Source organism: Oncorhynchus nerka, linkage group LG27 (genome assembly GCF_034236695.1).
Source record: "Oncorhynchus nerka isolate Pitt River linkage group LG27, Oner_Uvic_2.0, whole genome shotgun sequence".
Classification (NCBI taxonomy): domain Eukaryota; kingdom Metazoa; phylum Chordata; class Actinopteri; order Salmoniformes; family Salmonidae; genus Oncorhynchus; species Oncorhynchus nerka.
The window spans coordinates 21,331,865-21,476,043 of record NC_088422.1 but is presented as its reverse complement, the minus strand read 5'-3'; the positions used below and the strand labels follow the sequence as shown (position 1 = coordinate 21,476,043).

General features: G+C 42.6%; 5 protein-coding genes across 9 annotated transcripts; 3 read left to right on the top strand and 2 right to left on the bottom strand.

The window, feature by feature from the left end:
* Positions 1-13,132: 13,132 nt before the first annotated feature.
* rmi1 (RMI1, RecQ mediated genome instability 1, homolog (S. cerevisiae)) lies at positions 13,133-16,220 on the bottom strand. 2 transcript variants are annotated; one of them, XM_029637297.2, is made up of 3 exons: positions 15,654-16,220; positions 15,187-15,457; positions 13,133-15,101 (listed from the first exon to the last, which is right to left on the bottom strand). In XM_029637297.2, the coding sequence occupies exons 2-3, from the start codon at positions 15,334-15,336 to the stop codon at positions 13,404-13,406; spliced, it is 1,848 nt and encodes a 615-aa protein (XP_029493157.1). In that variant the 5' UTR covers positions 15,337-15,457; positions 15,654-16,220; the 3' UTR covers positions 13,133-13,403. The 2 variants fall into 2 exon arrangements, with proteins under 2 accessions (XP_029493157.1, XP_029493158.1); XM_029637298.2 differs by having other exon boundaries at positions 15,187-15,400.
* A 203-nt stretch (positions 16,221-16,423) lies between these two features.
* On the top strand, positions 16,424-25,826 carry LOC115111348 (heterogeneous nuclear ribonucleoprotein K). Of its 3 annotated transcripts, none has more exons than XM_065011443.1 (17): positions 16,424-16,518; positions 17,671-17,738; positions 17,850-18,003; positions 18,377-18,474; positions 18,732-18,788; positions 19,758-19,801; positions 21,096-21,168; positions 21,345-21,458; positions 21,674-21,802; positions 21,930-22,267; positions 22,452-22,505; positions 22,896-22,941; positions 23,596-23,611; positions 23,823-23,855; positions 23,993-24,060; positions 24,442-24,611; positions 25,388-25,826. In XM_065011443.1, the coding sequence occupies exons 3-17, from the start codon at positions 17,943-17,945 to the stop codon at positions 25,416-25,418; spliced, it is 1,332 nt and encodes a 443-aa protein (XP_064867515.1). In that variant the 5' UTR covers positions 16,424-16,518; positions 17,671-17,738; positions 17,850-17,942; the 3' UTR covers positions 25,419-25,826. The 3 variants fall into 3 exon arrangements, with proteins under 3 accessions (XP_064867515.1, XP_029493160.1, XP_029493161.1); XM_029637300.2 differs by having other exon boundaries at positions 16,425-16,518; positions 25,212-25,826; XM_029637301.2 differs by having other exon boundaries at positions 16,432-16,518; positions 17,657-17,738; positions 25,212-25,826.
* A 4,778-nt stretch (positions 25,827-30,604) lies between these two features.
* On the top strand, positions 30,605-40,048 carry qng1 (Q-nucleotide N-glycosylase 1). The gene is made up of 5 exons (XM_029637296.2): positions 30,605-30,685; positions 32,069-32,410; positions 33,076-33,332; positions 39,409-39,604; positions 39,677-40,048. The coding sequence occupies exons 2-5, from the start codon at positions 32,074-32,076 to the stop codon at positions 39,904-39,906; spliced, it is 1,020 nt and encodes a 339-aa protein (XP_029493156.1). The 5' UTR covers positions 30,605-30,685; positions 32,069-32,073; the 3' UTR covers positions 39,907-40,048.
* A 258-nt stretch (positions 40,049-40,306) lies between these two features.
* Positions 40,307-58,921, top strand: LOC115111344 (kinesin-like protein KIF27). 2 transcript variants are annotated; one of them, XM_029637295.2, is made up of 15 exons: positions 40,307-40,528; positions 40,807-41,118; positions 41,390-41,599; positions 41,749-42,677; positions 42,789-42,932; positions 43,072-43,242; positions 43,335-43,504; positions 45,466-45,596; positions 45,682-45,803; positions 52,174-52,233; positions 52,456-52,629; positions 52,783-52,998; positions 53,080-53,289; positions 57,416-57,614; positions 57,713-58,921. In XM_029637295.2, exons 2-15 carry the CDS (start codon positions 40,821-40,823, stop codon positions 58,018-58,020), a joined length of 3,342 nt encoding a protein of 1,113 aa, XP_029493155.2. In that variant the 5' UTR covers positions 40,307-40,528; positions 40,807-40,820; the 3' UTR covers positions 58,021-58,921. The 2 variants fall into 2 exon arrangements, with proteins under 2 accessions (XP_029493155.2, XP_029493153.2); XM_029637293.2 differs by lacking the exon at positions 40,307-40,528 and having other exon boundaries at positions 40,539-41,118.
* A 1,813-nt stretch (positions 58,922-60,734) lies between these two features.
* LOC115111343 (small G protein signaling modulator 1-like) lies at positions 60,735-142,932 on the bottom strand. Its single transcript, XM_029637287.2, has 26 exons — positions 142,827-142,932; positions 142,660-142,700; positions 121,635-121,710; positions 116,380-116,542; positions 115,953-116,105; positions 115,785-115,852; positions 115,472-115,617; positions 114,516-114,647; positions 90,848-90,972; positions 90,192-90,259; positions 89,821-89,984; positions 89,316-89,445; positions 89,042-89,206; positions 84,952-85,078; positions 84,300-84,364; positions 83,950-84,086; positions 80,682-80,810; positions 80,407-80,598; positions 79,894-79,965; positions 77,747-79,348; positions 77,510-77,634; positions 77,259-77,341; positions 65,946-66,055; positions 65,618-65,714; positions 64,565-64,732; positions 60,735-63,734 (listed from the first exon to the last, which is right to left on the bottom strand). Exons 1-26 carry the CDS (start codon positions 142,831-142,833, stop codon positions 63,646-63,648), a joined length of 4,434 nt encoding a protein of 1,477 aa, XP_029493147.1. The 5' UTR covers positions 142,834-142,932; the 3' UTR covers positions 60,735-63,645.
* Positions 142,933-144,179: the final 1,247 nt, after the last annotated feature.

Below are 144,179 nucleotides of genomic sequence, written 5' to 3'. Positions count from 1 at the left end.
GATTGTGGAATGTTGTCTCACTCCTCCTAAATGGCAGTGTGAAGTTGCTGGATATCAAATCTAATAAAATGTATTTATATAACCATTCGTACATCAGCTGATATCTCTAAGTGCTATACAGAAACCCAGCCTAAAACCCCAAACAGCAAGCAATGCAGGTGTTGAAGCACAGTGGCTACGAAAAACTCCCTAGAAAGGCCAAAACCTAGGAAGAAACCTAGAGAGGAACCAGGCTATGAGGGGTGGCCAGTCCTCTTCTGGCTGTGCCGGGTGGAGATTATAACAGAACATGGCCAAGATGTTCAAATGTTCATAAATTACCAGCATGGTCAAATAATAGGTCTGGGACAGGTAGCACGTCCGGTGAACAGGTCAGGATTCCATAGCCGCAGGCAGAACAGTTGAAACTGTAGCAGCAGCACGGCCAGGTGGACTGGGGACAGCAAGGAGTCATCATGCCAGGTAGTCCTGAGGCATGGTCCTAGAGCTCAGGTCCTCCGAGAGAGAGAAAGAAAGAGAGAATTAGAGAGAGCATACTTAAATTCACACAGGACACCGGATAAGACAGGAGAAGTACTCCAGATATAACAAACTGACCCTAGCCCCCGACACATAAACTACTGCAGCATAAATACTGGAGGCTGAGACAGGAGGGGTCAGGAGACACTGTGGCCCCATCCGATGATACCCCCTTTGCCAAAGCACAGCCCCCACACCACTAGAGGGATATCTTCAACCACCTGAGACAAGGCCGTCCTGAGACAAGGCCGAGTATAGCCCACAAAGATCTCCGCCACGGCACAACCCAAGGGGGGGCGCCAACCCAGACAGGAAGATCACATCAGTGACTCAACCCAGCATCAGTAAGCCAACTCAGCCCCTGTAATAGGGTTAGAGGCAGAGAATCCCAGTGGAAAGAGGAGAACCGGCCAGGCAGTTCGTTGCTCCAGAGCCTTTCTGTTCACCTTCACACTCCTGGGCCAGACTACACTCAATCATATGACCCACTGAAGAGATGAGTCTTCATTAAAGACTTAAAGGTTGAGACCGAGTTTGCGTCTCTCACATGGGTAGGCAGACCATTCCGTATAAATGGAGCTCTATAGGAGAAAGCCCTGCCTCCAGCTGTTTGCTTAGAAATTCTAGGGACAATTAGGAGGCCTGCGTCTTTTGACCGTAGCGTACGTGTAGGTATGTACGGCAGGACCAAATCAGAGAGATGGGTAGGAGCAAGCCCATGTAATGCTTTGTAGGTTAGCAGTAAAACCTTGAAATCATCCCTTGCCTTGACAGGAAGCCAGTGTAGGGAGGCTAGCACTGGAGTAATATGATCAAATTTGTTGGTTCTAGTCAGGATTCTAGCAGCCGTATTTAGCACTAACTGAAGTTCATTTAGTGATTTATCCGGGTAGCCGGAAAGTAGAGCATTGCAGTAATCTAACCTAGAAGTAACAAAAGCATGGATTAATTTTTCCGCGTCATTTTTTGACAGAAGGTTTCTGATTTCTGCAATGTTACGTAGATGGAAAAAAACTGTCCTTGAAACAGTCTTGATATGTTCATCAAAAGAGAGATCAGGGTCCAGAGTAATGCCGAGGTCCTTCACAGTTTTTTTTGAGACGACTGTACAACCATTAAGATTAATTGTCAGATTTAACAGAATATCTCTTTGTTTCTTGGGACCTAGAACAAGCATCTCTGTTTTGTCCGAGTTTAAAAGTAGAAAGTTTGCAGCCATTCACTTCCTTATGTCTGAAACACAGGCTTCTAGCGAGGGCAATTTTGGGGATTCACCATGTTTCATTGAAATGTACAGCTGTGTGTTATCCGCATGACATCCCGAGAGGTAAAATATATAGTGAAAACAATAGTGGTCCAAAAACGGAACCTTGAGGAAATACCGAAATTTACAGTTGATTTGTCAGAGGACAAACCATTCACAGAGACAAACTGATATCTTTCCGACAGATAAGATCTAAACCAGGCCAGAAGTTGTCCGTGTAGACCAATTTGGCGGGAACTGAAACACGGTGTCGTACACGTCGATCCAAAGCATCTTAAACATGCTCAATGGGTGACACGTCTGGTGAGTATGCAGGCCATGGAAGAAATGGGACATTTTCAGCTTCAAGGAATTGTGTACATACCCTTGCGACATGGGGCTGTGCATTATGCTGAAACATGAGATGGCGGTGGATGAATGGCACGACAATGGGCATCTGGATCTTGTCACGGCATCTCTGTGCATTCAAATTGCCATCGATAAAATGCAATTGTGTTCATGGTCTGTAGTTTATGCCTGCCCATACCATAACCCCACCATGGGGCACTCTGTTCACATCAGCTAACTGCTCGCCCACACAACGCCATACAAAATGTCTGCCATCTGTGTCTTCACTATTATTCTACAATGTAGAAAATAGTACAAAAAAATTTAAACCCTTGAATGAGTAGGTGTGTCCAAACTGTTGACTGGTACAGTATATATATATATATATATACACACACACACACACACACACACACACACACACACACACACACACACACACACACACACACACACACACACACACACGTAGGACAAAGACAGGTTGAGATGGTACACACATACATGGTATAGGAAGAACAATAAAGTTGTATGATCTTAAATTTGATCACCCTGTTACATGAGAACTCTCCTGCATTGCAGGAATGTAACTTCTAGTGTATTGCAGGTTTACCGATGCTTCTGATGTTTTAATTTCAGACTGGATTTTCCCTTATGAAAAATGTATCTTCTACAAAAATGGCCATTAATTATAATCCACATTTTCTGTTGCTGCAGGGTTGTTTTCCTGTTGTAGCAAACTGGTTAAAATATTAAGATCCTACATCTGTCACGCCCTGGCCATAGAGAGGCTTTTATTCCCTATTTTGGTTAGGCCAGGGTGTGATTAGGGTGGGCATTCTATGTTCCTTTTTCTATGTTTTTGTATTTCTTTGTTTTTGGCCGGGTATGGTTCTCAATCAGGGACAGCTGTCTATCGTTGTCTCTGATTGAGAACCATACTTAGATACCTCTTGCCCACATGGGTTTTGTGGGTAGTTGCTTTCTGTTTTGTACCTGACGGAGCTGTTTCGGTTGTTATTTTTGTTACTTTGTATTTAGTGTTCAGTTCTATTTAATAAATGACGACTACGTACCACTTTGGTCCTCACCTTCTTCCACCAACGGCCATTACAACATCTGTAATTCCACTAAATGATAATTTCACCCTGAAGTATACTGTTTTTTGTTGATACTGCTGCAATACAAAATTATATGGGCAAGTGAGGTGACAAATGGAAATAGACTTTATTTATTTATTTTTACCTTTATTTTACTAGGCAAGTCAGTTAAGAATACATTCTTATTTTCAATGACGGCCTAGGAACAGTGGGTTAACTGCCTGTTCAGGGGCAGAACGACAGATTTGTACCTTGTCAACTCGGGGATTAATCTTCCGATTACTAGTCCAATGCTCTAACCACTAGGCTACCCTGCCGCCCCATGTAGGCATGTTGTAAATACCTTTTTAGTTCTGTTCACTTGTTTGGATTCCTCTAAAATAATTATATGCTTGAGAAACCATGTAAACAATTCAATCATTTTGGTAGGGCCTATTACTTCTAGAGCTTAACCCAGGGCCGGCTCCAAGCATAACCAACAGTCAATATGCCATGTAGGCTAACAATTTTTAGATTGGTAAATTAGTCTAGTCAATTATCTAAACTTGTAGGAATCATGGCTGAATACTGACCGAGCACGTGCCCTGATTACCAGGGGGCCACCATTGATTTTGTTAGTCACTCACAGATATCATTAACATGGCAAAATGTGTAGAATTGCAGGTAATTCTTTAAAACTGCAGTTTTGTGGCATTAGTGCTTAATATTAAATTATATTGGAGAATCCCATATGCCTAAACAGAAGGATGGATTTAATTCAAAACAGGAGTTTATGGCAGATTGCCTATTCTGAATGCAGCAGTTGAGGTAAGGAGCTGATACATGAGCAGGTGTCCCGGTTAGAGGACAAGGGTAGGACAGAGTTGGGGTATCAGTTTAGAGAGTTTCAGCTGCCATTTATTTAGTCCTTTCAATTATCCATTTCATTTCCATAATTGTGTGCTAAAAATACAGCACATATTTGCATTAGGATATTTCACTTCAAACATATTCCTCGACAATACATGCAGTATTTCATATAACCTAAATTATTTCCTAAACATTTACACAATATATTCATAAAATGTATAAATCAGATCATTTCAATACATATGTTATCATTCCTTTTCAAATCCACACGCGGCATCAACTCAACATCCTACCGCTAATTATACAACAGCGCATCTTGCATCTATACACAAAAAAATTAAGTAAAAAGTAAATATTTCGGGTTTCTCACTGTGGATATTGTGACACACAGATAACAAAGACAAATGCGGGAGAATTCTTCACAACTCCATGGATTGTTTGGCACTGAACTAAAAGACAAATGTGAATTGGTTGTAGGTGCGCTCAAAGCAGAAAGATATATAGAGATGTCTCTAGTGCCCAAAAGCTTGTATAACATGGGCTGCGCCATTTAGGTCTGATACATAGCGATCTCTACACATCTCTAGGGCTCAGAGGCGCCTGCAATTAAAGGGTCCGTTAACAAAAAAGTGCAATTAAAAGACACAGAGAACTAAAAAGTGTCTAAGTTAGTTCAGAGTCATGATTATCTATCATTTCTATGGCACATTTCAGACAAATTCATTCTACTTTTAAGATGAGATCAACTTTATTGCCTTCCTGGTGGCGAAATGCATTGGACAGCCAATATCGCTGCATAAAAATTAATATAAAATGTGTATTATTTTCATGTATTTGGCCCCACGCACATTCGTGTTGCTTGTTTGTTCTGGGAACCGTGTGACACTTGCAATTCCCTGTAAAACCTTAGATTAGAAGTGTTTATTCTAAAACCCGGGTTCTGGCAAGCGGAGTGTCTGACTGCCTATAAACGCACGGGCGCTCAGCTTCCCACTGTGAGCTCATATACGTTTCCCCGGAGACAAGTGGGGGGCCTGGTTGGCCACATGCTGTGTGCAGACCTAAGGAGTGGCGTTTTACCCAAAATCATTGTTTATTTCCCTTTTAGCGCTCATGAATGTTCCTGCTCTAGTCCGCACAATCTCTCGGAAATGCACCGGCGTCATTATGTGTTCTCGGTTTCACTAATTCTCGAGGCCTAACCAGTTGGGTTGATCATTGTTTTTAGATTACTTGCTCTCTTCAACCCAGAGCACTACACTAAATTATTTTAATTGATGGTGAATTTATATCACATCGTTACTTTTGCCCTAGGCCCACATTAGACATCTCTGTTTACTGGTTGCTGATGTTTTTTTAGTTTTGTTCCATTTTTACAAATGGCACTGCAAGTCGAGTTGGCCTATATTTTCCTTTATAAAGTATTGTTTGGAGAGACGTCTGTTTTAATATTGTTTTTTTACACATTTCACAGCGCACATTCAGTTATTCCAGAAATTTCCACGTGTTTACAGGGTTTTTTGATGATAAATGTGGACATTTATGAAATTACTAATGCCACCTTGGCAACCAGTGTCCATAAGTGAGTCGGGCTGCCATAAGAGAGAGAGAGATTATGATGCTGGAGTAGTGTCTGGTCCAATAAATATTACATTCTCATCAAGAAACCCAAATCACCAAATGACCCACTACAATTTTGTCCATATGAGTTATGCAACTCCAAACAAAAAACTTTTCCAGATGAACAAAGTCAACTTTTCTGTATGCTCTACCCCCAGGGTACTCCTGGCACATTCATTCATATGGTCTGGGAGAGCCCAGAGGTTTTCTCCTTTTGGCAATCTGTGGCTACAGATTGCCTTTACATCAGGCATTTTTGTCTAAACCCATCCCATGTCTGCCCAATGTGCTACTGCTTAATGATGACTCTTCACTGAATTTAACATACAGGTAGAAAAGGATTTGGCTTGCCGGCTTAACAGCAGCCAAGATAATGGTTGCCTTACAATGCCAAGCCCCACACACACTGCCACATCAGCAATGGGTTTATTTATTCATTGACATAGCTCAACTTGAACTGTCAATCTCTGGACTGCATGGTGCAAAATCAGAGAATATTAACATGTGGACAACAACACTTGGCAGTATAAAATCATTACTAAATTACTAAATGTACTTAAGTAAGCAATATGCTGTGAATTTGTTGTGCTAAGGGTCAGGTTGCATAAAACATGTTAAGTGTTCCCATTAAGGAATCATTTTCCCTTACCTAAGGGAATTGTTTAAGGGTGTTGCATAGAGCCCCTCGAACATTTCCTTAGGTAAGGGCATAATTGAAGGGTATTATGGTAGTTTAAAGGCATGTATGTCAGAAAGAGTCTCTGGTTAGCATGGAGACGATCTGACTCACTGACTGAACCTCTTGTCAAAGACATCTCATATATTTTGGAAGATGGCTGAATAGAACCTCTACATTCAAGACAGGAGAAACAAATTGATTCAGACGATAATAAAACACGTTTCTTTTAGTAACTTTTTTCTTAACTTGTTTCTATTACTTTCTAGCACATCTAGCTAATTTACAGAGTAGGTAGCCAACTAGCCAGCTAGCATTGTAGTCACGGATTGTGCACAGTCCACCTTCCATTGTTTAGCTAAATTCTTTAGATAGCTTTAGATTACAATAAGTAGCTAGCTAGTTGGATGATGGTTTCCTTTTGAAACCAGGGCAGAGGAAAGCAACATTCACCTCCACAAATACTGTTTACATTGGTATCTATACTGAATGAAGCATTTAAGGGACCTCATGGGCACCCTTAACATCGCCTTAAAATGTTTTGTGTAACTTAGTTAAGGAAACCTTAAGGGAAATGAAAATGGGAACATTAACTTAAAATGTGTTATGCAACCGTCCCGACTGCATCATTGAAACCTCTAACAGGTCTGGGTCTAGTGAAGAAGCTACAGAATGTATTGTTCAGTCTGGTGTTATACAACAGCTACTACCGGTACATACTTCTGGCCTTGATCTGCCTGTGCATCCACTCAGCCCTAGGATAGGGTCACACAGGGCACACGCACAAAAACTCCACGAAGTGTGGTGACATCATGGTTAAGCTCATACATGCGAGTGGTCCGACCTTGGTCTTTTTTTCAGGGAACACTTGCAGACAACCATTCAATCAGCCAGTTCAATTTCTTCCCCCCTCTAGCTGCGTTTATTAATTGGATTTCTGCCTGAAAGGCATCTCAATTACTGTAAAGGAACATTTCTCAAAGATGTTTCCCTCAAATCAGAGATGTTCATTTCTGTTTTCCGAGGCCTCGGGAAAGAGCATCTGGTGCTTCTGGAAGGACATGTGCTCTGGGTTGTTCCCTTCTTCCACAGGAGAAGCTTTATGTGTGGTCTAATTGATACCAAGTCCATGCACCATCTAGCTCTGTCTCCTGCTGTCTTACATGGTTGAAGGCTTGTCATTTAAAGGTATAATCCGCCACATTTCCTGTTGGTCATTTTAATATCCATTGATTCTTGAAGAATCTAACTTGTATATGAGCTCAGTACAACTGACTGTCTTACCCTGGCATAACCCAAAATATACAGTTGATTAAGTCCCCTTTATTTTATAGCGACCCGGGACGATTAAACACTGTTGCTTAGGCTAAAGGCCATCAATGATTCCTCTCCAGCAAATTCGACTTTGGGCAGTCTTCTCAATCTCATTCCAAGAGAAGTCCATCTTTCTGCTCTACTTCAGTGGGGTTTTTTTCATCCTCCCTTCCTTCCTTTTCTCCTGTGGATTCCATATCCAGAAAGCTGCCCTTCAATGTATTTTTTTTTTAAGGAGTTAAATGGTTTCATAATATTAAATACAAAAGTAGTTGAATCAGCAGAACGGACCACTTTCTCAACAAGATGTGCCAACATTTTCTATTAAGAAAACAAACACGGGTACTTTAAATGTTATTCTCCAGCGCATGATCATTTACTCTAATTGATAAGACTATTGGTTGCCAGCTGTTACATTTTCGGTTTAACAGATTAATAACACTAATCAAGTCCCCAGACAGAGTGACTGTGTTTCTGACCGAGGGAGACGCTGATGATCATAATTATGTTGGTATAATTCAGCATAACCTCTGTTTCCGAAGCGCTAGTTGTTTACAGAGTGCTGGTGTGTGGCGACAATTAAGTGATTAGTAGCGGGCTCTCTGGTGGCTCGTGTCGCTCCAGCTGTGTGGCACTCATAGACATGATGTTCCCGCTCCTGGTGCCTCACTGTCAAGAACACTGTTATCAACCAAACCTGTTTTAATCCAGATGAAGAACCATAGACATAGGGACCTTGGGGCAAAGGTGACTGAATTAGAAGAGGGTTGGAGTCAACTTTAGCCCCCTCTCTCTAACACACACAGTTTCTTTTGAGGTATAATGTTTCCCTTAATTTCTACTTTTCTCAGTGGTTTCCTGATGACCTTTTTCATATCATGAATGAAAGGCAATATCTAAACCAATAAACACCCAAAAGTACCAATAAACACACATAGGCAAGTCAATACACACACATAAACAAACAAACATAAAAAATGCTTCTGTACAGTGTCGATTTGAACACCTCAGCGCCCAGAGAAAAACAAGTAGCCGTCCAGCACACGTGAAATTTGGTACTGGTTTCAGAGATTAGATCAATATCTACATGGATAGTTCAGTGGGTGGCGTGAGGGGGTCTGTGTCAACTCCCTAAAGGAGGCATGTAATAAAAGACTGTGCATAGGTCTATGACCCTCACCTCCATCACATTGGGGCGGCAGGGTAGCCTAGTGGTTAGAGCGTTGGACTAGTAACCAAGTTCAAACCCCCGAGCTGACAAGGTACAAATCTGTCGTTCTGCCCCTGAACAGGCAGTTAACCCGCTGTTCCTAGGCCGTCATTGAAAATAACAATTTGTTCTTAACTGACTTGCCTGGTTAAATAAAGGTAAAAAAAAAAACATCCTGTCCTCCTCCCTAACACACGAGAACACGTTTGTGTTCATTAGGGCACGCAATGGAAAACATTTTTCAACAAATCACAAAAATCCAGTCTGTTTCTTCCATTTGGTGCCTAATGAACACACCACATGGCTTCCAGCTATTCAGAATTGGGAAGGTAAGGGGGTTGAGGTGGTGTCAGGTCAACATGAACATGATTTATACCATTTTCATTCAATTACCCTCTAATTGATGAGTTTGACAGACCGCTCTCCCATTTAGTGAAGGACAAGTGGAGGCCAATGAATTCTGTCTTTTTTTGTCTGAATCACCCATTCTCTCAATCTTTTCATACATTTTCAAATGTATGTAATTATTGCGTATGGTGTGAGAATGGACTGACTGTGCCTTGGAAGTGGGTTTATTTATTTTATTTCACCTTTATTTAACCAGGTAGGCTAGTTGAGAACAAGTTCTCATTTGCAACTGCGACCTGGCCAAGATAAAGCGTAGCAATTCGACACACAACAACACAGAGTTACACATGGAATAAACAAAACATACAGTCAATAATACAGTAGAGCAAAAGGTAAGGAAGGAAAAGCTGTTCCCACTGGGCACACAGGTTGAATTAATGTTTTTTCCAACGTGGAAGACAGTGCATTGACGTCTGTGTCCAGTGAGTTGTTCGTCGAAGTGCTGTTAAAGCTCTTTCAGCGCACCCAGGGTATGGCTTTTCCATTAGTCTGGTAAGGTTAACTATTTACCGCTGCACTGAATGGATGCAAAATACCAAATCAATTTAGTTCAGTAATTGCAGTTTTACCCCCCCCATCACTTATAATCCTTTTCGTATTGTTTTTTTTGTTTCCATAGGAGAGAGTGTGAGAGATTCGTTTGGATGGTTCGTTTTGGAACGCTATATTCCAGTGAGTTGGACCACAAAACTTCAGACTTCATGTCATTGAGCAGTTCTCCTTCAATTATCTTTATTGCAATACTGCAGTACAAAGAGTATACTTGATCCTACTGTGCTTTATTGCAACAAATCAGCCCTGCCATAGCCAACAATATTTTTGATCATGACACAAGTGTCCTCTGCTCATACATTTGTCAGTCGTCAGATGTTCTCGTTGTTGTTTAAAAAAAAATATTCAGGTCCAATGATTGTAAACAACCATAAATCATAGATGCTCATAGAACATGCAGTTTTGAGTAATGAGGGACAATAAACTCCAAACTGTCTTCATTTAGATAAAACATTTAATCGTTTTAGTGTGCCTAAAAACGAATTTCATGATGGCCACATCATTAGCATGACTCATACTGTACTAGAATGAGGAACAAACATCACAGAATTTGACCTCTTGAACCCAGTCAGTTGAAGAGATATGGCTTTGCCTCTGCTTGAACCCACTCTCTGCTAGATCCTAATAATTCCCATCCCATCAACGTCTGGATAAAATAATGTACCAAATGTTTTGTGAGACCAATTTTCCTGTAATTTCTATTCCCTAATGACGCGCATCTTCAACTTGGAAACACACAAACAGGGATGGCTCGGGCAGAGAAACCCATTTGCTGATCTTCATGGAACTCAGACAAAGAGGCCAGGCCTAAGTGGATTTTTCATTACCCATCTCTAATAGGGAAGTTAAATTACAGCTTAGTATTAGTTTGGTTTGCTGATGTTCATTTTTCCTCTAAAAATGAAAGGACCAAAAGGGTACACTACATCTGTGGTACGAGCATTAGAGAAATTAGCACGTCTCTCCATGCACCCACCACCACTCCCCTGTAATTCGGGAACATAGAAACTCGCTGGAGACGTAAAGACAGACTGCAACAGAAAGAGGGGGTGTGGCATAAAATCAGGGAAATAACATTGCAAATGGCCTCTTAGCAAAGTCAAAATGTTCTGATGTTGCTTCTAAAGTAATTCACACTACTCCTAATAACAGGGGAAAGACACCTTGCTATAGAACACACGAGTTTATTTTATGAAGTTCAGACTATTTATCATGTATTATAAGAGTAGTGCATGAACAAGGTCTGTAGATCAAGGTATCTATGCATTAATACGGTATTGCTATTTAGCAGACCTTTTTATTCAAGCGACTCAAACCCACCACCATGTTGTTGCAAGCACCATACGCCAACCAGCTGAGCCTTTGTAATCATCCTCGGCATATACACTCCCTTCTTTCTGTATGTATGGACAGTGAAGCTAAAATATTTAATTTGGCTCTATTCTCCAACATTTTGGATTTTAGGTATTTGTATTTATTATGGATCCCCATTAGTTCCTGCCAAAGCAGCAGCTACTCTTTCTAGGGTCCAGCTAAATTAAGGCAGTTTATACCATTTTAAAACATTACAATACATTCACAGATTTCACAAAACACTGTGCGCCCTCAGGCCCCGTCTCCACTACTACCTCATATCTACAGTACTAAATCCATGTGTATGTATAGTGCATATGTTATCATGTGTATGCATGTGTCTGTGCCAATGTTTGTGTTGCTTTACAGTCCCCGCAGTTTCATAAGGTGTTTTCATGTTTTTTAAATCAAATTTTACTGCTCGAGTCAGTTACTTGATGTGGAATAGAGTTCCATGTAGTCATGACTCTATGTAGTACTATGTGCCTGCCTCCCATAGTCTGTTCTGGATTTGGGGACTGTGAAGAGAGGTACACTTATTCATATTGTTACATGGATGAAATTTGAGGCGGGAAAGGGTATTTGTAGGCTGAATACCATATTTATTTTGACAGCGAAGCTAAACATTTTTATTAGTCTCCTCCACTCCAGCATTTTAAATGTAAATGTTTCATATGAAGCGACATTAGATTGTCACCTTTATTTGAGGGCAGTTCCATACATATCTGTTTTACCGTTTGGAAATGAAAGCACTATGTATCTGGTCCCCCCATGTGAAGATGTCAATTATTCAGCCAAATTCACTTAGAGTATCAAAGTAGTGAAACGTTTTGTATTTGGGCCCATATACCTTTCACTCAATGACTACACCAAGCTTGGGACTTTAACTGACTGGATTGTGTTTCTTAGTGAGCAGATAAGATATTTCTGAACACTCATGAATTAATCATGAATAATGATGAGTGAGACGCTACAACATCATAAACCCTTTACCATTACCAATAACAGGGGGGGGGGGGGTGGTATGATCTTTATTCATGATAATCCATAATCCTTATGGCTTCTTTAAATGGAGGGGGGGAGCAGATAAATTGTGATTTAATTTCCAAACAGTAAAACAGACGAATGGGAATACCCTCAAATAAAAAGGTGACATTCTATAATGTCACCTCATATGAAACACTTCAATCCAAAATGCTGGAGTAAAGACATAAAAATGTTTGGCTTCACTATCCAAATAAATACAGTGTGCAACCTATAAATACAATTTCATCCATGTAACAATATGAATAACACAGAACATTGTACCAATGTGTGGCTTCCTCTAATCCACCCACCCAACCAAGCCCGTCGTCCCATTCTGCAGCTAATTCCCCAGGCCTATGGGTGCTCACTACTCTGGACTACACCTACTACTTCTCACGGTGGGCCCAGTGATTAACGCATAACAGGCTAATGACATGCAACGCAGGCTACTAATTTTGGTTAGGGCTTAATGAAATCAGACGAAAGCTCTGTATACGTGTGCACAACACAGAATAGCAATGAGCCAAGGATGACTATTACTCAGTCTCTTTACAGGGGAACAGAGCGAATTGCCCATGGCCTGAGCACCACTCTACAACTCAATGACTAACAGAGGTATATGACCGAAAATGTGTCATTGTGTAGTAAACTACACGGACTGACCTGTAGCAAAAGCAGGGATGGTGAAAAGTAATTATAAGAGTACAGAGGATAGAGAATAACATTCAAATATGATTTATCCATCAAAATAACTGTCATACATTAGCAACAGTTAATCTAATCAACCATCAGTGAGGGACATCTACACAGTTTTATACCTACTATCAAATACTGAAGGCTAACTTCTTAAAAATACTGTATTTCAGTACTGTAATAAGCTTGTGTTCCTTCACATTCAAAACACACAAAAAAAAGAAAAGAATAATTTATATTTATTAACATTGTTGCACTTGAACATAGTAGCCTAATGGCTGCATGAATTAAGTTTTACAACAGAGACACCGTAAAGCATGACAGTGGACCAGGGCCAGAGAGCTGGAAATCCACTTACATCCAAGGCAGTCATCACAACCCAGAATTCCCCAAAGCAGTCCTCCATAGCCCACATCACAGAAGGTTGGTGGCACCTTAATTGGGGAGGACAGTCTCATGGTCATCGCTCGAGTGGAATAAGTGGCAAATACATCAAACACATGGCTTCCATACATTCGATGCCATTTCATTCACTCCATTCCAGCCATTATTATGAGCCGTCCTCCCCTCAGCAGCCTCCACTGGTCCATGTCCCAGAGTCCTCCTGCCTTTCACCCTCTCCTCCAGGGCTCGGAAGTCCTCCTCTGTGACTGCATCAGCCTTGAGGACCACAGCCTTCCCACCGGCAGGGTCCAACCTCAGAGTCATCACGCAACACATGTCCACCAGGCCCTGCTGACACGCCTTCATCCCTGCGTCCTTCCGGGCTGGGTCTAACTTCGACTTCTCAGCCGCTGAGAACCCCAGCAGGCCCGTCAGAAGCTGGTCTGAGAGGTGAACGTCCATGTAACCAGTTCCATCAGAGATGGAGGCGCTGACCAGCCACTCCCCCTTACTGCATTTGAGGTTCCCTTGCAGGGTGACGATGAAGGCTTTCACGCACACCTCACTCATGCACTCCAGCAGGTCTGAGGCGCCCGCAGCAACCTGTTGCAGCAAACACAGGTACGTAAACGGGGATGAATAGAGCGCCACAGTCGCCGCACTCTCTGGGATTTTGGTTGAGAGCCTCTCTGCTCCTGCCACAGAGGGCTGGCCTGTTCCCAGTTCTCTGACACAGGTACTATCTCGTCTTTGCTCATGTCTAGGAGCTTTTGGCTCTGGTGGGAAGAAGCAGTTCATGTCCTCGTCCAAAACAGGATCATCCCTCTCATCAAGGGAGTCAAAATGGCTTTCGTTTCTCATGTCATCTAATGGTGGAGCGTAGTTGTTAGATACTTCTTCCTGCCTTCTCCTCAGGTTGTCTCTTTGATTATCCCTCCCGTTTGTCAGTTGGATTGGGCTCTCCTGAAAAATCATACCATCAAGCTCATCCAGGGGAAGGTCATCAAAGTCCTCATCTGGGATGTCTAAATTGTCCAGTTCAATGACCTCATGGGGTGAAGAGGTTACGAGTAGAGAATCTGCAAGGCTTTCAATGTGCCGACTCTGCAACGAGGCATTTCTGTAAGAGGCAGAGGATTCCTCACTGCGGGTCCTGTAGCCACTCTCCAGGCTGGGTTCCACACTCCACCCCACCTGCCTCTCCTGGGTCTCCAGGTTGGCCAGCAGCTCTAGGTCGTCTGATTCCTGGTTGTCAGCCTGCTGGTTAACTGGTTGTGGGACCTCTGGCTGCTCAGCCGGACCCTGTGGCTCCTCCTCAGGCAGTCCCAGAGCCCTGCATAGCACCTTCCCTTGAGAGTGCCTCTCACCCAGCTCCTCCACCTCCCCTCCCAGCACCTTTACGTTGCCTGGCTTCAGCAGTAGCACCCCTAGCCGGCAGGTTATTTGGCCCTGCAGCTGCAGTTTGACTCCTGGCTTGAGGGTGGTGCTGAGTGCAGGGATGGGCTGGTACTCCATGGCCTCCAGGGTCTGCACACCATCAGTGAGCTGCAGCAGCAGCATGCGTGTGGGTTTGGCCTCCCAGGTCCGCTGGGTGGCCTGGGTGATGGCTGACACAGCCTCGTTGGTGCAGTCAGTGCCCCTCCAGCCCTGAAGCTGGCCATAGGCAGGCTGGCTAATGTCCAGTAGGGAGTCCAGCTGCACGCAGAAGCTGCCACTGAGCTCCGACTTCTGGGCCTGATATAGCCCTGCAGGGAGCACAGAGTGGGCCAGGTCACGTAGGTCGGTCAGCAGCCACTGATCCAAGACCTGCAACGACACAAATGTTAAATTTGTGTAAAGAGCTTCAATTAATTTGTACCAGAGTTGAGAAAAATGGTTAATGAAATAGTACCTGCTGATTAAGCTGGTGTTGAGGCAGGGGGGCACCTCCTCCTTCCTGCTGCAGCCACTCCACACATGCCTCTAGCCAGGCGAAAGGCACCTGGATCTGCCAAGAGGACTGGAGCCAGGTCTGGGTTGCTAGCACATCCTGAGGGCTCATCCCCGCTCTGTCAGGTGGTGCCACTTAACAGTTGACCAGAAACTCCAGGCAATTTCTCATATGCCTACAAAGTGCCAGAGGGCAGAGTGAGAGCAGACTCACTGGCCATGCAGATGACAATCTGTACGGAAGTATAATAAGAACGGGACGGTTGTTTTCAATGGGAATGGAACGAATGGAAAGAACATTAATTTCAGTAGTCTGATGAAACAGAAAGCTAGTGTTCATGCATGTATTGGAAAGCAAGAAACTCAGAAGTAACTTAATATTAAACAGTGACAGTCACTTAAAAAAATGAGAAACCTTAATTTACTTACAATGGTTTTTAGTCTTTCTGTACGAGAAGACTAGTACAGCTGCTTTTCGTTGGGCGAATCGCCAAGGCGCCAAAAATGTGGAGGCAGAATAGTGTGAAAATGTTTGTGGGTAGCTTAGGCAAGCGCCCATAATACATTTTTGGATATTTCGCGAAGCATACGAAAGGTGTGATATCTACATTTTAGAACTATGATAGAATTAGCAAGATTACATCCCTATATGAACATAACTAGTAAGTATTCACATGATCAGCAAGACTGAAAGCGAAGCCTGCTGCAAATCAAGCAAACTATCTAGGTACGGAAGAATGAGTTACCACAGACACAGTCATAAACCCCGCCTATTGGTAAAATGTTCATCTTAAAATCCGATTTGAAACCTAACTCTAACCTTAACACTAACCAAACTGCTAACCTTATGCCTAACTCTAACCTTAAAGTATGACCAAAAAGCACATTTTTGTTTTTACAAATTTGTACGATAGCCAATTTTGACTTTGTGGCTGTGTTCGTGAAAACCGGAAGGCATCATCACTGCAATCCGATATCCTTGGGACGTCCCTATCCTAAACCCTACCAAGCCCAATTTCCTAATTTTACTTTACAACTTCTTATTGGGGGGGTATGCACGTCCCAATGATCCCTTACAACAAGGACCACGGAAGAATGAGCAACAACATCGTTTGAGACACGCCTCCATCCTGTGAATGGCATACGAGCTGTCCAATGCTTGCTCTTTATTTCCAATTCACTCGAAGCGGCTACATCTTTCTTTAGTGCACTTTTTCAGAGCCATTTTTGTGCTTGCGTTCTTCGTCAGAGTGAGAAGGGTCGAAAACGAGTAGCGATACAAGGTGTAGAGCAGGTCTGTTTTACACACATTTCTATTTAGCTCTGTAACAAATACATTACATCTGATTACATGTTAATGCTATGGTATGAGCAAAATGATTTGCGTAACTACATGACCAAAGCAATGCCAGCCATGCATGGCTAGCTAACAAATGTTAGCTAATTATTGTATCCGGTGTAACGTTAGCAAGTTACTTTAGCTAGCTGTTTTCATCATAGCTAGCTAGTTTACACGGCTACATTTAGAATATTAATTGTAGACATAGATTTCATAGGATTATTTAAAGGTATACATCGTTTCTTCATGCCCATAACTACTAAACTAGCTACCTACATAATATTAGCAGCCCAACGGCTAGCTAGTTAAACAACAGAAGCTAACGTTAGCTAGCCACATTTAGCCAACTGAATGCACTTACTGGCTTCCCAAGATGGATGCTAGTTTGTTCTTACTCGCCTAGCTAGCGAGCACATTTTCTCGTCTAGCCTAGAGAGCTACCTACACGGTTGGGTACTCAAACGTTATGCGCACATCATTAATCTAAACGGAATGTCCGATGAGGAAACGCATACTTTTACCGTAGTTAGCTAAACATGTGTCCAGTGTAGCTAAGATCAAGATAATTCTCGGTGCGAGATGGTACTGAGACGAGCCCTCTGCATTGACATTCTCAGTTGTCCAGACTCAGATTTCGACATTGTGCCATGTCGAATATATTGTCAAATGCAACGGCATTGATACTTCATTCATGCGATTGACTTTAGATACATAAATTATATGTGCATCAATTAATTCCGCATCAGTATGATCAGTTCAGTAACGTAAATTGTCATCTGTTCTCCTCTGTGTAGGCCGTCATTGTAAATAAGAATTTGTTCTGAACTGACTTGTCTAGTTATATAGGTTACATTTTTTTTAAATGTTACATTTTTATTTCCAGAATTGTAAAGAGCTCAACTCACGCATTCCTTTGAATCAATGCTGTTCCAGATGCTTCACCTCATCACATCTGCTGTTTTATTTTATGAAATGTGTCATTACCCAACCTTAATCCGCATGTATTACAGTTTTGTAATCGTATGTGTCATGTAAGATTATTCTTGGGCACGGTTTTTTATGGCACTAGCTAACTAACGTTGATCAACCTAAGCTTTTTCTCAATAGGTTAGCAGCGGCTCTGAGACTTGTTACGTTCCGCCCATAACACGCCCATCTTCTCGCAATAAATAGCGGTAAGTGTTGGTTACCAGGCTAGTCTCATCTGCCATATTGACTGTTTCGTCAGTTCTGAAAACTCAAAATCTCACTCTCATCAAGTAACATCGACCATGTCCCCCCCACAGCCAGTACGACCGAGGAGCCCTCTCCTTTCTCCCCACTCTTACCTGCTCCCAGGACCGAGGTGCCTGGCCTACCCTGCCCGGTGTTAACTGACAATGGAGACAGAAATTGAACAACAAGAAGAAGATACCTCATTCAGCAACACAGAAACCAACGGTGAGTTATAATCCCTTCATGTATTAATTATATGTTACTAGTATATCAAATGAATATTAACAGTATAGTTATTTTAAATAATGTAATCTGTATGGTGTATCTATGTTCTCTCCTGTATTCATTACTTATTTATCAATGATCTAAAATATAAGCATCTCAGTTCCTAAATTGTAGCTGCCAGATATGTGCTGAAAAAGTTCAGAGCAGATGTGTGTAGTGAACAAACCATGTCTATTAAATCTATGCAGTTTTAACATGTAAGTACAATGAGTGGGACATTAGTATTAAGTGTGTATTGTTTTTACATCAATTGAATGCAGAACTAGAGAACCTGTGTATGTGGGAAATTAAAGTCAGTATTTTTCCTTCTCAGGTAAGCGTCCTGCGGAGGACGCCGATGAGGAGCAGTCATATAAGCGCTCCAGGAACACAGAGGACATGGTGGAGCTCCGCATACTCCTGCAGAGCAAAGTCAGTCCGCTTTCTGTTCCTCATTCACAATCTCCTCGTGGCATTTCCTGCAATGTAGCCTGTCTTCTTTCCTCCCCAATTATTTTATTGAACCTTTGTTTGACCAGATCTAGGAGTTTAACTTTTCATTTTTCTACCCCCTGTGGTTCACTGTCCAATTTAATGCCGTCAAGATCCATTTTCAATTATGTAGTTGAGGATTTTTAAAAAACTTATCACAATAAGTTTATCATCTGACTTCTCTCTTTTTGCTTCAGAATGCAGGAGCCGTGATTGGGAAGGGTGGTAAAAACATAAAATCCCTGCGCACAGACGTGAGTACATTTATACACCTTTTCTTATTGGGGTAAGCGCGGGTTATATTAACAGTACCCACCCCCTTATACTGGGATGTACTTTGGGAATGTATGATTTTAATACTTTATATTTGAAAGTTGAGGCATTTGGTAGTTTGGCCTTAAGAAAATGTGTCTGTTATTAACTGTGGTTGGGGAAGTTAAGCTATGCTGTTTTGGGGTAACGGTTAATGCAGGGATATGTGTATTGAGACCTGCTTTTCACCGGTTATGGTATATTCCCTCCAAAGTGTAACGTCATTGTAATCAAATGGCGCCCGCATATCGATATGAAACAGTTGGCCTTTTTTTGTTTAACGAATAGTGATATTACTACCAGGCATCGGCACCACTAAGACTGTCGTTAATACTTGAGTGGGCCCAGTGTATTTTAGGATAGAGCTGTTATAGCACCCAAAGCCAATTCATCATTCTATAGGAAATGTCTTGTATATAAACAACCTGGCCAATTCTCAACTAATTTAATGCCATTACCTCTCTCTTTCTCTACTCTCCACTCTTCTCCCTCTCCTCTACCACTATCCCTATCTCACCTTCCTCTCTACGTCTCCCCCTCCTTTTCTGCTCTCGTTCATTCTACCGGTCTTTCTCTACTTCAATACCTTTGTCTTCTCCTTTTCTATCTACACTTCTGCACTCTTAAAACAAAAAAATCTCAGAGAATGAAATCACAATGAAGAATATTAGCCTGTATTAAAATGTATTCCTCTTCCCCCTCCCTCTTCCCTCTCCTGTTTTTTTATTTTTGTTTATTTTTGCCCACTTCCTCTGTTGCCCATGTTCTGGATCGCCCCTCCTGCGCCCGCCCACCTGACACCCTGGTTGGCCCTGCCCATAATCGTGCCCCTCCCTAAATGGGCGCCTTACTTGATTGACATCTGTGTGCTCGAATGGCCCCTGCCCATGCCACGCCCACGGCCCTTGCAGTTCAATGCCAGTGTGTCAGTCCCAGACAGCAGTGGGCCTGAGCGGTATGTCCCTAAGCTCCTCCCTCTCACTACCTGACTACAGGAAATAAACAAACAAACCTGCCTCTGTTCTAGTGACAATATCAAAATCTGCCTCTGTTCCTGTGACAAACATGTAAACTTTCCTTCATTTGTTCAGTGACACCATTATAAGCCTCTGTTTTTAGTGAGGGTTTCAACAAATACTTTAAACCTGCCTCTGTTCTAATGACCGTATTTCAACATTCTATATTTTATTTCAGTGACAGTATCTTTCCCTTCCACGTTCCACACCTCCCTCCTTCTCAGAATCGGTGTGCTGGTCTGTTTTAGTTTCTCACATCCCCCCATACCCTCTTCCTTGCTCCCTCTTTTGATTTTTGTGGGCGGTTTGACCACTGTAAATACTGTAAAGAATGTTCTGCCATAGAGCAGCTAGGGCTCAAGTGTTGTATGTCTATTTCTTGTCTTTACTCCTCATATAACCTTTGCCATTGTTGAAACTGTTGAATATGAACTTTTGTCACCTCATGCCTGTGGCCCATGCCCTTGCCTTCCCTCAACATCCTTCTGTCCAATAGTGGGGAGCATAACTCTCTGTTGCCCTGCCAACTCTCATCCATCTTTAAGTTAACTTTAAACGGTTCCATAGTTTGATGTTTTTTTTGTGTTGGCTTCGGCTACTACTGTCATCTTGTTTTTTTGTTCTTTTTCTTTTTTTTCTCCCCCATGTTGAGCCACAGTACAGTTCCTTTAGTGCGCTGGCAGCAGGCCCCATCGGTGCAAACCACCCACCAACCTTTCCTCCCCCTCCCTCTTCCAGCGGTCACTAAAACACACTTGCTTTCTTTGGGTTCCTTTTACCTGTTTTTTTGGTTCCTCTTCTTTGTCAGACACACTTTGAAGGGAGTTACTTTTTTCAGTCTTTATTTGTCTATGTATGGATATCTGTTGCTACGTTATATAGATATCAATGGGTTTTGGTCTGTCCATTTCTATTCCTCAGTTGTGATTTTGGAGGGTGCACATGGAAATATAATTACTAGATATGGCCATTGGTACACTCTTCACAGAATATTGACTTGAATGGGAATGCTCATTCTAGTAAATCTATTTCAATGGGGGTGCTACCTGGTTCATACCCAACAGCGGAGTGGGAGGGAATGGGTTTTTTAATTCGTTATTAGACGGTATGGTTGGAATTTTTGCTGAGGGAGAGTTGACCCCGGCTTTGAAATACTGTTCGTTTCCTCTGTCCCTCTCACCATTTGATTGGTCCTCCTGGGAATGTCCTGCACTGTGATTGGTGGCTCTAAAGAATTCTGAGCATCGGTGCGGAAATCGAGACCGTTGGAGACATCCTGCTCAAGATCATCCCTACTCTGGAGGAGGTGAGCCTGGGTTGGAGATGAGCCTAATGGCTGCCTACCATTTTCAATGATAGTCCTATGGTACAGCTAGACATTGAGTGTGTTGATAATAAAAAAAACATATACATTTCAAATGCATAGATCTGAATATGGTGATGCTAAAGTCCTTTTCTCTGATTGCCCCCAATCCTCCTTAGTACCAACAGTACAATGGGATGGACTTTGACTGTGAGCTGAGGCTGCTGATCCACCAGAGCCTGGCAGGCAGCATCATTGGTGTGAAGGGAGCCAAGATTAAAGAGCTGCGAGAGGTGCAGTTACACCAAACTTCTCACCTGGGTCATGTTCAGTAGCTAAAAAAATGGGAGAGCATCTTAACCAGGGAGATAAACCTGTCTCATAAGAATGCACATTTTCCTTTGAGCTTACTGTAGGTGACCCTGATTCCATGTTTTTCTGTGGGTTCTTCTCAGACCAATGGCATTGCTTTGTCTTATTTGACCAGTGTTTACTTTGACTATTGCAGAACACCCAGACCAACATCAAGCTGTTCCAGGAGTGCTGTCCCCAGTCCACAGACCGCGTGGTTCTGGTCAGTGGCAAGTCTGAGCGTGTCGTCGAGTGCATCAAGATCATGCTGGATCTCATCGCCGAGGTTGGTGTTCTGATCAAACTGTTGGTTCTCTTATCGAACCATTGACTGAGCTGCTTAACATACCACATACCAGTGTAAAAACCACAGCCAGTCAACTGTAGAAATTGTGTGATCCTGTCCCCCTCAGGCTCCCATAAAAGGGCGCACCCAGCCCTACGACCCTAACTTCTATGACGAGACATATGACTACGGCGGCTTCACCGTGATGTTTGAGGAGCGCGGAGGTGTTGGTGGTGGTGGACGGCGCCCCATGGGAGGCTTCCACATGCGAGGCGGACGTGGTGGCGGAGGGTTTGACCGGATGCCCTCTGGGCGAGGTGGTCGAGGTGGGCCCATGCCCCCCGCCCGCAGGGACTATGAGGAGATGAGCCCCCGCCGTGGACCCCCACCACCCCACCCAGGAAGAGGGGGAAGGGGAGGGAGCCGTGGCCGCAACCTGCCGCTGGCCCCACCACACAGAGGAGGGTAAGAGAGCTACACCATCACCCATTGCCATCTCCTTCTCTAAATTTCTTGCAATCCATTTGGCTTTGTCTACATCGGTTTGCTCTTAAAGGTGCAGCAGATATATGATCCCATTTAAGTATGTATTTCATTCATAGTGTGTGTGTGGGCTCATGTGTGTGTTCCATTTCCACGTTGTTTACAGAGATGACCATTACTCCTATGATTCCTATCGGGGCAGTGCAGATGACAGACAAAAGTAAGTACTTCTCCTGCAGAATCCCCTGGTTTGGAGGCAGCCAGTCAGCACTGTGGTGAGGCAGCCAGTCAGCACTGTGGTGAGGCAGCCAGTCAGCACTGTGGTGAGGCAGCCAGTCAGCACTGTGGTGAGGCAGCCAGTCAGCACTGCGGTGAGGCAGCCAGTCAGCACTGTGGTGAGGCAGCCAGTCTTGCCTTAGACTGGTCCTCTGATTTACTGGTCTCATCAGTGTCTCAGCTCTGCCATCAGTCTGTCATCACCTCTTACTTTTGTGTGAATGCTGTGTTTTTCTCTGTCTGTTGTTTGACTTGGATCAGAGATCTGCTGAAAAAGCACGCTCTGCCTTGTCAATATTTTCCTCATGTCAGACTTGCATTTTCTCTCTCTCAGCAGTGACAGGCGAGGGAGACCAGGAGATCGCTATGGTGATAACATGGTTAGTGACATGACTAAATGCGTGCAGCAGTCCTCTTGGCATTTGTTGGCTGAAAGCATCATCATAGACTGAAAAGGCTGTAGGTCTTTCATAGACAATGATTGCAATTGCCTGATAATGATAATGACCACAGCTAACCACACAATAAATCCCAGCAATATATTTACCACTATCATGAATTGTAATAAACACGAGTTTACCACAGTTAACCATACACACAGGTAATGGGTAACTTACCCACGATTATAATTACCCCTACCACCATAACCACTACTATCTACTAAATCTGTGGGGGGGCGATGTGGTTGCTAGGTGTTAATAATAATGCTTTGTTGTCAGATGAGTGGGCTCTTTGAAAGCTGTCAGAAACTGCCTCCGGTTGCTCGGCAACTGATTTTTTGAATCGCTTGTTGCCCTGGTGACTGAGGAGCCTCTGAATAGCAGGTGAAAGCTGTGGAGTGAGTGGCTAATAGAGTTGCAAGCAGAGGGAGGGTTCTACATTATCAAATAGGGGCTTTTGGACAAGCTGGGCAACTCAAACCTGACCGTGCAAGGCCGGGATTGCATGCATCCATGAGTGTATACAACAGATCAGAAGGAAATCTGTGATGTGGGTTTAACCCGGCTCCCCCTCTCTTTTCTGTCTTTCTGCAGGGTGCGGGTGGATATGGTGAGTTGTTCTGCTCTTCCTATGGGGTTCTGTCTAGAATGCCAGTTTGAGTTCTGTTGTGCCACTGGAGACAGCAATGACAATCGAAGGCCAGTGGTACCAGTCTGCTCTGGATATGTAGTTTTAAGCATATTTTCTAACAAACTTCAAACTGTAAGGCCAATTTCCCTAAGTGTAGATCTATTTTCTCGGTCTCTCTCCTTTCAAACAGATAACAGCTCGTCCTGGAACTCCTATCAGCCTGGTGGGTATAGAAACGCGTCTCGGCAGCCTGGTATTCAATGTTGTTAGCTCATGGTATCATTAAATATGTTCCGGTTCTGTTAATAGAACCTCCACACTTGCTCAAGTTTTTCTCTGATCTCTACTTGTCTGTATTAGGTGGACGCGGTTCCTATAATGATATGGGAGGGCCAGTCATCACCACACAAGTGACGATCCCCAAAGACGTGAGTGTATAACCAGAGGGATGACTCTTTACCTCACATACACTGTTCACATACAGCAGGGGTGTCAAACTCATTCCATGGAGGGCCTAGCGTCTGCCGGTTTAGTTTTTTCCTTTAAAGTAATAAGCCTTAGACAACCAGGTGAGGGGAGTTCCTTACTAATTAGTGACTTTAACTCATCAATCAAGTACAAGGGCGGAGCGAAAGCCTGCAGACTCTCGGACCCCCGTGGAATGAGTTTGACAAATGACATACTCGGTCTGTCTCACCCACCATGGCCCATGAAACCCTAATGTAGCACAACACCCACATTCTCTCACACATATTTTTACACTTTTCTTGTGCATCACGTTCTGTTGACTGTGGAGTTGTTCTCTCCAGCTGGCCGGCTCCATCATCGGTAAGGGAGGCCAGAGGATCAAGCAGATCCGGCATGAGTCTGGCGCCTCCATTAAGATCGACGAACCACTGGAGGGTTCAGAAGACCGCATCATCACCATCAGCGGCACCCAGGACCAGATCCAAAACGCTCAGTACCTATTGCAGAATAGGCAAGTTCTGGATGCCCTCTGAGTGAATAGAGATCATGTCTGCCTTTCTATACATTCCCCTCCCTGTTTTTAACCTACTTTTTGATCTCAAAATATATGTCTAGATGTATATATATTTTTTTACCCTCTTATTTTATTTCTCTGTCTGCTGATGGTGACTAACCACTTCCTCCCATGCAATGTGCAGGTAGTTTGAGCTTCCCCTTGGGAAATGTCTGCGTATTAAACTGTACAGAATTCTTGTATAACTATTATTATATTGATACGAAACTGGAGATCCATATTTTTTAATTGGTAATGTCTGGTTTTTGAAGAATGTGATTGGTGAATTGTGATTTTATGACTATGACTTAAGAGCCGTTTCAGTGTGAAGCAGGGAGTGGACCTCTTCCCTGCCTGTTGCTGTGTGGAAGACTAGTGATTTTGTTGTTTTTAGTTAGATGAATCGACAACAAATCACAGTCTGCCAAACGGCACAGGCTCCTCCTCTTCTGTCTCCCCAGCAACCCTCAGCCTGTCTCATTGCGTGGATGCTAATATGCTAACGCTGCATCGTAGCCATGGTGACTAACCCTGCCTCCCTCCCTCCTCTTCCCTCAGCGCACTGCACCTGCTCGGACACCAGGACTAACCCTTGCCTCAGACTACGCCCACATCCTGTGCCCTCTCTCTCCGTCTCTGACTCTCGTCCCCCTCTCCCACCCCAACCCCTCTTATCTATCTTAATTGACTCATGTGAATTCTCTTATTTTTTCTTTTTACTCTTTATATTTCAGTGTGAAGCAGTCCTCTGGTCAGTTCCTCTAAACAAGGAGACTCAGATTGAAGCAAGTCCCCTGGTTTGTGGGCATTTTGTTTATTTTTATTTTTAAAGGGCAACATTCCTGTGCTTAATGTAGACGTTCTGCATTTTTAGAGTGTAGTTATCTACTCCATCTCTTGTATCTGTATTTTTAAAACACATTTGTCTAAATATTTGGAGTCTCCTGACAGACTAGTGAACATGATGTATTTTTTTGGATGGGTTGATTTCCATGGTGTGTTTGTCAGTAGAGTAAGCCTGTCCCGTGTGTGTGTGTTCTCTCTGTGTTGGAGTTTCTCACCCACCCCCTTACTATCACTCAGTGCAACGTGCAGAATGTAAGCTTTTTGTTGTTGTTGTGGTAAGGAACATTTTATGATTTTTAAAAAAAATAATAAATGTAGGAAATTGAACTTCTTGGTTATGTTTTTCAGTTAATTAAATGTATTTTCAGGATGCATGCGGGGTGGGGGATTATAAATACACAAGTATTCATATTATTCATTACATTTCCTGTCTAAACTTTTTTTCCTGTCAAAGTTTGTACCGACAGAGGTAGCCTATAGAATATTCATAAAATACATTCTCCAATTGCAATGTCTGCCTATCCTCACACACATTGTCTCAAGAAAATTATATTATTTTTAATACCCTCAAACGCCAAGTTAAGCATCTTTAATTTCAAAATAGGCTATCGCCATGAATCGTGAATTATAATTCTTCATAAATGTTCAAACTGCATCTGCATGCCAGTCATTTGATATCAATCAGTTTCATGGGAATATGCATTTAGATATTCTTCAATTACTTTGTGTGCAAATTAGAGCAGATGGTGTTAACTACACTGAACAAAAATATAAATGCAACATGTACAATGTTGGTCCCATGTTTCATCAGCTGAAATCAAAGACAAGACACTTTCCCTCCACACAAAAAGCTAATTTCTCAAATGTTGTTCACATTTGTTTACATTCCTGTTAGTGAGCATTTCTCCTTTGTCAAGATAATACATCCACCTGACAGGTGTGGCATATCGATAAGCTGATTAAACAGCATGATCATTGCACATGTGCACCTTGTACCAGGGAGAATAAAAGGCCCCTCTAAATTGTGCAGTTTTGTCAGACAACACAATACCACAGATGTCTCAAGTGGTAAGGTAGTGTGCAATTGGTATGTGGACCGCAGGAATGTCCAAGAGAGCTGTTGCCAGAGAATTGAATGTTCATTTTCTACCATAAGCCACCTACAACGTCGATTTAGAGAATTGGGCAGTACATCCGACCAACCTCGCAGGCGCAAACCACGTGTAACCACGGCAGCCCAGGACCTCAACATCTGGCTACTTCACATCCGGAATCGTCTGTGTGGGTATTTTGGACTGTGATGAAAAGCCTTCTGTGTGGTGGTCAATCAGAATGAGTTCTTCATGTTTTAAGTATCCAGCCTTTGCCTTGACAGCTTTGCACACTTTCACAACCAGCTTCACCTGGAATGCTTTTCCAAAAGTCTTGAAAGAGTTCCCACATATGCTGTGCACTTGTTGGCTGCTTTTCCTTCACTCTGTGGTCCAACTCATCCCAAACCATCTCAATTGGGTTGAGGTCGGGTGATTGTGGAGCCCAGGTCATCTGATGCACCACTTCATCACTCTCCTTGGTCAAATAGCCTTTACACAGCCCGGAGATGTTTTGGTCATTGTCCTGTTGAAAAAACAACGATAGTCCCACAAAGTGCAAACCAGATGGGATGGTGTATCGCTGTAGAATGCTGGGGTAGCCATACTGTTTAAGTGTGCTTTGAATTCTATATAAATCACAGACGGTGTCACCAGCAAAGCACCATCACACCACCACCTCCATGCTTCACAGTTGGGAACAACACACGGAAATCGTCCGTTCACCTACTCTGCGTTTTACAAAGAGACAGCGGTTGGAACCAGAAATATCACATTTGGACTCATCAGACCAAAGGACAGATTTCTACCTTTCTAATGTCCATTGATTGTGTTTCTTGTCCCAAGCAAGTCTCTTCTTCTCATTGGTGTCCTTTAGTAGTGGTTTCTTTGCAGCATTTTGACCATGAAGGCCTTTCATGCGGTCTCTGAACAGTTGATGTTGAGATGTCTGATACTTGACCTCTGAAGCATTTATTTGGGCTGCAATTTCTGAGGCTGGTAACTCTAATGAACTTATCCTCTGCAGCAGAGGTACCTCTGGGTGTCTTCAGTGGGGGTTGTCATGAGAGACAGTTTTATCATAGTGCTTGGTGGTTTTTGCGACTGCACTAGAAACTTTCAAAGTTCTTGACTTTTTCCAGATTGACTGACCTTTGTCTTAAAGTAGATATGGACAGTTGTTTCTCTTTGCTTATTTGAGCTGTTCTTGCCATAATATGGACTTAGCCCTATTTGGTAAAATGCCATCTTCTGTATACCACCCCTACCATGTCACAACATAACTGATTGGCTCAAACGCATTAAGAAATTCCACAAATTAACTTTTAACAAGACACACCTGTTAATTGAAATGCATTCCAAGTGACTACCTCATGAAGCTGGTTGAGAGAATGCCAAGAGTGTGCAAAGATGTCAAGGCATTGGGTGGCTGCTTTGAATCTCAAATAAATCAAAATACATTTTATAACACTTGGTTACTACATGATTCCATGTGTTATTTCATAGTTATGTCTTCACTATTATTCTACAATGTAGAAAATAGTAAACATTTATAAAAACCCTGTAATGAGTAGGTGCGTCCGAACATTTGGCTGGTACTATACATAAACTCTCACTGTCAACTGTGTTTATTTTCTGCAAACGTAACGTGTAAATATTTGTATGAACATAAGATTCAACATCTGAGACATAAACTGAACAAGTTCCACAGACATGCGACTAGCATACATTGAATAATGTGTCCCTGAACAAAGGGAGGGTCAAAACAAAAGTACAGTCAGTATCTGGATTAAGTACTGCAGTGCATCTCCTCATGGACTGTACCAGATTTGCCAGTTATTTCTGTGAGATGTTACACCACTCTTCCACCAAGGCACCTGCAAGTCCCCGGATATTTCTGGGGGCAATGGCCCTAGCCCTCACCCTCCGATCCAACAGGTCCCAGACGTGCTCAATGGGATTGAGATCCGTGCTCTTCGTTGGCCATGGCAGAACACTGACTTTCCTGTCTTGCCGGAAATCATGCACAGAATGAGCAGTATGGCTGGTGTCATTGTCATGCTGGAGGGTCATGTCAGGATGAGCCTGCCGGAAGGGTACCACATGAGGGTGGAGGATGTCTTGACAGTAACACAGCGTTGAGATTGCCTGCAATGACAACAAGCTCAGTCCGATGATGCTGTGACACACCTCCCCAGACCATACCATGACGGGCCCTCCACCTCCAAATCGATCTTGCTCCAGATTACAGGCCTCGGTGTAACACTCATTCCTTCGACGATAAACGAGAATCCGACCGTGAGACAAAACCGTGACTCGTCAGTGAGGAGCACTTTTTGCCAGTCCTGTCTGGTCCAGCGGCAGTGGGTTTGTGCCCATAGGCGACGTTGCTGGTGATGTCTGGTGAGGACCTGCCTTACTACAACAGGCCTACAAGCTCTCCGTCCAGCCTCTCTCAGCCTATTGTGGACAGTCTGAGCACCGATGGAGGGATTGTGCGTTCCTGGTGTAACTCGGGCAGTTGTTGTTGCCATCCTGTACCTGTCCCGCAGGTGTGATGTTCGGATGTACCGATCCTGTGCAGGTGTTGTTACACGTGGTCTGCCACTGCGAGGACAATCAGCTGTCTATCCTGTCTCCCTGTAGCGCTGTCTTGGGCATCTCACAGTACGGACATTTCAATTTATTGCCATTGCCACATCTGCAGTCCTCATGCCTCCTTGCAGCATGACTAAGGCATGTTCACGCAGATGAGCAGGAACCCTGGGCATCTATCTTTTGGTGTTTTTCAGAATCAGTAGAAAGGGCTCTTTAGTGTCCTAAGTTTTCATAACTGTGATCTTAATTGCCTACCGTCTGTAAGCTGTTAGTGTCTTAACAGGTGCATGTTCATGAATTGTTTATGGTTCATTGAACAAGCATGGGAAACGGTGTTTAAACCTTTTACAATGAAGATCTGATTTTTACAAATGATGTTTGAAAGACAGGGTCCTGAAAAAGGGGCGTTTCTTTTTTTGCTGAGTTTACATTCATTAACGCATGACTGCAAGAGACCGGTTGGAATGTCTAACTGAAATATTGGACAAATCAGCCTTTTATTTTAACTAGTGGTGTTTGAAGTTGCTGTTTTAAAGTGCCGGACAAAGGCAAAACGCAGGACTGTCCGGGACAATCCGGGAGAAGTGGTCAAATACCATTTTACAATGTTAGGTGTATGTACGGTATCTCTAGTGTTAGACTTTAAATACACTCCAGAATCCATCATGCTTAATGATTTTCTTAATGTGTTGGTATCCCCCTGCGCCTGACCCTTGCCCTGCTGTAGCTTGAGAAACTGACTTGTCTTATGAAAATAAAGTTTATGCCACTTGTCTGACCGAACCTGCCGACTCAGTTTAAATAGGATGCTGCAGGGTGGGACGTTGTCATAAAGAGTTATCAATTGTTTTTAGGCTACGTGCAGTACACGAACGGTTTTATTTAAAAATTGCAATGTAGTGGAGGTCCAGGAACAAAATGATCACGGTCAACCACACTCGTCTAGGCCTTTAGACACAATCTTTCAAATTTATGTTCATGCTTATTTCACTGTTGTAGAGTCATAGCCTATAGCAGCAAAGGGTTTCATGTGACTGTTTTATTTTTTACATATAGCTGACTTTAGTGTAGTGGTGGCGCAATAGTAGATATGTGGTGCCAAATAGCCAAACTAAACAGCACCATCTTGTTTCCCTTTACTGATAAAATAACGAATCAATTACTAAACTAATGAATAAAAAAAAAACGGGTCACAAAACAATTACGGTAAAAGTCCATTTGGATTAGGAACAACAAACTGACACAGCATGTCCTTTGGCACTGTAATGTCCTCGGAAACAAATATACCGGATCTGAGGAAATCGTTACAAGCTACCTCTTTATTTTTCCGCATTCGTCTGACATAGGCTCTAATATAATTGGTTGATGTTGCTTTGACGTAAGCAAATGAGCCACATTGATTTGTTCAATGAATGACAGACACCGGATATAGACCTATCGCTCCACGCCCATTTTTTTTTCTGTCTGCCGCTATTTCAGCCAAGTCCTAATGTCCAGGTAAGGCCAACTAACTACACAATTGGTCATGTTTAAAAAAAAAAAGATGTATCGTCGTGGACAACGGTTGATTTCCTTGAACCTTTAACTGATAATGTTTCATTTATCAATCTAGTAATATTACATTCGATATAAAGTACAGGCGTAACGTTACAATACAGCCTATTTAGTCAACATAGAACGTAGAAACTCATGTAGAATGAACAGTAAACGACGCATTTCACATGCAGGGTAATTTTGCCGCGTTCAAAGCAACTGGGAACTCTGAAAAATACGAGGTCAATCATGACGTTAGTGATCTTCAGGTCGGAGTTCAAAATAGAGGCCCGAAATCCCGAGTTGAATGACCGTTCAAATCGATTTTCCCAGTCGGAGCTCATTTTCTTTCAAGTTCCCAGTTGATTTGAACGTGGCATTACTTGCACGAAGTCCAGTTATGACAGTTTACTCGTTGTCCTTGTCACAGTGAACTCATGCTGCCTTCATAACCAAATGGAAAGGTGGTAATTACCAGTTTTAAAGTCCTAAATACCAGTTGGATGCATTCACATGTTTTGAACTTGTTGACAAACGCTGATTGGCTAATGGACAACAAGCTGTGTCAACAATCAACTAAAGTACAGCTATCATGCTTGTAAACAATTTTTAACCATATGAATAGATTTTCATAAATGGTGTTTTGTTGCATTTAACTGTGGAAAATGCTGTTATCAAGGTAATTTCCCTAGTAGGTGACGTCAGGTCAGCATGTAGGAGAAGTCTCGGAGTTTAGGGATGGATGATGCCCCACGCAAAACAACTGGGAAATCTCTGACTTTTGACTTCAATGCGTTCAAGACAACTGGGATCTCATGGAAAGAAATCTGAAGCTCAGACTTTCTGACCTGAAGAATCCAGTTGTCTTGAACGCACCATGAGTTTCCCACTAGTAATTACAAGTTGGAGTGGCGTTCAAGTGGATTTTTCCAAGTCGTGTATAGTAAATACAACCTTTCCACATGGTTATGAACGCAGCATTAGTTGTATAGGACTATACTGGGCTATATATAGCATTTGAGTCATTCACAGGGTTGTGGTTTTTCCATTATTAAAGATGTACATTTGTTTTTCCCATAAAAAGAGGGAAGCGCGAGCGTGACTCAACATCAATCAATCCAATGTATTTTATAAAGCCCCTTTCTTTTTACAAACATAGCAGAGTGAAGGTGGTTTTGAACAGGAGACTACCATGTATGCAATGCTGGTGTTATGTCCCAGTCTCTAAGTTTTATTTGAGAACATTTTAATTTGTCGTGATATGGTGTACCTATTTATGTAGAGCGAGGGGGTGAGAAGTGCAACATTGAACATCGAAGATCATGTGACTGGTCTTTTTATTTGCAGTGCTGATGGAGGCCCCACTGCCCCCCCGTGAGTCTGGCCGGTTCGTGGTGGAACACAGTCAGGATGTGTTTGTGGAGGATGAGGGTGTGCGGAGGGTAGCGGAGATGCTCTATGCCCTGCGGAAGAGCGAGGACCTCACAGCCAGTGGGTGGAAGAAGGCCAACCCCTTGGCCCCCTCCCCAACCTCCGATCATGCCCTGAACTGGGTGTTTGTAGTCGACACAATGAACTTCTCCTTCTGGCCCGAACGGGAGGACCAGCAGTGTGAGGTGACGTACCGTGGGACCACCTACTACGGTTACATGACCCTCTGTGCTGCCATCACCAGAGCAATGGAAGAGGGTAGGAAGGGACAATATCCAGATTTTCATACCGTTTCTGTACCATATGTACTTATCGGAAGTGCACACAAGGGGCGCTATAAAATGTTTCTTTACACACAAACAACTTAGGCAACAAGGATCTTGATCCAGAAGGGGAATGAATCTCCTGTAACCAAGAAGCTTGATCTTGACATCTAGCCACTTAGCTGGGAAGTTAGCAAACCAAATGCATAGCTGGAGCCCTGAGCTGGATATAATTTAACACATCTTAGATTTCTTATACTTATACTTAAACTGCAGTGGCGTCGCACACAATCCCCCCCCCCCCCCCCAAAAAAAAACAATAAATAAATGAAACGGTATTAAAAATATCGGTATATCGGTATATTTCGAAATACCCCGTTAAACGGTAGACCGCCCAAGCCTAGAAGAGGGTGAGCGCTACAGCCCTATATCTGTTCTGTCTAGGGCTGCCTGTCCTCTCATACACACACTGCTTTGTGCTGTTTGCTTGTACACCATTATCATTTGCAGAATGCATGCATGATAAAACCTTGGAAGTAAATTACACTCTTGCCTGTTCTAAAAATTACCGTTCAGTCTTCTTAACACATTTTCAGTAACATTTCCAATGACCTATTGTCCATCTGAATGCAGCTAATCAAGATACCATGCCCTCTATAGGTATTCCCATCACAGAACCGTCCTATTTCTCCCAGATGAGTGTTGAGGAGTTGGGCCGTGTCTTGCGCTCTGATAACAACACGCCCATGCCCATGCTTGAGGAGCGTCACCGGGTCCTCACAGAGGGGGGACGTGTGCTCCTGCAGCACGGCGGGAGCTTCCGGAGCTTCATAAGCCCTGCCGGTAGAGATGCGCAGAAGATGGTGGAGCTCATTGTAGACAACCTACCCTCGTACAGGGACGAGGCCACATACAAGGTCATACACAAAACACAACCTCTTCAACATAACGTAGGGTGAATTTAGAATAACTGGGACACTTTTTGCATTTCTGTCTTCTGTAACCTATCCAACATATTAGCCCATGATACATTTCTGAAATACTCAAGATGTTTCCTAATCTCACACGTATTTTATTTTACATTTGTCATTTAACAGACATTCTTATCCAGAGCAACTTTCAGTTAGTGCATTCAGAGCAACTTAAGATAGCTAGGTGGGACAACCACATTTCACAGGCATAGAAAGTAAACATTTTCCTCAATGTAGCTGTCAGTAGAGTCGGAGCTGGGGGGGTCAAGTGTAAGTTCTGTTGTTTTTTAAAGAAAGGATTATTTTAGATACGGTTTGAAGAGGTAGAGTTTCAGATGTTTTTGGAAGATGGGCAGGAACTCTGCTGTCCTAGCTTCAGGGGGAAGCTGGTTCCACCATTGGGGTGCCTGGAAAGAGAAGAGCTTGGACTGGACTGTGTGGGAGCTGCCCTCCCGTAGGGGTAGCAGGGCCAAGATACCTGAGGTGGCAGGTTGGGGTGTAGTGTTTGAGCATAGCCTGAAGGTAGGGATTTTTATATCATATTCACAGGAGACATGACACACACATTTGTGTACACTGAGTCAAAACCATATTTTTTGTTTGCATTTGGTGGACTGGGATAGTAGGTTAAATAGGGACACCATTATTATAGTCCTAATTGTACCCCAATGACAATTACATTTTGTGTGATAAGGAAACATCTGAAGATTTTAGAAATATATCATGTCTGAAGAGGTTATAAAATGTCTCCCACTTTTTCTGAATTCACCCAAATAACAGTGCTAACAAGAGTACTACAATAAATAATTAACAGTATATAGTACTACAATAACCAGAGCCCCGCCTAACCTAAGTACAGGGCGTCCCTACTGGATCTCTTTCCTCCATTGGAGAAGGCAATAAGACCCACTTTAGCTACTCTATGATGTCCTACTTTAGCAAGTTATGGTTGGTAAAGCGGGACAACAACAAAAAAATCACTGAATTACAAAAATGAAACATAATATTGGTAACTTTTTAATGTATTTTGATGCACCAGTACATAGTATACACATTTACATCATCATTTGGCTCAGTGCATTATTTGACAGTTTTAGAACCTTAACTTTTTTTTGTTTTGATGTTATGTCACTGATCTTAACTTGTGCTTTGCGGGGTGAGCTTCCTGTTTGCAGCTTGCACTGCTTCCCTCTGATGTCGCACTTAATAAAGTGATGTGATTTTGATCTTGTGGTTTCTCTGCAAGGGCTTAATAACCAAGACATAAACGCATCAGGATTAAGCTGTCCCAGTTAATAGGATGACCCACTCATTCCAAATTCACCTTGTGTAGAGAGTAAGAGCACAAATGTGCCTCAGGTGCTGTAAGATTAATGTGGAAATGGTGCCATGTGGAAGCAAGGATTAAAAATGTGTTTCAGTTACACACAATACAGTATGTTATCTATGCTATACATTCATTACCATACTTTTGATTATACAGTCGTGGCCAAAAGTTGAGAATGACACATATTAATTTTCAAAGTCTGCTGCCTCAGTTTGCATGATGGCAATTTGAATATACTCCAGAATGTTATGAAGGGTGATCAGATGAATTGAAATTAATTTCAAAGTCCCTATTTGCCATGCAAATTAACTGAATCTCCCAAAAACATTTCCACTGCATTTCAGCCCTGCCACAAAAGGACCAGCTGACATCATGTCAGTGATTCTCTTGTTAACACAGGTGTGAGTGTTGACGAGGACAAGGCTGGAGATCACTCTGTTGTGCTGATTGAGTTCAAATAACAGACTAGAAGCTTCAAAATGAGGGTGGTGCTTGGAATCATTGTTCTTCCTCTGTCAACCATGGTTATCTGCAAGGAAACACGTGCCGTCATCATTGCTGTGCACAAAAATGGATTCACAGGCAAGGATATTGCTGCCAGTAAGATTGCACCTAAATCAACCATTTATCGGATCAACAAGAACTTCAAGGAGAGCGGTTAAATTGTTTTGAAGAAGGCTTCAGGGCACGCAAGAAAGTCCAGCAAGCGCCAGGACGTCTCCTAAAGTTGATTCAGCTGCGGGATCGGGGCACCACCAGTACAGAGCTTGCTCAGGAATGGCAGCAGGCAGGTGTGAGTGCATCTGCACGCCCAGTGAGTAGTAGTAAGGCTAGCTTTTTAAAACAGAAATTTGCATCCTGTATTACAAAATCAAAAATGTTCTGGGACACTAAAGTTCATGGAGAATAAGAGCACCTCCTCCCAGCTGCCCGCAGCACTGAGGCTAGGAAACACTGTTACCATCGATAAATCCACTATAATTGAGAATTTCAATAAGCATTTCTCTACACCTGGCCATGCTTTCCACCTGGCTACCCCTACCCCGGTCAACTGCCTGGCACCCTCCACAGCAACCCACCCAAGCCCACACCATTTCCCCTTCACCCAAATCCAGATAGCTGATGTTCTGAAAGAGCTGCAAAATCTGGACCCCTACAAATCAGCTGGGCTAGACAATCTGGACCCTCTCTTTCTAAAATTATCTGCCAAAATGGTTGCAACCCCTATTAGTAGCCTGTTCAACCTCTTTCGTATCATCTGAGATTCCCAAAGATTGGAAAGCTGCCGCGGTCATCCCCCTCTTCAAAGGGGGTGACACTCTAGACCCAAACTGCTACAGACCTATATATATCCTGCCCTGTCTTTCTAAGGTCTTCGAAAGCCAAGTTAACAAACAGATTACCGACCATTTCGAATCCCACCGTACCTTCTCCGCTATGCAATCTGGTTTCAGAGCTGGTCATGGGTGAACCTCAGCCACACTCAAGGTCCTAAACGATATCGTAACCGCCATCGATAAGAGACATTACTGTGCAGCCGTATTCATCGACCTGGCCAAGGCTTTCGACTCTGTCAATCACCACATTCTTATTGGCAGACTCGACAGCCTTGGTTTCTCAAATGATTGCCTCGCCTGGTTTACCAACTACTTCTCTGATAGAGTTCAGTGTGTCAAATCGGAGGGCCTGTTGTCCGGACCTCTGGCAGTCTCTATGGGGGTGCCACAGGGTTCAATTCTCGGGCCGACTCTTCTCTGTATACATCAATGATGTTGCTCTTGCTGCTAGTGATTCTCTGATCCACCTCTACGCAGATGATACCATTCTGTATACTTCTGGCCCCTCTTTGGACACTGTGTTAACTAACCTCCAGACGAGCTTCAATGCCATACAACACTCCTTCTGTGGCCTCCAACTGCTCTTAAATGCAAGTCAAACTAAATGCATGCTATTCAATCGATCACTGCCCGCATCTGCCCACCCGTCCAGCATCACTTCTCTGGACGGCTCTGACTTAGAATACGTGGACAACTACAAATACCTAGGTGTCTGGTTAGACTGTAGATGCTCCTTCCAGACTCACATTAAGCATCTCCAATCCAAAATTAAATCTAGAATCGGCTTCCTGTATCGCAACAAAGCATCCTTCTCTTATGCTGCCAAACATACCCTCGTAAAACTGACCATCCTACCGATCCTCGACTTCGACGATGTCATCTATAAAATAGCATCCAACACTCTACTCAACAAATTGGATGCAGTCTATCACAGTGCCATCCGTTTTGCCACCAAAGTCCCATATACTACCCACCATTGCGACCTGTACGCTCTCGTTGGTTGGCCCTCGCTTCATACTCGTTGCCAAACCCACTGGCTACAGGTTATCTACAAGTCTCTGCTAGGTAAAGCCCCGCCTTATCTCAGCTCACTGGTCACTATAGCAGCACCCACTCATAGCACGCGCTCCAGCAGGTATATCTCACTGGTCACCCCCAAAGCCAATTCCTCCTTTGATTGCCTTTGCTTCCAGTTATCTGCTGCCAATGAGTGGAACGAACTGCAGAAATCACTGAAGCTGAAGACATATCTCCCTCACTAGCTTTAAGCATCAGCTGTAAGAGCAGCTCACGGATCACTGCACCTGTACATAGCCCATCTATCTACCTCATCCCCATACAGTATTTATTCATCTTGCTCCTTTGCACCCCAATATCTCTACTTGCACATTAATCTTCTGCACATCTAACATTCCAGTGTTTAATTGCCATATTGTAATTATTCGCCACCATGGCCTATGTATTGCCTTAACTGCCTTATCTTACCTCATTTGCACTCACTGTATTTTGATTTGTTCGATTTTTTTTCTACTATTATTGACTGTATGTTTTGTTTATTCCATGTGTAACTTTGTTGTATGTGTCGAATTGCTGTGCTTTATCTTGGCCAGGTCGCAGTTGCAAATGAGAACTTGTTCTCAACTAGCCTACCTGGTTAAATAAAGGTGAAAAAAAGTACATAAACAGTATACAGTGCATTCGGAAAGTATTCAGACCGCTTGACTTTTTCCATATCTTGTTACGTTACAGCTTTATTCTAAAGTTGATTAAATCATTTTTTTCCATCAATCTACACATGATGACAAAGCAAAAACAGGTTTTTAGAATTTTTTGCAAATGTGTGTATATATAAAACCCCCCTGGAAATATAAGTATATAAGTATTAAATAAGTATTCAGACCATTTACTCAGTACTTTGTTGAAGCACCTTTGGCAGTGACTACAGCCTCGAGTCTTCTTGGGTATGATGCTACAAGCTTGGTACACCTGTATTTGGAGAGTTTCTCCCATTCTTCTCTGTAGATCCTCTCAAGCTCTCTTAGGTTGGACGGGGAGCGTCACTGCACAGCTATTTTAAGGTCTCTCCAGAGATGTTCGATCGGGTTCAAGTCCAGGCAGTGGCAGGGCCACTCAAGGATATTCAGAGACTTGTCCTGAAGCCGCTCCTGTATTGTCTTGGCTGTGTGCTTAGGTTCGTTGTCCTGCTGGAAGGTGAACCTTCGTCCCAGTCTTAGGTCTGGACCGCTCTGGAGCAGGTTTTCATCAAGGATCTCTCTGTACTTTTCTCCGATCATCTTTCCCTCGATCCTGACTTGTCTCGCAGTCCCTGCAGCTGAAAAACATTGCCACAGCATGATGCTGCCACCACCATGCTTCACCGTAGGGATGGTGCCAGGTTTCCTCCAGATGTTACACTTGGCATTCAGGTTGAATAGTTAAATCTTTGTTTCACCAGACCAGATAATCTTCTAATGGTCTGAGTCCTTTAGGTGCCAGTTGGCAAACTCCAAGTGGGTTTTCACTGAGGAGAGGCTTCCGTCTGGCCACTCTAGCATAAAGGCCTGATTGTTGGAGTGCTACAGAGATGGTTGTCCTTCTGGAAGGTTCTCCCATCTCCACAGAGATACTCTGGAGCCCTGTCAGAGTGACCAATGGGTTATTGGTCACCTCAATGACCAAGGCCCTTCTCCCCCAGTTGGTCAGTTTGGCCAGGCGGCCAGCGCGAGGAAGAGTCTTGGTGGTTCCAAACTTCTTCCATTTAAGAATGATGGAGGCCAATGTGTTCTTGGGGACCGTCAATGCTGCAAAAATGTTTTGGTACCCTTCCCCAGATCCGTGCTTTGAAACAACCCTGTCTCGTAGCTCTACGGACAATTCCTTTGACCTTGTGGCTTAGTTTTTTCTCTTGCAACTGTGGGACCTTATATAGACAGGTCTGTGCCTTTCCAAATCATGTCCAATCAATTGAATTTACCACAGGTGGACTCCAAGTTGTAGAAAAATCTCAAGGATGATCAATGGAAACAGGATGCACCTGAGATCAATTTTGAGTCTCATAACAAAGGGCCTGACCACTTACGTAAATAAGGTTTTCAGCTTTTTACTTGTAATAAATATTCAACAATGTCTAAACCTGTTTTTGCTTTGTCATTATTGGGTATTTTGTGTAGATTAATGAGGAAAACAATTATTTCATACATTTTAGAATAAGGCTGTAACGTAGCAAAATGTGGAAAAGTCAAGGGGACTAAAGACTTTATGAATGCACTATGCATGACTATGGTTAATATGTTCATGGTGAACGCAGTCTCTGTGTGAACGTGTCTTGACAACTGAATTGTCTGTGTGTCTACCTCAGGGAAAGAGGATTTCACTCTACAAGCGAGCTCAGATTCTGGTGGCTGATTTTTGGGGCATCATGGAGGCCAGGGTAGAGGGGGACATGCCAAACCTGGACATCCTCACCATGTTTGCTGACTACAGAGTACCACAGGCCCTGGTCCACCTGGGGGCACTACGCTACTCAGACACCCTGATGGAGACATTGAGGAACGGTTAGTCTTTTCTCCCCTCTATGCTGTGTGTGTGTGTGTTGGAACCTCCTTTGACCCTCTTCTCTCTCTCAGGTGAGTTGCTCAGCTCAGGCGACAGGAGAGAGGTGGAGATTCGTGGCTGCTCTATCTGGTGTGTGGAGAAGATCAAGGCACACCTGTGGAGTCTGGTTGAAGATCGAGATGGCCAAAGCTGCAATATCAACTCTGCCATCATTGACTTTTATCTCTGGCCTTATGCCAAACAGCACCATAAAGAGATGGCCCACATTCCCATACACCACACACGCTGCATATATTACTGACAGTCCTACACAGAGAAACTATTTTTGTGATTCAAAAAAATTATAAATGATTTCCGGTCCTTAATGTTGAACTTTATACAAAGAACTTTGGCTTTGGCTGAGGATGACCATACTAAGAATAAAATATAGCCAACATTTTCAAGACTATCACATCTCTTTCTTTCCACATGCTTTCACAGATGGACAGGGGGAAATGTAAAATAAATAATTGAATAAAGATTCTTTGCCTGCAGCAGCACAACCCCGCCATAGAGCGGGGCTGTAGCAGCGGATTGTGTGTTTTACAACAAGTGTCTTTTCTTGGACAGAAAGCGTGAGCTTCTTTGACTTATCGGTGGTATCCCATGGCAACTGAGACAACAAAACTGTTTTCACTAGTTACTACAGCCTCAAAGTCTATCGTACAAATTCAAGAAAACAAAATGAGCTTGGTCTTAATTTAAGGTTAGGGTCAGACAATGTTAGCAGGATGGTGAAAGTTAGGGTTAGGTTTAAAATCCAATTTCAAGAAGAGAGTTTGTAGAAATAGGCGGGGTTTATGACTTTGTGGCTGCAGTAACTAGTGACGACAAAAAAACGGCCATAAGTCAGCGGAGAAGAATAACAAAAGCAGAGACTGACGGTAAGATTTATGGAAAACTAGTTAACTACAGTAATTAGCGAACTCTGTAATCAAGGGTTAGTTTAAGTTTAACGTTGTTTCAAATACTGTTAAACAACGCCATATGCCAACTTTACGCTTCACGGTCGAAAGTGCGAGAAAGTCGTGGTTGCTGAAGAAGTGAGCAAGTTAGACTTTTTTTTCTGTAAACATGCCTTCTTCAGGGAAAGGGAGTGAGTGTTTGTGTTAAACTCCATAGAGGTAAATACAGTGACTGATTTTGTTTATAATGTTACCAGCGTCCTGTTTGATCATGGGAGAAGTGTGTGTGCGGGTTGCGGTTCGGATCAGACCTTTGCTTCCAAAAGAGGTGCTACGCAATCATCAGGTGTGTGTGCGCGTGGTGCCCGACAGTGCCCAGGTGATGCTGGGAAGCGACCGAACCTTTTCTTTTGACCACGCCTTTGGACCGACTGCATCGCAGGATCAGTTTTACGAGTCATGTGTCAAACCTCTGGTGGCATCCCTCGTTGACGGCTACAATGCTACAGTGTTCGCTTACGGACAAACCGGTTCTGGGAAGACGTACACCCTTGGCGGGGGACATGTTGGTAAGTTAACTTTATGAGCTTATCTGTACACTTTGACATCATGGAGACACCATGTGCATTGAGGGATGATGATGTTCGGACATTAGTCCTTGAATAATCTCCTACCACTACGATTCTGACTGAACTGAACTGAGCTGTCACTGGAGCAGGAGGAAAACCTTATTCAAATGCAGAGAAGTTTATGATTATAGGCCACTTTTTATTATCAAACTCTGCTTTTGTGTTTTTACCATGGAACTTGCTCTCCCTCTAATACTTGCACCCTTGTTAGCATCTCTGGTGGAGGAGGAAAGTGGGATCATTGGTCAGGTTGCAGCAGATCTGTTTGTGCTCCTGGGGGAGAGGGCTGCAGACATCAGGTCTGCAGCAGATGTGAGGGTGTCCTACGTGGAACTGTATCGGGAGGAGCTCAGGGACCTGCTAGAGCTCCACACCGCACACAGAGAGCTGCACATCAGAGAGGACGACAGGGGCAACACAGGTAACACTCCTCACTGTCTGTGCTAGGGTGTGTGTGGATTCAGTATGACAGAATTCAATGTGTTTTACAGTGTTGATAGAGGTTATACTGAGGCTGGTGGTGTGAACATACATGCTGTATGGAATCTGACTGAAATGAATGTGTTTTAGTTGTGGTGGGGGCCAGAGAGACTGTGATTACCTCAGCTGAGGAGTTGCAGAGCGTCCTGGAGGCTGGCAATGCCCTGAGACACACTGGCCCCACTCAGATGAATGAGCGCTCCAGCCGCTCTCACGCAATTGTCACCGTGCAGTTGACTCAGCATAACCACGACGACGGCTCTGTCCGCTTCTCTAAACTCCACCTGGTGGATCTGGCTGGGTCGGAACGGGCTGCGCGCACTGGAAACACAGGCCTGCGCCTCAAAGAGTCTGTCCACATTAACACCGGCTTGCTGGCTCTGGGCAACGTCATCCGTGCACTCTCTGACCCCCATCGCCGTGGAAACCATGTGCCGTACCGTGATGCCAAGATTACACGCCTCCTCCGGGACTCACTGGGTGGCTCCGCCCACACACTCATGGTGGCCTGCGTCAGCCCCTCCCACCACAATGTCACGGAGACGTTGAGCGTGCTGCAGTTTGCTTCACGGGCACGCCACGTGAAGAACCAGCCTGGGTTATGTCCTGCCAGGGCATGTCCCGGCTGGCAGCCTGGAGAGGCTCGTGTGGAGGAGCTGGAGCAGGAGGTCCAGACTCTGAGAGAGGCACTGCGAAAGAGGGATAAGACAGGGGGAGGGGTCTTTATGACTGACAGCTCCGAACAGACCCCTCAGGAAGAGCGTGACCAAAGGGGTGCGGGCCTAGTGGATGAGCCCCAGTACTACTGCCTTGCACAGGACGCTGCCTTCATATTGGAGGAGCTCCAAAGTTCCACCCTGAGTCCTGCTCTGCAGCACCGCTTGCAGGAATGGCTGGGGAGACACGAGGAGCTTAGCCACTCCTGCCACACTGACCACCAGCACCCTGTGGGGGACACAGGCGACAAGCCTCACCACAACACTATCCTCCAGCTCAGACGAGAGCTCAGGAAGTGCCAGGTAGTGGGCTCTGTTTCTCAGCTTTTTCCCCTCAATATTATCTATTTTTACACCGTATTCTAACTAGAGGTATGAATTGTAACTCTCTCTCCCACTCCTTCCCTCCATCAGGATACTCTGGTTATAGACGAGCAGGTGTTTGACCAGAGGGAGGCAGAGCTGCAGCAGGTGCAGAGGCAGGTGCAGACTCTGCTACAGGAGAAACAGAGACACCTCCAGTCCTTACAGGAGGAGAGGGAGCACAGACGCAAACAGGTAAGGAGAGAGAGAGTGACACATAGATTCTGAGCTGTGCTGGAGGATAACGAGAAATGGAGAAACATAGAGGCAAAGATAGAATTGGGCATTTCTGCATTGGTTGAGAACTGACGCTTTCCGTTGTTTGAGTGTGCAGAGCGAGCAGCTGGTAGAGCAGCAGCTGTTAATCGATCGTCTCCGTGGTGACCTCCTGACCTCCAGAATGGCATCCTCGGGAGCCTCGCTGGAAATCGGGGCTTCTGAGAAGTCTGCGAAGAGACCTCACAGTGTTCCCCTGATCAGCCAAGGCCATTGTGGTACAAGGCAGGTTCGTGTCCAGAGCAATTGTGTGTGTGTGTGTGTGTGTGTGTGTGTGTGTGCGACAATGGCTAAGTTTGTCTTTGTCTGTCGCTTATGCAGATCCACACTAGTCCTCCGGCCTGTTCGTTGGAGAGGGTGATGGCTGCCTTTAAGACCCGCAGTCAGCTGCTGCTGGCACAGATAGAAGAGAGAGACGAGGTCATCTGCCCACAAAGAGAACAGGAGGAAGCGGAGGAGGAGGAGGATCAGGGGGGGAGTAAGGGATTCAGGTGAGAAAGACTGATATAATAATGTAATGCTGCTTTTAGACTGTAACAGCTGTTCCACTAGTGTACACACACCCTGATGTTATACTAGGGACATTGTGTTTCCATAGCTAGGGCTGATGTTATACTAGGGACATTGTGTTTACATAGCTAGGGCTGATGTTAGACTAGGGACATTGTGTTTCCATAGCTAGGGCTGATGTTAGACTAGGGACATTGTGTCTACATATCTAGGGCTGATGTTAGACTAGGGACATTGTGTTTACATATCTAGGGCTGATGTTAGACTAGGGACATTGTGTTTACATATCTAGGGCTGATGTTAGACTAGGGACATTGTGTTTCCATATCTAGGGCTGATGTTAGACTAGGGACATTGTGTTTACATAGCTAGGGCTGATGTTAGACTAGGGACATTGTGTTTCCATATCTAGGGCTGATGTTAGACTAGGGACATTGTGTTTACATAGCTAGGGCTGATGTTAGACTAGGGACATTGTGTTTCCATATCTAGGGCTGATGTTAGACTAGGGACATTGTGTTTCCATATCTAGGGCTGATGTTAGACTAGGGACATTGTGTTTACATATCTAGGGCTGATGTTATACTAGGGACATTGTGTTTCTATAGCTAGGGCTGATGTTAGACTAGGGACATTGTGTTTCCATAGCTAGGGCTGATGTTATACTAGGGACATTGTGTTTACATAGCTAGGGCTGATGTTAGACTAGGGACATTGTGTTTCCATATCTAGGGCTGATGTTAGACTAGGGACATTGTGTTTACATAGCTAGGGCTGATGTTAGACTAGGGACATTGTGTTTCCATATCTAGGGCTGATGTTAGACTAGGGACATTGTGTTTACATAGCTAGGGCTGATGTTAGACTAGGGACATTGTGTTTCCATATCTAGGGCTGATGTTAGACTAGGGACATTGTGTTTCCATATCTAGGGCTGATGTTAGACTAGGGACATTGTGTTTACATAGCTAGGGCTGATGTTAGACTAGGGACATTGTGTTTCCATATCTAGGGCTGATGTTAGACTAGGGACATTGTGTTTCCATATCTAGGGCTGATGTTAGACTAGGGACATTGTGTTTCCATAGCTAGGGCTGATGTTAGACTAGGGACATTGTGTTTACATATCTAGGGCTGATGTTATACTAGGGACATTGTGTTTCTATAGCTAGGGCTGATGTTAGACTAGGGACATTGTGTTTCCATATCTAGGGCTGATGTTATACTAGGGACATTGTGTTTACATATCTAGGGCTGATGTTAGACTAGGGACATTGTGTTTACATAGCTAGGGCTGATGTTAGACTAGGGACATTGTGTTTCCATATCTAGGGCTGATGTTAGACTAGGGACATTGTGTTTCCATATCTAGGGCTGATGTTAGACTAGGGACATTGTGTTTCCATAGCTAGGGCTGATGTTAGACTAGGGACATTGTGTTTCCATATCTAGGGCTGATGTTAGACTAGGGACATTGTGTTTACATATCTAGGGCTGATGTTATACTAGGGACATTGTGTTTCCATATCTAGGGCTGATGTTAGACTAGGGACATTGTGTTTACATATCTAGGGCTGATGTTAGACTAGGGACATTGTGTTTACATAGCCAGAGCTGACAGTGAGGACTTTTGAAGAGCAGAATCAACTACCTCTGCATAATCAAATCAATTGCTCTGTGAGAAGGTGTAAACCCATGTTCATAGTTAGCCATTGTTTTGTAAATGCCCTGGCCCCAAATCAGAGCAGGTCCACTGAGGCCATGGCCAATTGAGTCCCAGGAGCCGGGCAGTGGAGGTGGAAACACGAAAGTCTGAGCGTTTTTGGTAAAACACTGGGGTAAATCCTCAGTGGAAATGTACCAAAATATCCTGCCTCTGAGTTATGTCATTGTTCTGCTTCCTTACGACAAAATACTTATTTAATTTTGATCTATATTGCAGGCGCTCTATGAACCGCACATGGACAAGCAGACCGAACCCAGCCTGTTTTAACCAGAACCAGACGCAAAATACTAGTTTGAACCAGATTCAGGATGGGCTCCAGTTACCTCAACCATCAAAACTCCCTACAGGTAAATACAGTGATATGACACTTTAAGAGTCTTATATTTCCTGTCATTTCTGTTTCATTGCTAAGCCCGGCCTGTGCTTCCGTAGAGCGTGAGGAGCGCAGAGTGAGGCGGAGTCAGACGGTGAATCTGCAGCGCCTACAGCAGGTGGAGACACAGAGCAGGGCTAGCCTGCAGACCAGTGGCTCCAGGGATCAATACAGGACCAAGGTCAGTGCTAACAATACAACATTCTGAGAACATTTTATACAGCACTCATAGAACAGTCATAAAGCATTTATACAGCACTCATAGAACAGTCATAAAGCATTTATACAGCACTCATAGAACAGTCATAAATCATTTATACAGCACTCATAGAACAGTCATAAAGCATTTATACAGCACTCATAGAACAGTCATAAAGCATTTATACAGCACTCATAGAACAGTCATAAAGCATTTATACAGCACTCATAGAACAGTCATAAAGCATTTATACAGCACTCATAGAACAGTCATAATGTATTTATACAGCACTCATAGAACAGTCATAAAGCATTTATACAGCACTCATAGAACAGTCAAAGCATTTATACAGCACTCATAGAACAGTCATAAGGCATTTATACAGCACTCATAGAACAGTCATAAGGCATTTATACAGCACTCATAGAACAGTCATAAAGCATTCATACAGCACTCATAGAACAGTCATAAAGCATTTATACAGCACTCATAGAACAGTCATAAGGCATTTATACAGCACTCATAGAACAGTCATAAAGCATTCATACAGCACTCATAGAACAGTCAGAAAGCATTTATACAGCACTCACAGAACGGTCATAAAGCATTTATTCAGCACTCATAGAACAGTCATAAAGCATTTATACAGCACTCATAGAACAGTCATAAGGCATTTATACAGCACTCATAGAACAGTCATAAAGCATTCATACAGCACTCACAGAACGGTCATAAAGCATTTATACAGCACTCATAGAACGGTCATAAAGCATTTATACAGCACTCACAGAACGGTCATAAAGCATTTATACAGCACTCACAGAACGGTCATAAAGCATTTATACAGCACTCACAGAACGGTCATAAAGCATTTATACAGCACTCACAGAACGGTCATAAAGCATTTATACAGCACTCACAGAACGGTCATAAGGCATTTATACAGCACTCATAGAACGGTCATAAAGCATTTATACAGCACTCACAGAACGGTCATAAAGCATTTATACAGCACTCACAGAACGGTCATAAAGCATTTATACAGCACTCATAGAACGGTCATAAAGCATTTATACAGCACTCACAGAACGGTCATAAAGCATTTATACAGCACTCACAGAACGGTCATAAAGCATTTATACAGCACTCATAGAACGGTCATAAAGCATTTATACAGCACTCATAGAACGGTCATAAAGCATTTATACAGCACTCATAGAACGGTCATAAAGCATTTATACAGCACTCATAGAACGGTCATAAAGCATTTATACAACACTCATAGAACGGTCATAAAGCATTTATACAGCACTCATAGAACGGTCATAAAGCATTTATACAGCACTCATAGAACGGTCATAAAGCATTTATACAGCACTCATAGAACGGTCATAAAGCATTTATACAGCACTCATAGAACGGTCATAAAGCATTTATACAGCACTCATAGAACGGTCATAAAGCATTTATACAGCACTCATAGAACGGTCATAAAGCATTTATACAGCACTCATAGAACGGTCATAAAGCATTTATACAGCACTCATAGAACAGTCATAAAGCATTTATACAGCACTCACAGAACAGTCATAAGGCATTTATACAGCACTCATAGAACAGTCATAAAGCATTTATACAGCACTCATAGAACAGTCATAAAGCATTTATACAGTACTCACAGAACAGTCATAAAGCATTTATACAGCACTCACAGAACAGTCATAAAGCATTTATACAGCACTCACAGAACAGTCATAAAGCATTTATACAGCACTCACAGAACAGTCATACAGCATTTATACAGCACTCACAGAACAGTCAAAGCATTTATACAGCACTCACAGAACAGTCATAAAGCATTTATACAGCACTCACAGAACAGTCATAAAGCATTTATACAGCACTCACAGAACAGTCATAAAGCATTTATACAGCACTCACAGAACAGTCATAAAGCATTTATACAGCACTCACAGAACAGTCATAAAGCATTTATACAGCACTCACAGAACAGTCATAAAGCATTTATACAGCACTCATAGAACAGTCATAAAGCATTTATACAGCACTCATAGAACAGTCATAAAGCATTTATACAGCACTCACAGAACAGTCATAAAGCATTTATACAGCACTCACAGAACAGTCATAAAGCATTTATACAGCACTCATAGAACAGTCATAAAGCATTTATACAGCACTCATAGAACAGTCTTAAAGCATTTTGGTCTTTCTATAAACTAGGGTACCAGTGAAGATTTCCTATACTGGACAACTTGTAACAGCTGTTGATAAGTCATTGATAAAAATATATATATATTTTTCATGCCATTAAGTTAAGATATAAGGGGGATCATAGATATATTCATTAAAATTCACGAGTTGATTTTAATCCTTTGTCATGTTTGGTGTCTTGACGGATTTGTCCAAAATCTCATCTATCCGATCTATCCTGGATGGATAGAGATCTCAGAAATGCAAATTTAGTGACGTATGTTACGGGGTGAAAACAGTTTATGGGCACACACATCCTGAATAATAAATGCAATTGCCAAATCGAGTCATTTTTCCTGGATTCTTAACCTAAATTAATACTGTCATTAATGTGCTTCTTTAATAATGATGCATTATACTTGTTGGATACACATTTGGTGTCCAGCTGATTAGTTATGCTGCGCTATTTTCACACATCATCAGATGATCTAAGAAGGAATTTTCCAAATGACAGTCAAGTTATGAACAGCGGTTGTGATAGTGCATGCGATGCAACAACAGCCCAAGTTATGAACAGCGGGTGTGATGGTGCATGCGATGCAACAACAGCCCAAGTTATGAACAGCGGTTGTGATAGCCCAAGTGCATGTGATGGTGCATGATGCAACAACAGCCCAAGTTATGAACAGCGGGTGTGATGGTGCATGCGATGCAACAACAGCCCAAGTTATGAACAGCGGTTGTGATAGTGCATGCGATGCAACAACAGCCCAAGTTATGAACAGCGGGTGTGATAGTGCATGCGATGCAACAACAGCCCAAGTTATGAACAGCGGTTGTGATAGTGCATGCGATGCAACAACAGCCCAAGTTATGAACAGCGGGTGTGATGGTGCATGCGATGCAACAACAGCCCAAGTTATGAACAGCGGGTGTGATGGTGCATGCGATGCAACAACAGCCCAAGTTATGAACAGCGGGTGTGATGGTGCATGCGATGCAACAACAGCCCAAGTTATGAACAGCGGTTGTGATGGTGCATGCGATGCAACAACAGCCCAAGTTATGAACAGCGGTTGTGATAGTGCATGCGATGCAACAACAGCCCAAGTTATGAACAGCGGGTGTGATAGTGCAGCAACAACAGCCCAAGTTATGAACAGCGGTTGTGATAGTGCATGCGATGCAACAACAGCCCAAGTTATGAACAGCGGTTGTGATAGTGCATGCGATGCAACAACAGCCCAAGTTATGAACAGCGGTTGTGATAGTGCATGCGATGCAACAACAGCCCAAGTTATGAACAGCGGGTGTGATAGTGCATGCGATGCAACAACAGCCCAAGTTATGAACAGCGGTTGTGATAGTGCATGCGATGCAACAACAGCCCAAGTTATGAACAGCGGTTGTGATAGTGCATGCGATGCAACAACAGCCCAAGAACTGGAAAAAGGGTGTTCATGAGGAATATCCAGAATATTTTGGTGTCTCATTCGTTATGCATTTGAAGACCATTGTGCCTGGATCCATGTTAGATCTAATTTCCCTAGCGACTTGATGTTGATCATCTGTTGTAGTCTGCTCAAAAATTCAAGTACTGGAATAGGCTTACCTTCATAATCAGACAGTTCCTCAATTTGGTGCTTGAAAAGTCCTTGTAATTATTGTAGCCAAGTTGTAAGTTCTTCTGTTCCCTTATAATTGTCTGTGATTTCATTTTTTTATCCGTTCTTGTGAGAGATGGGGCCACTTGTTTGTTTCCCGACGCGTCAGTTGAAGAGTGACGACAGCATCTAATATTGGCTTCAACTTGCCTTTCCATACAAATCCTTACATCAAAAAAGGAACCTGGTTTTTGGTCACTTTATAAAAATAGCGATGGTGAGATTAATGCTACCGCTATTCATGGCTTTATTGTGTGTGCCTGCGTCGGCCACATAGGCTGCTGAAAAATCACCATCCATGCATCCAATCTATTTAGTCAGGCAATGTCCACATTATTCTCACATATTTTAGAATGTCATAATCATTTCAATATCAATGCATAGGGAAGGCCTAAAAACGGCACTATTTTTATAGTAAATGTTTAAGGCCTATTTTATTTGGGGGGGGGGGGGGTGTTCTATAATGTATAACATTGATGTCCTTTAAAATTATAATTAAGTGCTTGAAAATGTCCCTGAAAAGTCTTTGAATGTGACTTGCCAGTGTCTCTATGAACTCTGCTTAAAGGGTGTATAGTCCTGACCTAGGTTGTTTTATAGGTGGACTTCTAGGGCAATTTGCATATATTCACTTTTATTCCTCGAAGTAAACGTGGAGCTGCATGAAAATCATTTATTTATTGACCATTTAAAATAAAAAAAATTATAGCGATACCCATTCGTCATTGAAAATAAGAATTTGTTCTTTACTGACTTGCCTAGTTGTCACGCCTTGGTCATTGTATTTTGTGTTTTTGTCATGTGTTTGGGTAGGCCAGGGTGTGACATGGGTTTATATGTTATGTTTCGTATTGGGGTTTGTATTATTTGGGATTGCGGCTGATTAGGGGTGTGGTATAGGCTTGGCTGCCTGAGGCGATTCTCAATTAGAGTCAGGTGCTTTCGTTGTCTCTGATTGGGAACCGTATTTAGGCAGCCTGAGTTTCGCTTGGTATTTCGTGGGTGTTTGTTCCTGTCTCTGTGTTGTAGTCACCAGATAGGCTGTAATTAGTTTCACGTTCTGTTTGTTGTTTTGTATTCTGAGTTATTTCATGTACCGCAGTTCATTCATTAAAGTCATGAGTAACCAACACGCTGCATTTCGGTCCGACTCTCTTTCCACAAACGAAGAACGCCGTTACACTAGTAAAATAAAGGTAAAATAAAAAATAAAATAAAAATTCAAGGAGCGTTAATTTAAAAAAATAATAATAATTTTACTAGGCAAGTCAGTTAAGAACAAATTCTTATTTTCAATGACGGCCTAGGAACAGTGGGTTAACTGCCTGTTCAGGGGCAGAACGACAGATTTGTACCTTGTCAGCTCGGGGATTTGAACTTGCAACCTTTCGGTTACTAGTCCAACGCTCTAACCACTAGACTACTCTGCCGCCCCAATACAGAACTCCCGTTGACATCAGACTCTCAGTCCTTGCATCCATGTACAGTTGAAGTCGGAAGGTTACATACACTTAGGTTGGAGTCATTAAAACTCGTTTTTCAACCACTCCACAAATTTCTTGTTAACACACTATAGTTTTGGCAAGTCGGTTAAGACATCTAATTTTTAATTGTTTACAGACACAGTGATTTATAAGTGAAATAATCACAATTCCAGTGGGTCAGAAGTTTACATACACTAAGTTGACTGTGCCTTTAAACAGCTTGGAACATTTCAGAAAATTATGTCATGGCTTCAGAAGCTTCTGATAGGCTAATTGACATCATTTGAGTCAATTGGAGGTGTACTTGTGGATGTATTTCAAGGCCTACCTTCAAATTCAGTGCCTCTTGCTTGACATCATGGGAAACTCAAAAGAAATCAGCCAATACCTCCACAAGTCTGGTTCATCCTTGGGAGCAATTTCCAAACACCTGAAGGTACCACGTTCATCTGTACAAACAATAGTACGCAAGTATAAACACCATGGGACCATGCTGCCGTCATACCACTCAGGAAGGAGACGCGTTCTGCAAATCAATCCCAGAACAACAGCAAAGGACGAGCATTTTAGTGGACAGAATTGAAAAAGTGTGTGCGAGCAAGGAGGCCTACAAACCTGACTCCGTTACACCAGATCTGTCAGGAGGAATGGGACAAAATTCTGGGAAGCTTGTGGAAGGCTACGTGAATTGTTTGACCCAAGTTAAGGAATTTAAAGGCAATGCTTACAAATACTAATTGAGTGTATGTAAACTTCTGGCCCACTGGGAATGTGATGAAAGAAATAAAAGCTGAAATAAATCATTCTCTCTACTATTATTCTGACATTTCACATTCTTAAAATAAAGTGGTGATCCTAACTGACCTAAAACAGGGAATTTTTACTAGGATTAAATGTCAGGAATTGTGAAAACCAAGCCATTTTGTTTTTCAAATGTAGTAATGTGCATGTGAACAGCATGCTAAAGGGTGTGATGCTGCTGTGTTGCAGGACCTGGGGACAGACATGGCTGTCTTTCAAAATGGAGCCTGTAAAGACTCGGAGGAAAAGGTGAGCCTACATGACATCTGCAAATGATCACAGGTTTAGGTTCGGCTGCCCCTCTCTGCACAATGTGTTTATTATGTCAATAAAAGGCAATTTCATTGTTCACCAAGCAGTCATGGTGATTCCTTAGATCTCATTTGTATATTCAACATAATTTGACTATTTTAAACTATGTTTGTGTTTTGAAATGTGGATGTGTTCGTTTTGGCCGTGTACGATGCCTAGCTGTCTGAGAGACGCACGTGGCTGGAGCAAGAGGAGGAGCGTGCTCTGCAGAGGAGGAGGGGCCTGCAAGAGCTGGAGGAGGAGCTGAGGCACAGAGAAGAAGTGCTGCAGCACCGAGAGGCCTGTGTCCAGGAGAGGAAACAGCTGCAGATCAAGAGGCTCCGCTCCAGCCAGGTAAACACAGAGCGGGGCATAGAAATCCAAAGTATTATATTGGGGGAAAAAAAGGAAAAAAACTTATATTATATTTTTGTGTAAGTTAAGGCAATCCAGTGTTGTTATCTGATATTGAAAGTGTGTGTGGGTACGTTCATGTGTATTCCTCAGGCTCTGAGTCAGGACTTGCTGCGAGTGTCGGCTCGTCTGGGAGCTTTGGATCAGGAGCTGGAGGAGAGAGGAGGTGTAAGGAGGGGACTGTCCTCCCCGGCAGCAGGGCTGTGTGGAGTGTCTATGGAGGAGTTGCTGAAGGAGAGGGAGAGCCTGCGTCTGAGGAGGGACACCCTGGACACACAGCTGAGAGACGGCAGGGTGCTCACGCCAGAGGTGAGCTCAACGTTCACCACCTTCCTTCCGACTGGGTGTCATTCTGACTGCAGGGGGCTGATCAATGGTGTGTGTGTATAGGAGGAGCATGCTCTGCTGCAGTTGGAGGAGGCCCTGGAGGCGTTGGATGCTGCTGTGGAGTTTAAGAACCGTTCCATCCAGGAGAGACAGAGTGAGCTCGGGGACACATCTAACTCCGCCCATGGAGACGAAGACGATGACATCATGAGGGCGCTAAGGGAGCTGCCGCTTCCTGAGGCCTCTGCACTGTTGGTCAAATACTTCAACAAGGTCAGAGTCCCCACACACACTCACTCACTCACTCACACACTCACTCACTCACTCACACACACACACACAGACACACACACACACACACACACAACAAACTACTTTGAGCGACCAAACTAAATCCAAATAAAATGTTATTGGTTGCATACACGTTTAGAAGATGTTATTGCAGTGCCTATCCGACCAGAGCCTATTCATCTCCAAAATGCAAGATCCCGCTGCTGGATGAGCACATGACTGTGTTTCTGCAGGACATGAAAAGCCACACCAAACTACCGTAATTCACTCATTTTCGAAGGAAGGAGGCCACATGAGGAAACTTTTGACCATTGGCGAGCGATACGACCAGAGTTGTGCAAAGTTCAAATCGGATGCCAATCAAATGCGCCACATACAACTGATGTAGACCTTTAAGTAAAATGCTTACTTACGAGCCCCTAACCAACAATGCAGTTAAAAAAAATATGGATTAGAATAAGAAATAAAAGTAACAAGTAATTAAAGAGCAGCAGTAAAATAACAATAGCAAGACTATATACAGGGGGGGTACCTGTACATAGTCAATGTGTGGGGGCACCAGTTAGTTGAGGTAATATGTACAGTGCCTTGCGGAAGTATTCGGCCCCCTTGAACTTTGCGACCTTTTGCCACATTTCAGGCTTCAAACATAAAGATATAAAACTGTATTTTTTTGTGAAGAATCATCAACAAGTGGGACACAATCATGAAGTGGAACGACATTTATTGGATATTTCAAACTTTTTTAACAAATCAAAAACTGAAAAATTGGGCGTGCAAAATTATTCAGCCCCTTTACTTTCAGTGCAGCAAACTCTCTCCAGAAGTTCAGTGAGGATCTCTGAATGATCCAATGTTGACCTAAATGACTAATGATGATAAATACAATCCACCTGTGTGTAATCAAGTCTCCGTATTAATGCACCTGCACTGTGATAGTCTCAGAGGTCCGTTAAAAGCGCAGAGAGCATCATGAAGAACAAGGAACACACCAGGCAGGTCCGAGATACTGTTGTGAAGAAGTTTAAAGCCGGATTTGGATACAAAAAGATTTCCCAAGCTTTAAACATCCCAAGGAGCACTGTGCAAGCGATAATATTGAAATGGAAGGAGTATCAGACCACTGCAAATCTACCAAGACCTGGCTGTCCCTCTAAACTTTCAGCTCATCCAAGGAGAAGACTGATCAGAGATGCAGCCAAGAGGCCCATGATCACTCTGGATGAACTGCAGAGATCTACAGCTGAGGTGGGAGACTCCGTCCATAGGACAACAATCAGTCGTATATTGCACAAATCTGGCCTTTAGTGAAGAATGGCAAGAAAAAAGCCATTTCTTAAAGATATCCATAAAAAGTGTTGTTTAAAGTTTGCCACAAGCCACCTGGGAGACACACCAAACATGTGGAAGAAGGTGCTCTGGTCAGATGAAACCAAAATTGAACTTTTTGGCAACAATGCAAAACGTTATGTTTGGCGTAAAAAGCAACACGGCACATCACCCTGAACACACCATCCCCACTGTCAAACATGGTGGTGGCAGCATCATGGTTTAGGCCTGCTTTTCTTCAGCAGGGACAGGGAAGATGGTTAAAATTGATGGGAAGATGGATGGAGCCAAATACTGGACCATTCTGGAAGAAAACCTGATGGAGTCTGCAAAAGACCTGAGACTGGGACGGAGATTTGTCTTCCAACAAGACAATGATCCAAAACATAAAGCAAAATCTACAATGGAATGGTTCAAAAATAAACATATCCAGGTGTTAAGAATGGCCAAGTCAAAGTCCAGACCTGAATCCAATCGAGAATCTGTGGAAAGAACTGAAAACTGCTGTTCACAAATGCTCTCCATCCAACCTCACTGAGCTCGAGCTGTTTTGCAAGGAGGAATGGGAAAAAATGTCAGTCTCTCGATGTGCAAAACTGATAGAGATATACCCCAAGCGACTTACAGCTGTAATCGCAGCAAAAGGTGGCGCTACAAAGTATTAACTTAAGGGGGCTGAATAATTTTGCACGCCCAATTTTTCAGTTTTTGATTTGTTAAAAAAGTTTGAAATATCCAATAAATGTCGTTCCACTTCATGATTGTGTCCCACTTGTTGTTGATTCTTCACAAAAAATACAGTTTTATATCTTTATGTTTGAAGCCTGAAATGTGGCAAAAGGTTGCAAAGTTCAAGGGGGCCGAATACTTTCGCAAGGCACTGTACATGTAGGTAGAGTTATTAAAACTATGCGTAGCAGAGAGAACAGTCTATGACTAGGGTGGCTGGAGTCTTTGACCATTTTTAGGGCCTTCCCCTGACACCGCCTGGTATAGAGGTCCTGGATGGCAGGAAGCTTGGCCCCAGTGATGTACTGGGCCGTTCGCACTACCCTCTGTAGTGCCTTGCGGTCGGAGGCCGAGCAGTTGCCATACCAGGCAGTGATGCAACCAGGATGCTCTCGATGGTGCAGCTGTAGAACCTTTTGAGGATCTGAGGACCCATGCCAAATCTTTTCAGTCTCCTAAGGGGGAATAGGTTTTGTCGTGTCCTCTTCATTACGGTCTTTGTGCTTGTACCATGTTAGTTTGTTGGTAATGTGGACACCAAGGAACTTGAAGCTCTCAGCCTGCTCCACTACAGCCCTGTCGATGAGAATGGGGGCGTGCTCTGTCCTCTTTTTCCTGTAGTCCACAATCATCTCCTTTGTCTTGATCACGTTGAGGGAGAGGTTGTTGTCCTGGCACCACATGGCCAGGTCTCTAACCTCCTCCCTATAGGCTGTCTCGTCGTTGTCGGTGATCAGGCCTACCACTGTTGTCATCGGCAAACTTAATAATGTTGGAGTCGTGCCTGGCCGTGCAGTCATGAGTGAACAGGGAGTACAGGAGGTGACTGAGCACGCACCCCTGAGGGTCCCCCGTGTTGAGGATCAGTGTGGCAGATATGTTGTTACCTCCCCTTACCACATGAGGGCCGTCCGTCAGAGAGTCCAGGATCCAGTTACAGAGGGAAGTGTTTAGTCTCAGGATCCTTAGCGTATTGATGAGCTTTGAGGGCACTATGGTGTTGAACGCTGAGCTGTAGTCAATGAATAACATTCTCACATAAATGTTCCTTTTGTCCAGGTGGGAAAGGGCAGTGTGGAGTGCAATAGAGATTGCATCATCTGTGGATCTGTTAGGGCGGTATGCAAATTAGAGTGGGTCTAGGGTTTCTGGGATAATGGTGTTAATGTGAGCCATGACCAGCCTTTCAAAGCACTTCATGGCTACGGACGTGAGTGCTACGGGTCGGTAGTAATTTAAGCAGGTTACCTTAGTGTTCTTGGGCACAAGGACTATGGTGGTCTGCTTGAAACATGTTGGTATTACAGACTCGGAGAGGTTGAAAATGTCAGTGAAGACACTTGCCAGTTGGTCAGTGCATGCTCACAGTACACGCTCTGGTAATCCATCTAGCCTTGTGAATGTTGACCTGTTTAAAGGTCTTACTCCCATCGAATGCGGAGAGTGTGATCACACAGTCTTCTGGAACAGCTGGTGCTCTCATGCATGTTTCAGTGTTATCTGCCTCGAAGCGAGCATAGAAGTAGTTTAGCCCGTCTGGTAGGCTTGTGTCACTGGGCAGCTTTTGGCTGTGCTTCCCTTTTGTAGTCTGTCATGGTTTGCAAGCCCTGCCACATCCGATGAGCGTCAGACTTTGCTTTGTGATAACCAATCGGGAGAGGGAGGTTCTCACTAGCCTAGTCAGCTTTGAGACTGTACTGGATAGTGGAACATGCTATTATGCATGCTGTTTTGGATAAACATCTACAAAGGGAGAACTAGGTGATGCCTACAACAAAGTGGTATCTGGTCGACAGTACACTGCATTAGAACCCTCATTTGAGGAAAGGCTGGGATTGAGATTTTAAGAGTTTGAAAAAGGTTTGGCTCAGAAGTGGGACTGGTTCAAGAGATGATGATGATAAATATACATTTAATTTGTATAGTGCTTTTCATGTCAGAGTAATCTTCAAGTTCTACGTAGGCCAAAATAAGACATCCACTACACTCCTAACCTTCCGTTAGCCTCCTAAACTGGCAAATGTTGAAAGCATTCCCTTGGCCCCTCCAGGTGGTGTGTCTGAGGGAGTCAGAGCAGCGGCTGCAGCTGCGCTGTGAGGAGCTGGAGCTGCAGAGTGGAGAGCAGGAGGCAGTAACCAGGGAGATGGAGGCAGCTCTACAGCGCCTCACTCTGGACACAGACCGGCGGCTCACTGAGCAGCATCGAGAGCACCAACATAGCATACAGTTACTACTGCAACAGTGCCGAGGTCCGTGTGTGTATATGCATCAATGTGGTAAATGTTTGAGTGTGGTATTCCTGCCCGTTCATTGTGTGTTTTACTGCTAATTTTCTGTTTGTGTGTAGAGGGTGGCTCAGGGAACAGTGGTCAGGCGGTCCAGGCTAGGCTGCAGCAGCTGGAGAGAGACCTGTTCTTCTATAAGAACTCCAGTCGTGAGCTGAAGAGGAAGCTCCGAGAGCTGGTCACCAAATCCCCCCCCCCCCAGGCTCCAGACCTGCAGACCCAGGGCAGGAAGGGGGCCAGTGATGGAGCAGGGGACAGCCCCAGCCTGCAGACTCCCAGAGTGGAACTGGCCCCTGTCCGTCTGTCCCGTAGGGAGCTGAGGCAGCTCTCACCCTCTGACCCCGAAGCACTAGGGTGCGCTCTACCATGAGGGCCAGCAGAGGCTCATTCCAGGAGGACTCCATTGAAGTGCCCAGAAACACCTACTGACCAGGAGGCTCGAGCACATATCAACCACTTTTTCCATTCGTCCACACTGATCTAGAAGAAGAGGTCAGGTGAATCTAAGTCAAATAAGATCAATGTGGATGAAGGAGAGGAAGCAAGGAACAGAAGCCACTAACTGTGAAACTGTTGAGACACGTCAACTGATTCCACGGAGTGAAAACCCTCTGCACTTTACAGCACTAAAGTCTGACTGAATTGCACTTCAAACTGCAGACTCATCAGTTAGTCAGAGATAGATGAGCCCACAGCTAAATGGATATCAAAATAATGTCTATTACAAATGTGTTTTTTATGTTTAAATTATTTTACTTTTAAATATGTCTTTGTTTATAAGTGTTCTAGACCCCCGGGCCACTCCAAACTCTAAAGCAAGCCACTGGTCATTCATGCAGTATAATTTAGCTGTGATTTACTCTTTCTTTGTGTGTGGTTTTGGTTATTTAAGTGTTGAACAACTGTTGACATCAAATTGATTGGATCAAACCTGTTAATTTGCATGATTCACCAATTCGATCTACATTTGTCTTTGCAGACTCCTGTTTAATGTTAAAGGTGCTACTTGCAATAGTAGCACCTGCTGTCCAATGGTCATTTTAATTACTAGTACGCCATTGATTCTTGAAAAATATAACTTATACATGTATATAACTAATATATTGGTCTAATATCATATTCCCAAAAATGTTAGTCTGATCTCAGTTACCATGGCTGAAACACAAGGCTAGTGATCCACCACCACCCCTCAAACAGTTTTTGTTGCAAAACAAAAAGCTTAAGGATCCAGTAGGCCTCAAAATAAAATAAAATATATATTCAAAACGTCATTCTTGTTGGAGCCGTAATTCCTGCCTGTGTAATGTAGTTCTCAAGATGAGATGCAGAAATAAAGCTACATTAGAAAGGCAATTGGAAAAATACATATACCATTTAATATATATATAGTTGGAAGTTTACATACACCCTAGCCAAATACATTTAAACTCAGTTTTTCACAATTCCTGACATTTAATCCTAGTAAAAATTCCCTGTCTTAGGTCAGTTAGGATCACCACTTTATTTTAAGAATGTGAAATGTCAATAATAGAAGAGTGATTTATTTCAGCTTTTATTTCTTTCATCACATCCCCAATGGGTCAGAAGTTTACATCCACTCAATTAGTATTTTGTAGCATTGCCTTTAAATTGTTTAACTTGGGTCAAACGTTTTGGGTACCCTTCTACACGCTTCCCACAATAAGTTGGGTGAATTTTGGCCCATTCCTCCTGACAGAGCTGGTGTAACTGAGTCAGGTTTGTAGGCCTCCTTGCTCACACACGCATTTTCAGTTCTGTCCACAAATTTTATATGGGGTTGAGGTCAGGGCTTTGTGATGGCCACTCCCAATACCTTGTCTCTGTTGTCCTTAAGCCATTTTGCTGAAATTTGGAAGTATGCTTGGGGTCATTTTCCATTTGGAAGACCCATTTGCGACCAAGCTTTAACTTTCTGACTGATGTCTTGAGATGTTGCTTCAATATATCCACCAAATTTTCCTACCTCATGATGCCATCTATTTTGTGAAGTGCACCAGTCCCTCCTGCAGCAAAGCACCCCCACAACATGATGCTGCCACCCCCGTGCTTCACGGTTCGGATGGTGTTCTTCGGCTTGCAAGACTCCCCATTTTTCCTCCAAACATAAAGATGGTCATTATGGCCAAACAGTTATATTTTTGTGTCATCAGACTAGAGGACATTTCTTCAAAAACTACAATCTTTATCCCCATGTGCAGTTGCAAACCGTAGTCTGGCTTTTTTATGGCAGTTTTGGAGCAGTGGCTTCTTCCTTGCTGAGCAGCCTTTCAGGTTATGTCGATATAGGACTCGTTTTACTGTGGATATAGATACTTTTGGACGTGTTTCCTCCAGCATCTTCACAAGGTCCTTTGCTGTTTTTCTGGGATTGATTTGCACTTCGCACCAAAGTACGTTCATCTCTAGGAGATAGAACACGTCTCCTTCCTGAGCGGTATGACGGCTGCGGGGTCCCATGGTGTTTATACTTGCATTTGGAAATTCTTGGATGAACCAGGCTTGGCAGATTTCTTTTGATTTTCCAATGATGTCAAGCAAAGAGGTACTGAGTTTGAAGGTAGGCCTTGAAATACATCCACAGGTACACCTTCAATTGATTCAAATGATGTCAATTAGCCTATCAGAAGCTTCTAAAGCCATGACATTTTCTGAAAATTTCCAAGCTGTTTAAAGGCACAGTCAAATAGTGTATGTTAACTTCTGACCCACTGGAATTGTGATACAGTGAATTTATAAGTGAAATAATCTGAAAACAATAGATGTCCTAACCGACTTGCCAAAACTATAGTTTGTTAACAAGAAATTTGTGGAGTGGTTGAAAAACGACTTTTAATGACTCCAAGCTAAGTGTATGTAAACTTCCGACTTCAACTGTATGTGTGTGTATATATATATATATATACTGTACACATACAGTGTATATATATATATGTATATATATATATATATGTGTATATATATTATATATATATACACACTGTGTATATATATTATATATATTATATTATATATATATATATTAGTGTGTATGTATATATTATTTATTTTTGTAGATTTTTTTTCAATATATTTTCTTTATTACCGACCACAAAATATCAAGTATATTAGCTTTACATACAAAAGCAAAAACTTAATGAAACTTAATGAATAAATAAATATGTTAGCAAGTAAATACATGTTACAAGATAATACAATTCTAACATAAAGCACTTTGCATTCACAGACAACCACCAACACTCAAGGCAATAGTTGTTAACACATTCATGGAACAACACTAGTAAAACTGAAGTGATGTTCTACCTAGGCAATGAAAAACAGGAATGGGGATTCAAGAGATATATTAATTTACGATTTGCATTAATTTAAGGGAATGAAAGCACACAATCCCTTGCATAAATCTCAACAGCGAGGCTACATCAAGATAAAGTAATACACCCCTAATACTTCATCTGTTTCCTAGATTCACCTGTTTTTAGATGGATTCATATCGATATCATCTTAATCCTACTGGCCAGAGATCTAAGCATCCACCCAACTGTTGAATTGGCAACCATGTGTGGTAATTGTTACAGAGCACAATTGCTGGGCTATGTTATATGGTATTCATCGTCATCTTCCAACTTTTGAAGCAAGAGTGAATTTGGCATTCTTTGGACTCTATTCTTAGTTCTCCTCATCTCTGCAAATACATTTTTTTTTGGTGGCCAGGCCAAGCACTTATCCAAAACAACAAAAAAACATTAATTTGATTAAAAAAACAGAGGAACATAAAATGCCATAAGACTATACAAGGTACTGAGAAAGCCACACAATGTACATAACACACAGTGCTTGACTGGAATCTATAAATAATGGAATAAGAAATCAGAGCACAGTTAAATAGCTTTTTGTTGATTTTTGTATCCATTTCTGCCCAGACAACTATAAGTCACATGTAAAATCACACAAGTTTTTCTTAGTCATAAATATAAGTTTTGACTAGGATTAGATTTGCCTCTTTTGTTTAGTTCTCCTTACAGTACAATTCACACACAACGGTATACAGACATAATATAGAATAGACAAACAAGGCAGAATATGGGAAATAATCAAAACACTGCCCATTACTAAATTGCCGACATGGTTTCAACAGATTAATGACTCCCAACAGTGTGCAGTGCCACACGTCATGACCATACACACAGATTTACAGGGTATGCAGAACTGTGGGATGTCTCTGTTAGGACCTGACTACAATGGGAGTTTAGCAAATACAGATGACATAGAAACAGGTGATTTAGTCTGAGATGAAAGGAAGAGAAAAAACTGATGTTCTTATTTCCTGAATTAAGAAATCCATAAAATGATTTCCTATTTCACAACTAATTAAACCACAGAGCAAAGAAAACATGTCTTGGCTTTTCGTGTCTTTATGTAAAGATGAACCATTCTACCCTTCATAGGGGCAATCTGAGGTTGCTACATCAATTTTTTTAAACTTATAAATTAATGATATGCACCCATTTATTTTTGAAAAATATAACTTATAAAAGCCTCATGAGCTTAGTTTAACTGTCATAGCCCATCAGAACCCAAAATATAAGATTGTTTTACTCCAATGTTTGTGAACAATGTAAATATAAACAAACACTATATGGCCTCAAAACATGGTTAAAACTAGAAAGTTGATATCATGGATGGTCAGTACTTCCATCCATAGATCTGTCTATCAATTTGAGAGTGATTACATTTCTCCAGCCCCATCCCTCAGCCTTTTAGTGAAACGGGTTTGGTGGGGGGGAGTGGGTACGCTTTATTATTGTTTCAACTGCTGATTGCCGCTTTAAGCGAACCAATTAATTATCTTACTTAATTTTGGTTTTAAGGAATTCCAAAATAGATTGTAAGGTAACACCTACAGTACCTACCAAACTACATTCAGTAACAACTTACTTGGGACAGGGTTACTTGCAAGGTAGTCTACTTATTCAACACAGTATAACATTTAAGCTGATCTAATTTGCTCCTTGCACTGGCCTTTGGCACATCAGGTAGGTAGGTACCCTATCTGTAACCGAATTTACTCAGGTAAACTACTGCTCCAGACGGAGCCTGTTAATGACTTTTAACTCCAACATTTGGACATTTCACTGGACCAGGTTAAGCCTACTCCTGTACTGAATGGCACTTGGTAACTTTCACATCTTAAAATATTCTGGGACTATCTATTGTCTATATTTATGTTTAACTGCTATTCAGTTCTTGAGTAAAATAATTGTATCTAGGTCTATGAAACCAGCTCTGTGTTTGTATATACTAACCCCACTTCAATCAACAGTAGGTCTGGTCTACAAGGCATACCGCATACAAATCCTATGACTAAATATTTGTCACAGTTTAATAAAAAGTCAACCAAACTGTTTCACTGACAGTATAACTGGAGATAAAAGTCATCATTCCCTTGGTGTTCCATGACGAAACCTGAAATGTACTGGTATAGCATTACATGGTATACCCTGGCTGGTTTCACATACATTTGATATTTTAGTAATTCAGCAGACGTTCTTATCCAGAGTTACTTACAGGAGCAATTAGGGTTAAGTGCCTTGTTCAAGGGCACATCGACAGATTTTTCACCTAGTCAACTTCTAACCGCTAGGTCACCTGCCACCATAGATGAGAAGGTAGTGGACAATGGTGGTGACCCTGTGAAGAAGGCTGTGGTGTAGAATAGTATGTGAGTATGTGAGAATAGTATGTGAGGGCACTCAATGGAAAACATTTCAAAACATGTGGCGAAGGAAAATGATAATTTCTTATCGGACAAGTCTAAGTAGTCCCTGCCTGTTTCAGTCCCATTTCCTCAGTTTGGTGCCTAATAAACACAACCCTGATCTATCTGTTCTGTTGCAGCTGTTCAGACTGGGATGCCTTGAGACAGACTAAGCAGAAACTGGAAGAGGATAAAGGAAGAGAAGTGGAGGGCTCCTGGAGATCACTTGTTCTCAATGAGAGTCTGCACCTTGCACACCAGGTCCCGGGCCAGAGTCAGGATCTGCTTGATGTTGTGATGCTCAGCCATTTCTGAAAGGAGTCGAGAGAAGATGAAAATGTCATACCAGCTGAACCACTGCCAGCATCAATGCACAAGGCTATACCACCATATTTTATTTTAAGTGTATGTGGGTAAGCCCTGCATTCCCCTGTAACTTTGTATCCTCAGAGCTGGACTATGACCTTTCACTGCATGGTGACAGTTCATAATCAGAGCCATCCAGTGGCTAGCTACACTACAAACGTCATTTTACCAGGTTCATGTGAAGCAATTGTAATGTCAGTTCACCACAACAGACCTGAGAGTCTACTGATTAGCATGGGCTAGTCTGTTTAATTTAATTTAGTATTAAAAACAACAGTTTGAGATCATTGTGAGGAGTTTTCCCCATTGGCTTAAATGGTTGGGCGTCCAGGGAAAATATTGTCTGCGGTTGCCACAGTAACCAAGGGGGCAACGCTTAGCGAAGGGTCAATTGCGTGCGTTATTCTTTGAATCATTTATTTTCTCAGCACAGGTACCCATTCAAGGTTACTATTCTCCCTTCAGCTATTGACAAGTTGGACATTAATAAAAGTACATTTTAGGTTTATCTTTCTCTAGGCAATTGAAATGCAATGCTCCACATTGACACTTAATCTGTAAATCTAGAGTTTGTGCCCCAGTCGAGTATTTCATATTAGCTGCTGCAAGGTGGCAGACAGTTTACTATTAAAAGGGTATAGTACGCACACACCTATCATTTTTCCATGTGCATGGAGACATTTTTTTAATACAGAAATGCTGGTTGAAAAGTTCCATACCTTCAATGCTCCGCAAACAACTGAATGAATTGTTGATTCATTGTTAGACAGTTTACCGTTGAAAAACTTAATGATGTCGGTGAAGTCCATGTTGTTCTCCAGAATGATGTCCCGGTAGACCTCCACCAGTGCCAGTGCGATGAAGAGGACAAAGTGGCTGGAGGAGGCATCCTTCGCTGCCCAGATGGTCTCCCATACCGCAAACACATCGTCATATACCAGCTCTGAGAATAGAGAAGTACAGGTGGATGCAGGAGTCAGTTAAGGTAGGAGTGGTGGGGAAATATAAATCTGATAGAATTAGAGAAGGTATAAGTCAAATTGTAATAGCTTCACCTTGCCCTCCGATTGGGCTAGATGAAATTGACTTTGGGATTCAGAATGCAAGTACAGTACATGAGGATGAATCATGAGTCAGGATGGTTGGGATTGGAGTTCGGGGCTCTTGGTTTTTAATGAAGATAGAAGTGTGTTTGAATATGAGGGGTATAAACAGAGAGATTAGAGGCTATGATTGATAATGAGATAGCCATTGATTCATTTTCACCGTGCCCTCACGTGTCCTTCACGCAGTAGTGACCCATCTTCTTATTCATTACCAACTCCCGAAGCCACTATTCCCTGAGTGATCTTACTGCCTGCCGCATCATTGATGTGGAAGCAGCTTATTATAACTAGGTATTGTTATCTTGTGTTGCTTCATGTCCGTTTTATATTTGGTCATGGTATGAAAACACACTCTCCCCTAAGTTTAATTGCCATTTGCTACGGGCAATTCCACGGTAACAGAGGGATGCTGAGACTCCAATTTTTCACTTTGAAATGTATGCCAAATAAAAACCAACGATTGCAAAGTTAAACACACCATAGAAAAAGGCATTTATTTGAAGAACAGTGCAGATGCAAAGTTTGGAAACAGAATGATGGGTTGTGCTGTTTGTTCCATCATTCTTTTACCCAACTTTGCATCTGTACTGTTCTTCAAATAAATGCATTTTTCTATGGTTTGTTTAATTTTGCAATCATTGTTTTTTGTTTGGAATGCATTTTAAAGTCTCAGTGTTGCCCCTACAGTAATAAGTCCCCTCATAGCAGGATGTCATTATTACCACGCTTTAAGTCTAGAAGGAACCATCGGTAGCAGAAGTAGAAGTGGGTGTAGTCGCCATTTTGGTGCATGAGCTCAAAGATCTCCGAATCCAGTATCTACAGAAGGGTAGGAGCAGGAAGGAAGTAGTAGGAGAGAGGGCAGACAGTTGAAAGAAAAGAGAAGCCAGACATACAGTTGAAGGAAAATAGATGGGTTGGGGAGTAGAGAGGATGGGGGTTACTGGAGACCATAAAGTTAGATGTGTTATACTCACTGTATCTTTCCATTCATGATAACAACTGGATGCATGCCAATACAAAAGTTAAAAAGGGTCTCTGTGGCCTCACCTGGATAAGAGAGCGCATGTTGGCAAAGTGAGTGTCCATGGCCCCGCCGTGGGGGAAGTTCTGATTCATCCTCTTCATGAGCTCAGTGAAACAGCTATAGGCCATGGCCTCTGAGAAAGGGGGGAGGAAAGATGGAGAGAGAGAGGGAGGAAAGATGGAGAGAGGGGGAGGAAAGATGGAGAGAGGGGGAGGAAAGATGGAGAGAGGGGGATGAAAGATGGAGAGAGGGATGAAAGATGGAGAGAGGGGCAGGAAAGATGGAGAGAGAGGAAGGAAAGATGGAGAGAGGGGCAGGAAAGATGGAGAGAGAGGGAGGAAAGATGGAGAGAGGGGCAGGAAAGATGGAGAGAGAGGGAGGAAAGATGGAGAGAGGGGCAGGAAAGATGGAGAGAGAGGAAGGAAAGATGGAGAGAGAGGGAGGAAAGATGGAGAGAGGGGCAGGAAAGATGGAGAGAGAGGAAGGAAAGATGGAGAGAGAGGGAGGAAAGATGGATGAAAGATGGAGAGAGGGGGAGGAAAGATGGAGAGGAAAGATGGAGACAGGGGGAGGAAAGATGGAGAGAGAGGGAGGAAAGATGGAGAGAGAGGGAGGAAAGATGGAGAGAGAGGGAGAAAAGATGGAGAGAGGGGGAGGAAAGATGGAGAGAGGGGGAGGAAAGATGGAAAGATGGAGAGAGGGGAGGAAAGATGGAGAGAGGGGGAGGAAAGATGGAGAGAGAGGGAGGAAAGATGGAGAGAGAGGGAGGAAAGATGGAGAGAGGGGGAGGAAAGATAGAGACAGGGTGAGGAAAGATGGAGAGAGGGGGAGGAAAGATGGAGAGAGGGATGAAAGATGGAGAGAGGGGGAGGAAAGATGGAGAGAGGGGGAGGAAAGATGGAGAGAGGGAGGAAAGATGGAGAGAGAGGGAGGAAAGATGGAGAGAGGGGGAGGAAAGATGGAGAGAGGGATGAAAGATGGAGAGAGAGGGAGGAAAGATGGAGAGCGAGGGAGGAAAGATGGAGAGAGAGGGAGGAAAGATGGAGAGAGAGGGAGTAAAGATGGAGAGAGAGGGAGGAAAGATGGAGAGGGGGAGCAAAGATGGAGAGAGGGGGAGGAAAGATGGAGAGGGGCAGGAAAGATGGAGAGAGAGGGAGGAAAGATGGAGAGAGAGGGAGGAAAGATGGAGAGAGGGGGAGGAAAGATGGAGAGAGAGGGAGGAAAGATGGAGAGAGAGGGAGGAAAGATGGAGAGAGGGGGAGGAAAGAAAACACGTTGCCTATGTTATGTTAAAAGAACACTTGGCCCCTAAGTCATTGTTCAAACCTATACTTACAACTTGTGCTAAGTTAGGATATTATACTGAATTGAATCAGCCGGACTCAGAGGTAAACTTCAACATGTCTTTACTCGACGACAGTCGGTGTAACTAGAACCCAGCATTGTTTACTGAAGTGGTGACATCCTATCAGTACATTACATCAATACACAACCCCCACCCTTTACTTGGACATAAACTTCAACCTAACATACACAACAAAACTTGTTTCTTTACCTGCATAGCAATCAGTTGAGGCTGGTGGGAGGAGCTATAGGAGGACGGGCTCTGTGTATTGACTGAAATGTAATAATTGGAATGGAGTCAAACGTGGTTTCCATATGTTTGATGTGTTTGATATCGTTTCATTTATTCCATTCCAGCAATTACAATGAGCCCTTCCTCCTATAGCTCCTCCCACCAGCCTCCACTGATAGCAACCATTGTGTTACCAATAAACAAATTACATCTGTTCCCAGTATCTTACTAGTTTGGTTTTCCTAATCAACTTTTCTTTACAAGCTTACTTTCTTACTGTAACAAAACATTATTTTTCACAGCATAACTCAAACATTTAGAGTCTTTTCATTAGTGCTTTGTACTTACCACTTTTCAGTTTATACTTGTTTTCTTTAGCCCTTACTTTATAAAATGTATTTAACCTTTATCATTATTTAATGACAAAGTCTGTTCTCTTCTGTGTCCGTTTGATTTGTCTGTGAGGCCTGCCTGGATTGGGTGTCAGTGGTCTTTGTGGTGACCTCTCACTCTGGTTTGGACTCAGAGTAGGGTTCTGTTCCAAAGTCTCTTTCAGATGAGTGGTGTCCATTGGTTGTGGAGCTGGCTCCTCAATGTTGTATTTCTGTAATACTGGTTAGACTGAACAACCAGATTGTTTCCCTCTTTGCTGATCAGTGTGTGGTACCCTTTTATTTATTTATTTATATTTATTAGGTTCCCCATTAGGAAACCCTCGGCTAGTCTTACTGGGGTCCGACATATAACTAAAAATGTCATAAGGTGAAAGCACCAATTTGTAAGTCGCTCTGGATAAGAGCGTCTGCTAAATGACTTAAATGTAAATGTAAATGTAAAATATTTTACAATTTGCATACATTTAAAATCATTAACATGTAATGTGTGTGCACATCTATCAGTTACACATACATGACAGGACATACACACAAGTAGGTCACATGGGGGAGAGGCGTTGTGCCGTGAGGTGTTGCTCTATTTGTTTTGTGTTCCAAAACAGTTCCATGCACTCATGGCTCTGTATAATACTGTACGTTTCCTTGAATTTGTTCTGGACCTGGGAACTGTGAAAAGACCCCTGGTGGCATGTCTGCTGGGGTAAGTGTGGGTGTCAGTGCTATGTGTAAGTTGACTATGCAAACAAATTGGAATTTCCAACACATTCATGTTTCTTATAAAAACAATGAGTTTTTATTTGATCTTTCCTCAACTCTTAGCCAAGACATGCAGGGTAGCCTAGTGGTTAGAGTTTTGGACTAGTAACCGGACGGTTGCAAGTTCAAACCCCCGAGCTGACAAGGTACAAATCTGTCGTTCTGCCCCTGAACAGGCAGTTAACCCACTGTTCCTAGGCCGTCATTGAAAATAAGAATTTGTTCTTAACTGACTTGCCTAGTTAAATAAAGGTAAAATAAATAATATTAGCCCTCTGATTACAATGAAGAGCAAGACGTGTCGCTCTGTTCTGGGCCAGCTGCAGCTTAACTAGGTCTTTCTTTGCAGCACATGACCATATGATTGGACAATAATCAAGATAAGATAAAACTAGAACCCGCAGGACTTGCTTTGAGGAGTGTGGTGTCAAAAAATCAGAGCATCTATTTACTACGGACAGACCTCTCCCCATCTTTTCATCCATTGAATCTATATGTTTTGACCATGACAGTTTACAATCTACACCAAGTAGTTTAGTCTCCTCAGCTTGTTCAACATCCACACCATTCATTACCAGATTCAGCTGAGGTCTAGAACCTTTGTACCAAATACAGTGCTCTTAGTTTTAGAGATGTTCAGGACAGTTTATTACTGGCCACCCATTCCAAAACAGACTGAAACTCTTTGTTAAGGGTTTCAGACTTCATTAGCTGTGGTTTCTGATGCATATATGGTTGAATCATCAGCATACATGGACACATATGCTTTGTTTAATGCCAGTGGCAGGTCATTGGTAAAAATAGAAAAGATTTGAGGGCCTAGAGAGCTGCCCTGTGGTACACCACACATTACATGTTTGACATTAGAGAAGCTCCCATTAAAGAAAACCCTCTCAGTTCTATTAGATAGATACCTCTGAATCCACGATATTGCAGAGGTTGAAATGCCATAACACATGCATTTCCTCAACAACAGGTTATGGTCAATAATATCAAATGCTGCACTGAAATCTAACAGTACAGCTCCCACAATTTTCTTGATATCAATTTCTTTCAACCATTCATCAGCTATTTGTTTCAGTGCAGTACATTCACTAGAGAGTGCCCTTCTCTAGAAGCATGCTAAAAGTATTTTGTTAATTTATTTATAGAGAAGTAGCATTGTATTTGGTCAAACACAATTTTTTCCAACAGTTTGATAGGAGCTGGCAGCAAGCTTATAGGTCTGCTGTTAGAACCAGCAAAGGCTGCTCTACCACTCTCGTGTAAGATGCATGACTTTGGCTTCCCTTCCAGGCCTGAGGACAAAGGCTTTCCTCTATGCTCAGATAAAGAAATGACAGATAGGAGTGGCTATCGTCAACTACCATCCTCAGTAGCTTTCCATCTAAGTTGTCAATGTCAGGTTTGTCATTATTGATCGATAACAATACAATACTTTTTCCACCTCTCCCACACTAACCTGATAAAAATTCAAACATGCAAATCTTTTTTTGTGATTTTTGTATTCTTTTACATGAGTAGATGGCACACTATTTGTTGTTGGCATTTCCTGCCTAGGTTTCCCCACTTTGACAATTAAGAAAACATAAAAAATAATTGGCAACATCAAATGTATCAACCATACATTAAGGTCATCCCTCCTCTTAAAAGGTATATGATTCTGAATATACAGTGCTACACCCCCACCATTGTTATTCCTATCCCTTCTCAGTAGACTCTATCCATGAATGTTAATTTGCCATGAATGAATATCCATTAATATTAATGTTAATCATTTACAGATGCATCTAAATGCGTTTCGGTCAGAGCCAAAATATGAATATTATTTATGTTGACCAAGTTAAAAACCTCATGTATCTTGTTAGGAAGGCTACATACATTAACCTGAGCTATATGCAGCCCTTTCCTTGTCAAGTGGAGATCAATAGAGCATGTATTCATTATAGTGGAGATCAATAAAACATGTATTCATTATAGTGGCGATCAATAGAGCATGTATTCATTATAGTGGCGATCAATAGAGCATGTATTCATTATAGTGGCGATCAATAGAGCATGTATTCATTATAGTGGAGATCAATAAAACATGTATTCATTATAGTGGCGATCAATAGAGCATGTATTCATTATAGTGGAGATCAATAGAGCATGTATTCATTATAGTGGAGATCAATAGAGCATGTATTCATTATAGTGGCGATCAATAGAGCATGTATTCATTATAGAGCATGTATTCATTATAGTGGCGATCAATAGAGCATGTATTCATTATAGTGGCGATCAATAGAGCATGTATTCATTATAGTGGAGATCAATAGAGCATGTATTCATTATAGTGGCGATCAATAGAGCATGTATTCATTATAGTGGCGATCAATAGAGCATGTATTCATTATAGTGGCGATCAATAGAGCATGTATTCATTATAGTGGAGATCAATAGAGCATGTATTCATTATAGTGGCGATCAATAGAGCATGTATTCATTATAGTGGCGATCAATAGAGCATGTATTCATTATAGTGGAGATCAATAGAGCATGTATTCATTATAGTGGCGATCAATAGAGCATATATTCATTATAATTGAAGTTGTCATGATACACTACAACACAAACTCAGATTGGAACATTGAATTAAAACAGCCAGGGAATTACTCTAGAGTCCCGATACAATTGCCCGTTGATATAAAGTTTATCCATCACCATGGAGACTCGTTGATTCAGGCAACGCTTTTCCTTCATGATGGGATATTGTTTTTTTTCTCCTTTCATTGATATCGATGGGGAAATTATCATTCTTTCCAAAATCAGTGTTTCTGAGTTCTCTGCCCATGTTCTTCGTCATTTCCTTTTGCTTAAATTTGTCAAAACATGCAATAATAGCCCATGGCCTATTTCCAGAGGCCTTACCTATTCCTTGGACTCTGGAGAAAGTGACATTACGCACAACATCAGTGGGCAGTTTTAGTTGAGTTGACATAAAGTCTCGGACTGTGTCATTCTCCGGTATCCCTGAGAATATTAGATTGTCCCACATTGATCGACACTGTACATCAAGCAAGGTTTCTTTAAGTTGTTTGTTCTCCGTTTGTACCACCTCCACCGTGCTATGAATAGAGTCTACAGTACCTTTCAGCGCAATGTTCGCTTTCCTTACATCATCAATCTGACGTTGGCTGAATTCTAGACTACACATAAAGCATTGATGTCCTCTTGTAATATATCCAAGATATCAAGTTTGGCAAGCCTTTCATTGATGGATTTTAACAAGTCAACATCCATTTCAGTAAATCTCTCCCCACTCGCCACACGCACCCTCTTACTAGGGGATGGTTTGGTTCCATCGTTGATACCTATTAGCCAAACTGGTTTTGGTATGTTTTGTTGATTGGGTGGGTTGGTTGTCCTCAATGCTTGAATCCTCCGAAACCAGCGACATGTTCCTTTGAGTTCGTAGGTATCTCTCGTCAATGAATCGTTCAAGCTCTGGTTTGGTGATGAATAAACCATCTGATTCCATGAAAGATGAAGTTGAATTTGTCTTTCTGCACATCATTTCATTTTATCAAAGGTTTTTATTTCATTAATCTTGGCTTCATAATACAGTTCCTTCTTTTTTTTTGAGTTCAGTCACATAATTTCTCAATTTGCAGTAAGTTAGCCAGTCATATGTGCAGCCAGACTTATTAGCCATTCCTTTTGCTCCATCTCTTTCAACCATACAGTTTTTCAATTCCTCATAAATCCATGGAGTGTTAACAGTTCTAACAGTCAGTTTCTTAACAGGTGCATGTTTATCAATAATTAGAAGATGCAATTTAATAAATTCATCAATGTTCTGCGTCTGGATGCTCCTTATTAATCACATCAGACCAACAAATATTTTGAACACCATCCACATGAGTCAATGCTAAATCTTTTGTATGATGTCTTATACACTATTTTAGGCCCAGCTTTTGGAACTTTAGCTTTCCTGGATATAGCCACAATATTGTGATCATTGCATCCAATGGCTACGGGTACAGCTATTAGTAGAACTGTCTGATCAATACATGTGGATGATCTTGTTCCTGTAGTGTTTGTAAACACCCTGGTAGGTTGATTAATAACCTGAACCAGATTACAGGCACTGGTTACAGTGAGAAGCTTCCTCTTAAACGGAAAGCTTGATGAAAAACAGTCAATATTTAGGTCCCCAAAAAGTAGACCTGTAACTGGTGGCAGGGACGTCAGATGCAGGAGAGCAGAACTAGGTAATAGCCGGAGCAGTTTAATTGTAAAACCAATGGCATAACGAAATAAAAAAACATGGGTACAAAGCCCGACGCTCACCAGTAAAATGTGCACAAGTACTTACAATAAACAATTCCACACAAAGACATGGGGGGGGAACAGAGGGTTAAATACACAACAATAAATTTGGGAAATTGAAACCAGGTGTGTAGGAAAACAATACAAAACAAATGGAAAATGAAAGATGGATCGACAATGGCTAGAAGACCGGTGACGCCGACCACCGAACACCGCCCGAACAAGGAGAGGAAACGACTTCGATGGAAGTCGTGACAAGACCTCTATGTTTACATCACATACACTATCAAGCATTTCACACATATTATTTAGATACTGACTAAGTGTTAGCACTTGGTGGCCGAAAAGAAAAGGCTTTAGATGTGTCAGGTAAATCTGCAACCACAACACTTCAATAACACTTGACATAAGATCTTCTCTAAGTATTACAGGGATATGGCTCTGAATATATACAGGCACAACTCCCCCATAAGCATTCCTGTCTCTTCTATAGATGTTATATCTTTGTATTGCTGCTGCTGTATGTATCAATAAATTAAGTATCTAAGTGAGTCTCAGAAATGGCTGACATATGAATGTTATCTGATGTTAGCAAGCTATTGATTTCATGAACCTTATTTCTAAGGCTACATATATTATTATGTGCTATTTTCAGCCCTTTCCTGGGTAGCTTATCAGAGATAGACACCTTTAAGGTTGTTGTGAACTTGTTTGTTATGTCCAGTTTTAGGAGATCCTGGTCTCCGATGTCCACGTCAGACTACTTGGCTCTGCGACGGTTGTCTGCATAGATCTAGGATTTCCCTTTCTCCTCAGCACCATGATCCCATGTCTCCAGCTCACTCTGTCCATTTATCTGTGTTATTCTTACACAAGCACAGCTCCTAAGCCCACTGGTTCTGCATCTGCTATTACTTTTGTGGGAGCATTTTTGTCAAAGTATGCAAGAGTCGTGGTTTCAGACAGTCTTTTAATGTCTGAAACATCTTCTGTTCCAGTCTAAAGTGGAACGTTGTGTCCTTCTTGGTCAACTTCCGCAGAGGCTCTGAGAATGTAGAGAACTGGGGAATGAACCTACTGCTGTAACCCACTGAACCTAGAAAGCTAGGAACCTCTGATGAAGTCTCAAGCTCCCTGGCCTCGACCACTGCTCTCACTATTTCAGCTGTGGGACCGATGCCCTTCTGTGAGAGTAGCATGCCCATAAACATCTTATTCATGTTGAACTGAAATTTCTCTGAGTTGAGAGTCAGTCCACAGCCCTGGTTTCATCTCCAATTGATGGTAGCCCCATTTAAGATCCAGTTTACTGAGCATGACAGACCCATTTATTCCTTGCAAAAGTGAATCTACTGTGGGGATTGGGAACCTGCCACATATGATTGCTGTGTTCACTTGTCTCATGTCCAAACACAGTCTTATGTCCCCGTTCGGTTTTGGCACTACCACCTCTGGATTCACCAATGGCGTGACACCATCCACTCTCTCGCTTAGTCCATGTTTTGTAGTTCCTCTATCTTTTTCTCCACAGCTTCACTCAGGTGGAATGGAGCACGCCTAATGGCCTGTGCTACTGGTGTCATGTTTTCATCAATATGTAGGTTGATCAGCCTTGTGTTGTGCTTACCCATCCCTTCAACCAGCTTGGGGTACTGCTGTTTTATCTGTGCTTTCACATCTGTCACTGCTCCTCTGCCAACACCCACTTTTGACACACCCAATTTAACGGCAGTCTCTTTCCCTAGCAACGGCTCTCTGTCACAGTGAACTCAGTCTGTGTGCTGCGCTTGCCTAGCTTTATTTGGCATGTGAAAACTCCTTTCACTGGTATTGGCTCGTTTGATGAGTATACATATAGCTTTTTATCAGTCAGTGATAAACAACACCTGATTTCTGTGGCTTTCAGCTTTTCCCATGTGCTCTCATCTACTATGTTAGTTGTGGCCCAAGAATCAATTAACATGAATAAATTGTCCCCTCCCACTGAGAACGGGATCCTGTCTGAGTTACAGTTCTCATGCACAGATGCGTAGTCTCTGTTTTGTTCCTCTGAATCAATACATTTCACAATCTGTTTCGAGTTATCTTTGGTCTTGCACATTTTTGTAAAACTATCCTTTCGGTTACATTTCTTGCAGGTCTGCCTGCATGCTGGACAAGCAGGGTCCTTTGCAAAATGATCATGTCCACAAAGGTAGCAAACTTTCTCTGATTTGTATTTTCCGTCTACATTCTGTCTCTGACCCGTTTGTGATATTTCCCTTTCTTGTTTAAAACATGATCTCATCATCCTTCGCATCTGTACTCACATGCATGGTGGACATTTGCACTTCAGTTCTTTCACATTGTGGCTCGAGTAACCACGCTAATGTTAGCCTAGGGCCCTCCTCCAATAGCTTTCGCCGCAAATATTCTGTATAACACTTGCTCAGTATGGCACCTCTAATCTGATTGTTCTTATCTCCTGCAAAGTCACAGTCCTTAGCTGCTTGTCTAAGATGAGTAACAAATTGCTGAACTGTCTCACCACTTTTCTGTGTCAGTCTCGCGAATGCCGTGTTCACTTGTGGCTCAAGAGAAAGGGGAATGCCTAGTCAGTTGTACAACTGAATGCATTCAACCGAAATGTGTCTTCCACATTTAATCCAACCCCTCTGAATCAGAGAGGTGCAGGGGACTGCCTTAATCGACGTCCACATCATCAGTGCCCAGAGAGCAGTTATTGTTGGGGGTTAACTACCTTGCTCAAGAGTAGAACGTCAGCGTAGCAGGTTCACTGTAGCAGTCAAACTGTGGCATGGTGCTTTCCATTTTGTCGACCATTTAACTCACTTTTCAGATTGAATTATCATTTTCAAACATTATCCTCTTCGCCATTGTTCAATTGTATACTTACAACTTGTGCTAAGTTAGGATATTATACTGGATTGAATCAACTGGACTCAGAGGTAAACTTCAACATGTCTTTACTCCATGATTGTCTTGTAACAAGAACCCAGCATTATTTTCTCACGTGGTGACGTCATATCAGTGTGTCACATCGATGCACGATTAAGCCCTTTATCAAGTGGCAACTTTCTGATCTGTTTGATAGTGATCACTCCAGTCTGCCACTGTTGTGGGCAAATGAGAATTGAGACAATATGCACTTGCATCCCAACTGCCACTTGTCAACCCATTCATGAGCATCTTGTGTCCCGCCACGACCTGTTTTGTAACATGATTCGCTAAAAAACTCTGCCAGACGGACGCACACTACGGTAATAGTTGAACAACAAAATGACACTGAAGCACTTTGTCACTCGCCAGTGACTTGATAAGCTGATTCATCTAACATGGCCTACCTGCTCAATGTGCCTGCTACAGGTAACTGCCAAAGTAAAGGAAACACTTGTGTAAATGAGGGATCTGGCAACTCTGTTATGATGTGGGGTGCATTTTCCTGGTTTAGGGCCACTCAACCCCTTAGAGGGCAAGGTAAACGCCAATAAATACACAGCCATTCTGAGTGATCACTTTCAACATATGGTGAAGCATTTCTATCCTGATCGGAGTGGTCTCTTCCCAGCCTGTTCTCATAGACTAGACGTAACATAGTAAATGTAAATCCAAGACACTCAAATTAGTATGATATGTTACGTTTGGTATAGTTACATAAGACAGATGGTTATTTAAGGAAAAAACAAAAGCCACTGATAAACAGTGTGCAGCATGTGCTCTATTTACGATCATTTGACAGCTTGCTGATGATAAATTGTAGACATGTTCTCAGAAATCTGTTCAGAGCGCAGTAGCAGCTGACTCGATACTTTCTGCAGTGCACTACTAGTTTTCATACAGTTTCTTTACTTGAGAAATACTGCACCTTAGATAGATGTAAAATTGCACGATTAAGACCACCTTGGCAAAAACGTCTAAATTAATTACAGATTTCTTGATTTATCTTATATTAATTATATTTCGAGGGCGAAATGTTGCTACCGTTACTCAATAGAGACAAACAACAGTAACTGCCAGGGTACATTATAGCGAACATAACACACCCACATTGAACCACATGAGGCAAATCTATTTTTTTTTCTTAATGAGCATCAGAAAAACTCATGCGGAATCGGTGAGTTCAGCCCCCCTTTAAAAAATTACTGATCAAGTCAAATCACTTTTAAGAAGAAAAAATTATCTTGAAGGTTGACACATTTTGCGGCCATCGCAGAATCAATATCACAACTACCAAGGAGGAGAGTGAGGAAGGAACACAACACAGCTCACAGCCTTGACTCACAGCGTTAACTCACCATCATCCAGAATGACAAGGAGGGGAGCTAGCAGGTCACACATGCCCTGCACATAGCCAATCTCCAGGTGCTTCCAGATATAGCTGCGAAGAGAAGTCAGCATCATGTACTGTGTAGTGTGACTCATTCATTCTTCCAATTTTCCATGTATTAATTGCGCTCCACACATAACATAATGAGTGCTAGATTATTTACAAACCTTTCTACAAAAGTGGAGTAGAGAATCATGAATGGCATCGTTTTTATTTTACCTGCACATGATGTTGCGCAGTTTCTCCAGGTTGGCAGGGGTAAAGTACCAGTAGTTTCTGTCACACCTCTGGACATCCTTCTCAATGCGATGCAGGTTGATCGTGTACATGTCCAAAAGCTCTTGCTACAACAAAGGTGCAAAACCACCACACAAATTTTAAAGAATAACCAAACACCTAAATAGATCTCGATTATTCCAAACTTTTATTCTAAAAAATGAAATGCCAAGTGCCTACAGAGTAGGTGGTTCCGATGGATGGCACTGGAGAGATTTTCAGCTCTCCTCCCGCGGTCAGGAAATCAAATTTAGGGAAGAGGCTCTCCATCTCAGGCTCCTCAGACATGATGGACTCTGTGCCCTCAGGGCTGGGCTTGCACTTCTCCTTTTCCTCCAAACGGAGCTCCAGATGGTGAACTGAGCCCTCAGAGAGAGCAGCCCCGACCCCAGAGCTTTTACACAGGCCCTTCCTGTCCCACGGTAGGACCATGGAGAATTTAGCTGAGGAAATCTCCTCCATCTCAATGGCCGAAGGAGACTCGTCTAATTCTGTGGTGGCCAGAGCCTCTTCGAGCCTGGTGGTGCTATCCATTGCTCTTGCCACCCTGGTCTCTGCAACAGGGCTTTTATTCTTCTCTGACACTGGCAGCTTGGCCTCAGATAGTATGGTCTCCTCCTCCTCTATTTCTCCCACTTCCTCAGATTTTTTTATCTCCTCCACTTTTGCCTCTGCAACCTCTTCTGGTGACACTGTCTTATACACCTTTGTTTCGACTACCTCTTCAGATTTCAAAGTCTGATTGGCTTCTACTCCCTTCTCAGTTTCTGTCTTTTCTACATTTGTTGCGTTGGCTTCCTTTACCTCTGTTGTTTCAGCACTCTTTGTTTCTCCAGCCCCTGTGTCTGAAGTTCTTTCATCATCCAGTTCTGATGCTGTGTCTTCCGTTGCTTCTGCAGTCCCCGTTGATATCGATGTATTCTCCCCTTTTGGTTCTCTATTGTATGTTTGGGATGTCTTATTCTCTTCTGGATCTACAGACTCTGGTTCTGGTCCTTTGTTCTCCTTTGTTTCTCCTGACTCCCCAGGTTCCAGTGACTGCATCTCCTCTGTGTGTACTTGCATTGTTGGCTCTCCATCCAACATTTTCATCACTTCTGCATCAGGCTCTTTAGCCTCCCTTGTTTTGGACTCATCTGTTTTTGACTCCACTGTTCCTTTTACAGCATACACTTCTGCTTTTGGTAACTTGCTGTCTTCCTTTTCAGAGGTCCTTCCCTCATCTTTCTCATTAGATAGAGTCATGGAAGTCTTCTCTTCTTCTATTTTCAGGCTCTCTAGCTCAGCTGGGTCTGCTGCCTTGTCCTCCGCTGTCTCTGGATTTTTACCCATTTTTACCTCTGGATCTTCTGTCTTGGTGTCCTCAGTATCTTGGGCCACTTCAGTCACACTCTCTTCCTTCTCGTTTTCCTCCTTATCTGGCCGGTCCTTGGCCTGGAGGTCCTTCTCATCCTGCAGGGCCAGGGGTTGGACATTTGGGTAATCTGCTTCCAACTCTTCCTGATGGACTTTGACTGGGATCTGTTGGGCTGGGGTCAGCTGTGGAGGAGTACTGATGGTGGTTTTGGGGTTGGTGTCAGGCACAGTGCTGTCCTCTGTGCTCAGAGAGTGGTCTGACATGCCCGAGGTGACAGAGAAGTTGCGAGAGGAGGGATGCCCCGAGTCTGGGGAGCTGGCCACGTTGGGCAGGCCTCCTCCATTGGGGATCTTGGGAACCGGCTTGGCCTCCTCACTCTTGGGCTCTGTCTCGATCTGTTCCACTTCCTCCACAGACTCAAACACCTGAAAGAACAAGTCAAAGGGAAGCAGGCCAGTGTAAGGGAAGGGAAGGGAGGATGTGAAGAACTAGCAGGAGAGAGGGCGATATTGGTTCAAAAAAGCTAAAGACTGTAAAAGATTAAGGTAATTCCATAGTTTTGGAACAATAGGAATCGCACAGTTGTAATATGAAAGGTGTTTTTGGTATGAATATTACAAAAACTGTCATGGAACTATTTTTAGCTTTCGGAGGTGCTCTTCGATTTTGAACTTGAAGCCAGAATACAACATATTTCCACTAGAATAGTGATTGGTGGACCAAAATAAAGTTGTACACCACAGGTAAGCTCAGGACATTGTTCTATAGTTCTCTTTTCAGTCCTGTGAGACTAAGTAGCCTTTGTGTATACAAGTGAGTGTATATTCAGCTCTGTGTGTGTTATTATTCTTATTGTTCATCAATTATAAATAATTAATTACTGTTAATTATGTGTAGAGGGGCATAGAATTACATATGGAATGCATTTAACATTTTATATATTTAAGAGGATCTCTGTCTATATGGGTACCTGGGTACTGCTGTCAGAGTCACTCTGCAAGCGAGCCAGGCTCTGTCTGTCTGAGCTGCAGCTCTGGGAGGACTGGCATGAGTAGTACCAGAGAACAAGCAGGGGAGAAAACAGGTCAATAAAACCCTGGAATAACATTATCCATACAAAACACTCATGTGGACAAGTCATTCTGTAGGCCTGTATGTAATGATATATAACTGTCGTAAAGGCAGTGTATTATTGGTGCTTCAAATGAACATTACACAATATGCTTTGTAGTTTCATATTATTGAGGCGTTGGAGAGCTAACATGTTGGTCTCCCGGGTATCCTGTGTGCCACAAGACTATGTACAGACCCTGTGTTGTTGTTTTTGTCGCACTGATTTGCTTTATCTTGGCCAGGTCGCAGTTGTAAATGAGAAATTGTTCTCAACTGGCCTACCTGGTTAAATAAAGGTTAAATAAAATGTCAAATGTAAAATAAAATGTGTGCACATGGGCAGGCGGGCGGGCGTGTGTGTGTGTGTCACCTCATTGCTGACACTGGAGTTACGGTGCATCATCCTCTGCACAGTGCTTGGATTATCCACACTGGCTGAGATGGATGAGCATTTAGCCAGTGCCGCAGCGTGCTGCTCCTTCTCCCGCTGCCGCACGATGGCCTCGCAGCCCAGCCACTCACTCATGGTCTGCTCATAGCACGCCCGCACCTGCTCATCCACCTGCACAGTGTCACAGGGCAAGTGTCAGGGGTCGGAGATCAAGGGGTTTGGTGGTGACCTCCGATGGCAAGGGTGACACCAACCTCTTTCCTGTCATCCTCAGACATGCCAAACTGGTAGTGGCCCAGGAGGAAGGGCCACACCTCCTTACGCAGTGAAGGGTCAACACCACCAAAGTAGACCAGGCGCAACAGCTCCTGCTCCTTATAGGCCTGGAGAGCAGGGAGAGAGAGCAAGGAAGGAGAACAGGGAGAGAGAACAGGGAGGGAGAGCAGGGAGAGAGAACAGGGAGGGAGAGCAGGGAGGGAGAACAGGGATGGAGAACAGGGAGGGAGAGCAGGGAGAGAGAGCAAGGAAGGAGAACAGGGAGAGAGAACAGGGAGGGAGAGCAGGGAGAGAGAGCAAGGAAGGAGAACAGGGAGAGAGAACAGGGAGGGAGAGCAAGGAAGGAGAACAGGGAGAGAGAACAGGGAGGGAGAGCAGGGAGGGAGAACAGGGATGGAGAACAGGGAGGGAGAACAGGGAGGGAGAACAGGGAGGGAGAGTAGGGAAGGAGAACAGGGATGGAGAACAGGGAGGGAGAACAGGGAGGGAGAGTAGGGAAGGAGAACAGGGATGGAGAACAGGGAGGGAGAGTAGGGAGGGAGAGCAGGGAGGGAGAACAGGGAATGAGAGCAGAGGAGGAGATGGAAGGAGGTAGGGACAGCAGGGAAGTAGAGCAGGAAGGGAGAGCAGGGAAGGAGAGCCGGGAGGGAGAACAAGGAGGGAGATAACAGAATGAGAGAGGGGAGGGAGAGGCCTCAGTCATTGAGCCACAACACACACAGATATAGAAAGCCCTACGTACAGACCCAGTTCAAATACCAGTAACAGTTGTTTTCTTTCAGTTACTAGTTTTGAGCGTTTGATTGAGTCTGGCGTACCAAAGATCTGAACAGTGCACACACGATGTACCCACACATGAATACACTAATGTTACCATAGACACTGGCACATAAAAACATTCACATGAACATATGCCTTGTTAAAAGTTAATTAAGCAAAGAGAAAAAAAGCTCAACTAAGCAAAGAGAAACGACAGCCCATCGTTACTTTAAGACATGAAAGTCAGTCAATGCGGAAAATTTCAAGAACTTTGAAAGTTTCTTCAAGAACAGTCGCAAAAACCATCAAGCGCTATGATGAAACTGGCTCTCATGAGGACCGCCACAGGAAAGGAAGATGCAAAGTTACCTCTGCTGCAGAGGATAAGTTCATTAGAATTAACTGCAACTCAGCTTGCAGTCCAAATAAATGCTTCACAGAGTTCAAGTATCAGACATCTCAACATCAACTGTTCAGAGGAGACTGCGTGAAACAGGCCTTCATGGTCAAATTGCTGCAAAGAAACCACTACTAAAGGACACCAATAAGAAGAAGAAACTTGCTTGGGCCAAGAAACACGAGCAATGGACATTAGACCGGTGGAAATCTGTCCTTTGGTCGGATGAGTCCAAATTAGAGATTTTTGGTTCCAACCGCCATGTCTTTGTGAGACGCAGAGTAGGTGAACAACTTATGTCCGCATGTGTGGTTCCCACCGTGAAGTATGGAGGAGGAGGTGTGATGCTGTGGGGGTGCTTTGCTGGTGACACTGTGATTTATTTAGAATTCAAGGCACACTTAACCAGCATAACTAACACAGCATTCTGCAGCAATACTCCATCTCATCTGGTTTGCGCTTAGTGGGACTATCATTTGTTTTTCAACATACCAATGACCCAAAACACACCTCCAGGCTGTGTAAGGGCTATTTGACCAAGAAGGAGAGTGATGGAGTGCTGCATCAGATGACCTGGCCTCCACAATCACCCGACCTCAACCCAATTGAAATGGTTTGGGATGAGTTGGACCGCAGAGTGAAAGAAAAGCAGCCAACAAGTGCACAGCATATGTGGGAACTCCTTCAAGACCGTTGGAAAAGCATTCCTCATGAAGCTGGTTGAGAGAATGCCAAGATTGTGCAAAGCTGTCATCAAGGCAAAGGGTGGCTACTTTGAAGAATCTAAAATGTAAAATATATTTTGATTTGTTTAACACTTTATCGGTTACTACATGATTCCATGTGTTATTTCAAAGTTTTGATGTCTTCACTATTATTCTACAATGTAGAAAATAGCAAAAATAAAGAAAAACCCTTGAATGAGTAGGTGTGTCCAAATTGTTGACTTGTACTGTACGTGTATAAAAAACAAAAGAGGAAGCCAGTGGCTTATTAAATTCTTCACCAGTATCCCCTCAGTAGCCCTAAAAATTGCCAAAGACTCCAGCCACCGTTCTCTCTGCTACCGCACGGCTAGCGCTACCGGAGCGCCAAGTCTAGGTCCCAAAGGCTTCTTAAAAGCTTCTGCCCCCAAGCCATAAGACTGCTGAACAGCTAATCAAATGGCTTCCTGGTCTATTTGCATGAACCCCCCCCCTTTTTATGCTGCTGCTACTTGCTGTTTATTATATATGCATAGTCACTTTACCCCTACCTACATGTACATATTACCTCGACTAACCTGTGCCCAGCGCATTAACTTGGTACCGGTACCCCTGTATATAGACTCATTATTGTCATTGTTATTTTATTATTGTTGCTCTTTTATTTTTTTATCTTTCGTTTATTTAGTACATTTTTGCTTAACTTTTATTTTTCTTAAAACTGCATTGTTGGTGAAGGGCTTGTAACTTGTTGTATTCGGCACACCTGTTGTATACTATTTTATTTTATTTGATCAATCAAAGTGCAGAATGGTTGTGTACCACTGGATGCCAGTGGGGGCCCTAATCCCCTCTTTAATAATGAACAATACTGAACTACAATTGTGAGAAAAATTTTAAGATTGACTACAGCCAGTAGAACTCTACAAACACAGATTGGACACACATGGATGAACTTGAGACATAAGTCAACTGAATGCCTCCCATCGGTTGATTATTCAACAAAATCCCTCCAATGAAAATGTATGCTGTTGATACGCTGACAGGCAGGGCATTAGTCAAGCTTGCATACGGCTGGTTGTGTGACTAAGAATGTGTGAGCAATGTGATGACTAACGGATGAATACAGATGAGTGTGTGTGTGTGTGTGTGTGTGTGTGTGTGTGTGTGTGTGTGTGTGTGTGTGTGTGTGTGTGTGTGTGTGTGTGTGCGTATGTGTGTGTGTGTGCGCATCTCGTCGCCAAGGGGTTTGGGCTGTCTGGTACTGCACTGTGTGTGTGTGTGTGTGTGTGTGTGTGTGTGTGTGTGTGTGTGTGTGTGTGTGTGTGATGACTAAAGTGACAACCTTAGCGACACTGCTAATGATGTGACGGTGATGCTGCTTACGGTGCAGTCCTGAAGGAACCTCTGCCACACCTCGGCAGTGAGGCCCCCTAAGGCATCGCCGGGCGCCACAATAGTGTGGTTGACCAGGGCCGAGAGGTGTGTACGTACGGTAGACAGGTGACGACAATAAGCCAGCCCTGGAATACAAAAACACAACCGCTATCAAATGAGCCTCCTTCTGACATTCCGAGATTTTATGTGATACATTATCTAAATAAGGCGATCTGACATTTCTGACATTTAATTAATAGTTGGATGCTAGACTAATTGATAAGCTGCTTTAAATTGCAAAATGTTGCAAATCATCTAGGGGGAAAGAAGATACAAGATTTGCGTTCACAATCACATACAGCCATAGAAAGCCCGGGAGATGATCTGATACTTCATTTGGTCACACAGCTGCTTCAAAGGGGCTCTGCAGAGGGAAACAGCTCATAAGTCAAAGTGTTCTCCATACGGGCTCCACCTCGTCTTAAACATGTCCAAGACTTTCATTTTGATCCCAAACATTCTCTATTCTCCATTCACAAGAACATCTTAAAGTAACTGTCCAGCGTTACCAATTATTTAGGAAATATTCCCTCAAATGAATTACAATATGAATGAAATAGATGTCCTTCTCCATTCACTGTTCATAAGGACATCAAAACTGTAATTGGGTAATAAAACAGTACATTTCAAACAATGAGATAAATGCATGCACTATAGTATCAACATGTAATAAACCTGGGTTCAAATATTATTTGAAATCATATAAAATACTGTATATGTGCTTGATTAAGGGTGCCTAGTGCAATGGAACCAATAGAAAAGTCCAAAAAGTGCATACCCTGCCCACCTGGCACTCCAGGCAGGTTAAAGAAAAATAACAAAGTATTTGAAAGATTTCAAGCAGTATTTGAACCAGAGTCTGGGGATCTTGTATCCTTCTCAGGCCAGTGAGATCGGTAAAGTCCAGGGATGATATCTGGGTAACCAGCAGTGTGTGTCTCTGTCTCTGACCTTTCATGGTTGCACCCATTGGGAGGCCCTCCGTCTGAGAAGCTGCACTGGGTACAGGACGAGCAGGAGGATTTCCTGGTTGTGGGCTGCCAGATGTTTGCCTCCTGGTCCATCAGCTCTGGGGCCACTGCACCACAGAACACACACACACACACACACACCAGTCAAAAGTTTGGACACACCTACTCATTCATGGGTTTTTCTTTATTTTTTACTATTTGCTACATTGTAGAATAATAGTGAAGACAACACAACTATTAAATAACACATATGGAATCATGTAGTAACCAAAAAAAGTGTTAAACAAATTTGCCTTGATGGCAGCTTTGCACACACTTGGCATTCTCTCAACCAGCTTCATGAGGTAGTCACCTGGAATTAATTTCAAATAACAGGTGTGCCTGGTTAAATTTGTGGAATTTCTTTCCATCTCAAGCTCTATGATGAAACTGGCTCTCATGAGGATCGCCACAGGAAAGGAAGACCCAGAGTTACCTCTGCTACAGAGGATAAGTTCATTAGAGTTAACTGCACCTCAGCTTGCAGCCCAAATAAATGCTTCACAGAGTTTAAGTAACAGACACATCTCAACATCAACTGTTCAGAGGAGACTGCGTGAATCAGGCCTTCATGATCGAATTGCTGCAAAGAACCCACTACTAAAGGACACCAACGAGTCCAAATGAGAGATTTTTGGTTCCAACTGCCGTGTCTTTGTCAGACGCAGAGTAGGTGAACGGATGATCTCCACCTGTGGTCCCCGCCGTGAAGCATGGAGGAGGAGGCGTGATGGTGTGGGGGTGCTTTTCTGGTGACACTGTCAGTGATTTGTTTTTCAACAGGACAATGGCCCAACACACCTCTAGGCTGTTGGAAATGCATTCCAGGTGAAGCTGGTTGAGAAAATGCCAAGAGTATGCAAATCTGTCATCAAGGAAAAGGGTGGTTACTTCTAAGAATCTCAAATATGAAATATATTTAGATTTCTTTCAAACTACAGACACCCTGGTTGGAATCCAGGCTGTATCACAACCGGCCGTGATTGGGAGTCCCACAGGGCGGTGCACAATTGTCTCAGTGCCGTCAGTCTTTGGCCTGTGTAGGCCGTCATTGTAAATAATAATTTGTCTTCACTGACTTGCCTGGTTAAATAAAGGTTACATTTTTTATTTATTTTTTAAATCAAATAAAGATCATTGCTATTCTAACTTCCGCGATGCATATAAGGCCCTCCCTCGCCCTTCTTTCGGAAAAGCTGACCACGACCCCATTTTGTTGCTTCCAGCCTACAGACAGAAACTAAAACAGGAAGCTCCCGCGCTCAGGTCTGTTCAAAGCTGGTTTGACCAATCTGATTCCACGCTTCAAGACTGCTTTGATCACGTGGATTGGGATATGTTTCACATTGCATCCAACAACAACATTGACAAATACGCTGATTCGGTGAGCGAGTTCATTAGAAAGTGCATTGGCGATGTCGTACCCACAGCAACTATTAAAACATTCCCAAACCAGAAACCATGGATTGATGGGAGCATTCGCGCGACATTGAAAGCGCAAACCACTGCTTTGAACCAGGGCAAGGTGACCGGAAACATGACCGAATGCAAACAGTGTAGCTATTCCCTCTGCAAGGCAATCAAACAAGTTATGCGTCAGTATAGAGACAAAGTAGAGTTGCAATTCAACGGCTCAGACATAAGAGGTATGTGGCAGGGTCTACAGTCAATCACGGATTACAAAAAGAAAACCAGCCCGTCGCGGACCAGGATGTCTTGCTCCCAGAGAGACTAAATAACTTCTTTGCTCGCTTTGAGGACAATACAGTGCCACTGACACGGCCCGCTACCAAAACCTGCGGACTCTCCTTCACTGCAGCCGACGTGAGTAAAACATTTAAACGGGTATACCCTCGCAAGGCTGCAGGCCCAGACGGCATCCCCAGCCGCGTCCTCAGAGCATGCGCAGACCAGCTGGCTGGTGTGTTTACGGACATATTCAATCAATCCTTATCCCAGTCTGCTGTCCCCACATGCTTCAAGAGTGCCACCATTATTCCTGTTCCCAAGAAAGCTAAGGTAACTGAGCTAAACGACTACTGCCCCGTAGCACTCACTTCCGTCATCATGAAGTGCTTTGAGAGACTAGTCAAGGACCATATCACCTCCACTCTACCTGGCCTAGACCCACTCCAATTTGCTTACCGCCCCAATAGGTCCACAGACAATGCAATCGCAACCACACTGCACACTGCCCTAACCAATCTGGACAAGAGGAATACCTATGTGAGAATGCTGTTCATCGACTACAGCTCAGCATTTAACACCATAGTACCCTCCAAACTCGTCATCAAGCTCGAGACCCTTGGTCTCGACCACGCCCTGTGCAACTGGGTACTGGACTTCCTGACGGGCCGCCCCCAGGTGGTGAGAGTAGGTAACAACTTCTCCACCCGACTGATCCTCAACACTGGGGCTCCACAAGGGTGCATTCTGAGCCCTCTCCTGTACTCCCTGTTCACCCACGACTGTGTGACCATGCACACCTCCAACTCAATCATCAAGTTTGCGGACGACATGACAGTGGAAGGCTTGATTACCAACAACAACGAGACGGCCTACAGTGAGGAGGTGAGGGCCCTCGAAGTGTGGTGTCAGGAAAATAACCTCACACTCAACGTCAACAAAACAAAGGAGATGATCGTGGACTTCAGGAAACAGCAGAGGGAGCACCCCCCTATCCACATCCGCGGGACAGTAGTGGAGAGGGTAGTACGTTTCAAGTTCCTCTACGTACACATCACGGACAAACTAAATTGGTCCACCCACACAGACAGCGTTGTGAAGAAGGCGCAGCAGCGCCTCTTCAACCTCAGGAGGCTGACGAAATCCTGCTTGTCACCAAAAGCACTCACAAACTTTTACAGATGCACAATCGAGAGCATCCTGTCGGGCTGTATCACCGCCTGGTACGGCAACTGCTCCGCCCACAACCGCAAGGCTCTCCAGAGGGTAGTGAGGTCTGCACAACGCATCACCGGGGGCAAACTACCTGCCCTCCAGGACACCTACACCACCCTACATTACTCATCTCATATGTATATACTGTATTCGATGCCATCTACTGCATCTTGCCTATGCCGTTCTGTACCATCACTCATTCATATATCTTTATGTACATATTCTTTATCCCTTTACACTTATGTGTATAAGGTAGTAGTTGTGGAATTGTTAGGTTAGATTACTCGTTGGTTACTACTGCATTGTCGGAACTAGAAGCACAAGCATTTCGTTACACTCGCATTAACATCTGTTAACCATGTGTGTGTATGTGACAATTTATTTGATTTGATTTACATCGGTATATGTATTTGACCCTGGTCTGAAACTCTGTGCTATACTGTAACTGCACAGATTCAAACTCCCAGCCAGAATCACATTGTCCCGTCATGATTTGGACACCTCTGGAGATGATTCTCAAGACACGATCACAGCTGAATTAGACAAATTGGGCAAGATCTGTCACTTGATTTGAGGAAGTGTTAATAGCTGCCATAGAGGTGGCATTAGAGAGAAAATCAAGCACATCGACAATGACATTTGGGGAATCAAGGCATTTCAATCTGCGGAGGGTGAACAACGGTCTTTTGGCATGGTAATGATGACACATTCATATTGGTCTTTATGTTTCTATATTCTCTTTATGGGCACATACTAACTCAAGATCTCAGGCATATCTTCCATTGACGTCAAGGCATGATTAATACAAAATGTTTATGTTGTGTCTGCATCTGAAGTTAGAATTCGTCCCTAAGCATGACAATTTGCTTGCTCAACATTAGCTTTTTCTACTACTGTAAACCACTGTGTACCTCGACATAACGCTGTTTTTTCTATTGGAAGGCCCGTGTCCAGTCAATCATCCACCTATTGTCCAAGAGGGACTGAGGTTAAGGGAAGAGGACAGAGAGCGCTTGATTAGGGGACTCATTTGTAAGATTTGCAGGAAGGAGACAGAGGGCGAGGCAGTGATTGAAGCAAAGCAAGTGGACGGACAGACTGAAGGAGGAGCTGAGGTGTGGTAACGTTACAGCTGTTCCCTGTGGTGGGCGATGGGGGGTCTCCGGGACAACTGCAGGAGCGCTTAGGGACCACCAGGTTCCCTTTGGTTGGGGGCTGTCCTCTCAGGTGGAGGGAGAAGGAGCGGGACAGGAGAGGAACCCCCGGGGGAAGACGGGGAGGGTGGGTTATAGTCACTGGAATGGACAATGAGGACAGTTGGATTTTTTAAAATAAATAAAAACATCACCTGAAGTGACCACCTGAAGTGATCACACGAATGGAGGAGGGGTTGAGGTCGCTTACCAAACTCTGATTGGCTGTTGGGGAACAGGATGCGGAAAACATAGTCCGTGGCCTCGTCCTCCTCCTTATCAGACACGGAGTCCGAGGATCCCTGTGAACACCTGTTTCTCAGTTTAGGGAACACTTTCCCCTGTAGTCAGAAATTAGGGAACTGTTAGATACAGTAAATGCCCAAAAAATATGACAAACTGTCAAAATCTAAAATGATTAACAGCATTCTTTGTTAATTAAGACATTTTTTTAAATTAAGATTTTGATAGCACAGTGTCTTTAAATAGTCTAGATTTGTAAAACACTTCCACCAAACAGAAGGACTGCCTATATAAGCAATACTTAATAAGGTCTGGCTTAAAGCAGCCTTGTATGGGAGGGTTTCATTATTTATTCTGCCCAGTAGACATGATATAGGCTTTAAGCAGTCTAACACATATACTCACACATATACATTGGCTAAAATAACTCAAGATCTGTCTTTTTTAAAATAATCATATGAAATAGGGATGACCTTTCCCCTCTGGGACCAGAGCGGAGGGTTGAGCTGGCCGTGTGGCAGAAGGCCGTTCTCCAGGCAGGAGAGGAACTGGAGCAAGTGCCCCCCTCTGGGGAAGCGCAGCGGGGGTCTCTGGATGCCGTCCTGGCTCACCAGCACCACCGTGCCCCCGGTGTCCACTGCAGAGAATAATTTATACCTTTAATGGACCTTTTAAATATCAAAAAATGATATGAACAACTCCGTAAATGAACCAGAACTAGCTGTCGTTGATAGCAGTAGCAAGTAGTTGAGCTCCATACAAGATGTGCCGATTACAATCCAGACATTACAATGGGCCTGTCCTCCCAATGTCTCTCTCCACTAGCCTCCATTGGTGGACCTACCCTGCTGATGACAGTGCAAATAAACAATCTCCTCCAGTTGTATGGTCATAGCGTAGTCCCAGTACACACTGAAAGAGATGGAATCAAAGCCGGGGTTATTGAGACATCACTCACCTTGTCACACTGAGTTGAACAACAAAGATCGCCATGGGGATATGTGTGTTGTGTGTCTCTCTTGGTGTGTGCAGAATTCTGAATACGGTCTGTGTTACTGAATGTAGAAATGATTAAAGTTGGGGTTCAGTATTTTGCATAAGTAAGAGTGTTTGCTGCTCCCAAAAGTGCTCTTTAATGAACATTTAAGTGATACACAGCAAACAACACCACGGGCTAAGAACCAAAGTCACTTTAATGATATGACTAGTTACTTTGAAGTATGCTTGAACATGTCCCCCTGCTGCCCCTACAAACAACCCTCGTCATATTCCCCTCTCCAGAGTTGACCTCAGGACACAAAGCCCTCCTGAGTAACACTCAGACAGACACACTACATGATTTAGTCACACTGAACCGCTGCACCAACTGTAGACATCAACTTAAACACACAGTTGGTGTATGGTGTTCCTACAAACAGTCATCACCTTGCTGTGCCATCTTGATGTACATAAGTGAGACATGACATAAGTAAGAGATCATTAGTGAATTGCTTTCCCCACCTGTGCTCATAGTCCAGGTCTCCCACAGAGCCGTTCATCAGCTGATTGGGCGTCCACTTCAGCGTCATGATGTGAGCGGTCTGGTGGAGAGAAAGGTATCCTGGGATAGCCTCCATGTCATCCCTCTGTAATGCCAAGAAGGATAACAGTTTGAGGATCTGTTTTCTAAAGTGAACTATGAAGAAATAATACACCAATTACCCCCCCGAAGACATTATTTAAAAAAGTATACTCATCATAACAGACTTTATATGGGGTAATAAAACCCAAACCCGTTTTACATCTTCCTAAGTCAGGGGGTGGTTTTAACCTTCCAGACTTGGAATTGTATCAACTTGCCACTTGCGACATAATGCACTAAAGTAGAACATTGGGTACATATTTAAGATGTGCATGCTAATCCACAGGATCTTTTTACATGTATATTTTCTAAGGATAAAGCTAAGAACGTCATAGTTAAGAACACTATAACAATATGGAATAACATGAAATCTATTCTACATAGTAGAGAACACTATAACAATATGGAATAACATGAAATCTATTCTACATAGTTAAGAACACTATAACAATATGGAATAACATGAAATCTATTCTACATAGTTAAGAACACTATAACAATATGGAATAACATGAAATCTATTCTACATAGTTAAGAACACTATAACAATATGGAATAACATGAAATCTATTCTACATAGTTAAGAACACTATAACAATATGGAAGCACATGAAATCTATTCTACATAGTTAAGAACATTATAACAATATGGAATAACATGAAATCTATTCTACATAGTTAAGAACACTATAACAATATGGAATAACATTAAATCTATTCTACATAGTTAAGAACATTATAACAATATGGAAGGACATTAAATCTATTCTACATAGTTAAGAACACTATAACAATATGGAAGCACATGAAATCTATTCTACATAGTTAAGAACATTATAACAATATGGAATAACATTAAATATATTCTACATAGTTAAGAACACTATAACAATATGGAATAACATGAATTCTATTCTACATATTTCAGAACACTATAACAATATGGAATAACATGAAATCTATTCTACATAGTTAAGAACACTATAACAATATGGAAGCGCATTAAATCTATTCTACATAGTTAAGAACACTATAACAATATGGAAGCGCATTAAATCTATTCTACATAGTTAAGAACACTATAACAATATGGAATAACATGACATCTATTCTACATAGTTAAGAACACTATAACAATATGGAATAACATGAAATCTATTCTACATAGTTAAGAACATTATAACAATATGGAAGAACATTAAATATTTTGTACATAGTTAAGAACATTATAACAATATGGAAGAACATTAAATCTATTCTACATAGTTAAGAACACTATAACAATATGGAAGCACATGAAATCTATTCTACATAGTTAAGAACATTATAACAATATGGAATAACATGAAATATATTCTACATAGTTAAGAACACTATAACAATATGGAATAACATGAATTCTATTCTACATATTTCAGAACACTATAACAATATGGAATAACATGAAATCTATTCTACATAGTTAAGAACACTATAACAATATGGAATAACATGAAATCTATTCTACATACTTAAGAACACTATAACAATATGGAATAACATGAAATCTATTCTACATAGTTAAGAACACTATAACAATATGGAATAACATGAAATCTATTCTACATAGTTAAGAACACTATAACAATATGGAAGCGCATTAAATCTATTCTACATAGTTAAGAACACTATAACAATATGGAAGCGCATTAAATCTATTCTACATAGTTAAGAACACTATAACAATATGGAAGAACATTAAATCTATTCTACATAGTTAAGAACACTATAACAATATGGAATAACATGACATCTATTCTACATAGTTAAGAACACTATAACAATATGGAATAACATGAAATCTATTCTACATAGTTAAGAACACTATAACAATATGGAATAACATGAAATCTATTCTACATAGTTAAGAACACTATAACAATATGGAATAACATGAAATCTATTCTACATAGTTAAGAACACTATAACAATATGGAAGCACATGAAATCTATTCTACATAGTTAAGAACATTATAACAATATGGAAGGACATTAAATCTATTCTACATAGTTAAGAACACTATAACAATATGGAAGCACATGAAATCTATTCTACATAGTTAAGAACACTATAACAATATGGAATAACATGAAATCTATTCTACATACTTAAGAACACTATAACAATATGGAATAACATGAAATCTATTCTACATAGTTAAGAACATTATAACAATATGGAAGAACATTAAATCTATTCTACATAGTTAAGAACATTATAACAATATGGAAGGACATTAAATCTATTCTACATAGTTAAGAACACTATAACAATATGGAATAACATGAAATCTATTCTACATAGTTAAGAACACTATAACAATATGGAATAACATGAAATCTATTCTACATACTTAAGAACACTATAACAATATGGAAGCACATGAAATCTATTCTACATAGTTAAGAACACTATAACAATATGGAATAACATGAAATCTATTCTACATAGTTAAGAACACTATAACAATATGGAATAACATGAAATCTATTCTACATACTTAAGAACACTATAACAATATGGAAGCACATGAAATCAATTCTACATAGTTAAGAACATTATAACAATATGGAAGAACATTAAATCTATTCTACAAGAACCAATATCACTCCCTAAAAACACAACCTTATGGAACAATCCTTGGATAGCTTTTCAGAAATCTCTGATAAATTGGTCTACATGGAAAACTAAAAGCGTAGAAACCATAAATTACTTGGTAATAGACATTTAACATTTACATTTAAGTCATTTAGCAGACGCTCTTATCCAGAGCGACTTACAAATTGGTGCATTCACCTTATGACATCCAGTGGAGCAGCCACTTTACAATAGTGCATCTAAATCTTTTAAGGGGGGGTGGGGGGTGAGAAGGATTACTTTATCCTATCCTAGGTGTTACGAATCCCTTTTGGCCCGACAGTCTAGGGGGGATGGTAATGAGACCCGTAACATAACTCATGCAAATTATTATTGTGACAAAGTAAAAGTGTGCACGAAATAACCACGACAACAGAAATCTACCGTCAAACTCTAGGTTTATTTATAAACACATGGTAATGGGGGGAGCAGGAAAAGGGGCTGAGCTGGACCCAAGGAAAGAAACAATAAGCATCCAAAACACCCCTAAGCTAGACTAGCCTACTTTAACAACAGCTAACTAACTAACCAAAAATACAGTGGGTGGTCCGCCCAGTTCTAACTAGTGTATTTAACAAAGTTCACCTACGGGTAGTGTATGCCCATGGGCGACTTGTCTTGGTTTCCCCCTTTTCCCACCAGCAACAAACAAACACCATAACCAAAAACAATACTCACAGGTGATGACAAAGTGCTATGAGGTGCTTAAACAAAAGAGAGGTTAAGACACAAAGCGAGAGTGAAACACAGAGACCTACAGACATGGCATTTACAGAGAGATTGAGCTAGAGATTGAGCTAGAGATTGCTAGAGATTGAGCTCCAGAACAAACAAATGATGGGGTTTTTAAACCATGGGGAAGGAACTGTGATAGGATAGGAAGTAGGAGGAGCTGTGTCTTCTGATTGATGATTGATTGTTGACTGATTGGGGAGTGATGGTTTTCACCTGTGAGGGGAGAAGGAGAGAAAAGAAACACACACACAGGATACACACACACACAGGATAACTGTATCCGTAACACTAGGTATTCCTTAAAGAGGTGGGGTTTCAGGTGTCTCCGGAAGGTGGTGATTGACTCCGCTGTCCTGGCGTCGTGAGGGAGTTTGTTCCACCATTGGGGGGCCAGAGCAGCGAACAGTTTTGACTGGGCTGAGCGGGAACTGTACTTCCTCAGTGGTAGGGAGGCGAGCAGGCCAGAGGTGGATGAACGCAGTGCCCTTGTTTGGGTGTAGGGCCTGATCAGAGCCTGGAGGTACTGAGGTGCCGTTCCCCTCACAGCTCCGTAGGCAAGCACCATGGTCTTGTAGCGGATGCGAGCTTCAACTGGAAGCCAGTGGAGAGAGCGGAGGAGCGGGGTGACGTGAGAGAACTTGGGAAGGTTGAACACCAGACGGGCTGCGGCGTTCTGGATGAGTTGTAGGGGTTTAATGGCACAGGCAGGGAGCCCAGCCAACAGCGAGTTGCAGTAATCCAGACGGGAGATGACAAGTGCCTGGATTAGGACCTGCGCCGCTTCCTGTGTGAGGCAGGGTCGTACTCTGCGGATGTTGTAGAGCATGAACCTACAGGAACGGGCCACCGCCTTGATGTTAGTTGAGAACGACAGGGTGTTGTCCAGGATCACGCCAAGGTTCTTAGCGCTCTGGGAGGAGGACACAGTGGAGTTGTCAACCGTGATGGCGAGATCATGGAACGGGCAGTCCTTCCCCGGGAGGAAGAGCAGCTCCGTCTTGCCGAGGTTCAGCTTGAGGTGGTGATCCGTCATCCACACTGATATGTCTGCCAGACATGCAGAGATGCGATTCGCCACCTGGTCATCAGAAGGGGGAAAGGAGAAGATTAATTGTGTGTCGTCTGCATAGCAATGATAGGAGAGACCATGTGAGGTTATGACAGAGCCAAGTGACTTGGTGTATAGCGAGAATAGGAGAGGGCCTAGAACAGAGCCCTGGGGGACACCAGTGGTGAGAGCACGTGGTGAGGAGACGGATTCTCGCCACGCCACCTGGTAGGAGCGACCTGTCAGGTAGGACGCAATCCAAGCGTGGGCCGCGCCGGAGATGCCCAACTCGGAGAGGGTGGAGAGGAGGATCTGATGGTTCACAGTATCGAAGGCAGCCGATAGGTCTAGAAGGATGAGAGCAGAGGAGAGAGAGTTAGCTTTAGCAGTGCGGAGCGCCTCCGTGATACAGAGAAGAGCAGTCTCAGTTGAATGACTAGTCTTGAAACCTGACTGATTTGGATCAAGAAGGTCATTCTGAGAGAGATAGCGGGAGAGCTGGCCAAGGACGGCACGTTCAAGTGTTTTGGAGAGAAAAGAAAGAAGGGATACTGTTCTGTAGTTGTTGACATCGGAGGGATCGAGTGTAGGTTTTTTCAGAAGGGGTGCAACTCTCGCTCTCTTGAAGACGGAAGGGACGTAGCCAGCGGTCAGGGATGAGTTGATGAGCGAGGTGAGGTAAGGGAGAAGGTCTCCGGAAATGGTCTGGAGAAGAGAGGAGGGGATAGGGTCAAGCGGGCAGGTTGTTGGGCGGCCGGCCGTCACAAGACGCGAGATTTCATCTGGAGAGAGAGGGGAGAAAGAGGTCAGAGCACAGGGTAGGGCAGTGTGAGCAGAACCAGCGGTGTCGTTTGACTTAGCAAACGAGGATCGGATGTCGTCGACCTTCTTTTCAAAATGGTTGACGAAGTCATCTGCAGAGAGGGAGGAGGGGGAGGAGGATTCAGGAGGGAGGAGAAGGTGGCAAAGAGCTTCCTAGGGTTAGAGGCAGATGCTTGGAATTTAGAGTGGTAGAAAGTGGCTTTAGCAGCAGCGACAGAAGAGGAAAATGTAGAGAGGAGGGAGTGAAAGGATGCCAGGTCCGCAGGGAGGCTTTTTACCAATACAGGGGCTGGGTGAACGCTTTGTTATTGTTTCAACTGCCGATTGCCACTTTAAGAAACACATCAATGAGTATACAAATATGTTTAAGCATACAGGACTGTTGGGAGTGTGGTGCCATACCTTTAGCGCTCAGGTGCAGCAGAGCTGACACAATTAAGATGAAGTAGTAGCAGATGTCTTGACCACCCTCTGGCTGTTCTCCAGTCCGATGTCTTGACCACCATCTGGCTGTTCTCCAGTCCGATGTCTTGACCACCATCTGGCTGTTCTCCAGTCAGATGTCTTGACCACCCTCTGGCTGTTCTCCAGTCAGATGTCTTGACCACCCTCTGGCTGTTCTCCAGTCAGATGTCTTGACCACCCTCTGGCTGTTCTCCAGTCAGATGTCTTGACCATCCTCTGGCAGTTCTCCAGTCAGATGTCTTGACATTGGTAAAAAGATAAAAGTAGGGCACTGAAGTGTGAGGAAGGCGGTGCGATGTGTAAATCATAACATGAGTTGGTTACTCACTGGTCCAAACTTGGTGTCCTCTGCCTCGTTGGTGTAGTGGTCCAAGGCGATGAAGTAGAAGCCTGACTCTACCTGGTCAAATGTGTTCTCTACACACACTGACCTGTCTCCTGAGTAGAAACCTGACTCTACCTGGTCAAATGTGTTCTCTACACACACTGACCTGTCTCCTGAGTAGAAACCTGACTCTACCTCGTCAAATGTGTTCTCTACACACACTGATCTGTCTCCTGAGTAGAAACCTGACTCTACCTGGTCAAATGTGTTCTCTACACACACTGACCTGTCTCCTAGGTAGAAACCTGACTCTACCTCGTCAAATATGTTCTCTACACACACTGACCTGTCTCCTGAGTAGAAACCTGACTCTACCTCGTCAAATGTGTTCTCTACACACACTGATCTGTCTCCTGAGTAGAAACCTGACTCTACCTCGTCAAATGTGTTCTCTCTACACACATGGACCTGTCTCCTGAGTAGAAACCTGACACTACCTCGCCAAATGTGTTCTCTCTACACACACTGACCTGTCTCCTGAGTAGAAACCTGACTCTACCTCGTCAAATGTGTTCTCTCTACACACACTGACCTGTCTCCTAGTAGAAACCTGACTCTACCTCGTCAAATGTGTTCTCTACACACACTGATCTGTCTCCTGAGAACAACTGGAGTGAGAGGAAAATAAGATGTCAGGAAATGTCCCAGAGTTCAATTGGAGTTTAAATGTTTTAACATCTTAAATGTTGCATTCAAGGTAACAGTCCATTTTAAGACTGCTGTGGCTATATCAAAATATGCAAATATGGAAAAGAATGTTGCCAAATAAATGATAACACAGGATGTGGGACTGGACTGAGCCGAGCAGTAGGGAAATTCCACGGTACAGAGTGATTCTGAGCACTTTTTCACTTTAAAATGTACAGTACTAGTCATTCAAAGTTTTTCTTTATTTTTACTATTTTCTACATTGTAGAATAATAGTGAAGACATCAACACTTTGAAATAACACATATGGAATCATGTAGTAACTAAAAAAGTGTTAAACAAATCAAAATATAGTTTAGATTTTAGATTCTTCAAAGTAGCCACCCTTTGCCTTGATGACAACTTTGCACACTCTTGGCATTCTCTCAACCAGCTTCACCTGGAATGCTTTTCCAACAGTCTTGAAGGAGTTCCCGCATATGCTGAGCACTTGTTGGCTGCTTTTCCTTCACTCAGCGGTCCAACTCATCCCAAACCATCTCAATTGGGTTGAGGTCGGGTGATTGTGGAGGCCAGGTCATCTGATGCAGCACTACATCACTCTCCATCTTGGTCAAATAGCCCTTACACAGCCTGGAGGTGTGTTGGGTCATTGTCCTGTTGAAAAATAAATGATCGTCCCACCAAGCGCAAACCAGATGGGATGGCGTATCGCTGCAGAATGCTGTGGTAGCCATACTGGTTAAATGAGCCTTGAATTCTAAATAAATCACTGACAGTCACCAGCAAAGCACCCACACACCATCACACCTCCTCCTACATTCACTGTGGGAACCACACATGCAGAGATCTTCTGTTCACCTACTCTGTGTCTCTCACAAAGATACGGTGGTTGGAACCAAAAATCTCAAATTTGGACTCATCAGACCAAAGGATAGATTTCCACCGGTCTAATGTCCATTGCTCGTGTTTCTTGGCCCAAGCAAGTCTCTTATTCTTATTGGTGTCCTTTAGTAGTGTTTTTTTGCAACAATTCAACCATGAAGGCCTGATTCATGCAGTCTCCTCTGAACAGTTGATGTTGAGATGTGGCTGTTACGTGAACTCTGTGAAGCATTTATTTGGGCTGCAATCTGAGGAGCAGTTAACTCGAATGAATTTATCCTCTGCAGCAGAGGTAACTCTGGGTCTTCCTTTCCTGTGGCGGTCGTCATGAGAGCCAGTATCACCATAGTGCTTGATGGCTTTTTGCAACGGTACTTGAAGAAACTTTCAAAGTTCTTGAAATGTTCCGCATTGACTGACCTTCATGTCTTAAAGTAATGATGGACTGTCGTTTCTCTTTACTTAGGGTGGCTACTTTGAAAATGTTTCATATAAAATATATTCTGATATGTTTAACACTTTTGGTTACTACATGATTCCATATGTGTTAATTCATAGTCTTGATGTCTTCACTATTATTCTAGAAAATGTAGAAACTAGTAAAAATAAAGAAAAACCCTTGAATGAGTAGGTGTGTCCAAACTTTTGACTGGTACTGTATGTCAAACAAAAACCAAGGATTTCAAAGTGAAACAAACCATACAACTATGCACAAGTACTAATTTTAACAATTTGCAATCATTGGTTTCTTTGACATACATTTTAAATTGTATGTCAGCATCACTTACTGTAGAATTACCCTGTACCAATACATACCACTTGCGAGTCAGCTTGGCTCAGTATTAAACAGCATGCTGTCATTTCATGCCTAACCCACCTCGTGGGAAAGCTATCCTCCTCTAGGTTTTCACTTCTTCCCTTACCTACATTACTCATATTCTTTAGCAATGACTATCACATACATTCCAGTATAGAACTATCTTTCAAACCAATAGACAGCAGCTGGTCATCATCTCTCTACTTGACAAATGTCCTATGCACAATGCCTTCATACAGCGTCAAAGAAATTAGAGGAACAAACACTATGGAGTTGTTCCCTAGAGGAGAGCCTAGGTCAGCTATTTGGAACAGAATGGACTGGTCATCATACAGGAGTATCTCCTGTTTCTGTCAGCTGAGCAGAGAACAACTTCACCACCATTAGTGACAGTGGACCTGCATGGAAAGAGGGATGGAGAGAGAAAAATGGTTTGAGATCATTCTCATTTATTGCAACTGCACAAAAACTGACAGAGTAAGTTATTGAATCTTTATTTAAATCAGATTGGATTTCAAAGTAGCTATGCCGCTAACAATATTGGCTATTATTTGGTTCAGAGCCTGATCTCTCTTGGCTCTCCCTCCTCAATCACTGACCTCTTCCCTATCTGTTCTCACCCTGCCTCTCTCCCCTATTCTGCTGGTCTTCCAAGTCCTTCTACTCTACTAAATCCCTCAATTTAAGTACAATGCTCTTATTGAACCTTTTTGGGATAGGGGGCAACATTTTCACTTTTGGATGAATAGCATGCCCAGAATTAACTGCCTCCTACTCTGTCCCAGATGCTAATATATGCATATTATTATTACTATTGGATAGAAACCCCTTTGAAGTTTCTAAAACTGTTTGAATGATGTCTGTGAGTATAACAGAACTCATATGGCAGGCGAAAACCTGAGAAAAATCCAACCAGGAAGTGGGAAATCTGAGGTTTGTAGTTTTTCAACTCAGCCCCCATTGAAGATACAGGGTGATATTAGTTATATTTGACTTCCCGATGCTTCCCCTAAATGTCAACAGTATTTAGAACCTGTTTTGAGGATTCTACTCTAAAGGAGGGGCTCATAAGGGCTCTTTGAGTGAGTAGTCTGGCAGAGTGCCACAGCCTCGGTCTGGCGCGCTCACATGAAAGGTAGCTGTGTTCCACTTAATTTGTACTGACAAAGGAATTGTCCGGTTGGAACATTAATGACGTTTTATGTTAAAAACATCCTAAAGATTGATTCCATACTTAGGTTGGCATGTTTCTACGGGCTGTAACGGAACATTTTGAACTTTTCCTCTGACGTTCGGCGCGACCTGAATGCGCTTTTGGATTTGTTAACCAAACGCCCTAACAAAAGAAGATATTTGGATGTAACTGATGGACATTATCGAACAAATCAAACATTTATGGTGGAACTGGGATTCCTGGGAGTGCATTCTGATGAAGATCATCAGAAGGTAAGTGAATATTTAAAATGCTATTTCTACTCAATATGGCAGGTATATTTTTGCCTGCTTTGTTGTCTAAAGGCTGTACTTAGATTATTGCATGGTTTGCTTTCTCCGTAAAGTTAAAAAAAAATCTGACACAGTGGTTGCATTAAGGAGAAGTTTATCTAAAGTTCCTTGTATAATAGTCGTATCTTTATCAATGTTTATTATGAGTATTTCTGTAAATTGACGTGGCTCTCTGCAATAACACCGCATGTTTTAGAACTACTGAACGTAACGTGCCAATGTAAACTCCGATTTTTTTATTTAAATATGACCTTTCTCAAACAAAACATACATGTATTGTGTAACATTAATTCCTATGAGTGTCATCTGATGAAGATCATCAAAGGTTAGTGATTAATTTTATCTCTATTTCTGCTTTTTGTGACTCTTCTCTTTGGCTGGAAAAAATGGCAGAGTTTTTCTGTGGCTTGGTGGTGACCTTACATAATCGTTTGTGGTGCTTTCGCTGTAAATTCTTTTTGAAATCAGACACTGTGGTTGGATTAAGGAGAATTTTATCTTTAAAATGGTGTGAAATACTTGTATGCTTGAGGAATGTTAATTATGAGTTTTTTGTTGTTTTGAATTTGGCGTCCTGCACTTTCACTGGCTGTCGCGGGGGGGTTCCGCAGTCCTAGACAGGTTAAACCAGAGACGGTATAGAAAAATAAACTACCCTGGCTTTGGTTAAAAATTCTTAAGGCTTGAACCCTTCATTTCAATTTCCGCCTAAAATTACATACCCAAATCTAACTGCCTGTAGCTCAGGACCTGAAGCAAAGATATGCATATTCTTGATACTATTTAAAAGGAAACACTTTGAAGTTTGTGGAAATGTGAAATTAATGTAGGAGAATATAACACATTAGATCTAGTAAGAGATAAAAACAAAAAACATCAGTTTTCTATTCATTTTTTTGCATCATCTTTGAAATGCAAAATAAAGGCCATACATTGACCAAGGAATATAGGTGTAATTTAGACAGTGTCCACAAGGGGGCAGCAGTGGGCGTGCAAAGTTTCTTACTGATACATTCAAGAATGAGAGCTTTACATAATATTTTGTATCAAGTCTCCCAGGTGCTCCTCACGAGTTTGCCCAAATGTACCCAAGTGGCCAAAATGGTCAATTGATACATTTCAAAGTACATAACTATAGAGAACATATAAAAATGCTATGGTAATACAAAATTAAAGTTAACATACTCCCAGGAATGTCATACATGATGGATCATTAGCTTCCGTACATAAAAGGTACTAACCTTCACACCTCTAGATGGCCGGGACGGGGGTGGGTGTGGAGCCAGAGACAGCAGAGGGGTCTGACTGGAGAAACCAGTTCCTACATTTGAATGAGTGGAGGAAGGACTTGAATGAGGTGTCTTTGAAGTTGGCTCCCACAGGTCATCTTACTCTCTACCACTATTGAGGATTTTTTTTAAATCAGTTAGAACTCAAGTTTACTTTTACTTATTTTATTGAACCTTTATTTTAGCAGGGGATGAGCACTGCATCAATACATCAAATATACAACACATCTATAAAATAAATATATATATTCAGTGGGGAGAACAAGTATTTGATACACTGCCGATTTTGCAGGTTTCCTACTTACAAAGCATGTAGAGGTCTGTAATTTTTATCATAGGTACACTTGAACTGTGAGAGACGGAATATAAAACAAAAATCCAGAAAATCACATTGTATGATTTTTAAGTAATTAATTTGCATTTTATTGCATGACATAACTATTTGATACATCAGAAAAGCAGAACTTAATATTTGGTACAGAAACCTTTGTTTGCAATTACAGAGATCATACGTTTCCTGTAGTTCTTGACCAGGTTTGCACACACTGCAGCAGGGATTTTGGCCCACTCCTCCATACAGACCTTCTCCTGATCCTTCAGGTTTCGGGGCTGTCGCTGGGCAATATGGACTTTGAGCTCCCTCCAAAGATTTTCTATTGGGTTCAAGTCTGGTGACTGGCTAGGCCACTCCAGGACCTTGAGATGCTTCTTACGGAGCCACTCCTTAGTTGCCCTGGCTGTGTGTTTCGGGTCATTGTCATGCTGGAAGACCCAGCCACGACCCATCTTCAATGCTCTTACTGAGGGAAGGAGGTTGTTGGCCAAGATCTCGCGATACATGGCCCCATCCATCCTCCCCTCAATACGGTGCAGTCGTTCTGTCCCCTTTTCAGAAAAGCATCCCCAAAGAATGATGTTTCCATCTCCATGCTTCACGGTTGGGATGGTGTTCTTGGGGTTTTACTCATCCTTCTTCCTCCAAACACAGCGAGTGAAGTTTAGACCAAAAAGCTCTAATTTTGTCTCATCAGACCACATGACCTTCTCCCATTCCTCCTCTGGATCATCGAGATGGTTATTGGCAAACTTCAGACGGGCCTGGACATGCGCTGGCTTGAGCAGGACATGCGCTGCAGGATTTTAATCCATGACGGCGTAGTGTGTTACTAACGGTTTTCTTTGAGACTGTGGTCCCAGCTCTCTTCAGGTCATTGACCAGGTCCTGCCGTGTAGTTCTGGGCTTATCCCCTCACCTTCCTCATGATCTTTGATGCCCAACGAGGTGAGATCTTGCATGGAGCCCCAGACCGAGGGTGATTGACCGTCATCTTGAACTTCTTCCATTTTCTAATAATTGTGCCAACAGTTGTTACCTTCTCACCAAGCTGCTTGCCTATTGTCCTGTAGTCCATCCTAGCCTTGTGCAGGTCTTCAATTATATCGCTGATGTCCTTACACAGCTCTCTGGTCTTGGCCATTGTGGAGAAGTTGGAGTCTGTTTGATTGAGTGTGTGGACAGGTGTCTTTTAAACAGGTAACAAGTTCAAACAGGTGCAGTTAATACAGGTAATGAGTGGAGAACAGGAGGGCTTCTTAAAGAAAAACGAACAGGTCTGTGAGAGCCGGAATTCTTACGGGTTGGTAGGTGATCAAATACTTATGTCATGCAATACAATTCAAATTAATTACTTAAAAATCATACAATGTGATTTTCTGGATTTTTGTTTTAGATTCTGTCTCTCACAGCTGAAGTGTACCTATGATTAAAAAATGACAGACCTCTACATGCTTTGTAAGTGGGAAAACCTGCAAAATTGGCAGTGTATCAAATACTTGTTCTCCCCACTGTATATATAGTTGAGGTCGGAAGTTTGCATACACCTGAGCCAAATACATTTAAACTCAGTTTTTCACAATTCTTGACATTTAATCCTAGTAAAAATTCTCTGTCTTAGGTCAGTTAGGATCACCACTTTATTTTAAGAATGTGAAATGTCAGAACAATAGTAGAGAGAATTATTTATTTCAGCTTTTATTTCTTTCATCACATTCCCAGTTGGTCAGAAGTTTACATACACTCAATTAGTATTTGGTAGCATTGCCTTTAAATTGTTTAACTTGGGTCAAACGTTTTGGGTATCTTTCCACAAGCTTCCCACAATAAGTTGAGTGAATTTTGGCCCATTTTTCCTGACAGAGCTGGTGTAACTGAGTCAGGTTTGTAGGCCTGCTTGCTCACACACGCTTTTTCAGTTTTGCCCACAAATTTATAGGGCTTTGTAATGGCCACTCCAATACCTTGACTTTGTTGTCCTTAAGCCAGTTTGCCACAACTTTGGAACTAGCTTGGGGTCATTGTCCATTTGGAAGACCCATTTGCACCAAGCTTTAACTTCATGACTGATGTTTTGATATGTTGCTTCAATACATCTACATAATTGTCCTACCTCATGATGCCATCTATTTTGTGAAGTGCACCAGTCCCTGCTGCAGCAAAGCACCTCCACAACATGATGCTGCCACCCCGTGCTTCACGGTTGGGATGGTGTTCTTTGGCTTGCAAGACTCCCCCTTCTTCCTCCAAACGTAACGATGGTCATTATGGCCAAACAGTTCTATTTTTGTCAGCAGACCAGAGGACATTTCTCCAAAAAGTATCATCTTTGTCCCCATGTGCAGTTGCAAACCTGGCTCTTTTATGGCGGTTTTGGAGCAGTGGCTTCTTCCTTGCTGAGCGGCCTTTCAGGTTATGTCGATATAGGATTAGTTTTACTCTGGATATAGATACTTTTGTACCTGTTTCCTCCAGCATCTTCACAAGGTCCTTTGATGTTTTTCTGGGATTGATTTGCACTTTTCGCACCAAAGTACGTTCATCTCTAGGAGACAGAACGCGTCTCCTTCCTGAGCCGTATGACGGCTGCGGGGTCCCATGGTGTTAATACTTGCGTACTATTATTTGTACAGATGAACATGGTACCTTCAGGCGTTTGGAAAATACTCCCAAGGACAAACCAGACTTGTGTAGGTCTACAATTATTTTTCTGAGGTCTTGGCTGATTTCTTTTGATTTCCCCACGATGTCAAGCAAAGAGGCACTGAGTTTGAAGGTAGGCCTTGACATACATCCACAGGTACACCTCCAATTGACTTAAATTATGTCAATTAGCCTATCAGAAGCTTCTAAAGCCATGACATAATTTTCTGGAATTTTCCAAGCTGTTTAAAGGCACAGTCAATTTAGTTTATGTAAACTTCTGACCCACTGGAATTGTGATACAGTGAATTTTAAGTGAAATAATCTGTCTGTAAACAAATGTTGGAAAAATGACTTGTGTCATGCACAAAGTAGATGTCCTAACCGACTTGCCAAAACTATAGTTTGTTTACAAGAAATTTGTGGAGTGGTTGAAAAACAAGTTTTAATGACTCTAACCTAAGTGTATGTACATTTCCGACTTCAACTATATATATATATATACTACCATTCAAAAGTTTGGAGTCACTTAGAAATGTCCTTGTTTTTGAAAGAAAAGCACATTTTTTTGTCCATTACAGTAACATTAAATTGTTCAGAAATACAGTGTAGACATTGTTAATGTTGTAACTGACTTTTGAACCTGGAAATGGCTGAGGACAAGCACATTAGAGTGTCTAGTTTGAGAAACAGACGCCTCACAAGTCCTCAACTGGCAGCTTCATTAAATAGTACCCGCAAAACACCAGTCTCAACGGCAACATTGAAGAGGGAACTCGGGGATGCTGGCCTTCTAGGCAGAGTTGAAAAGAAAAAGCCATATCTCAGACTGGGCAATAAAAAGAACAGATTAAGATGGGCAAAATAACACAGACACTGAACAGCATCCCGGAGTCGCCTCTTCACCGTTGACGTTGAGACTGGTGTTTTGCGGGTACTATTTCATGAAGCTGCCAGTTGAGGACTTGTGAGGCGTCTGTTTCTCAAACTAGACACTCTAATGTACTTGTCCTCTTGCTCAGTTGTGCACCGGGGCCTCCCACTCCTCTTTCTATTCTGGTTAGAGTCAGTTTGCGCTGTTCTGTGAAGGGAGTAGTACTGTGTACACAGCGTTGAATGAGATATTTGGTTTCTTGGCAATTTCTCGCATGGATTAGCCTTCATTTCTCAGAACAAGAATAGACTGACGAGTTTCAGAAGAAAGAAATTATTTGTTTCTGGCCATTTATTGAACCCACAAATTCTGATGTTTCAGATACTCAACTAGTCTAAAGAAGGCCAGTTTTATTGCTTCATTAATCAGGACAACAGTATTCAGCTGTTCTAACATAATTGAAAATGGGTTTTCTAATGATCAATTAGCCTTTTAAAATTATAAACTTGGATTAGCTAAGTTACAACGTGACATTGGAACACAGGAGTGATGGTTGCTGATAATGGGCCTCTGTACGCCTATGTAGATATTCCATTTAAAAAATCTGCCGTTTCCAGCTACAATAGTCATTTACAACATTAACAATGTCGACACTGTATTTCTGATCAATATGATCTTATTTTAATAGACAAAATGTGTTTGTTTTCTAAGTGACCCCAAACTTTTGAACAGTAGTGTGTGTATGTGTATATATATATATATATATAAAGTATGGGGAACACAATCACTATAATGAAATATGTGGATCAATAGGCAATAAGACGCATAGACTGTACTAATATATTGTATGCATCAGGTTATATACATATACAGTGGGGCAAAAAAGTATTTAGTCAGCCACCAATTGTGCAAGTTCTCCCACTTAAAAAGATGAGAGAGGCCTGTAATTTTCATCATAGGTACACTTCAACTATGACAGACAAAATGAGAGAAAAAAAATCCAGAAACTCACATTTTAGGATTTTTAATGAATTTATTTGCAAATTATGGTGGAAAATAAGTATTTGGTCACCTACAAACAAGCAAGATTTCTGGCTCTCACAGACCTGTAACTTCTTTAAGAAGCTCCTCTGTCCTCCACTCGTTACCTGTATTAATGGCACCTGTTTGAACTTGTTATCAGTATAAAAGACACCTGTCCACAACCTCAAACAGTCACACTCCAAACTCCACTATGGTCAAGACAAAAGAGCTGTCAAAGGACACTAGAAACAAAATTGTAGACCTGCACCAGGCTGGGAAGACAGAATCTGCAATAGGTAAGCAGCTTGGTTTGAAGAAATCAACTGTGGGAGCAATTATTAGGAAATGGAAGACATACAAGACCACTGATCATCTCCCTCGATCTGGGGCTCCACGCAAGATCTCACCCCATGGGGTCAAAATGATCACAAGAACGGTGAGCAAAAATCCCAGAACCACACGGGGGGACCTAGTGAATGACCTGCAGAGAGCTGGGACCAAAGTAACAAAGCCTACCATCAGTAACACACTACGCCGCCAGGGACTCAAATTCTGCAGTGCCAGACGTGTCCCCCTGCTTAAACCAGTACATGTCCAGGCCCGTCTGAAGTTTGCTAGAGAGCATTTGGATGATCCAGAAGAAGATTGGGAGAATGTCATATGGTCAGATGAAACAAAAATATAACTTTTTGGTAAAAACTCAACTCGTGTTTGGAGGACAAAGAATGCTGAGTTGCATCCAAAGAACACTATACCTACTGTGAAGCATAGGGGTGGAAACATCATGCTTTGGGGCTGTTTTTCTGCAAAGGGACCAGGACGACTGATCCGTGTAAAGGAAAGAATGAATGGGGCCATGTATCGTGAGATTTTGAGTGAAAACCTCCTTCCATCAGCAAGGGCATTGAAGATGAAACGTGGCTGGGTCTTTCAGCATGACAATGATCCCAAACACACCGCCCGGGCAACGAAGGAGTGGCTTCGTAGGAGTGGCCTAGCCAGTCTCCAGATCTCAACCCCATAGAAAATCTTTGGGGGGAGTTGAAAGTCCGTGTTGCCCAGCAACAGCCCCAAAACATCACTGCTCTAGAGGAGATCTGCATGGAGGAATGGGCCAAAATACCAGCAACAGTGTGTGAAAGACTTACAGAAAACGTTTGACTTCTTTCATTGCCAACAAAGGGTATATAGCAAAGTATTGAGATAAACTTTTGTTATTGACCAAATACTTATTTTCCACCATAATTTGCAAATAAATTCATAAAAAATCCTACAATGTGATTTTCAATGTGATTTTCACATTTTGTCTGTCATAGTTGAAGTGTACCTATGATGAAAATGACAGGCCTCCCTCATCTTTTTAAGGGGGAGAACTTGCACAATTGGTGGCTGACTAAATACTATTTTGCCCCACTGTATATAAATCAAAGACAAAAATCTTAAATTAATATGAAACCATTTAAAAAACTGGATTAGCACGAGAAGCAAACACATATTTGACTTACTGATTTAAAAAAACAAGGTTACCTTCTCCTTCCAATCTTTCTTATGCGCAGGACTCCTCATGTCACTCTCCCAGTCAATTTCTGCAATAATCTCGTCCAAATGTGTATACTTGAAGTTTATACTGTTAGTAGCCATGTTGGACTTTTTACGTTTGAGAAAACTTTGTAGAAGAAAGCGAGCGCTGCGTAACGTAAACTCCCCTGTGTCCTGTAGATTTTCAATGTAGAATGAATCGCATTTGCGCGCAGTCATATGACAATGGCCATTACTCCAACAAAGGGCCATCACATACTCATGTAAAGCCCAGAGCATTGGCTATCTAACTAGCTATGTTTCAAAACGATAGGTGGTCATTGGACCAAGAGACTGTCAATCAAGGGAACACCGTCCGTCTCATTGGTGCGTTATGATGGCTGTCCTTTGTGGGCTATTAGACATGTTGTGTAGCCAATACGTAATGTAGAATGATGAAACAAAGTTTGGTTGCCTTCTAGAGTGTCTGAAGATTGCACAAAAACTGAATTTGACCGGGTGAAACAAAGTTTAGCTGTTTAGATTTCATAGATTGTTTTGTTGCAAGTTGAAAGAGTCGGAATTCATGCAAAACATTGTACACAACATGGATCGTGTTAGGGTATAATAATTCATTTTATCAAATTTAAACAATGCTACATTTTATCTCTGGGACCCTCAGGATGACAAATCAGAGCAAGATTACTGAATGTAAGTACATTATATACCGTCAGGTGAATGTATCAAAGCAGTTGCCTTGATAAAAGTGTTTTGTTGTTGTGCACTATCCTCAAAGAATAGATGGGTATTTTTTCACTGTAATAGCTACTGTAAATTAGACACTGCAGTTAGATTATCAATCATTTAAGCTTTCTGACCATATAAGACATGTCTATGTCCCAAAAAGTTGGCTTTTGTTTACAAAGCCATTCTAGTCAAATATCGCATATTGAGCAGCAACTCTCCCGATTTCGGGACACTGGTCCAGTAGTTAAACCACATGGTTAAATGTTAGATAGCTAGCTAGCTACCGTTAGCTAGTTAGCTTCCTAGCTAGCTGATGTTAACCTAGCCTGCTTCATCAATAGCCTGCTTTAATAACATAAGATCAAATAACTACTAACTCAATTTCAATATTGTACTCATAGTTAATTAGCTAGCTAGTTGGTTAGCAAGTTTCTCTAATGAAAAACTATGGAACTTACCTCTTCATTGTCAGACATCGTTCACCTTTCACCATCCCCTTTCATCTCTATGCTAAAACATCAGATTAGAGAGCAGTCAAGACGCGATTGGTCCAAAAACTTGACCAATTGCATTTCAGTAGACTGCTACAGGTTATGTTCATTGGCTAGAATTATACCTATTGTACAATTACAGTATGGATTTTGGAGAGGAAACTGGAAAGTTGATGTGAGAGAGAGAAAAGACATCCATATGGGGACGCGGTGTATTTGTGAAAGTGCAGTCTTTGACATGTAGTATGTATTTCTTCAGGTGTCAAAATTCTCGGGCTGACTCTTTTCTCTGCATACATCAATGATGTCGCTCTTGCTGCTGGTGATTCTCTGCTCCACCTCTACGCAGACGACACCATTCTGTATACTTCTGTCCCTTCTTTGGACACTGTGTTAACAACCCTCCAGGCAAGCTTCAATGCCATACAACACTCCTTCCGTGGCCTCCAACTGCTCTTTAATGCAAGTAAAACTGAATGCATGCTCTTCAACCGATCGCTGCCCGCACCCACCCGCCCGTCTAGCATCACTACTCTGGACGTTTCTGACTTAGGCAAAGGAAATATCTGGGCAACTACAAATACCTAGATGTCTGGTTAGACTGTAAACTCTCCTTCCAGACTCACATTAAGCATCTCCAATCCAAAATTAAATCTAGAATCGGCTTCCTATTTTGTAACAAAGCATCCTTCACTCATGCTGCCAAACATACACTCGTAAAAACTAACTATCCTACCGATACTTGACTTTGACGATGTCATTTACAAAATAGCCTCCAACACTCTACTCAGCAAATTGGATACAGTCTATCACAGTGCCATCCGTTTTGTCACCAAAGCCCCATATACCACCCACCACTGCGAGTTGTATGCTCTCGTTGGCTGGCCCTCGCTTCATATTCGTCGCCAAACCCACTGGCTCCAGGTCATCTATAAGTCTTTGCTAGGTAAAGCTGCGCCTTATCTCAGCTCACTGGTCACCAGAGCAGAACCCACCAGTAGCACATGCTCCAGCAGGTATATTTCACTGGTCATCCCTAAAGCCAACACCCCTTTGGCTGCCTTTCCTTCCAGTTCTCTGCTGCCAATGACTGGAACGAATTGCAAAAATCACTGAAGCTGGAGTCTTATATCTCCCTCACTAACTTTAAGCATCAGCTGTTAGAGCAGCTTACCGATCATTGTACCTGTACACAGCCCATCTGTAAATAGACCACCCAACTACCTCATCCCCATATTGGTATTTTTTTTTTGCTCCTTTCACCCCAGTATCTCTAACTGCACATTCATCTTCTGCACATCTATCACTCCAGTGCTAATGCTAAATTGTAATTATATCACCACTATGGCCTATTTATTGCCTTACCTCCCTAATCTTACTACATTTGCACACACTGTATATAGATGTTTCTATTGTGTTATTGACTGTACGTTTGTTAATCCCATGTGTAACTCGATGTTGTTTGTGTCGCACTGCTTTGCTTTATCTTGGCCAGGTCGCAGTTGTAAATGAGAACCTGTTCTCTACTGGCCTACCTGGTTAAATAAAGGTGAACTAAAAAATAAAAACTTGACCTCACCACGCTGGCCTGCACTCGTGGGACCCTTCCTCTGCTCGCTCGACCACATTTCTTCTTTCTCCACTCAAATGTTTGCTCGCGCAATGATGATCCATCCTGCGCCCGTTCGACTTTTGAATCGGATTTGACACCATATACTTCAAACTGCCTTATACTACAAAAACAGGAGATAAGATCCACCCGAGCTGTTCCGGATTTTACAGATTGGCATTCACAGTGTGTCTCCAAATAGGTCTACTGTGTTGTGGTGTTAACCTTTTTGGGATAGGGGGCAGCATTTTCACTTTTGGATGAATAGCGTAAACTGCCTCCTACTCTGTCCCAGATGCTAATACATGCATATTATTATTAGTATTGGATAGAAAACACTCTGAAGTTTCTAAAACTGTTTGAATGATGTCTGTGAGTATAACAGAACTCATATGGCAGGCGAAAACCTGAGAAAAATCCAACCAGGAAGTGGGACATGTGAGGTTTGTAGTTTTTCAAAGCTTGGCCTACCGAATACACATTGAGAAATGGATAAAGTTGCACTTCCTATGGCTTCCACTAGATGTCAACCGTCTTTAGAAACTTGAATGAGGATTATACGATAAAGGAGGGGCTCATGAGACCTCTTTGAGTCAGTGGCCTTGGTCTCAGAGTGCCTTGGTCTCATGACGCTCACTCCCGACAGAGTTACCTCTCATTCCAGTGCTTTTCTTCAGACAAAGGAATTCTCCGGTTGGAACATTATTGATGTTTTATGTTAAAAACATCCTAAAGATTGATTCCATACATCGTTTGACATGTTTCTAAAGGACTGTAACGGAACCTTTCCAGTTTTTGTCTGGACGAAGTGCCTGTGCCTCATGAAGATCGATTACTGGGCTGAACATGCTAACAACAAGTGGCTATTTGGACATAAATGATGGAATTTATGGAACTTTATGGAACAAATCAGTCATTTGTTGTCGAACTGGGATTCCTGGGAGTGCCTTCTGATGAAGATCATCAAATGTAAGTGACTATTTATGGTGTCATTTCTAACTTTGTTGACTCCAAAATGGCTGATATTCCTCTGGCTGTTTTGGGTTCTGAGCGCCGTCCTCAGATTATGCTTTTTCCGTAAAGTTTCTTTGAAATCTGACACAGCGGTTGCATTAACCTCTCTGGGATATGTGGGACGCTAGTCCACCTGGCCAAAAGCCAGTGAAAATGCAGAGCGCCAAATTCAAATAAATTACTATAAAAATCTAACTTTCATGAAATGACACATGTAAGATACGAAATTAAAGCTACACTTGTTGTGAATCCAGCCAACATGTCAGATTTCAAAAAGGCTTTTTGGCGAAAGCAAACGATGCTATTATCTGAGGGTAGCACCTCCGTAAACAAAGAGAGAGAAGCACATTTCAACCCTGCAGGCGCGACACAAAACGCAGAAATAAAAATATAAATCATGCCTTACCTTTGATGAGCTTCTTTTGTTGGCACTCCAATATGTCCCATAAACATCACAAATGGTCCTTTTGTTCGACTCATCCCGTCGGTATATATCCAAAATGTCAATTTATTTGGCGCGTTTGATCCAGAAAAACACTGGTTCCAACTTGCGCAACGTGACTAAAAAATATCTCAAAGGTTACCTGTAAACTTTGCCAAAACATTTCAAACTACTTTTGTAATACAACTTTAGGTATTTTTTTACGTAAACAATCGGTAAAATTGAAGACGGGATGATCTGTGTTCAATACAGGAGGAAAACAAACTGTAGCTAGCTTTCTGGTCACGCGCCTCTATCTAACAGTACACTTGAAGTGACCCTCGTTTTGAACAGGGCTACTTCTTCATTACACAAAGGAAAAACCTCAACCAATTTCTAAAGACTGGTGACATCCAGTGGAAGCGGTAGGATCTGCAAGAAGGTCCCTTAGAAATCTGGATTCCCAATGAAACCCCATTTGAAAGAGAGTGACCTCAAAAAACAAAAATCTGAATGGTTTGTCCTCGGGGTTTCGTCTACTAAATAAGTTATGTTATACTCACAGACATGATTCAAACAGTTTTAGAAACTTCAGAGTGTTTTCTATCCAAATCTACTAATAATATGCATATCTTATGAGTAGCAGGCAGTTGAATTTAGGCATGCATTTAATACTGCCCCCTGTCACCAAGAAGTTAAGGAGAAGTCTATCTTTAATTCTGTGAATAACAGTTGTCTTTTATCAATGTTTATTATGAGTATTTCTGCAAAATCACCGGATGTTTTGGAATCAAAACATTACTGCACGTAAATCGCCAATGTAAACTGAGATTTTTGGATATAAATATGCACATTATCGAACAAAACATACATGTATTGTGTAGCATGATGTCCTATGAGTGTCATCTGATGAAGATCATCAAAGGTTAGTGATTCATTTTATCTATATTTCTGATTTTTGTGACTCCTCTCTTTGGCTGGAAAATAGCTGTGTGTGTTTTTGTGACTTGACTCTGACCTTACATAATCATATGTTGTGCTTTCGCTGTAAAGCATTTTTGAAATCGGACACAATGGGTAGATTAACAAGATGTTTATCTTTCATTTGCTGTATTGAACTTGTTAATGTGTGAAAGTTACATATTTCAAAAAAATATTTTTGAATTTCGCACCTTTTCAGCGGAATGTTGTCGCTGCCCAAGAAAGGTTAACAACTGGCATATTTGCTTTCAGTGAATATTTGAGTTTCTGAATGCTATCATAAATATGGAGGAGTTGGGGCACTGAGAGATCATCTTTCACAGAAAGCTCGATATGGCGAATCTCTCTATAGATACACTAAGTGTACAAAACCTTAGGTACACCTTCCTAATATTGAGTTGCAACCCCTTTTGCCCTCAGTCTCAGTTCGTCTAGCCAATGTTGACTCCAATGCTTCCCACAGTTGTGTCAAGTTGACTGGATGTCCTTTGGGTGATGGACAATTCTTGATACACACAGGAAAATGTTAAGCATGAAAAACCCAACAGCGTTGCAGTTCTTGACACACTCAAACTGGTGAGCTTCCTAGAGATGGGAGGAGGATGAATTGTTTACCGGCTGCACCAGCACGTTGTTCTTTCCAAACAGCAGGGTGGCTCTGTTGTTCTGGTGCAGGGATTCCACGTAGTCCCGGGCTGAAGGTGAGGGCCGCTCCTCCATGCTGTTACTGGAATGCCTCTTCTGGATCTGGAAACACAGACAGTGTGTTTGTTTTTACCCCATCTCAATCCATCCTCCCATCCGTCCAGCCAACTTCCATATATTGGCCAGTTAGTTTCACACATCACTGGTGCAAAATTAATGTATGATGCCATATTGTTCATCCACCATTGAGCACATTTAGTTAATTCCATACAGTTAACCATAATGATCATCCACTGGGAATGAATTAGCAACGGCTAATCAAGTATTATAATGTTACCCAGCTTATACAGCTTTTAGAAACCCTTTCAGCCATGTATTTGATTTCAGGCTGCTACACTGGCTCAAACGATGTAACATCAGAAATGTGTTTGGTTGATTGAAGAAAATGAAATGGGAAACCATTTGCCACTCTGTTTCTGATGACAAAGCCCATTATGTTTGCCTCTAGGGTACAAAAGATACAGTGCTGCAATAAACAGCTCTCAGTTGTCAATGTAGAATGAGAATGGTGCTACGTGGCGAGATGTTTCTAGCTGCAAGGGTCAATGATAATGTGAAGAGTAGTTCCAGAAAATACACTCTGTCCTCTCCCGCGGGACACAATGTGCTCCTTAATGCATTGACAACAGCAGGTCTTCTTCTACTGAAAGAGAGAGGCTGGGGGAGGCTTCAATGACAGGATTGGTCACGGATATCCCCGCTACGTTTGAGCTAATAGTGTGCAGTGTCAGCAAAAGAAAGATATGAAATAATCAATAGAGAAATGTATACCAGGGGATAATGTGGTCATGTTCAATCTTATTTGGGGGAGTTTGGTAGAGTAGTGGTACATTATTTAGAACCCCTACCCTTCCCAGGAAACTTACACAGAGAGCAGGCCTCTTGGTGGGGGAGTCCTGTCTGCAGTGGCCACTGTGGATGCGGTGTCTCTGGACAAGCTCGTCGGCCGAGGGGTCTGTCCAGAAGTGGTCCGCCGTCTTCATCTTTGTGTACTCCAAGGCACAGGGCCCCACTGCCAGAGTACAGAACAATAGCGTGAAAAGACGCATCGGTGCCCAGTGTGAGGAGAATCACTGACATTAATTGGTGCCCCGTGTGAGAGGAAATCCCCTACTACACTGGTATATTGTCTGAGATGAGATGTCTATGAATAAAAGCTTAACCATGTGGAATCATTACCTAACAAAGAGGCCAGAATGGGTCCGTCCACCGGATCCATCAGAATGGCCTCTTTTTCATAGAATTTACTGGAACATAAAAACGTTATGGAGGTGAGCCATGCATTTCTGGATTTCCTTTGCCTCCTCCCCGCAGGTGACCATGCCATTTCACCCTCCTGTGACTCACCTGCTGTTCTCCACGAGGTAGAGCACGATCTTGTCCAGCACCTTCTCGATGAGGGCCGTGCGGATCCAAAGGTTTCTGACCACCTGCGGGCTGAGGCTGGGCAGCCTGGACAGTATCCGTAAGCTATCCTGGTTGGGCAAACTTTGGTTCCGTCTGCAATGTAGAAACAGGGGAGAGGGAGGGAGGGAGGAACTCAGAGGTTACCTTTGGTTATTTTCTACCAGTGATCATTTCTTATGTTACACCTGCATTGCATCAGTAAACTATAATTATGTGTGAGTAGAGTTGTCGTGTATGACAGAAATCATGTTTAGGATTTGTTAGCAGTAATATACAGTAACAGCTCTTTGCTTTTGAGTGCTATGGTCTGTCTGTACAGGGATTCGGTGGTGTGTTTGTGTCTGTACAAAGGTGTGTGTGCTCTCACTTGCTCTCCGTGATCTGTTCCAGCTCCTGAGCCTTTCTGCACAGCTCCTCTGCCGGGGCGAAGCTCTTCCCCACCTTCATGAAGAGCGCTGCTATCTTGTTGCTACGCAGGAATCCCGCCGCTCGCCGCTTAAGCCCATGGAGAACGCACGCCTCCACCGCAGCTGCACACACACACACACACACACACACAAATAGGCACAGAAATAATAGTACATTTCAAAATATAGATGAGAAACAATCTGAGAGTTCACTGAAACTTGTCACCATTATGTTCTGCATTTTAATATTTCATTCAACTTTATTAAAAATGTAATATCACTGTATGATGCTGGTGGTGAGTTACAAGTTACAATACATCATATGACATTCGATGATGAATGCACACCACAGAAGGCTGCTGAGGGGAGGACGGCTCATAATGTTTGGAATGGAGTGAATGGAATGTTATTAAACACATGGAAACTACATGTTTGTTGAGTTCAATACCATTACATTTATTAAGGTCCAGCCATTACTATGAGCCGCCAGAGTTGGTCCTCCCCAATTAAGGTGCCACCAACCTCCTGTGATGCACACAAATGTAGTGTCAATAGAAGGGGATTCACATTCTAAAAAAACACATCTACCATCATACTGTGTTGTAAAAAATATGATACATGGTCCTAAATAAAAATCTCTCAATACCCATAGAGAATCTGCATATTATAATACTTAGCTTCTGTGTAATTGTGACTGAGCCGTATGATGGACACTTCAGACAAAGCTCTGCAGCTTGAGGCTGTTATGAAAGTGACTCAAATAAGCCAATCATTTTTATTACGTTATCCATAAACATAATTATATTTTCCTAAGCCAAGAGCTTATCCAGTAAACACTAGTGCACACGCACCGTATGCACACATACACACGAACAGACACATCATTCTATAAGGCCTACGTGGCAGTGCCTTGAGCGGTTTTGACATTTGAGCTCTCTCTCTCTCTCAGGACTAATCCCGTGGTTGTCATGGAAACCCCTGCTGATGGAGTGCACCAGCGCTGAGAAAGAAAGCAGTGGAGGGAGAATCTTTCTCTGCCTGTGATGTACTTTCAACCAACTTTGCCCACCGGCAGTACAATACAGCTATAACCTAGCCTATATCAAAATAATTTCTACACCATGTCCATTATTGCACTGAATAACTAAACTATACTTATCATGTATTAAAATCTAAATAAAACGGAGCAATCAGAGTACATAAAACTATGTAATCTGAATGGATGATCTCCGTATGTGTGGTTCCCACCATGAAGCATGGAGGAGGAGGTGTGATTGTGTGGGGGTGCTTTGTTTGTGACACTGTCAGTGATTTATTTACAATTCAAGGCACACTTAACCAGTATGGCTACCATAGCATTCTAAATCGATACGCCATCCCATCTGGTTTGCGCTTAGTGGGACTATCATTTGTTTTTCAACAGGTCAATGACCCAACACACCTCCAGGCCGTGTAAGGGCAAATTGATCAAGAAGGAGAGTGATGGGGTGCTGCATCAGATGACCTGGCCTTCACAATCACCCGACCTCAACCCAATTGAGATGGTTAGGGATGAGTTGGACCGCAGAATGAAGGAAAAGCAGTCAACAAGTGCTCAGCATATGTGGGAACTCCTTCAAGACGGTTGGAAAAGCATTCCAGGTGAAGCTGGTTGAGAGAATGCAAAGAGTGTGCAAAGTTGTCATCAAGGCAAAGGGTGGATACTTTGAAGAATATAAAATCTAAACTATATTTTGATTTGTTTAACACTTTTTTAGTTACTACATGATTCCATATGTGTTATTTCATAGTTTTGATGTCTTCACTATTATTCTACAATGTAGAAAATAATTTAAAAAATAAAGAAAAACCCTTGAATGAGTAGGTGTGTTCCAAACTTTTGACTGGTACTGTATATATTTACTATATTTTCCAGCTATTCTAAAGCTTTGTAATCCTAATGTTGGAGCAGTGTTGTGTATATTCTCACTAATACAGTATGTACTCCATCTCTTCCTTGCTCTCTCTCTCTTCCTTCCTTCCTTTCTCTTTATCTTGGTGCACGTCTCTGTTTCTTTCCTTATTATTAGAGGAGCGAGAAATGTAATTCCGTGACAAAGATGTCTCAATAGGATGACCCTCGTCTTTCAAACTACTAGAAAATACACTCCAATATTGAAAAGAAATCAGCATTTCCAGAGGGTGAAACCTCCTTGGCTTTGCGGTACTTTGGCCTAACATAACCCCGGGAGCCATGCAACCAAAGCAATATCCTTTGTGTCAAATAAACCCTTAAAGGAAACGAGTGGCTGGACCCTGTCCACTTTCGACACAGGAGGCGCTCTTATTTAAAAGGTAATTACAGCTACTGGAGTAATGACCCCTAATCAGCCCCGTATCTGTGGCAACAGAACACATTAGGGGACTCAGAGTGTCTGTGTTGCCACTGACCAGGAATTCTCAGCACTACGACACACTCAACACATTCTAAATATGGCCAACCACACTATTGGCTTAGATTAATTATTGAATGCCAACATCATGCCTACCCTGGGTGCCAGTCTGTTTCTGCTCTCTTGCTATATCCTTATTGAAATGGTATGGCAATTCCATAAAGAGTTGATAAGAGTGCAGAAACAGATTGGCACTCAGGCTACTTCATGACCACTTTGAGAAAGATACACCTTTAAAGCTCGGCTTCATTAACAATTGGATGACTAAATAAAGATGCTATTAAATTTGTATTCTATTTCCTAATTCTATGGTTACTATCGCTGTCACAGCAATGTGAAGGGAAGGGAATAATAGCTATTTTGGTGAGGAGAACAGGAAGAAGGGAATAATAGCTATTTTGGTGAGGAGAACAGGAAGAAGGGACGGGCGTGACTAACACTTGATATTTCCCCGGCTCTCTTGCCTAGGCGACTTGAATATTTGACCATGATGATAGAGGCTAATTACTCCCCGGTGACCTGCCTGAGCAAGTCCTCGCCTCACGCCTTCCCTTTCCCCCTCCCCTCGTCCTCCATCTCCATCCTGTGATCTCTGCACACAGACACATTTGTGTGACAGCTGTTTTAAAGCTAATTTCCTGCAATTCTATACATTTTACCATGGTGCAGAGAGAACATTTTCTGTTTTATAGCTATTCTCATGCTATTCTACACTTTATAGCATGAGGCTGAGAGAAAATGTTGCCGTTTTAAACTAATTTATTGCAATGACATGTTGGCTTATGGCATGTTCATAAAAGAAAACACATCGGGAAGTATGTCCTTTTAAAAAGTCACTTGAGCTGACCTTTTCACAGTTGTTCTATAAACGACACTGCAACAAAAATGTCCAGAGGAAACACTGATTAGTGATGATCAGCTGATAAAGCCCAGCCCAGCCCAGTAGCGCTTCTAGCAAAGATAGTTAATTTCATCTTTGGTTCTAGCTTGGTTAGCATACAATGTGTGATGAGTGAGTGTATTTTTGCAGAAAATGTAATGTTATTAAGGTGCCCTTTTTTAAAATTTTACTTTAAACACCCACCAAAGTTCTGTACATGGCTAGCAGACCCTCAAACCCTCCACCCACAGGTTGATGTGATATGCAGATTTGGACCTTTCCTCTACCACTTTTATCAGTTGATAAAATATCCTGCGACTTCGGCAGGATGTCAGTAAGGCTTGATGAGCCTGTGAAGAATGTCTGAGGGACTGTGAAATGATTATTTCACCCCCCTATGCAGTACAGCAGATAGTCACTAACTAAAATGGCGCTGGAAGAAATGGCAACAGTTTTACGGGCGCCTACCCAATTGTGCTATTATGTGGGGTTGTTTCACGTTATTTGTAACTTATTTTGTACATAATGTTTCTGCCACCGTATCTTACGGCAAAAAAAAGAGATTCTGGATATCAGAACAGTGATCACTCACCTCGGATTAGAAAAATATTTTTTCTTCAACAAGCAGGACAGGATATACGGCCAACACCCGACAAGGACAACATCCACGTCATTGGCAAGAGAAAGAGACACAGGTACAGAGGACACAGAGCGGGGTGCCTCGTAAGGATCCGCAGAAGGCGAGTGGGAAAGCTGCCGTCACCGTCAATATTAAATTAGACGAGGTACGATCACGAATATCCTACCAACGGGACATTAAAAACTGTAACATCTTATGTTTCACGGAATCGTGGCTGAATGATGACATGGATATTCAGCTAGCAGGATATACGCTGCACTGGCTAGATAGAACAGCACACTCTGGTGAGACGAGGGGGTGCATATGTTAGAGCAAAAAACAAGCCATGAGGTCGAAGGAATTGTCCATAGAGCATTGAAGATCCCCAAGAACACAGTGGCCTCCATCATTCTTAAATGGAAGAAGTTTGGAACCACCTCTTCCTAGTGCTGGCTGCCCGGCCAAACTGAGAAATCGGGGGAGAAGAGCCTTGGTCAGGGAGGCTACCAAGAATCCGATGGTCACTCTGACAGAGCTCCAGAGTTCCTCTATGGAGATGGAAGAACGTTCCAGAGGGACAACCATTTCTGCAGCACTCCACCAATCAGGCCTTTATGATAGAGTGGTCAGGCGGAAGCCACTCTTCAGTTAAAGGCACATGACAGCTCGCTTGGAGTTTGCCAAAAGGTACCCAAAGACTATCAGACCATGAAAAATAAGATTCTCTGATCTGAAACCAAGATTGAATTATTTGGCCTGAATGCAAAGCTGTCATCAATGCAAAGGATGGCTACTTTGAAGAATCTTAAATATATTTTTTGTTACTACATTATTCATTATGTGTTATTATTCTACAATGTAGAACATAGAAAAAAATAAATAAGAACAACACTTGAATGAGTAGGTGTGTCCAAACTTTTGATTGGTACTGTATGTTAAAACTTTTTTATTTTTTATAAATTAGCAAAAATGTCTAAAAACCTGTTTTTGCTTTGTCATTATGGGCTATTGTGTGTATTGATGAGGGAAAAAACTATTTAATTCATTTTAGAATAAGGCTGTAGCGTAACAAAATGTGGAAAAAGTCAAGAGGTCTGAATACTTTCCGAATGCACTGTATGTTGGGAAAAACCGCCTGACCATTGAAACCTGACTGACTCGTGTCTGACAGGATACCTATTCCTTCTGATTGGCACAATGACAAAAGGTTCGATTTTTTTCTGTTGTAGGGCAGGTGATTAATGAGCAAATACCACCAAATATGTCCCAATAGTTTAAACTTACCACAAAATGAGACAATGTGGCTGCTGTCTTCATGTACAAACTTCCTGGTGACAGCCTCTTCCATGATCTGCTTCACCTGTGAATGACAGGGGGAGGAGACACTCAGACCTTCTCTACAAAACCACTTATCTACGGGAGTGAGGAGGAGGGAAGGATTTATCAGTAAACATGTTTAGAATTAGTTTACATTGGGAACAGATAGGAGGGGAGGGAGACAGGAAGGGAGGTTGAGAGAGAGAGAGAGATAGAGAGAGAGAGATTAAGCAGTGCGGGAAGAGTCCATGCAAAGTTTGAAGGATGAGTCACCCAACTCGCATCAAGCAGATCACAGATGGATAGGGCTGAAGAGGGCTGATGTTGGGTGGGTGGGGGGCTAATTTATCCACACCTCTGGGGCCCACCTGACAGACTGGCTTTGCAATCAAACCTCTTTAGATGTGAATGGAGAAAAAGAGAGTGAGAGCACAGTGCCACACGCTTTTCATGTTTCACCAGGCATGGCACTATACGACACCTCTAATTGATTCAGTGACTTCGCAACCAGCAGAAACCTCACTCAGACACACAGCCTCGGAAAAACAAGCGGGAGGAGAGTTTTAGAGTACAAATGTTGGGTTTAATCAACACCAAGGTTTCCTCCTTGCAGACAGGCTGCTCACAGAGAGAGACAACATCAGACCTGCGCCCCAGATGCCTGATAACTCTGACCCTGGTGAATATGGTGACATATCCTAGCACTGCCATTGCTGTGTATCCTGGAAATCAGCCTGCAGATAGAGCAGCCCAGATAGCACTCATTTCCTGTTGTAATGGGTCTTTCCTCAGAGGAGTTATTACACTGCACAAAGAGAGGTGGTGCCTGCCTAGAGAACAACGCCACACACACAAACACACAGATACACAAACATCTGTGCAGACATAGAAGAGCTTTGAATATCACGACAGAGGGCAGATTTAAAAAATAATGCTCCATTAAAGCAAAATATTTCAAATTACTTGATTGTTTAACTGCCTCTGTTGCAATCTCTGATTGTAAATCTAGTATGGTTAAACAAACCTGGGCCTGGTTTCCCAAAAGCATCTTAAGTCTATGTTCATCGTTAGGACCTTGGAACAGATCCTCGTTACATCGCCAAGCTGTTTCCCAAAAGCATCTTAAGTCTATGTTCATCGTTAGGACCTTGGAACGGATCCTCGTTACATCGCCAAGCTGTTTCCCAAAAGCATATTAAGTCTATGTTCATCGTTAGGACCTTGGAACGGATCCTCGTTACATCGCCAAGCTGTTTCCCAAAAGCATCTTAAGTCTATGTTCATCGTTAGGACCTTGGAACGGATCCTCGTTACATCGCCAAGCTGTTTCCCAAAAGCATCTTAAGTCTATGTTCATCGTTAGGACTTTGGAACGGATCATCGTTACATCGCCAAGCTGTTTCCCAAAAGCATCTTAAGTCTATGTTCATCGTTAGGACCTTGGAACGGATCCTCGTTACATCGCCAAGCTGTTTCCCAAAAGCATCTTAAGTCTATGTTCACCGTTAGGACCTTGGAACGGATCCTCGTTACATCGCCAAGCTGTTTCCCAAAAGCATCTTAAGTCTATGTTCACCGTTAGGACCTTGGAACGGATCCTCGTTACATCGCCAAGCTGTTTCCCAAAAGCATCTTAAGTCTATGTTCATCGTTAGGACCTTGGAACGGATCCTCGTTACATCGCCAAGCTGTTTCCCAAAAGCATCTTAAGTCTATGTTCACCGTTAGGACCTTGGAACGGATCCTCGTTACATCGCCAAGCTGTTTCCCAAAAGCATCTTAAGTCTATGTTCACCGTTAGGACCTTGGAACGGATCCTCGTTACATCGCCAAGCTGTTTCCCAAAAGCATCTTAAGTCTATGTTCACCGTTAGGACCTTGGAACGGATCCTCGTTACATCGCCAAGCTGTTTCCCAAAAGCATCTTAAGTCTATGTTCACCGTTAGGACCTTGGAACGGATCCTCGTTACATCGCCAAGCTGTTTCCCAAAAGCATCTTAAGTCTATGTTCACCGTTAGGACCTTGGAACGGATCCTCGTTACATCGCCAAGCTGTTTCCCAAAAGCATCTTAAGTCTATGTTCATCGTTAGGACCTTGGAACGGATCCTCGTTACATCGCCTAGCTGTTTCCCAAAAGCATCTTAAGTCTATGTTCATCGTTAGGACCTTGGAACGGATCCTCGTTACATCGCCTAGCTGTTTCCCAAAAGCATCTTAAGTCTATGTTCATAGTTAGGACCTTGGAACGGATCCTCGTTACATCGCCAAGCTGTTTCCCAAAAGCATCTTAAGTCTATGTTCATCGTTAGGACCTTGGAACGGATCCTCGTTACATCGCCAAGCTGTTTCCCAAAAGCATCTTAAGTCTATGTTCATCGTTAGGACCTTGGAACGGATCCTCGTTACATCGCCAAGCTGTTTCCCAAAAGCATCTTAAGTCTATGTTCATCGTTAGGACCTTGAACGGATCCTCGTTACATCGCCAAGCTGTTTCCCAAAAGCATCTTAAGTCTATGTTCATCGTTAGGACCTTGGAACGGATCCTCGTTACATCGCCAAGCTGTTTCCCAAAAGCATCTTAAGTCTATGTTCATCGTTAGGACCTTGGAACGGATCCTCGTTACATCGTCAAGCTGTTTCCCAAAAGCATCTTAAGTCTATGTTCATCGTTAGGACCTTGGAACGGATCCTCGTTACATCGCCAAGCTGTTTCCCAAAAGCATCTTAAGTCTATGTTCATCGTTAGGACCTTGGAACGGATCCTCGTTACATCGCCAAGCTGTTTCCCAAAAGCATCTTAAGTCTATGTTCATCGTTAGGACCTTGGAACGGATCCTCGTTACATCGCCAAGCTGTTTCCCAAAAGCATCTTAAGTCTATGTTCATCGTTAGGACCTTGGAACGGATCCTCGTTACATCGTCAAGCTGTTTCCCAAAAGCATCTTAAGTCTATGTTCATCGTTAGGACCTTGGAACGGATCCTCGTTACATCGCCAAGCTGTTTCCCAAAAGCATCTTAAGTCTATGTTCATCGTTAGGACCTTGGAACGGATCCTCGTTACATCGCCAAGCTGTTTCCCAAAAGCATCTTAAGTCTATGTTCATCGTTAGGACCTTGGAACGGATCCTCGTTACATCGCCAAGCTGTTTCCCAAAAGCATCTTAAGTCTATGTTCATCGTTAGGACCTTGGAACGGATCCTCGTTACATCGCCAAGCTGTTTCCCAAAAGCATCTTAAGTCTATGTTCATCGTTAGGACCTTGGAACGGATCCTCGTTACATCGCCAAGCTGTTTCCCAAAAGCATCTTAAGTTTATGTTCATCGTTAGGACCTTGGAACGGATCCTCGTTACATCGCCAAGCTGTTTCCCAAAAGCATCTTAAGTCTATGTTCATCGTTAGGACCTTGGAACGGATCCTCGTTACATCGCCAAGCTGTTTCCCAAAAGCATCTTAAGTCTATGTTCATCGTTAGGACCTTGGAACGGATCCTCGTTACATCGCCAAGCTGTTTCCCAAAAGCATCTTAAGTCTATGTTCATCGTTAGGACCTTGGAACGGATCATCGTTACATCGCCAAGCTGTTTCCCAAAACCATAGTTTCTAAAGTTGCACTTGAAATGTCTTGTTATTTACCGACTGCCCAGACCACTAAGTGCATCGTTCAATGTGTTTTTTTCCTACCACATCACTTTATACACAGAAGATATCCACTAAACATAGAATCAAGATGTTTAACTGTCTCTCTGTGACCAATAACTTCACAACGAAGTTGACTGCAAACACAAAGTTGCCAATGTCTTTGTAATTGTTAAAAACAAGAAAAGGATCAAAAGATGCTTCAAATGAAAACTGGGATGACTGCAGTAAAATATAAATAGCCTACAGTATAGGCTACATAGACCTATATAATACAAAAATATTGAAATCAATTTCATGTTAATTCAATTGAGCTCTATTTTTCTAATTGTAGGCTACTGCCTGTAATTTGCCTAAATATATTGAATGATGTGTAACAACACGTGCACAATGATGTGCCAAATGTATCTGTGATTGATTGCATTATTATAGGGTAAGCATTAGAATAAGCAACCTCAATATTTGCAGCCATTAGGTGATAATATTGCTCTAGGAGCTGATGCGTCGTCAGTATTGTGGAAAAATTATAATGTTAAGGTAAAATTTGAATGGAGAAAGCTGATCAGAGAGCAGTGCTGCCTTTCTTTCGACACACTTACCAAATGTTTTTTCTGCATGGTGTTTTGGGAAATGTACGTTACATCTTCGGCCATTGTAGGAAAGATGCATCATTAAAACACTTGTAAGCCGAAGTTCCATTGCTATCGGGAAATCAGGCCCTGAAGGTAAAATGATCTGTCATAAGTGTAATAGAGGTGGTTCAGTGAACCATGATCATGTGATGAGTAACCTTGCCCCTGTAGACTTGCTAATGCCCTAGAATCAGATCAGTGTACAAACACAGTCTTTTGGCATACAGGAGAACGCAGTGTTTGAACCCAGATGGTCACATTGGTGTATATGGACTCTGTGAGGAGAAAGAGCTCAAATGGGTGTAAAGTGTAAGAGGCAAGCTAACAGGAGTTTGAGGTCAGGTCACATAAGGACAAACACAGCCATTTCAATTTGTGGATGTGAAATTTACCCATAACATGTTGGCTGGAGTACATTGGTGACACCACCTTCCCCGAGTTCCAGTTTTGTTGCTCTGTTGGCTAAAACATCCCCCCTTTAGCCCTCGGTACAGCCTCAATTTGTTGGGGCATGGACTCTACAAGGTGTTGAAAGCATTCTACATTCTACAGGGATTCTAAAGGGATGTTGGCCCATGCTGACTCCATTGCTTCCCAAAGTTGTGTCTAGTTGGCTGGATGTCCCTTTTGTGGTTGACTACTGTTGATACACACGGGAAACTGAACATGAAAAACCCAGCAGCGTTGCAGTTCTCGACACAAACCTACTACCATACCCGGTTCAAAGGCACTTAAAGGGGAATGTCAACCTGGCTCTGCCACGACATATAGTCATTAGTATTTTAACATTACGTTTTTATCATAAACATCACAATTATCCAAACCACAAGCTAGAACTAGCACATTTTAATTTTAATGGTAGAATCGGGAAGTTTCGACTCCCTGTGTTTTGACTCCCCATCCCATTCTTGTGTATTGGTGTCTCTGAGGGTTCTTTGGCCTAGTTTGCTAACTACCTATCTCAAAGAGTGCAGTGTATAAAGTCAGAACATCTGCTGTCTCAGCCACTGCCTGTCACCATGGGAGTATCCCAAGGCTCAATCCTAGGCCCCACGCTCTTCTCAATTTACATCAACAACATAGCTCAGGCAGTAGGAAGCTCTCTCGTTCATTTATATGCAGATAATACAGTTTATACTCAGCTGGCCCCTCCCTGGATTTTGTGTTAAACGCTCTACAACAAAGCTTTCTCTACCCTTAACCTTGGTTCGGAACACCTCCAAAACAAAGGTAATGCGGTTTGGTAAGAAGAATGCCCCTCTTCCCACAGGTGTTATTACAACCTCTGAGGGTTTAGAGCTTGAGGTAGTCACCTCATACAAGTACTTGGGAGTATGGCTAGACGGTACACTGTCCTTCTCTCAGCACATTTCAAAGCTGCAGGCTAAAGTTAAATCTAGACTCTTTCACCCCAGCTGCCAAAGTAATCCTAATTCAGATGGCCATCCTACCTATGCTAGATTATGGAGACGTAATTTATAGATCGCCAGGGAAGGGTGCTCTCGAGCGGCTAGATGTTCTTTACCATTCAGCCATCAGATTTTCCACCAATGCTCTTTATAGGACACATCACTGCACTCTATACTGCTCTGTAAACTGGTAATCTCTGTATACCCGTCACAAGACCCATAGTGCAGACACATAGTACTGACACATAGTACTGACACAGTACTGACACAGTACTGACACATAGTACTGACACATAGTACTGACACAGTACTGACACATAGTACTGACACAGCACTGACACAGTACTGACACATAGTACTGACACTCACTCCGCAGTAGTTGGGAAAGGGTATGGGAGCTGGACACACAGCAACCCAGACCCCCACTGCTGTCGGAGATCACACCTACTGACTCAAGGTAGTTGGGGAATGGGTAGGCGATTCAGATAATAATAATGATGGCGCTGATCATGATGTTTCATGTTAATGAATTGCTGTGCTGTAAACCCACACTTGAAAAACAATAAAAATATTAGTACAAAATAATAAAAAAAGGAACTAAATGTGTTACTCGCCCCAATATGCACACACACACACACACACACACACACACACACACACACACACACACACACACACACACACACACACACACACACACACACACACACACACACACACACACACACACACACACACACACACACACACACACACACACACACACTATAGCCCTCAGTGTGCTAGCTAGTGTATAATGTTCAGACTGCCCTGTCCTGATAGTTCTGCCACTCTCTCCAGACCCTGATTCAATGAGTCAACCCGAGGCCTTGAGAGCAAATCTGTCTCATTTGTCTGACATCACTGATATGGTATCGGATCAGTTGACTGGCTGGAGATATTACCTTCCATCTTTTATTTTTTTCCCACACACACAAAGTAGGTTTTGGTGCGTTAACCTTTGTGCTTCAATGTATTTCTCTGGAATGGATTACAGGATTGTCTGTCCTCTATAAACATTTTGAAGCAAAGCTTCACAGTGTTGTAATGTACTCCTGATACTGTAGTTTTTCTTTAAAACATTTAAATTAAAAGCATACATTTTATACAAAAGTGAAGTAGCTCTGAATCCCCTTGTTTTCTCCCTGAGCCCTCCCCATCCAGGTGCTTGGAAAGCAGGAAGCAGTCATTTCAAAGGAAGCACCTGCTTTTCTCCCACAAGGCTACTGACGGAGAGAGCAACAAGAGAAAACAACAACAACAAAACCCTATAATAAAACTAGCCCTGATTGCACTCGCTCTTGGGTGCCCGCCATCTGTGAGTCACTCCAGGCAGATTGAGATCTGAAAGGAAGCGTTAGCCGTTGACTAATATGGCTGTTATCTTTAGGAAACATTTTCAAAATGCTTTTGTCAATTTGAACATTGAACATATAGGGTAGATATTTTCAATATGCCTTCAGAAATACTACTACTACTACTACTAATTATTATTATTATTACTACTACAGTACATGGTATTTATATCGCGCTTTTCTAGGACCCAAAGTCGCTTTACATAGTTTTCTGAAAAGTGAAAAATACTGGTGACTCATGAAGTAAGCGAACTGAGACTTGAAGTGTGTAATGAAGTGAAGGGTGTAAGTACAGCATATATAAAATGTTGCCCTTTGAAAGCATTAAAATAGAAAAAATATATACCAGTTACAAACCAATCATGATGCAGTGTTGACCTGCAATTGGTTGTCTGAGACCACAGTCTTGTCAGCTACAGCAACGATAATCAGCCACAAACACGACTCATGCTGCCATCACAATAACAATAGCATTCCCAAAGCCTGATCTCTCACACACACACACACACACACACACACACACACACACACACACACACACACACACACACACACACACACACACACACACACACACACACACACACACACACGCACACCCTTGGGATTTAATAACTGTTCATCATGAGCTTCATCATGAGCACACAAGCCTAAGATTACCATGCGCACTGCCAAGCATCGGTTGGAGTTGAGTAAAGCTCGTCGCCATTGGTATACGGATCAGTGGAAACAAATTCTCTGGAGTGATGAATCACGCTTCACCATCTGGCAGTCTAACGGACAAATCTGGCAGATGTTTGGCAGATGCCAGGAGAACGCTACCTGCCCGAATGCATAGTGCCAACTGTAAAGTTTGGTGGAAGAGGAATAATGGTCTGGGGCTGTTTTTCTTGCTTCAGGCTAGGCCCCTTAGTTCCACTGAAGGGAAATCTTAAAGCTACAGCATACAATGACATTGTAGACGATTCCGTGCTTCCAACTTTGTGGCAACAGTTTGAAGAAGGCCCTTTTCTACTTCAGCATGACAATGCTCCCGTGCACCAAGCGAGGTCCATACAAAAATGCTTTGTCGAGATCAGTGTGGAAAAACTCATCGAACACCTTTGGGATTAATTGGAACCCCAACTACGAGCCTGGCCTAATCGCCCAACATCAGTTCCCGACCTCACTAATGCTCTTGTGGCTGAATGGAAGCAAGTCCCTGCAGCAATGTTCCAACATCTAGTGGAAAGCCTTCCCATGAGAATGGAGGCTGTTATAGCAGCAAAGGTGGGACCAACTCCATATTAATGCCCATGATTTTGGAATGATGTGTTCGACGAGCAGGTGTCCACATACTTTTGGTCATGTAGTGTACTTCAACATCTGTGAATCTGTGTACATGACAAATAAACTTTGATTTGATGTACATTGATTGGTAGGCAGCTAAAATGTGCACACTGCAGGGCACGTCAATTCTCTCAAGTCTTACTAGTCCTATCCTCCCATCAGTCAGAATCTGGATCCCATCCAGCCATCACAGAATCTAACTGGTGAGATGTCTTAGCAGACAAGCTGCGGGTTTCTATGGCGACAGCACGAGTTACATTGTCGCCTGAGCAGAGTCCACAGCAGCTATCTCTGAGAGATAGAGTACGTCAACAAGCCCATTCATAACACAGATAACTGGTATCACGCATAATCATTGGTTCACATTTCCCTTCATCAGCATAGGAAACAGTTAGGTGGAGGGATACAGACAGTTTAATTTCATAATTCCAGAACAATAAATATGTTGGACCCTGGAAACTGTGCATATTGTTCTTTCCCAAAAAGGTGAAATTTCATCCTTATGTGCACGTTTGAGGCTGGAGTCCTCTTTTCTAACATTTCTCTTGTATGACATTTAGACAAAATTGATTTGGTACCCCTATGAGCAATACTACTTTTGACAGCTAACAGCAGCCTTGTTTATGCCCAAAGGACAAGATCACATCCATGCTGAAACAATATGAATCTTTACTGTTGCGTTCTTCAAGGACTGGCATCATTAGATGAGGAGCATTCAGTACGTTCTCACTCAAGTATCACTCTACATCTCTGCTGTCACAGTGGGGACAACATCATATCAAACCTGGCAACCCTCCACTACCGTGTAATGGGGCTTGGATAGAGCAGAAGCAGGTTTTACACAGTCTTCACATGAACTCCTCGTCTACAGCCACAATCAGAACAGAGGGAAGACACACCATTCCTCATCCCCATGGGCTATTATAGTGAAAAACAACTTGCACAATCATGTCAGCCTTACAATTAATACATTTTAATTCGCAGACGCTCTTATCCAGAGCGACTTACCTATTACTCAGGCATACTCCTGCATGGACTGTTCCAGATTTGATATGACAGAAAATGGTTGTAGGTGGCTAACATCTGTTGACAGTTCCTACCGTGCATGTTTAGAGTGAATGACTCACATCATACTGAGAAGTGATAGTCTTGAGACAAGACTGATGAATTCATTCACATTAAAATGAATAGGGTAAAAAGGTAGTTTAACTAATTACTATTTTGTAGTATATATTATGAATCTGCCAACACTAGTAATAACCATTGTTTAATCACAAAGCTTGATAACACATTCCCCTGAGTAAAACAGGTTAAATATGCAAAACCATGTAGCTATGGGAACCCGGGTGATTACCTCATTATCAATGACAACAGAGGATTCCCTTTCCTGTGATCCGTCATGTGTCTCACCCAGGTAATAACACACTTTTTGGCTCAAGGGCTACATCGGTTTTTCGAGAGCCACACAGATTTATTTTTGACCATTTTTCAAAATCTATTGCGAGGCCAGAAAAAGGGCAGTTATTTGAAAATATATACAGTACCAGTCAAAAGTCTGAATACTTATGTGAATAAGGTATTTAAGTTATTTTTTTATTATAAATATGCAAACATTTCTAACGACCTGTTTTCACGTTGTCATTATGGGGTATTGTGTGTCAAATTATGTTTGTATTTTATTTAACCAATTTTAGAATAAGGCTGTAACAAAATGTGGAAAAGGTGAATGGGTCTGAATACTTTCCGAGTGCACTGTTTATACACTACTGGTCAAAAGTATTTGAACTCCTACTCATTCAAGGGTTTTTCTTTATTTATACTATTTTCTACATGGTAGAATAATAGTGTAGACATCAAAACTATGAAATAACACATATGGAATCATGTAGTAACCAAAGAAGTGTTAAACAAATCAAAATATATTTTATATTTGAGATTCTTCAAAGTAGCCACCCAATGCCTTGACAGCTTTGCATAATCTTGGCATGCTCTCAACCAGCTTCATGAGGTAGCGGAAGTTAATTTGTGGAATTTCTTTCCTTCTTAATGCGTTCGAGCCAATCAGTTGTGTTGTGACAAGCTAGGGTGGTATACAAGATAGCCCTATTTGGTAAAATACCAAGTTCATATTATGGCAAGAACAGCTCAAATAAGCAAAGAGAAACAACAATCCATCATTACTTTCAGACATGAAGGTCAGTCAATGTGGAACATTTCAATAACTTTTAAAGTTTCTTTAAGTGCAGTCGCAAAAACCATCAAGCGTTATGATGAAACTGGCTCTCATGACGACCGCCACAGGAAAGGAAGACCCAGAGTTACCTCTGCTGCAGAGGATAAGTTCATTAGGGTTACCAGCCTCAGATATTGCAGCCCAAATAAATGCTTCATGGAGTTCAAGTAACAGACACATCGCAACATCAATTGTTCAGAGGAGGCTGCATGAATCAGGCCTTCATGGTCGAATTGCTGCAAAGAAACCTCTAATAAAGGACACCAATAATAAGAAGAGACTTGCTTGGGCCAAGAAACACAAGCGATGGAAATCTATCCTTTGGTCTGATGAGTCCAAATTTGAGATTTTTGGTTCCAACAGCCGTGTATTTGTGAGACCAAGTAGGTGTACGGATGATTGCCGCATGTGTGGTTCCCACTGTGAAGCATGGAGGAGGAGGTGTGATGGTGTGTGGGTGCTTTGATGGTGACTGTCAGTGATTTATTTAGAATTCAAGGCACACTTAACCAGCATGGCTACCACAGCATTCTGCAGCGATACGCATATGCTTATCGCTATATGGATACAGTGCCTTGATACATTTAGTGCTCAAACCTCTGACAGCTGAACCGTGAGGTGGACAATTATTGTTCCAGGAAAGTAGCCAAAAATAATCATAATTGGCTATTAGGTTTTGCGTAAGCTTCACATCGAAACACAATGAATAGTGTTTTGTAATTTGTTATAGGTTGTTTTTAAGGACACAAAAATGTGCCTCATTTGGCCAACATCCCTAAATTATTGATGGCGCTGGCTGTGCCAGGTTGGATCTGAATGCATATGGATATCCGTAAAATGTCTCAAATGTCCGGTTTATTCAAATCTTGTCATGTTGTCCGGCGCCAAATTTTCCTGAAGGATACTCTGAAATGGCATATTGTTTTTATGAAGATTTAAGAATATTCACATGAACATCTATGCCAATTGGATGGAAACCTAGCTATAGACGCCCTAAAGACTCTAGTAAATGTGCTAGTCCAATGTCACATTGATTATGCCTGCACATCATGGTTCACTAGCAGCCCCAAACATCTAAAGAATAAGCTACCAGCCAAACAAGCTTGTAAGAATTGTACTAAAACTCTCCCCTGATACTCATCTAGAGGTTGAGCATTTTTTCCTTTCTATCTATGTAATTATATATGTATTTAGGTCAAAAATAAGGACCACAATGGAAATAAGTCCCCGATTTTATTGTGCAATCCCGGTCACTTTAAAAAATCTTTCTGTATATATGTATTTTTTTAACTGACAAATAAAGTCAATCAATCCAAACTGTGCAATGGCCAATTGATGAATGGAAAACGACATCCGCTACAAAACACCAAAAAGTTGAATTACATTCGGAGAAGCCTTCGATACTGGGTAGGAATGGATGTATTTTCTGTTTGTCAAGATTAACATAGTCTACCTTGATTTGGACCAGCCCCTCTCCCCCAGTCAATTTCCATATGTCCCTAAGTAAGCAGCCATGCTAAAAAAGGTGACTGATAGAGAAATGAAAATGAAAGATGAGCCGTTGTCCTCTGTGCCCTACTCTTTCATGAGTGTGTAGCTCTCTCCTTATGTAAACACAGGTGTTTTGTGACGTGTGTATGTGTGTAGCAGAGGGGAAGAGAGAGACACAGGGAAAGAGAGAGTGATAGAGAGAGCACCAAGATACACCCAGTATATGCTATTCTTAAGCAGGCTTCTGTCACTGAAGCATATTGTTCTGGCCTACACTCTTATAAAAAAGGGTTCTTCACCTGTAGGAAACGCTTTTTGGTTCCAGGTATAACCCTTTTAGGTTCTATATAGCACTTTTTTGTGTGTAGACCCACTAAACAAAGTGGAACGTAACCAGTTAGTAAGGGAGAGCTTTTCAGCATTCACTGCCAAGCCACCAAACAAACAGTACCCAAGCTAAGAAATTAGAGAAATAATTAATGAATACAAACAGAGCGAGTACATCTGAATCACTATCATTACTGGCGTATATGTCCGGGTGAACATTCCCTACTGCATCGTATTTGTGATGGGGCAGGTAGCCTAGCAGTTGGGCCAGTAACTGAAAGGTTGGTGGTTCGAATTCCTGAGATGACTAAGTGAAAAATCTGTTGATGTGCCTTGAGTAAAGCACTTAACCCTAATTGCTCCTCTAAGTTGCTCTGGATAAGAGTGACTGATAAATTACTCAAATGTACATTTGTTGGTGGTATCCTTCGTTTGACATAGTTTCTTACAATGCATGTAGCCTAGCAGCTGAATGTTCATTAAGCTAAAGGCTCAACAGATGGCCACTGCCTTTGTCCTTTATGCCTACCATTTGCATTGAAATGGCAAAAAAGGAAGCTTTTATTAAGTCACTTTTAGTGGCTCAAGTTCCATTTCCTTTCAGCAACCTCTTGTGCAGGGTGCTCTACCTCTTATCACCCTGGCGTAAAGATATCTTTTCATCTGTGCTTTACATTTTTTTTTTAAATCGTCTAAATCCGTTTACTTCCATTTTCACTCCAATAGTTGCCACTGGGCTTTCAGATCACTGACTCAGACTATTCTGTGTGCCTCAGAGGTGTGCTGGAGAGTCTAGCAATCATATCACTGACTCAGACTATTCTGTGTGCCTCAGAGGTGTGCTGGAGAGTCTAGCAATCAGATCACTGACTCAGACTATTCTGTGTGCCTCAGAGGTGTGCTGGAGAGTCTAGCAATCATATCACTGACTCAGACTATTCTGTGTGCCTCAGAGGTGTGCTGGAGAGTCTAGCAATCATATCACTGACTCAGACTATTCTGTGTGCCTCAGAGGTGTGCTGGAGAGTCTAGCAATCAGATCACTGACTCAGACTATTCTGTGTGCCTCAGAGGTGTGCTGGAGAGTCTAGCAATCATATCACTGACTCAGACTATTCTGTGTGCCTCAGAGGTGTGCTGGAGAGTCTAGCAATCATATCACTGACTCAGACTATTCTGTGTGCCTCAGAGGTGTGCTGGAGAGTCTAGCAATCAGATCACTGACTCAGACTATTCTGTGTGCCTCAGAGGTGTGCTGGAGAGTCTAGCAATCATATCACTGACTCAGACTATTCTGTGTGCCTCAGAGGTGTGCTGGAGAGTCTAGCAATCATATCACTGACTCAGACTATTCTGTGTGCCTCAGAGGTGTGCTGGAGAGTCTAGCAATCATATCACTGACTCAGACTATTCTGTGTGCCTCAGAGGTGTGCTGGAGAGTCTAGCAATCATATCACTGACTCAGACTATTCTGTGTGCCTCAGAGGTGTGCTGGAGAGTCTAGCAATCATATCACTGACTCAGACTATTCTGTGTGCCTCAGAGAGTGTGCTGGAGAGTCTAGCAATCATATCACTGACTCAGACTATTCTGTGTGCCTCAGAGGTGTGCTGGAGAGTCTAGCAATCATATCACTGACTCAGACTATTCAGTGTGCCTCAGAGGTGTGCTGGAGAGTCTAGCAATCATATCACTGACTCAGACTATTCTGTGTGCCTCAGAGGTGTGCTGGAGAGTCTAGCAATCATTTCACTGACTCAGACTATTCTGTGTGCCTCAGAGGTGTGCTGGAGAGTCTAGCAATCATATCACTGACTCAGACTATTCTGTGTGCCTCAGAGGTGTGCTGGAGAGTCTAGCAATCATATCACTGACTCAGACTATTCTGTGTGCCTCAGAGGTGTGCTGGAGAGTCTAGCAATCATATCACTGACTCAGACTATTCTGTGTGCCTCAGAGGTGTGCTGGAGAGTCTAGCAATCATATCACTGACTCAGACTATTCTGTGTGCCTCAGAGGTGTGCTGGAGAGTCTAGCAATCATATCACTGACTCAGACTATTCTGTGGGCCTCAGAGGTGTGCTGGAGAGTCTAGCAATCATATCACTGACTCAGACTATTCTGTGTGCCTCAGAGGTGTGCTGGAGAGTCTAGCAATCATATCACTGACTCAGACTATTCTGTGTGCCTCAGAGGTGTGCTGGAGAGTCTAGCAATCATATCACTGACTCAGACTATTCTGTGTGCCTCAGAGGTGTGCTGGAGAGTCTAGCAATCATATCACTGACTCAGACTATTCTGTGTGCCTCAGAGGTGTGCTGGAGAGTCTAGCAATCAGATCACTGACTCAGACTATTCTGTGTGCCTCAGAGGTGTGCTGGAGAGTCTAGCAATCATATCACTGACTCAGACTATTATGTGTGCCTCAGAGGTGTGCTGGAGAGTCTAGCAATCATATCACTGACTCAGACTATTCTGTGTGCCTCAGAGGTGTGCTGGAGAGTCTAGCAATCATATCACTGACTCAGACTATTCTGTGTGCCTCAGAGGTGTGCTGGAGAGTCTAGCAATCAGATCACTGACTCAGACTATTCTGTGTGCCTCAGAGGTGTGCTGGAGAGTCTAGCAATCAGATCACTGACTCAGACTATTCTGTGTGCCTCAGAGGTGTGCTGGAGAGTCTAGCAATCATATCACTGACTCAGACTATTCTGTGTGCCTCAGAGGTGTGCTGGAGAGTCTAGCAATCATATCACTGACTCAGACTATTCTGTGTGCCTCAGAGGTGTGCTGGAGAGTCTAGCAATCATTTCACTGACTCAGACTATTCTGTGTGCCTCAGAGGTGTGCTGGAGAGTCTAGCAATCATATCACTGACTCAGACTATTCTGTGTGCCTCAGAGGTGTGCTGGAGAGTCTAGCAATCATATCACTGACTCAGACTATTCTGTGTGCCTCAGAGGTGTGCTGGAGAGTCTAGCAATCATATCACTGACTCAGACTATTCTGTGTGCCTCAGAGGTGTGCTGGAGAGTCTAGCAATCAGATCACTGACTCAGACTATTCTGTGTGCCTCAGAGGTGTGCTGGAGAGTCTAGCAATCAGATCACTGACTCAGACTATTCTGTGTGCCTCAGAGGTGTGCTGGAGAGTCTAGCAATCATATCACTGACTCAGACTATTATGTGTGCCTCAGAGGTGTGCTGGAGAGTCTAGCAATCATATCACTGACTCAGACTATTCTGTGTGCCTCAGAGGTGTGCTGGAGAGTCTAGCAATCATATCACTGACTCAGACTATTCTGTGTGCCTCAGAGGTGTGCTGGAGAGTCTAGCAATCATATCACTGACTCAGACTATTCTGTGTGCCTCAGAGGTGTGCTGGAGAGTCTAGCAATCAGATCACTGACTCAGACTATTCTGTGTGCCTCAGAGGTGTGCTGGAGAGTCTAGCAATCATATCACTGACTCAGACTATTCTGTGTGCCTCAGAGGTGTGCTGGAGAGTCTAGCAATCATATCACTGACTCAGACTATTCTGTGTGCCTCAGAGGTGTGCTGGAGAGTCTAGCAATCATATCACTGACTCAGACTATTCTGTGTGCCTCAGAGGTGTGCTGGAGAGTCTAGCAATCAGATCACTGACTCAGACTATTCTGTGTGCCTCAGAGGTGTGCTGGAGAGTCTAGCAATCAGATCACTGACTCAGACTATTCTGTGTGCCTCAGAGGTGTGCTGGAGAGTCTAGCAATCATATCACTGACTCAGACTATTCTGTGTGCCTCAGAGGTGTGCTGGAGAGTCTAGCAATCATATCACTGACTCAGACTATTCTGTGTGCCTCAGAGGTGTGCTGGAGAGTCTAGCAATCATTTCACTGACTCAGACTATTCTGTGTGCCTCAGAGGTGTGCTGGAGAGTCTAGCAATCATATCACTGACTCAGACTATTCTGTGTGCCTCAGAGGTGTGCTGGAGAGTCTAGCAATCATATCACTGACTCAGACTATTCTGTGTGCCTCAGAGGTGTGCTGGAGAGTCTAGCAATCATATCACTGACTCAGACTATTCTGTGTGCCTCAGAGGTGTGCTGGAGAGTCTAGCAATCAGATCACTGACTCAGACTATTCTGTGTGCCTCAGAGGTGTGCTGGAGAGTCTAGCAATCAGATCACTGACTCAGACTATTCTGTGTGCCTCAGAGGTGTGCTGGAGAGTCTAGCAATCATATCACTGACTCAGACTATTATGTGTGCCTCAGAGGTGTGCTGGAGAGTCTAGCAATCATATCACTGACTCAGACTATTCTGTGTGCCTCAGAGGTGTGCTGGAGAGTCTAGCAATCATATCACTGACTCAGACTATTCTGTGTGCCTCAGAGGTGTGCTGGAGAGTCTAGCAATCATATCACTGACTCAGACTATTCTGTGTGCCTCAGAGGTGTGCTGGAGAGTCTAGCAATCAGATCACTGACTCAGACTATTCTGTGTGCCTCAGAGGTGTGCTGGAGAGTCTAGCAATCATATCACTGACTCAGACTATTCTGTGTGCCTCAGAGGTGTGCTGGAGAGTCTAGCAATCATATCACTGACTCAGACTATTCTGTGTGCCTCAGAGGTGTGCTGGAGAGTCTAGCAATCATTTCACTGACTCAGACTATTCTGTGTGCCTCAGAGGTGTGCTGGAGAGTCTAGCAATCATATCACTGACTCAGACTATTCTGTGTGCCTCAGAGGTGTGCTGGAGAGTCTAGCAATCATATCACTGACTCAGACTATTCTGTGTGCCTCAGAGGTGTGCTGGAGAGTCTAGCAATCATATCACTGACTCAGACTATTCTGTGTGCCTCAGAGGTGTGCTGGAGAGTCTAGCAATCATATCACTGACTCAGACTATTCTGTGTGCCTCAGAGGTGTGCTGGAGAGTCTAGCAATCATATCACTGACTCAGACTATTCTGTGTGCCTCAGAGGTGTGCTGGAGAGTCTAGCAATCATATCACTGACTCAGACTATTCTGTGTGCCTCAGAGGTGTGCTGGAGAGTCTAGCAATCATTTCACTGACTCAGACTATTCTGTGTGCCTCAGAGGTGTGCTGGAGAGTCTAGCAATCATATCACTGACTCAGACTATTCTGTGTGCCTCAGAGGTGTGCTGGAGAGTCTAGCAATCATATCACTGACTCAGACTATTCTGTGTGCCTCAGAGGTGTGCTGGAGAGTCTAGCAATCAGATCACTGACTCAGACTATTCTGTGTGCCTCAGAGGTGTGCTGGAGAGTCTAGCAATCATATCACTGACTCAGACTATTCTGTGTGCCTCAGAGGTGTGCTGGAGAGTCTAGCAATCATATCACTGACTCAGACTATTCTGTGTGCCTCAGAGGTGTGCTGGAGAGTCTAGCAATCATATCACTGACTCAGACTATTCTGTGTGCCTCAGAGGTGTGCTGGAGAGTCTAGCAATCATTTCACTGACTCAGACTATTCTGTGTGCCTCAGAGGTGTGCTGGAGAGTCTAGCAATCATATCACTGACTCAGACTATTCTGTGTGCCTCAGAGGTGTGCTGGAGAGTCTAGCAATCATATCACTGACTCAGACTATTCTGTGTGCCTCAGAGGTGTGCTGGAGAGTCTAGCAATCATATCACTGACTCAGACTATTCTGTGTGCCTCAGAGGTGTGCTGGAGAGTCTAGCAATCATATCACTGACTCAGACTATTCTGTGTGCCTCAGAGGTGTGCTGGAGAGTCTAGCAATCATATCACTGACTCAGACTATTCTGTGTGCCTCAGAGGTGTGCTGGAGAGTCTAGCAATCATATCACTGACTCAGACTATTCTGTGTGCCTCAGAGGTGTGCTGGAGAGTCTAGCAATCATATCACTGACTCAGACTATTCTGTGTGCCTCAGAGGTGTGCTGGAGAGTCTAGCAATCATATCACTGACTCAGACTATTCTGTGTGCCTCAGAGGTGTGCTGGAGAGTCTAGCAATCATATCACTGACTCAGACTATTCTGTGTGCCTCAGAGGTGTGCTGGAGAGTCTAGCAATCATATCACTGACTCAGACTATTCTGTGTGCCTCAGAGGTGTGCTGGAGAGTCTAGCAATCATATCACTGACTCAGACTATTCTGTGTGCCTCAGAGGTGTGCTGGAGAGTCTAGCAATCATATCACTGACTCAGACTATTCTGTGTGCCTCAGAGGTGTGCTGGAGAGTCTAGCAATCATATCACTGACTCAGACTATTCTGTGTGCCTCAGAGGTGTGCTGGAGAGTCTAGCAATCATATCACTGACTCAGACTATTCTGTGTGCCCCAGAGGTGTGCTGGAGAGTCTAGCAATCATATTGTATAATTGGAGAAACACAGACTGCTCTGGTCATGTGATCCGTCTTCACTCCACTGCAGTTTATTTAAAAATCAGCTACATTGTAAGTGCTGAGCACTAGGGAGCTAAACCTGGGGGGGATCCTGAGGAAAGTGAATCTCAGTAGGCTCTCTTAACACAGGCAGGTTTAAATACAGGGTTGGTCTGTACTCTGCTGATAAGGCTGGTGACAGGCATTTATGAAGATCAGGAGTAAGTGACAGGAGATTAAATCTCTCTTTCATTCATACCCAGACTTGGACAATTTGATGTCTTTGTGTGCTTGACACAAGGTCTTACGCTTTTATGAGACCAATAAAGATAAAGTCTGAGTCTTCCGACAAAACCGAACAATCACTTCACAAATATTCCCTGAAGACAGGAGAGGAAAATAACTGTATTTCTCTGATCCATTATTGGTCTACTACACCAAGTATGAGACGTTTAACAATCTGACCCAAAGACATCCTGGAAATATTGAAATGGTTTGATGAAGAAGATGCTGATGATGACAATAGAAATAGAGTGGGGGAAACCTCAGCCTCCACTTCAGAGTTGATTGCAAGGAGTATTGATGTCTCTGGGGGGTTTTTGGCTTGGTTTGCTAACTACCTTTCTCAAAGAGTGCAGTGTATAAAGTCAGAACATCTGCTGTCTCAGCCATCCCAAGGCTCGATCCTAAGCCCCATGCTCTTCTCAATTTACATCAACAATTTAGCTCAGGCAGTAGGAAGCTCTCTCATCCATTTATATGCAGATGATACGGTCTTATACTCAGCTGGCCCCTCCCCGTATTTTGTGTTAAACACTCTACAACAAAGCTTTCTTAGTGTCCAACAAGCTTTCTCTACCCTTAACCTTGTTCTGAACATCCCCAAAACAAAGGTCATGTGGTTTGGTAAGAATAATGCCCCTCTCCCCACAGGTGTGATTACTACCTCTGAGGGTTTAGAGCTTGAGTTAGTCACCTCATACAAGTACTTGGGAGTATGGCTAGACGGTACACTGACCTTGTCTCAGCACATATCAAAGCTGTTCAATCTAGACTTGGTTTCCTCTATCGTAATCGCTCCTCTTTCACCCCAGCTGCCAAACTAACCCTGATTCAGATGACCATCCTACCCATGCTAGATTATGGAGAGGTAATTCATAGATCGGCAGATAAAATGTGCTTTACCATTCGGCCATCAGATTTGCCACCAATACTCCGCTCCTGTCCCAGCAAAAGGCCTTTTGCCTTTTGGTAGGCCCTCATTGTACATAAGAATTTGTTCTTAACTGACTTGTCTAGTTAAATAAAGGTTGAACAAAACAAAAAAGTTATTCACAAGATTTCACAACTGTGCGATGAGGTTAGGGTGGACTCTTTAATCCAAATGGGTTGATACATGTTTACTTAAAACTGTTAAAACTTGTTATCGCATGTATGAGCCCTTATTATTAAAGTGATAATAATTTATTTTACCGTTTTAGCCAATCTTCTTCTTAACCATTAAAAAAATTATCGAGTCGTTTTGGCTAGACATGTTTGGAGAATGTAGCAATACTTGTTGACACGGATTGTATCCGTTAGGGGTGCATTCAAATGCACCGGGAAAGAGCTCTGTGTTAAAAAACGTTTTGGGAAGTCGAAAATGATCTAAAACTGCACTATACCTTTAAAATGACAAGCATTTCTATGCAACACTTCTTCAATTCTTCAACATCTATAGCTTATTTAGTCAGTATCATAATGAGATGCTAGTAAGACAGAGGGCGAATGCAGTCTTGCATGACTGCATTCTACAGGCTAGCTGGATTTTCATGACAGGACCCTCCCTATACATATATTATTTATAGTTCAACTATATACCCTAACCCATAATTAAAGACTTAATTAGTTATAAGAATATGGTCAACTTCAAAATATATATTACACCTTGTCCTAATGTTCATCTTATTTGCAAAGATTGACAGCAAATACAAGAGTGGATGTAGTAGCCTAGTATTTTCATAATATGTGCACACAAAAAGAAAATGGTAACAGTTACTGTAAAAGTAAATGAATGAACAAAAAACAAGCATAGCGTATCTACTCAGGGAGGGAGTATTTTAGCCATACGCATAACCAAAGTGTTTGTTTCACCTATTTGATAATTGTTGCAGACTGGCAAAAACACCCACCTCCTTCTTGACAGTGCGCAGCAGCTTCTGTCGCGTCTCCGCTTGTAAAACATAACAGAAAGGGTTTCATGTCATTTATTTTATAACACATTTCCTTTCACATTTACATCTTCAGCACATGATGGATATTGAATTTGGTTGTTCTATACGGTCCTGTGTTCTCTCACCTGCCATTGTGGTTGCTGTTGTTGTTGTTGTTTATGTTGTTGTTTATGTTGCTATGGAATCGGGTCCACTTTACGTAGCTCCTTCACACTGCTCCCGTCAGTTCAATGTGGCTGTGTGGAGCAAAAGAGATAGACAGCACTCGATACTTTACTCACACCTCTTAAAGCTACAGTAATCTCTTACATTCGATTAAGTCTATAGACTTCTCCCAGAAACGCAAGATAAAAATGATACACAAGAATAATAAGTGACTCTTTTACACATGTTTCAATGTTTCACATTTAGTTCTGCATTGTCTGTGAGTACAAGTCAAAGACAGTGCCATTTAGGCATAATGTAACCTATTCGTTATTGAATAGCCTGATTTTGTCCAAACAGGTGACGTATTCTTTACGAGGCCTTATAAAGTCAGGAGCATATCATTAACCATTCATTTCTAGAATCATTTCCATAATAATGAAGCATTCCTATAACTTTTATCATGGCTTCATCATATTCTTCATGCATATTTTCACATGTATGCCAGTTTTTACAGATGATGCAGCATCATCCATAACAAAACTGAAAAGACAAAATAGCCAGAGACAGCAGGAAATACTGTATTTTCTGCATAGGCCTAATCATATGCATTGGATATGCTTGGACATTTGTCCTACACGTGTGTCTAGTTGTTTAGACACAGAATTCTAGGCCTACCATTTTCAAATGTCTCGTGTATCCATCCTCACCATATCCTGCAGAGAAGTAGACATCCGGAGCCCTGGCCTAGAGCACATTTTGTTACAAAATACACAAAAGCCTTCCCTCATCAATAAGATGTGTTGCTAAGCAACCCCCTGAAACATATTAGCAGAGCTAATTGAGCAGATCCAGTAGATTTGGTGTCCTGGTCTTACAGCCTCTTTCCCTGGGGTAAATGACACTATCATATACTGAGAAATCAATATTCCTGTTTAAAGACATTGATCTGGACTCACTGGGAATTAAACACTGCAATAAAAATCATCCTATCCATGTTGTTTATTCTAGACTTGAATAAAGCCGTGGTGGTCAGGAGGAGTTAAAAAAGCTGTGGACAATAGTGGTGTGAATGGAATCTTGTGTGTTGGGGATATCATATCTAAACTCACATATCCCATTTGCCTTCAGGTTGCAGAGTGGGGACACAACATTCTTTCATATAGATTATAATTAATTAAATATGCCACAGGGATATAGTCTTGGTGAATCAAAATTACGTCACTTGAGGTGTGTGTATAGGAACAACTTCCTAAAATTGAGTTGGACCCACCTCAGTACAACTTCAATTCATCGGGGCTTGGACTCTACAAGGTGTCGAAAGCATTCCACTG

Coding starts and splice junctions, on each gene's coding strand:
- rmi1 (XM_029637297.2), bottom strand. CDS start 15,336: ATGAGCCCTCAGGATGTGCTAGCAACCCAGACCTGGCTCCAGTCCTCT. Junction 15,102..15,186: donor AACACCAGCTTAATCAGCAG/GTACTATTTCAT, acceptor GTGTCGTTGCAG/GTCTTGGATCAGTGGCTGCT.
- LOC115111348 (XM_065011443.1), top strand. CDS start 17,943: ATGGAGACAGAAATTGAACAACAAGAAGAAGATACCTCATTCAGCAAC. Junction 21,803..21,929: donor TGCTGGATCTCATCGCCGAG/GTTGGTGTTCTG, acceptor TGTCCCCCTCAG/GCTCCCATAAAAGGGCGCAC. Junction 22,506..22,895: donor AGTGCAGATGACAGACAAAA/GTAAGTACTTCT, acceptor TCTCTCTCTCAG/CAGTGACAGGCGAGGGAGAC.
- qng1 (XM_029637296.2), top strand. CDS start 32,074: ATGGAGGCCCCACTGCCCCCCCGTGAGTCTGGCCGGTTCGTGGTGGAA. Junction 32,411..33,075: donor CACCAGAGCAATGGAAGAGG/GTAGGAAGGGAC, acceptor TGCCCTCTATAG/GTATTCCCATCACAGAACCG. Junction 33,333..39,408: donor GGGACGAGGCCACATACAAG/GTCATACACAAA, acceptor TGTCTACCTCAG/GGAAAGAGGATTTCACTCTA.
- LOC115111344 (XM_029637293.2), top strand. CDS start 40,797: ATGTTACCAGCGTCCTGTTTGATCATGGGAGAAGTGTGTGTGCGGGTT. Junction 41,119..41,389: donor CCTTGGCGGGGGACATGTTG/GTAAGTTAACTT, acceptor CACCCTTGTTAG/CATCTCTGGTGGAGGAGGAA. Junction 52,234..52,455: donor GTAAAGACTCGGAGGAAAAG/GTGAGCCTACAT, acceptor TACGATGCCTAG/CTGTCTGAGAGACGCACGTG.
- LOC115111343 (XM_029637287.2), bottom strand. Junction 77,635..77,746: donor CCATCGGAACCACCTACTCT/GTAGGCACTTGG, acceptor CCTTTGTTGTAG/CAAGAGCTTTTGGACATGTA. Junction 66,056..77,258: donor CCTTGTCATTCTGGATGATG/GTGAGTTAACGC, acceptor CCCCTTTCTCAG/AGGCCATGGCCTATAGCTGT.